Source organism: Pezoporus occidentalis, unplaced genomic scaffold (assembly GCF_034315485.1).
Source record: "Pezoporus occidentalis ecotype Australia unplaced genomic scaffold, CSIRO_AGI_Poc_V1 ctg2, whole genome shotgun sequence".
In the NCBI taxonomy this organism is placed as follows: Eukaryota; Metazoa; Chordata; class Aves; order Psittaciformes; family Psittacidae; genus Pezoporus; species Pezoporus occidentalis.
Window position 1 is genome coordinate 20,970,191 of NW_026913855.1, and position 118,185 is coordinate 21,088,375.

General features: G+C 38.1%; 2 protein-coding genes across 4 annotated transcripts; both read left to right on the forward strand.

Annotated features, from left to right (window-relative positions):
- Positions 1-40,656: 40,656 nt before the first annotated feature.
- On the forward strand, positions 40,657-92,948 carry SLC9A3 (solute carrier family 9 member A3). Of its 3 annotated transcripts, XM_062618133.1 has the most exons (17): positions 40,657-41,413; positions 65,800-66,102; positions 71,051-71,211; positions 72,134-72,212; positions 72,995-73,172; positions 74,058-74,278; positions 75,365-75,567; positions 76,373-76,462; positions 78,400-78,470; positions 80,709-80,838; positions 83,137-83,252; positions 83,902-84,031; positions 84,539-84,715; positions 85,287-85,362; positions 86,575-86,685; positions 88,016-88,259; positions 90,844-90,979. In XM_062618133.1, the coding sequence occupies exons 1-17, from the start codon at positions 41,218-41,220 to the stop codon at positions 90,845-90,847; spliced, it is 2,490 nt and encodes an 829-aa protein (XP_062474117.1). In that variant the 5' UTR covers positions 40,657-41,217; the 3' UTR covers positions 90,848-90,979. The 3 variants fall into 3 exon arrangements, with proteins under 3 accessions (XP_062474117.1, XP_062474116.1, XP_062474119.1); XM_062618132.1 differs by lacking the exon at positions 88,016-88,259 and having other exon boundaries at positions 90,844-92,948; XM_062618135.1 differs by lacking the exon at positions 90,844-90,979 and having other exon boundaries at positions 88,016-88,263.
- A 13,075-nt stretch (positions 92,949-106,023) lies between these two features.
- LRRC14B (leucine rich repeat containing 14B) lies at positions 106,024-109,269 on the forward strand. The gene is made up of 2 exons (XM_062618136.1): positions 106,024-106,975; positions 108,402-109,269. The coding sequence occupies exons 1-2, from the start codon at positions 106,071-106,073 to the stop codon at positions 109,042-109,044; spliced, it is 1,548 nt and encodes a 515-aa protein (XP_062474120.1). The 5' UTR covers positions 106,024-106,070; the 3' UTR covers positions 109,045-109,269.
- The last annotated feature ends 8,916 nt before the right edge of the window (positions 109,270-118,185 follow it).

Genomic DNA, 118,185 nt, shown 5'->3' on the forward strand with positions numbered 1-118,185 from the left:
CTCCCACATCCACTTTACTTCCAGCCATGTCTTCCAGTTGCTTTATTCTGCATCGACTCTGGCAGTGATTTAATCAACTTTGATGGAATAATGGACATCAAAACTAGAATTACGCAATAGCTTTTTTTGGGTTAGCAAGTTGGATTGGTATACTGCATGAGCTGATAAATGCCGGAGATGGTGCAAAGTAGGAAGATACAGCATTAGAAGTGGGGAAAAGAGAAAGAAGAGCAGTGAGCAAAGATGAAAACAAAGGCAAGACATATATCAACTATCTATTAATTAATATTAAATATATTAAGAAATCACATATTTAAGAGGCTCTCATTTGCAGAAGCTCTATGTAATATACTATGTATATCTGAACAATGAGCTACACATGCTGATTTTGTGGAGATTTACATCCCTTGAGCATACAAATTAACTACTACTTAAAGTACAAGATGACAAGAGACTCACCCAATTAGCAAACTATAGCTATTGTAGTGTACATATCAGTTGAAAAATCAGACAGCATGTTCTTGTGGTGTGGTTGTTTTTTTTTCTCTGGACCAACAGAACAGTATCTGCATTTTCTTCTGCTTGAGAGTTTTTTATAACTTTTTGCTAACTGTTCTTACAGGCAAAACACAGAGCAATGCTTATGAGTAAGTATGAGGAAAGAACTGTTATCTATGGTGAAAAAATTCCCCCCAAACCTGAGTTAAATACTCTTCTGACATAAGCGACTGTGAAGTAATTTTTTAATATATGAATTGTTGATCAGTGGAAAAGTGACACCAGTTAAAGTTCTTTATTACAGTAACGCTTGTCCCTCAAATTTGCAGGGAGCAAGAAACAAGGAATACTAAGGTAGTACAAAGTTATTTGTAACTTTCTCCCCTGTGAATGAGGATACAGGAAGTTTTCACAAAGTAGCTTCAGAAAATGCTGAGTCAGGGGTTAAAATCAGCAGTAGTGTAACGCACCATGCCCACAGATTCAGTCAAGCAACAGTGACAAGGGGCTAAGCTTCATCCACAAGAGGCGCAGGGGCCGCCAGCGCACGCAGGCTTCAGAGAGGGTATCCTCCTCCCAGCCAGAGGACAGAACCGTCAGCAAGGGAGGGAGAACCATCACCTTTAACAGCCTTCCCTCTCCTCGCCCCCTCCGGCAGGGCAACAAGGCAGTTACCAAGATACGGCAAGCGGACCCTCCCCCTCTTCCTCTTCTTCCTCCTCTTCTTCTCCTTCCTCCTCCTTCTTTCTCCTTCCTCCTCCTTCTCCTTCTTTCTCCTCTCTCTTCTCCCTCCTTCTTCTTTCTTCTCCCTCCTTCTCCTTCTTTCTCCTCCCCATCTTTCTTCTTGTTATTTGATATTCATGTCTTGTTTAATACTCATGTCTTGTCCTTTTTGTGGTTTTGAACAGGTGAGTAAGAAATGTTCAGTGTTCTAAATAGTCAATGTTGTTACTAATCAAAATGGAAGGAATGGCTTTTGCTGCATGAAGAAAAACAAGAGGAAAACGCTTGGGTTCCACACACACCACCACCCCCCCACCCCCCCCTCAGATTCGTACAGATCAATGACTTTAAAGCATTTCACTAATAAATACATACGTGATAAGAAGTATGGTGGCCAGACAGGAACTAGCAGAATCTATCAACAACAATCACATTCTTGTGCAGTTTTCCAGCATTTGTGCTTGTGATGATAACAGCTAGTAAACTACTGTAATTAATGTAAAACGTGTTTGAATTCTGAGGAAGCATGAAAAATGAGTAAATCAGTTACATTAATATTCACTACTAATCTGCTTTTTACAATCTCTTCTTCAAGTAGTGGCAGCTAATATATCATCCATTTTGTATACTGGAACTGTTGGAGTTGGCTTGCCTTTAATCTCATTACAGGTACCTGGATGACGTACCATTTTATTTGTAATAATTCTTTTTATGTTGGATCATTATTATTTGTGTATTTCCAGCTTATCTCTATGATAAATTTCCCATATTTTCACATGTTTTTCATTCACAGTTAGAAGATTGACCTTTTCTTTGTTCAGAAACTCACCATTACACTTTCTTTGACACACTTAGTGACTGTCACTTCTGCTTTTCTGGGTTTTTTTAAGCTGTTGCTCCAGATTCCTCGTTCCTTGAAGCCAAATAAGGAAGCCCCTCTAATGACCTCAGTAGATTTCAGGATAAGTTTTCATTTATGAATCTCGTAAATTTAATATGAAAGTGGACCAACTTCCTAACCTTAGAGAGTTACCTAAGACGTTTATATGACAGAGAACTGCAACGTTCTCATCATGTACTTGCAACAAGTAATTCTGGAAACCCTGAAAGTAACTAATTTCCAGAAGGAGGTAGTGGCTCAAGGGTAAGTCCATGCTGGAGAAGGTACACCTTAAAGTATCTGTGGCTATGGACAAGTTCATACTGCAATAGAAGAAGCCTTTACTCCAATCTTTTTGCTGAGAGAATTGAAGATTATGTTCACTGAATTAATCACTAAAGCAAACAAAAATAAAATTCAACTTATCTTCTAGAACCTCTCTAATAGACATAAAATCAAAGTTGAGTTGTATTATTTTGATATTTTGATACAGTCTGGGAAAGTCAGTATAGAAACTGACTTTCAAATACTTCAATTTGATTTTTTATGTACTACTTCTTACTCTTTAGAGAAAGTGCTCATAAGCAAAGTAGTTAAGCACAGATGTGGTATACTGCTGTGTATATACATATATGCAAAAACCAGAATATGTTTTAAAACCTGTTCATGTAATATTGCATAACTTTCTGGGCTATTAAATTATTTTGTAGAGCAATTATTTTTTCCTTGAATTTACCTATTAATATTTATCATGTAATATTTCTGCCTAAAATGATTACTTGTGAAAGAATATGCCCATTTTCAACCTTGTGAAAACATAAGAAATTACACTCCAGCTTCTTTATACTTACTAAACAAAAGGGGGGGGAAATAATCTGCTTTTTACTATAACGTCCCTTGAACTGGCACTCATAGCAAATATAAACTGGCATTAAATGTGTAATTTGAACACTAAGAGGCATGCTGTGTTTAGTGTCCTTTGTTTTATAAATGAAATTACATGAAATAATTTCATACAATTGCATTTTACCTTATGGTGTTTCTGGGTTTTATTAGGATAATGAAGAAAGACCAGGAAGGATTGGAACTTGGGAGGAAATCTGAAAATACCCTTAAATGTTTTAGCAGGGAGTGATGGTTACTCAGTGGATGATGCTCTTTTCTTTCAGTTGGTATTCCATCAGTGCCACAACAGGACACTTATTTGTTTTTTTCTCAAACAAAACCAAAGCCCTGGTTAAACCTGATTAGAAAATGGAAAGTGCATTTTGGGAAAAAAAAACCAAACACCTAGATTCTTATGTGTAAGGTTGACAACTGAAAACTTTCCACTCACAGCCAAAAAGAAATGGATTTATGAGTGCCATGAATCTAGTAAAAGAAGTACTTTATTTCCCTCGGATATTGTGCACTTGAGATACTGCAATATTTCAGTGTATAAGTTTACCTTATGACTGTATTTTTCCAGTTTCTGATGATAACCTTATTGATTTACAGAGAATAATGTTAAGAACCATGTGTTTGCAGTATACTCTAATTTTCATACAGGTCCTTTAATAGACATATTTGGATTAAAATTTTGAAGTAAAATCATATCCAACTTGGAAGTGTTATATGTCTGTACAGTACAGAATTAAAATATGAAAATAAATGGAATTTAAAAACTAAGCCACTTTATACAGGTGTTTAGGTTGTAGAAATTGATGTTTAGCGATGTAAGAAAATTTATAGTGCAAGAGATAGGTATTTTAGGGGAGGATAAGAGCACACATATTCAGTTACCATAATTTAGCTGGTGAGTGGTCACTGGCATTGATCTAGTACCTCAGCAGCTTAAAGTCACTAGTCCGTACCCTCAGCCTCTGCACTGGCAGGAAGAACAGTTTCTAAAGTTGTCTGCTGTAAATTTCTTTTTCATTGTCCCTGGGAACAAGTTTCAATTAGAACAGAACATGACAGAAAACAGAACTGTACTGTGTTAAAAGATACCTGCAATAGGTGCTGTTGCTATAAAGAGCTGTCACATGTCAAGTGGAAGAGTTGAGATGACAGGCAGCACCGTAGAAATAAGTACTGCTGTGTAGAGTGCATATATGAAATTAGAACAGAATGATAGAATCATAGAATAATTAGTGTTGGGAAGGACCTTAAGATCATCTAGTTCCAATCCCCCTGCCATGGGCAGGGACACCTCACCCTAAACCATGTCACCCAAGGCTATGTCCAACCTGGCCTTAAATACTGCCAGGGATGGAGCATTCACGACTTCCTTGGGCAACCCATTCCAGTGCCTCACCACACTAACAGGAAAGAACTTCTTCTTTATATCCAATCTAAACTTCCCCTGTTTAAGTTTGAACCCGTTACGCCTTGTCCTATCACTACAGTCCCTAATGTAGAGTCCCTCCCCAGCATCCCTATAAGCCTCCTTCAGATACTGGAAGACTGCTATGAGGTCTCCACGCAGCCTTCTCTTCTCCAGGCTGAACAGCCCCAACTTTCTCAGCCTGTCTTCATACGGGAGGTGCTGTTCCAGTCCCCCGATCATCCTCGTGGCCCTTCTCTGGACTTGTTCCAACAGTTCCATGTCCTTTTTATGTTGAGGACACCAGAACTGCACACAATACTCCAGGTGAGGTCTCACAAGAGCAGAGTAGAGGGACAGGATCACCTCCTTCGACCTGCTGGTCATGCTCCTTTTGATGCAGCCCAGGATATTGTTGGCTTTCTGGGCTGCGAGCGCACACTGAAGCCAACTCATGTTCATTTTCTCATCAACCAACACCCCCAAGTCCTTCTCTGCAGGGCTGCTCTGAATCTCTTCTCTGCCCAACCTGTAGCTGTGCCTGGGATTGCCCCTACCCAGGTGTAGGACCTTGCACTTGGCATGGTTAAACTTCATGAGGTTGGCATCAGCACACCTCACAAGCGTGTCAAGGTCCCTCTGGATGGCATTCCTTCCCTCCAGGGCATCAACTGAACCACACAGCTTGGTGTCATCATCAAACTTGCTGAGGGCGCACTCAGTCCCGCTGTCCATGTCAGCGACAGAGATGTTGAACTAGACAGGTCCCAGCACCGATCCCTGAGGGACACCACTCGTTACTGGTCTCCAGCTGGGCGTGGAGACGTTGACCACAACTCTTTGGGTGTGGCATCCAGCCGGTTCTTTATCTACTGAGTGGTCCATCCATCAGATTGGTGTCTCTCCAGTTTAGAGACAAACTCCAGTTTAGAAACAAACTCTCTCCAATTTAGAGACAAGGATGTCGTGTGGGACAGTGTCGAACGCTTTGCACAAGTCCAGGTAGATGGCATCAATTGCTCTACCCCTGTCCATCAGTTCTGTAGCCCCATCATAGAAGGCCATCAAATTGGTCAGGCAGGATTTCCCCTTAGTGAAGCCATGCTGGCTGTCACCAAGCACCTTGTTGTTGTTCATGTGCCTTAGCATGCCTTCCAGGAGAATCTGCTCCAAGGTTTTGCCAGGCACAGAGGTGAGACTGACTGGTCTGTAGTTTCCTGGGTCATCCATTTTCCCCTTCTTGAAAATGGGGGTTATATTTCCCTTTTTCCAGTTGATAGGCACTTCACCTGACTGCCATGATTTCTCAAATATGATGGACAGTGGCTTCGCAACTTCATTCGCCAGCTCCTTCAGGACCCACAGATGGATTTCATCAGGCCCCATGGACTTGTGCACATTCAGGTTCTTAAGATGATCTCGAACCAGATCCTCTCCTACAGTGGGCCTAGGGTCTTCATTCTCACAATCCCTGCATCTGCCTCCCAAGACTTGGGTGGTGTGGTCAGAGCATTTGCCAGTGAAGACTGAGTCAAAGAAGTCGTTAAGAACCCCAGCCTTCTCCAAATCCAGTGTAGCCAGTTCTCCTGAGAGCTTCCAGAGAAGACCCACGTTTTCCCTCCTCTGTCTTTTATTTGCAATGTAATTATAGACTCCTTTCCTGTTATCTTTCACATCCCTAGCCAAGTTTAATTCTAGCTGGGCCTTAGCTTTCCTAACTTGGTTCTTACCTTCCTGGACAACATCCCTCTATTCTTCCCAGGTCACCTGTCCTTGCTTCTGCTTTTTATAAGCCTCTTTTTTCCTTTGCATTTTCCTCAGCAGCTCCTTACCCATCCAAGGAGGTCCCCTGGCCCTGCTGCTGCACTTCCTTCTGGTTGGGATGCAACACTCCTGAGCTTATAAATTGGTTACAATTACTTGCTATCTTAGAAGGGAGATTAATGACAGTTCTGAAATGGAGCTGAAACAAATTTGTTTGGTTTATACTTCCTTACCCATTGTCTATCTATATCTAAGCTAGCGTCCCTTGATAATATTCTTATAACAGTTTTTATATGTGATAAAATATTCAGCACTGATTTCCACAAAGGGTGCTGTATTTCAGATCCCTTGCAGGCAGTATAATGTAATTTCTGTACTTCAACAGTTTTTTCCAATAGATGGCAGTAGCTGCTTATCGGTTGATAAACACCATTCGTAGTGCTTTATATAAACATAAAGCAGCAAAATACAAATATGTTCATACATAGGTGCTTAACACGCAACTGACCCATAATTATTTATGTTACAAGTGTGTCACCTGTTTTCTGTATTTGAACATGAAAACCTTTCTGAATATTTTCCTGTTGAATCTGTTGGTTTCCTCAGAATTACGTGATATCATAAAACTAATCAGAATATTACAGGGCTACTGAAGGTTAAGGACAAATTATCTCAGAGCATGCTTAGTTCTGAGACCATTAGGGTTTGTCTACATTTGAAATCTGTTGTGAAACATGTCATGTTGCAAGATTGTCAAAACCTGACACTCATTTTCTACCATGTTTGCTCCTCCTAGGCTTTGTGTTCATCCCTGTTTCCTCTACAGTCTGGAAGGCATGGTAAAGAGACGGTTACTGTGCTGTTTAAACACTGATCTGAAAACTTTTACATCATCATGCTAATTCATAAGGAGCCCACAAACCTTAGCTCTTGGTGCTTCATCTGACATATGTGATGTTGGTTGGGGTCATCTACTAAGAAGCTAGGAGTGAAAATATCTTTTTTCACCAGAACAACATGCATTACTTTAAATGATCTGCAGTTATATAAACATCCACCATTATGCAGATGAAGGAATACATGGGTGCCTTTCCTACCACCTTGCTTGCACCCTGATTCCCATTCAGCTTTCCTGCACATTTCCCTGTTTCTGTAATTACATGAAACAAAACCAGCATCCCGCTCTGTGTCCCTAATCATGATGCTTAAACTCTTCACTTCTGCCTAGGCAACTCTTAATTCCCTGAAAAGGGTGATATCCAGGTGACTGTTTTAAAGAAAGACGTTTTAAAGAAAGGATGGTGAGGATGAAAAGGTACACGTAACTCTCAGCTTTTCACTAATATACTGTCATTTGGTGGTTTTACAATATTCAAAGGAAATATTCACAAACTGCCAGTTTGTCAGTGATCATTCATTTCTCCAAGTTGGCAAGGCAACCACTTTTTACTGTGATGCTTCATATCACACCTGGGGAGTAGCAATGCACATGAGGAAGATAACCTTTTCTACTTATAGAAGAGCCTTATAGCTCTAATGCCATGGAAAATAAATGGTGGGGAGAGGAAAGGATAGCAAATGTTGCTGCAAAGGCAGTTTTCTTGAAACACATAGCAAGGTAGTCCTTTGAATGTATATACTGCTATGAAAGCCTAAGTCAAGATTTTTATAAGACCAGTATTAATATTTCAGTATTGCAATGTGTTGAATAAAAAAGAGTTAACTTTTTCTTCTCACTGTTTTGGGTCATGGATCCCCCTTTTATATCATCATCATAACATATTCAAAGACTATGAAATAATATAGATCTTTAACCTCATTACAAGAACTCTGCTGCAAACTATGCATGAATGTGCAACAAAAAATAACACTGAATGTGATAACACTTATCAAATCTGGTTACACTGGGATATCAGTTCACTGGGCCAAGAAGACATATAGCATTCCTAAGACATGTCCTATACGAAAAAAATATGTACTGATGAAAAGCTGAACTTAGTATCAGTGTATGAGTACAATACATGCTTCATTTTTTGAATTTGTATCATTCCACTGAGTTCTCCTTTCTAACTTACTAAGCTTGTTTTTCTTCTGCACTCTTGTGTAAGATTCTCTCTTAGTTGCTCTCCTGGGCTTCTGCAAAACACATCAAGAAGCAATCAAAAGGAACATGTTTTCTTCCTCTGGAATCTCTTTTTTTCCTTCAGTCTTTTAGATATGTCTCTGTATTATGTCTTGTTCTTTTCTATACATCTCATTACTGCAGCTGAACTTACCATACAAAGACCAAACATTGACATACTATGGAGAACATTTTTGTCTGTTTAAGAACCTTGGCATATAATCAAAAAACCACAAGCATATTTACAATCAATAGCCTTCTTTAATTTAGAGAATACTGGCTATGTAAAATCGGTTATTACAATCAATATAGATAAAAGATACATCTTAGGTTGTTATACTATTCTTGGATAGAGCCACATGTCTCTATCATGCTACCCCTAATGTTTGAGCTACTTATGTGCCAGTGTGGTAAAATAAACACTGTCACATGTGTTTCTGTCTTGAGGTTGTTCTCATGTATGGGAGATGACAGCATCTGCAGCTACAGGACAGACTAAACAGCAAGTTCTAAGAAAGTGGGTTTGAGATGAGACAGTTCTGCTGCTATGTCATGCGTGTCTTTTAGCCCACTAGTGAGTAGTATTTGACTGAGCCCAAAAACACTGTCTTCCTTGGCAGGTGATACCGATTCGCAAGTTGCTCTCTGTGTACATTGGCAACAAGTACCTGTGTTTACTACAATTTTCTCCAGACTGCCTGACTTCACTTTGAAAAAGAAATAAGTTTCTGAAACCAAGATGGTAATAAGCCTAACAGAAGAGAAACTTTTCTAGCGGTCTACAAAGTTTTCAGTTTTCCTCTAATATTTTTTCACATGAGGAAAAGACATACATGTACCAGAGTGCTATAAGGCATAACCAACAAATAATTCCACCGAAAGAACAAAAGTTTATTTTACTGAAAAGAGCAAATGTTGACACAGTTGAGTGATTCACTTAGTTTGTGAAATCAAAAAGCAGCCAAGGACTTCTGCTTCATCACTAAACTAGTAATTTTAAGTCTGACATATTTACAATGCTGTAACACAGATTAGAACTATATTAAATTTTAAAGTGTCTCTCTACATCTCTGTGAGGATGTGAAATGTACAATTTTGGATTTTGTTTAATTGTAAGCAAGATAATAATTCAAAAAGCTATACAAGCTTAACAAGGCTGATCAAACCCATATCAGTTTTTGCATTTTTTTTTCATGAGAACTTCTGAAGTTTTGACCTTTATTTTTCCATCCTTCAACAAGAGGCAAAACCTTTTGCATATTTCACTGCATAAAATGTCTGCTTTTGAATCAGAACTGCTTGATTTTGCACTCTCTATGCAGAAGAGATCCATCAGTCAAGACATCTCACCTAGAATAATCTTGGGATCCTAATGAAAACATTTCACCTGCAATGGGACTTGATGAAATGGAAATTTGTCAGTTGGCTGCATCTGGAAGGCATGAGATTTGGGGAAGGAGGAACTGGTAAATTAGGTATAAACCATTCTTTCATAAATAAGGTTCCTCCCTACTATGCTCTTATCAAAAAATCATGTATATCAGGAAGTTCCGATTCCTAAATAATAATAGGACTCCTGAAATATACAAATTAGTTCAATTTTAACATATGTGTTTAACTAGCTTAAAAAGTAATGCATTTTAAAACTTTCTCATGAGCTACATTTCACCATTGCCAAGGCTGCACAGACTAGCTTCTGCTGACCTACAATCTTTCCTGAGGGCTTCAATGCAAGCTGTATGAATTGTTACAGGGTACAGCCTTGAGACTATCTGTCTCAAGTATCTTTTAATTAAAATATTAAATTGGTTATGTTCTTACATTCTAGTATCAGGAATATAATTTGCTGGTGACCAATAAGACCACTGGTAACACATTCAGTGATTCAGACGGTAGGTAAAACCAAGGCTGTCCCTGCTGCAGAGTTTAATACTTACAGAAAGAAAATACATAAATACGAGCAGCAGGAAACTGCTGTTGTGCAAACACTGTTATATCCTCTGCAGTAATTAAGAGATAGGAAATAGTTATGATTTTACTCACATGAAAGACATACAGGCACAGACATCCCCTTGTATGAGAGTTTAAACGTCCCTAGAATTCTTGCATTTTTGGCTCTATTTGATTCAGTTACAAGCTTTGAATACCCCACCTAACTTGTGGGAAATCCTTTCTCTGTGTTTACAGACACAGTGGATTTTTGTGTGTGTTTACTTCATGCAAACTGAGAACAATGGTAGCTTGTTTTTAATGCTTTTTATCTTTTGGAATTGTTAGAGGTCCCACAGTTCTGCTGTCACTAGGTCACTTAACAGATAGTTTAGCTTTTCCCAGTTGCGTGTACTGTAACAGTCTAACTCTGCTTTGATACTTAAAGTCAGGCATCAAAGGCATTTAATTTTTAAAGCTGGCTCAGTGTTTTTTTAGAAAAGGTAAAAATCAATTTTCTTTCTTAGACACAGCTTTTCAGCTGGTGCAACTGTACCAAAACACCTTAGCTAGCTTTCCCAAGGTGCACAGTAATAGCAGAGGGATCTGGTTTCAGTCCTTGCACCTGGTCACACAGTGTCCTGTCTGGTGTCCTGCATTAAGTTAAATGCAGGGATGTGCTTCTGCATTGGCAGCACATAACTGCACAACCACAGACACACCCCTACTGCAGCCATCCCTCCTTAGGGCCTGTAGTTTGATAAGCAATGACTGGGACAGGAAACAGGGCTGGTCCAGTCTCAGCTCAGTAGTCAGTGATTTTAGGCAATCCTATTTATCTCACTGTATCTTGATTTTCAAATTATAATAATTAAGACCTCTTTCCGGAACACATTAAAAAATTCCGAGTAAGAGCTGAGTAAGAGTATTGTTCAGCTTATTTTGTCAAAACCCAGGGTCTAAGTATCTCCATTTAATCTGGCAATCACAGATGCTCTTTATCCCAGGGACTGTGCTAAATAAAATATAGGCATAGGTATAGACAGAAACATATCACTCAGACATCTAAATTGTTTATAGATCACTTGTTTTTTAATCATGGTTTTTAATTGGGCTGTAAATTCCAATGTATTCTAATGCGAATTTGGCTAGAAGCTGATGATGTGATGTGTACAGATGATGAATGAGGAAATGTTTCTATTCAGAAGAGCTTAACATTAATAAAAGGATGCTTACAAGTTGTGATATAACCTTGCAAGAAATAATTTGTTCGATTTTTGATTTTTAAAATATTATTGCCAGTAGTCATATGTACAGTGCTAGAACCTCTTTTGTGAAACAGACCTTTAAATTCTTTTTCATTCAGGTGTTGCTCACTAGTACTGTGCAATTTGCCTAGGAAAATGAAAGGTCATCTTAAAGACTTTCTAAACTGTTAGTTCTTCACTAGAAGGTAACTCATGTACCTTCTAGCAAAGTCCAAACAAATAGCCTGACGACTAATGTGTAAGGGTGACCCACCTGTTGCTTGTAGTTCAGTTTAAATATGAGAGAAAAGCATCCTTCTGAGAGATATGTTATTTAAAGTACAATACAATATAATGAGTGTAAAAGACATTATTTTTACTGCATAAAAAAAAAGAAAACAGCAAACAACTCTGTCAGTGCTGCTAGCAGGTTTCCTAAAAGCTCATGTGTAACCTACTTCAGTTATGTCTTTGGTTGTGTGATAGTAGCTGGGGAACCTTTTCCCTTTGTTGATGGGTTTCCCATTAGACCTGATATTACAGAGGTTTAAGAATGTCTTAACTGATTTTGAATCTGGTCTCTTATTTCTGTCAGGTCATTTTTCCTTGTTTATAGCATATCAGAAGTGTGCTCAGTAGACCCAAATTCTAGGTCTTGTGTGGTTTTGCACGTATGTACTCTGCTGGCATTTCCATTGTCTGTTCAATTCCTCATTACCAATTCTGCAGCAATGCCAAACAGTAGTGAAGAGATGTAATCCTGTACCAACCTACTTATTTCCACATGGAAATATACTGTTATCTGGTGGTTGAATCCTACAGGTCACTTTACACATCTGAACATAATGATATTGGTGGCCAAACTGGAATTCTATAGAGTTGAAAGTCCATGTTGTAGGACTGTGTTGAGTTAGCTTACTGCTCTGTGCATAAATCTTTGAATGTTCATAGTGTAAATATATCCTAATATGCAGTATGTTTAATATACAGCAAAAAGTATATCCCTATTTTCAGCTTTCTGTGGGCTTTACATGCCGCACTTGATGCTTTTACATCATGCAGAAGGAGGCTCTCTGTGCGACAGGGATCATCAAGATTTCTCTCCAGTCGTACTCAGTTAAATATCCTTGACCAGATATTTATCGAAGGTTCTAAGTTTCTTTCAGTGAGCAATGAGACCCTTTTTCAGGTTTTCCTCAAACTTCAGTCAATTTTACTGGTAGGGAGGCTGCTTTAAAATCCCTGTTCCTCCTTTTGCTTCTCTGTTCATCAGTTTCTTGACTAGAGTCTGTATTTCTCATATGTCCATTGGCATGTTCATGTATTTCACCAAAATCAAGTAATGGGCTGGGTTAGCAGACTGTGAGAATCCTTCTGAAATGTTATGCCCATCCACTTAACTGCTCTATCCCAGTTATGAGTAAGTTGATGCTGACTGAATAACTGGATATTCCCACACATATGTGCAAGCTGACCTCCCTCACACCCAGTGAGCCCCTGATGTCTTCAAGACTGCTTTAAGGGTTATACTGCTTAAAACAGCAAGCAGACATGAACTTGCAACATGAAGCTTTCCATGCAAGCTTAGCAAAAGGTTCATTACTTCAGATAGACTCCCCTAGATAATGGTGCAATACAGTGGAATCTTACTTTGACCGTAATGCATATCCTTCTGTCCAAAGCCTGAAACTTTGGCTATATCTCCACCACAGAATGCAGTTTTACATAGCAAAGCTGGAGCTAGTTCTCATTAAGCTGTTGTGTCTACAGAGGGCAGCTCAGTGCCATACAGATAATAGCCATGACTCGGATAAGCTCAGACGTCTCTCAATAACATACCCTACTTCCCAGTAAGAGTAATTACACAGCAAAAGAGCTCTACCCAGAAGTGACCGCAATGCTGACCTCTTAGCTTGTTAGCTCTGAATTAGCGTAAGTATCTTGATAACACTGTGCCCTGTGCTGCAATACAGATATTGCATACTACAATGCTAATATATTGTATCATCTTCGTTTGTTGGGTTTATATGGCAGAAGGATATGGGATAAAAAAGTAAAACTTCAAATTTCAGACTCGAATTTCAATTTTTCCTGGAATGTATCTAAAAAAAACATGCTGCCTCGTTTCACTGCTGATAAATTAGTAGTTATTCTTTTTTCTCATAAACAACATTGAGTCAACTATCACAAGCCCACCTTAATTTTATTAAGGGTGCAATCTGCTATCTCCTCAGTGTTCAGCACAGGTCTGCTCTCTGCTCTTTGCCCTGAAAACAGAATGGTAGTTGTCCTCTAGTCAGGCTAGATATAGCACTTAAGAGATACCGAGGGTTGACCTTGACCTCAAGCCCTTACAGATACTTAAGCTTTAATGAGTCACCTGATGGAAGGTAACACTGGCGGTTTAGCCCATTTGCTTCTTTCTGAAAAGTTTATTATCAGTGCTTGAGGACACACACTTACTGAATATCTTCCTAATTGTTATATTTCACATGTGTTTATTTAAAAGGCCAGTGGAGACAATGAGTGCTTTGATGGTTATGTTTAACTGTGTTTCTGTAAACTGAATACTTATTTTGACAGTGATCCCCCATTAACAATAAAACCTCCTTCCCTTTGATTCTCTTCACCTAAGCTTTTTATATAATGGCCACAAATAATTGCAATTTTTTTCCCCATTTTTTTAGGAGAAAGCACCAATACAGTCCTGGACTACCTGAAGTAAATTACAAAATAAACTGCCAAAGATTGATTTGCCTGCTATAGGTATTTGTTGAAAAAAAAAAAAAAAGACACAAAAAAAACAACAGGTAAAATTTATGCTATTTCAATTCTACACAAGACTTTTCACTGCAAAAATTATTTAGCCATGACGTGTGATAGTAAAATCAGTAACAACGCAGTGCCTTACTCCAGTAATAATCTTTTCCTACAATAGTAAATTCAATAATAATAAGCTTTCACCGATAGTGTACCTGTGTATAAATTGGTGTCACACTGCAGCTGACACTTCTGTTTCCCTGCTCTTAGCTGTGTAGTTCCATCTCCCCAGATTTTGGCAATACTATTTAATCACATTATAAATTGACTCAATTCACTAGCCAAGCAAACACATGTGTGTTTAGCTTGAGTAAGCTCATACTGCAGTTAGGCAAGTGCCAGAGCTAAAGAAGTTGAAGACTGTGTTTGGTTAGAAAACTTTTAACTTGCATCTTGAGAATTTATAAAATATAGTCATTTACAGAACGGCTTACAGTCATTAAGCAGAACAGGCACAGTCTGAATGTAGCTTTTCTGGAGGAAAGTTATACATATCTGTTGAAGTATTTTGGTTATAATCCTGTATTACCATCTACATCTAATATATGCAACATTGTAAGTATCACATTCACACAAACACCAATTGCTGGTGAAAAAGTATGAGTTTAATGACTCATTAGGCTATTTATTGCCAAACTGTGATTCTAAAGAAACTTGAAGTAAGTGCAAAAATAGTTAGATAAATTTAAGATGACAAATTCTTTGCTCTCAAAAAATTTCAGTTCAGAATTCAGTCAAGCTAGTACAGAATATGCTTGATTATGTGAAAGAGTAAGTACAGTTTGTCAGAAAAGAGGTAGAGCATCTGCTGAAGTTCCATTTCTAAATATTATCTCCAGAACTTTATTTTTTAAATGTTGCTGTTCACAAATCTGCAGGTCTGAAGTACAAAAGGAGGTAGCCAGTCTAAAATGAAAAATGGTATTTATAATTTTATAAATCTTTTTTCTCTCCATGTTCTAACCTCTTTGTAAGTCAAAACCTTTTTTATAGTGTAAGATAAGTATATATCTATATGTATACTTTCCAAAAGCACTAAATTCTGTTAATTCAAACACTCAATGTTGAATTTTACTTATTATTCAAAAGCGCATACTTCAGGTATCGAAATTTAAAAAAAAAAAAAAAAGAAAACCAAAAAACCCCAAAACAAACTACCCAACAAAAAAGAAAATCCACCAATTACAAAAACTCTAAAGCCCAAACCCAAGTAGGGTGATTATTGTCTGACAATATGTTTTTCCTTGTACACTTCTGTAAGAGAGAAACATTAAAGCACTACAATAATAAGTTGGATTTTGAAGTCTGCTCATCTCAAGATGGCCAATTAGTAAGGGAAATGCCATCTTTATGGAGTTTAAACAGTGACCTGATGATTTGCCTAATGGAAGAATCTTGTTTTTAAGGTTACCAGCCTGATCAGAGAGCTGAAGACAGCTGAGAGAGTTGGGGATGTTCAGCCTGGAGGAGAGAAGGCTCTCAGGAGACCTCATAGCAGCCTCCCAGTGCCTAAAGAGGGCTGCAAGAAGGCTCAAGAGGGACTTTTTACAAGGGCCTGTGTTGATGGGACAAGGGGGAATGGCTTTGAACTGAAAGAAGGCAGATTTTAGAATAGACGTAAGGGCAAAGTTCTTCCCTGTGAGGGTGATTAGGCACTGGTACAGGTTGCCCAGAGAAGCTGTGGCTGCCCCATCACTGGCAACATTTAAGGCCAGATTGGATGGGGCTTTGAGCAATCCGGTCTAGTGGAAGGTGTCCCTGCCCATGGCAGGGGGTTGGAACTGGATGGTCTTTAAGGTTCCTTCCAACCCAAACCATTCTATCATTCTATTTTGCACATGAACAACAATGGTAATGTATTATGGACGTTTTGCATTCAGTAAAGGATCACATCCCAGAGTTTTACTTTAGAAATTCAGAAGTTTCAGAACTGGTTTGACAGCAGGTACATTTGAATGGTCCCACCCAGGAATGCCCAAGCTTATAAATGCTCCTACTTCAGCTGAGTTTGTGAATTCTTGAAAATAAGTAACAAAAGGTGTTATCCCTCAGTTTTTGTCAATGGAGATCAGTAGTCTACAGAAAAAAACAATGTTCAAATGTTCTTAATTACCTGATGGAAAAACCTGGCCACACCTATTGGCTGTACACTTTCTTAACTATCTCAAAGCCATAATAATACTGGTTATCCAGTTGCCATGAAGGCTGTATGATAGATAAGACAGCAGTTTCAATCAGTCTAAAATATATTTTGTATTGGTACCATATATACATATGTATATATATAAAACAAAATACTGTTTGCTTTTATTCATACTAGTTAGTTCCTTTTGCTATTCCTTTTACAGACTTAGAAAGAAATTAAAATATCAGGTCAAGAATTTTTCTATCTATTGTTAGGTCAAAACTTTAACACACCCTACCACATTGTACTTCAGCTTTCATGTCCACACTTCATAATTTAGCTCATCAGATATTTTCAAGCAACAATGGACAGTGTAAGATAAGAAAAAGAAAAAAAAGAATCAGTAAAAAGGAGGGCCCAAAGCCCTATGTACAACTGTAATAATGAATCAACATCTTGCATCTTGAAAGGAGCTATACCTGGATGGGACAAGATTAGTATTGATCCGAAGAAAACTCCAGGAACTCTCCAACAAAGTTTTAAGTTGGCAAGCAGGTATTCTTTACTGTGGCACTGGGAGACAGGAGGGACAGCTCCTCCTAGCGTGTGTCTCCCAGGCATCAACCAGGCTGTGATTATATTGTCCTTAAACATACATGTTCATTAGATGACATACATTACATCATACTTCTTAGACAATGCCTCCTGTATGCATACAAAAATGTGGTAGTGGGCTTTCGGACCCCTGGTGGTTATTTCTTCATCACTTTGTTTTAGGATCATTATTACAAATATAGTAAGAAAACAACTGTCTCAACCAAGAGAGGTTGGGTACCCATAATGTTAATTTTTCCCAAATTTCCTCAAATCCCCATGAGGTGTTGTCCTGAGCCACCTCATGAAGTATTTTAACTTGTTTCCACATTTCCTTTAGATCAGCAGTAATTCTTCCACTTTGATCTATATAGGAACAATCTATTCCAATTTGTCTTAAAGGGGATAGGGAGGCCAATTGAAAGAATACCCAGTCTCTCTCCTGATTTAGGTAGCTGAGTACAGATCCAACAATCACTCTTGTTTAAGACATTAGTAACATTTTGTATCTATCTCAGTTATAGATTTTGGTTCCGTGCTTCTACACATATTATTATACAAGTCCAAATTATGATCGATGTCTCATATGTGTGGGTCCTGAAGACTGAACATGCCATACTTCTTCTCTGTTCTGATGTGTTTCTGGTTCTTGAATAATGTATCCGAGCACGTTGTTGCTTTATCTTCACTGCTGTAAAGGTGGTCAATATTATCTGGTACGGTCCGCTCCATTTCTCCTGTAGAGAATCTCCTGAAAAATTCTTAACATAAACCCAGTCTCTGGATCTAAAAGGGTGAGTCAGATAACCCATGCCTCTTGCTCTTGTCCCCAGTATTCTCTTATTTATTCTAATTGTTTTCCCAGATTGACCAGAAACTCTATGAGATAACCTTCTCCCACTTCCAGAAGACTTTCTCCTTTAAACTGGGACTGATATGATCTTCCATATAAAATTTTACATGGAATAGCCTCTTCTTTTGACCAAGGTTTAGTTCAAATTCTTAAAAGAGACAGTGGTAAAGCTTGGTACCAATATCTTGACATTTTTTACTAATCTGTTGTTTGATCATCTTTTCTACTTGTCCACTGGCCTGAGGCCTGTAGGGAACATGTAGTTGCCAATCAATTTCTAATTTTTGCTAATTTCTTGTAACTATTTTGCACTAAAGGGCAAACCTCGGTTGGAAGAAATTGCCTCTGGTACTCCAAAACAAGGTATTATACTGTTTAACAATGTTCCAATTACTTGTCTTGCATTATTTATTTCACAAGAGAATGCTTCTGGCCACCCTGAAAAAGTATTCGTTAACACCAACAAATATTAGTAACCTCCTGTTCTCGGTAATTCAGAAAAATTTATTTGCCAATGTTGTCCCGGATAACTTCCTCCCCAGTTGTACCAATTTGATTTCTATTTTCAATTTTAGGATTATTCTTGAGACAGAGTTGACATTGTCACTAATTGAACTATGGTATATAGATTCCTTCCTGCAATTTGTTCATCTAAGTATTTATACAAAGAGTTGCACCCCAATGAGTTTTATTATGTTCCTCCTGAACTAGCTTCCAGAGTTGGTTATAGGGGATTACAATTCCCCCATCAGGTGTCTGAACCCAATCTTCTTTGTTTTCCTCTCCTTTGAGATCTCCAATCAATTTTCTATCCTTCTTTGAATATCTAGGTTTCGATATCTCAATTGTTAGTTTGCCATCAGGGATTAAGGGAAGGAGTTTAGATTGTTCAGCTTCTCGTTTGGCTTCAAAATCGGCCAAGTTATTTCCAATTTCCCGATCAGAGTCACCTTGTCGATGCCCTCAACAATACGTAATAGCTACTTCCTCAGGTAGCTGAACAGCTTTCAGTAGTCGTAGAATTTCTGTAGCATGTTTAATCTGTTTCTCCTGTGTGTTCAAAGGTCCTTGTTCTTTCCAGATGGCACCATGTGCATGGACCACACCAAATGCATATTTAGAATCAGTCCAAATATTTATCCTTTTGTCTTTAGACAATTCCAGGGCATGTTCCAGAGGTTTCTTTCAAATCTTGTTGGCTTGAATATACAGTTTCATCTAGTGGCCAAGCAGTCGTGTGTTAATAGTTCTGTTGGTTGTTCCTGCAAAAGGATGCTGGATTCACAACATTAGTGACCACAATTTCTATATCATCATGTTGCACAAGGGTGGCCTGGTATTTTAAAAAACATGAAGGAGATAACCAGTGGGCTTCTTTCTGTTCCAGGACTGATGATACAACATGGGACACTAGTACAGTAATCTTTTGTCCCAAGGGCCTCTTCAATATTCATGACAACTGCTGCCACAGCCCTTAGGCATCCAGGCCATCCTCTGCTCACTTCATTCAGCTGTTTTGAAAAATACACCACTGCTCTCTTATAGGGTCCTAGTTTCTGAGTAAGGACCACCAACGCTATTCCCTGTTCTTCATAGGAATATAGCCAAAAGGATTTAGTCACATCCAGAAGTCACAGAGCTGCAGCTCTCATTAGCTCTGTTTTCAAATTTTTAAAGCTCTCCTCTGCTGAACCAGTCCATTCCAAAGAGAGAGGGGTTTCTTTTAACAGTTCATATAGGGGTCTTACCAGAACACCATAATCATCCATCCAAAGTCTGCATCATCCAGTCATTCCCAGGAACATCTGGAGCTCCTTGATGGTCAGCAGTCATGGAGTTTGACAAATGGCTTCTTTTCTAGCAGTTCCAAGTTCTCTCTGTCCTGTTATTTCATATTCTAGGTAGGAAACTCAGGTTTGGACTAGTTGAGCCTTTTGTCTGGTTACCCAATAACCATTCAGTCCCAGAAAATTCAATAATTCCACCATTCACTGGACACATTTTTCCTTTATTTCTGTGGCAATTAATAGGTCATCCACATATTGTAACAGAGTCCCCGTCTGAGTGGGTGGTTTCCATGATCCTAGTTCCAGTGCTAACAGATTTCCAAAAATTGTTGGACTGTTTTAAAACCCTTGAGGTAATACTGTCCAAATTAATTGGGTTTTCCTTACTGTGTCAGGATTTTCCCATTCAAAACCAAATAAATTCTGGTTTTCTTTGGCCAATGGTAAGCAAAAGAAAGAGTCCTTAAATCCAAGATGGCAAACCATTTCTGATTCAATTTAGTCAATAAGGTATATGGATTAGCTATTACTGGATGAATATCCTCTACAAATTTGTTGATTCCTGAGATCTTGAACCAATCTGCAACTTTTCTTTACTGGCAAGATAAGAGTATTATATTCCCATTCACATTCAATTAATAATTTATATTTTTAAATTTATCAATGATTTTTTTAGTTCCCTTTCCTGTAATTTTAGGGGATATTGTTTTATTCTAATTGGGCAGCCCCCCCCCCCCCCTTTTTATTTCTACTTTAACAAGCAAAGCATTTTTTTTGCCTATACCTGGAACTTCAGATGCCCATACTCCCAGATATACCTGATTAAGGATTTCTTCTATTTCAGGGAGGTCCTCCTGTTTGCTTTTCTGTTGAATTAAAGATAAACTCAAAACTTCAATTAATTGATCATTTTTGACTCTTAATTCCATTTTGCCTTCTTTAAATGATGCTTCTCTCCCTAATAAAGATTTTTGGAAGATTTGGCATGTATAAAAATTTATGCATTCCTATTTGTTTTCCCAATTTATACTGTAAAGGTTTCAGAAAGAATGCTTTTCTTTGTTTTTGTTTCCTATTTTTTTTCTTGGTGGCCAGTAGCTCACACATCTGTAACAAATTCTTTTCCTCTGATTTAACGCCGAGTAAGTTGCTCCTGTATCCACTTAAAAATTCCACTTTATTTCCTCGTTTTAATTTAATCAGTGGATCTGCTAGGGTAGATCCCCCAGGTCCCTGTCGGTCTAGTTCCAATTCAGTCACTGAAGGCACCCTATGGCACTCCCTCCAGAGCAGTCTCACTTCCAACATCCAAACTCCTTACAGTATGCACACTGATCCCATCCCACAGGAGAATTCAATTTCTCACCTCTGCCTGTCATTCCTCCTCTACCTCTGCCTCGTCCTCTCACATTAGTCCCTCCACCAGTTTCTACTTGTCCCAAAGCAGCCACTGCAGCCGTGCCTATAGCACAACTCAGCTCTTTCTTCTCTACATGTTTCCGATTCTGATACACTCTCCACACGTCTTTAACTTTCTCAAGTCCTTCCACTCTGCTGCCAGTGACAGCAACCTCTTCCTCCTTATCAATAACAGGGCAGATGCCGAGAGTGCTCCTCTCAGAGGTACCTGTGATACATAATATCCCAACCTATCTTCCTGATTACTCTGGTTTTGGGGTTTTTTGTTGTGTTTTTTTTTTTTCTTGTTTTGTTTTTTGTTGATTTTTTTTTTAACTTTAAACATCATTCCCCCAATATCACAGGCTGAACAACATCTCTCCAGCTTAGCTTTCTGTTTTTCCCTGTCCCTTTCCAAAGCCAAAATTAGGGATCTGGCAGAGCTGTATTAATTTCACATTCTGTCTGCCACTCTGGGTGGTTTCTTAAAGTGAAAAATGTATCTGCATACATCACTTCATCCCGTTTTCCCTGCCACCTCAAAACAACATTAATTGTGACAATGTATTATAATTCAGAGTTCCATTTTTGGCCATTTCTCCTGATCCCCCAGAGTATACAATGGCCAGCATTGGTTACAATATTTCACCAAAGTTTTCTTATTTACTGAGCCCCCAGGAAACCCTCCCAGTTCTTTCCAGTGTGCCAAAATGCACCCTAAAGGACTCTTTTTCAAGATCTTTCCACTCTGCTGATTTCCCATTATTAGTCTCGCATTCACACACACACACAGGATCCCACAGACACACTCCACACAGTTACAACACTTGAGACAGAGACAAAAATTGTATCAAACAAACAACAATTAGTAATACAGTTATAACATCCTGTCACCAATATCAAAATCACAAGACCAAAATCGTCACTGTAACAAGCCACAGAATAGACACTCCACAGTTACAACACTTGAAACAGAGACAACAATTAATAACGCAGTTATAACAGTCTGTCACCAATACCAAAATCACAAGACCAAAATCATAACTATAACAAGCCACAACATAAGTCAAATACCAGTAAAATCCAAAACCTTTTCCACAAGACACCCACTGCGTCTTGCAGGACCCAAACAACAAGAAGCCCCCTGCTTCTTGTGGGTGTATACCAAATAGAAGCTAGCAGCTCGGTATACGCCTTTACACACGAAATTACCTATCTCGATTTACGGAAGGCTTCCAAACCATGCGTACTCTTATCAAACCAATTTACCAAACCGAGACACCCCCTGCATCTTACAGACAATTTAAAAGAAAAGAATACCTTTTATGAGATGGTCCTTGTCTGCTCTAGCAGTGATACGAATGAGCCAAGGGGACAGAGCCCTGTCCTCAGTGGGTCCTGCAGCCGAGCAGAGAGGGTCCCACCTAGGGTGATAAATTGATTCGGAGGAAACTCCAGTAACTCGCCAACAAAGTTTTAAGTTGACAAGCAGGTATTCTTTATTGGGGTGCTGGGAGACACGGGGGATAGCTCCTCCAAGCTGTGTCTCCCAGGCATCAACCAGGCTGTGGTTATATTGTCCTTAAACATACATGTTCATTAGATGACATACATTACATCATACTTCTTAGACAATGCCTCCTGTATGCATACAAAAATGTTGTAGTGGGCTTTTGGACCCCTGGTGGTTATTTCTTCATCACTTTGTTTTAGGATCATTGTCGTATCAGTAACCCCCAGGGGGTTCTGGCAAAGGTTATCTTAGTAATTTTGTTTTCTCTGTAGTTGCTAACAAAGCCTAAGGTTCTTGAGGTTACTTATTTACAACCCTATTCTTCAATCAACCCCATTCTTCAATCCACCCTGTTCTTCAATCAACCCCACTCTTCAGTATTCAAAAATTTCAGAAACTAGTTATGCTTTAAACATGCTCCTTAGATATAATCGGTGCTGGGGCAAATCCTAGAAGCAATGAGGATTTTGGATCACATTTTATTTGAACCAAATTTTCCTCAGGAATACATTCTGCAAGTCCATGAAGGAACTGAGATCGGAATTAGTATAGAAAGCAATTCAGGAGAATAAGTCTTAAACTAGTGGCAAATGTTGAGTGCCAACAAAACTTGCTGTAATAGGAGCAAGCCAGATAAGCTAGCTCTTTAGTTTAGTTTGACCCTGTCAATCAGCAAAAATGTGATAGAGAGGGATCTTAAAGTCAGATTTTTCTTCAAGGAAATAGGAAATAATTGTTTACCTATAAGGGTTATGGCCCTAAAACTTTATTCAGTTTGATTCTGGAGGACAGTACAGAAATCATAGTTCTGCTTTCACTCTTTCAAATGAATTTAATCCTTTACTTTGAAGATAGCAGTGCATGTGGACCATTCCAAATTAAAAAAATACAGTGAAGGCAAAGTACTTCAAGTTTGATAGAAAAAGAACGTGAACCCCATATACTGTCATCTTGGTAAAACTGAAACAATTTTTTCTTCATTGAGTTCTTTGCTCAGGAGAACTTTTACTTCTTGGTTACTTTCAAAAGTGGAAACCAAGCAAGGAAGGGAACAAACAAAAAATGTAAGGAAAACAAATTTATAGGTGCTTTGTCTGAGTAAGATGGGGGGGGGGGGGGGTAACTAAGTTAAAACAAGACTTCTGCTGGAACCTGCAACCTTTTATACTATTTCTCTGTTATTTTTCAATAATTACATTTTCCTAGGATTTTGCAAACCATTTAAACTATTTTTATATAAAATTAAAATGAAGTCCAGCATATGAAGTCTTACTTTTAAGGTTATTTGTATTAAATAATTGCAATGAGCAGAATAAATGAATATATATGCTTTTCTTCCCCCCAACCTTATTTGCTCACTCTTTTCCATCACTAAATACTACCTTTGATTTGTTTGCCCACAACTACGTAAAAAAATAATTAGGAAGAAGCAATAAATCTAATTCATATACAAAATATGAACTAAGCATCAAAAGGAAAGTGCCAGATCTTGTGGAGGCCAGAATTTCTACATAAATTCAGTCAGAGATTCAGTTCTCCAATTACTTATCTGGACTAGGCACTTACAGGAGGAATTGTGGAAGAAAGATCCTCTTACATACGCTTTCTTCACTTTCTCTGTGCAGGCTACCTGTCACGTCAACATCCACAACCGTCTCAGGCCATGGAGGCAGACAGAAACATGGAGGAGAAACACTCTAAGCCTTACATCAGACATGCCTCAAGATGATGGCCAACACTGCTGATTGAGTAGTAAATTATTACCCCCTTGACGCAATGAGGAAATGATGTATAGGTTTTGCCCCTGAGGTGTGTCTCTGCAACACAGTGCCTCCCACTCCCATATTGAAGGTTAAACGCCAACCTTTGCTTAGGGCTGTGCCCAAAGGCATATTCTACCTTTCAGAAGCAGATTCAGGCTTTTATTTCTGACCTTAACTGTACACAGTCAGCCAAGATAGTGACTGGGGAAGAGTGGACACCCTGTTCTCTGTTGTATTTGTGCTAGGCAAAGGCTGACCAGTATTCAGACATAAAATAAGGTTTTCGTTATTGTACTCAGTTGTGAGTGAAATGTTGAGGCTTCTGGGGCTCTGCATATTTTTGTTGCTGCTTTTGATTTCCTAGAGGTGAGCTGGGCTTTGAATCTCAATGAGGTAGATAAGCAATGCAAAATGGTAGTGTGTGAAATGAGCTGCTGAAAACTTCCCCTTTGTATGACTTATTCTCTAAGGGATTGTATATTCATTAAAGCATTCATGATTTGGACAATGGTCTTTCCATCCAGCTCTACTTCCTGCAGGTACACAGTTGTGGAGGCTAAATATATTTTTGCATCTAATCTTTTCCAATATTTTCTCATATCTAGACTTTTTCAATATTCTTTGAGTTTGAACTTGGCTGCTTATGTGCATGTAGTATATGCATGTAGTACTATATCTCAGGGCTGTTATGAAGTGCTGTTACTTACTGTATCTGTATGTGGAGAATGTTTCTAGGAGTGTTTGATTAACTCTGTATGTGGCCAAATAAAGCTCTAAAATAATGTGATTGCATTCTACCAGTACTACTTGTTTTTTAGGGTATTCAGTAAATATTACTTGCTTGACATAATTTTCTACAATACTTCTGTGCTGCATTTCTATACTATCTGAATTTTACGGTGCAAAATATGTTTGCCTTTAACTGGGAAGCATGTATAGGCTTCTCACTTGCTTCAGCACTCATTTAATTGTGAAAATCCTGTACTTCAAGGCTACTGCATGGCTTAGGGCAGTTATTTGGAAGTCCTGCATCTTATTATCTGCAGTATCACTAGCAATTTGCTGGATGTCCTGAGCTGGTGTTCACTGAGAGGAAGCAGTGTGAAGGCCAACACCTGGTGGAATACCCTGTATTTTCAGTTTGCGTATCTCCAGCAGGCTAAGCTGTTAAACTCTGGGACACTGTAAATCTTTTTCTTAAGGAAGTAGGGTGGAGAGGATTTCAGATAACATCATAGGTTCTTGTATTAATAATTAAGAAACTTACGGGATACAATTAGATGTGATTTACACTGAAATGAACAGCCCAGATCTTCCTGAAAATGGTTATTAAGTTATTAATGGTTATTAGTGCTCTTTAATTCCTGTTGCAGCAGACTATGTATGGACCCCTCTTTCTTCAGTGGTAGTAATTCCTTTATCTACTTTTATGGTTCGAAATTCTGGCTTAATTATGCCCTAAGATGAGTAGGAGGGTATCAGAGTTTCAGAAGCAACAAAGCTTGCCTCAGGAAAAGCAAAAACATACTAGAACCTTTGCCTCAGGAAATTCAAGCTAATTTTAAATTGAAAAGCCACTAGAATGAAATGTACTAACGTGACTAACATGTATCTGGACTCAGTATTGTTTATTCTGTGAGACACCTTTTTGTTTAATCAATGAGTAATATAACAAATGATAATAATAATTGTATAATGTTATTTTCATTGCAATTTTCAGTTTAAAAAATTTTAATGGTCATGTAAAATTCTTCCTTTTGTTGCCTTGATCCTTTCATTATTGATGTCCTCTTCAGGAAAACAGGAATGTTCTTGTCTAAAAATGCTGTACTCATGTTATTTTTTTCTGTTCAAAAATGTCCACCTGACAAAATCAAGTTGTTTGACTGCTGTGATACTCAAGCTTGCAATTTGAAATATTCAGGGAGTGGCAGCTAAAAGAAGTTTGAACAACCAAGTCTGTTAGCGACAACTCCTCATGGCTATGACTGAACCAGCTGAGAAATCCAAAATAAAAGTAAACTCTTCATAAAATTCAAAAAGTGTTCTAATGGAGCAGTTGAATTATATTGTTTCATGAACAGCTGCTTTTAATGGATGCCTGAGCCACCCTGTATGTGCACAACAGCTGTAGAAGATTTAGTCAGAGGAGCCTAATTGCCTAATACAAACAAAAGCAATTCAATTCCAGTTTCTGACACAGATGCAAATTCGTTTTCATTGTATATCATGGGGGAAGTAGAAGTTTTGCAGTGTCGCTCCAGAACTTCAGGAGGATGTAAAATAGAGGAGAAAGACAGAATAGCAGTGGTATGATAGTTGATAAGAAATCAAAGGTTGGAAAATTCAGAAAAAAAGCCATTTTCCTATAGCATACAAGAGCATGAAGATCCGTTATCTTGAAACTAACAGAATTACAGTAAGCTGAAATTAATATAAGAATCAAAGCTGTATGTACTGACTTTTCAAGCATTTTCTCTGCAGTTGAATACTAGTAGTAGTATACTAATTTTCCCACTAGTAGAATACCAGTGTATCTTAATGAATCTCGCCTTCATCTTAAAAAACAGGTATGATTTATTGTGTCCTAAGAGGGTTTGTTGTGATGGCATGGTTCATCAAATTTTCAGAGATACGCACTTTCACTTTTACATGCATTAGAAAGTAAAAATCCAACAAAAGAGAGAATTTTAGTTATGTTCCCCCGTCAAAGTCTAATAATGTTATATGCTCCTTCAGCTGTAGGACTGTAATAACTGGACAACATCACAAATCTTACAGTAAAAGGGAAAGAACGACAAAAAAAAAATAATAAAGAAAAGTTTTCTTCCTGTTGGACCCACCTCTGCTCTTAGCTTTAGCCTCTAACATTACAGAATCTACCATCACTGACCTGCTGCGAGACAAAAGTCATTCCAGATATAAGAATCGGTATAGATCTGAGAAAGAAGAGAACTGGTTTCCAGTAAGATGAAATTATGAAGAGGCATCAAGACTTGAAGTATGTGACAGAACCATGTCCTACGCCCAGTTTACTACACACACTTCTTCTATTTCAGGGCATTTCCCTGCTGTTCTACATAAAAAATAACTCCTTCAGAGTCTCACTGTGCTCTTCTTTTGCTGTGCTCACCATGTCCCTGTTTTTCATCTCAGATGCTTCCACTCACACTGTTTATACTGTGGCTTCCCTTATTACCTAAAAAGTCTCTTCTATCTTCTCCCATTATCAGAAGTTCCGTAAATGAACATCCTATGGTTACAGCTTGACAAAGAAAACTGGGGCCATTCATTCTAAGAACTTACCCTAAAACTTGGGGAGTGAGAAAGTAAGAAAATTATATTTAGTTAGTCACATATATCCTGGTTAACAAAAAACCTGAAAAGCCAGCAGGACTTTAGAATGGCTCACCAGCTCTTATTATACATACTGTGTAATTATTTCATTGTTAAATAATGATATTATGATCATTTCTGCATCCATATGTCAGAGAGATGGACCGTTCATAGGTGATGCCCTATGGTTGTTCAGTGTTCGAGGAGATGCAAACAAATAAGCTTATCCCCACTACTATCCTTAGTAGAGAGGACCATGCAGTGTTCTCTTTTCCATAGCAGCAGAAAAGCATTCTTGCATAGCATGCATTTGCTGGGATCTGTCAGGGAAATTTCACAGACATTTCTCACTTCCTGGTACATCCTCGTCACACTACAGTTAGTAAAAACCTTTCAGCAAAACAAAAATTTGACAGAAAACGTTGATTTCTTGATCCAGAACATTGTTTCTTTGCCACTGAAAGTCCTGGGAGTCTAATCTCCCTCTCCACACAGGGGATCCTGAAGTATTAGCCTAGGTTCCAGGAGCTTGTGGATTCTGGGCAGCCTTGGTCTACCCCAGGACTGGAGTTGATTCTCACGCAGGTTGCTGCAGTTGCTCTGAGAAATGTCATTCCTGTCAATTTTGATTAATAATTTCTTAGAAGAATACTGACAGCTACATGAACTTTAAATTCCCCAAGCAGCTGCAGGGCACCCGGGGGACTTTTCCTTAGAATTTCAGGTTCTGAAAATACAACTGACTAAATAAAATGTCAGACCTCTTCAGACCAAATGTTAACAAGAGTAAGCAAACCCTGCTTTTCACCAAATTTGACAACTCCTTGTACTTCACACTTCCTTCAGCACAGACTACATTTCGGTGGACGTAGTCTAGACACCAATATTTTGAAATAAAGTCAGTCTCTGATACTCTAAACCTTTGCTCACTTCTTTCTTCATATGTTACCGTACCAGAATAACGAGTTGTACTTGAACAGAGATGTATTGTAAATTGGAAGAATTACTGGATGTGTGATAGGGGATTAACAGTCTGAATTAATACAGTGTAAGTTTGTTTTCCAAATATTCCTGTTCCTATTGGTCAGTGTTATTTCATTTATCGTCCTATGTATTACAATTAATAATGGGAAAACACTGTTTCCTACTATACCCCTTGGAACAATGCTGCAACACTTCAATATTTAATGAATTATGGTTGATATATATGAATGCAGTACAGAGCAATCAGCGTTAGACGAATTGGTCCCATTCCCCCAGTGTTTGCAAACAAACTAGTGAAAAACGAAATGGAACCTGGGTCCCATTCAGGTATTACTTTGTATTGGAACCACCTTTAAATAGATGAGTACTGAAAAGCCAACACTCACACTCATGACAATTAAAAAAAAAAAACAAAAAACAGTTGTGTTTTCAAATTCTTTCGGGGGGCAAATTATTTCATCATTAATAATAAATAAACTCAGTAAAAACAATGATTCTTTCACATATTATGAGCATTCCTATCTTTGTTATTTATTTGTTGAACACATGAATAATATTTAAAGCAAATTCAATTATAACCATAATTCCAAGAGGACTTAACTGCTTACTAGAAAATGTTTTATTTGAAAAAAATTGGTGAGTATATAAAATATATAAAATATTAAAAAGTCTGACCTACTGATTTTGAACATTTCAGAACTGAATTATTTGTTTTGAACAGTAATTTTCATTTTACATTTGTATGCTAAAAGGTTAGGCTAAGTAACTTGGAAAATAAATTTTTAAGGGTTTTGGTTTTTGGCTTTTTTTTTTCCCAGATTGAACAATTGATTTACAGAAATTACTGTGGTTTTCTTTTTAAAAATTTCATATGATCTTTTATTTTATTTCACCCAAAGTAATGCTTTGGTTTTTTTCATTTTTTTTTTCTTCAATTCTAGTGATGTAGCCACTGAATAAAAATAAATAATTTCACTGCTTAGTGATGTATATCCTATGCTAATAATGTATTTTTTTTGTCAAATGACAATGTTTTTACTGTAACCTCTAGCTCATATTTATAAAACAAGGTAACTTTTCTTAAAAATTCTCTTTTTTGGCTAAGAATTTGAAGTTATTTCCTTAACTATGCTGAATCAATAGATTTCATGTAGCACCCTTGGCAATTTCAAAGAATTCTTGTAACTTACACTCATTCCTTCATGTATGAATTAAAAATTTTGGATATTTCCGTTTTCAGTTGTCTTGTGTGGGGTTTTGGTTGGGGGTTTTTTGTTTTTGTTTTCTTTGGTTTGGTTTTGTGGTTTTTTGTTTGTTTACTTGTTTATTTAGCTATTGGAGCTAAATAACTGAAAGCAAAAGCAAACATTTCTTAATAAATGGGTTAAAATAATTCTTTTTTTCCCCATTTTCAGTTTCTTGTATGTCAATATTTCATTTGTTCTGTAGTCCTTACAGAATCTTCCCATATAAAGCTATACTTCATATTAAAGGAACAGAAGCACAGAAAAGCCCTCTCTATAGTGTATTCAATGCCAACCAAAAAAAAAAAAAAAAGAAAAAAAGAAAAAAAGCCCTAATTCATGATCCCAGGCAAAATATTACCTAATTCCCCAAGCAAAAATACTGATGCCTGCATTCCCAGAATCCCAGGTGCAGAATAACTATTTGCTTTTTTGCCATGAGCTATCAATCTGCTTTAAAAACATATTCTCTATAGAAAGTATTTTAATGGTCATGTTGGAATGTACATATATTTTTAATACAAAATCAAGTACAATACAGCAAGTTTTCTGGTGGAAAAGGCGTAACAGCAAAGTCAAGGTTTGTAGTAGTTTTTTATTTTGAATGGAATCTTGGGGTTTCTGCTAAAATGCTTCAAGTATGCCAGAAAACAATTTGACTTTGAAATGATAACATGCAGAAGGAAAAAAAACACAACAACAACAAAAAAACAAACAAACAAAAAAAAAAAACAACCAAAAAACTTCCTACAAGGAAATAGATCTTTTTGCTAAGTGTAATATCTTCAGTAGGGTATTCAGTATATTCGATTTCCTAAAGCAATACACTTCACAAAGACCCTCAAGAGGGAGAAGAATAACCAAGATTATATTAAGCTTTGTGCTTGATATATGGGAAGTTACTCCTAGCTGTGAGGAAGAACAACATGTAGAAGTGGCTTTGTTGTTGTTTCATTTGTTACATTGCCAAGATTAGAGTTTACTGAGGATTATAGTTCAGTTTGCAAACTAAAGTAATGTCTTATTTGATCTAAAATAAGATCATACTATGATCAGTTCAAAAGAAAATGCAAGTCATTTTTATATAACTGAAATTGCAAAGAGATTTTAGCCTTTGCAAAGAGTGCTTCTGAAAGCAAGTTTCTGCTGGCACTGTTTTTTTAGCAGCAATTGACTGAAAAATTTTTGAATCATTCTCCTTAAGCAAAGTAAGTTTGTATACTATTCCTTGTTTCAAGATGCTTGAATTTTGACTGTACTTAAACTTAAATTGTAATAACTTCCAAATTAACGCACCTAAAATATGCGTATAGTTAAATATACTAGTCATGAAACTGTGAGGAACTTCAGAGGAACTGACTTAGCAATGATGAAAGTAAGTATTGATAAAAGCAAAGTATTTGACTGGAGAGGGGGAGATATGAAATGACACTCATAAAATTCTAAGTAAATCCTATCATCTTCAGGACAGGTTGTTTGTAAATAATTTTTGTTAACTCTAAACCAATCAACCAACAAATGAAACAACTCTGGCATGTATATAGAAGTAATAAGAATGTTAAAAATGAAAAATAATATATATATATATAAATAAATTAAAAAGAGATGCCATATGGAAAAGAAGGAGAAAATTACACAAGTTGAAATTACAGTTTTATTTAGAATTTTTATTCACTGTCTGCAACTTCAATCCATATTCTTCTCACTTAATTGCAAATATCACTGAGGTGGCTGAATTATGAAAGTAGGCCCCCTTGACTCTACAAAGCATAAACAGGCACCTGCAGAAGGTAATTAATTTTTATTTTTAAGTGTTCTGAGTTTCCTATGGACAGCTTGTATCTTTCCATTGAATATGAATGCTGAAGTGAATATGGTCCTAAGTTTAGTGAGGTACATAACGTAAAGTTATATTAATCTGTATCCAAATCTGAAATACCAAAGCAGTAACTCAGAATGAGCCAACTCCATGAGGAAGCTAGAAAGCATGGGGAAAAAACCTTGTACCTAAAGAACAAGTGAAAATAATTATATGATTAAAGAGGAAAGTGAGTAAGAGGGTATATGGTAGCTGTACAAGGTAAAATAACACAGGAAATAAGGCGGAACCTTTTGTTCTTCTTATTACATAACAGGAACAAGGAACTATTCTGTGTAATTGTAGAATAATAAATTCAAAACTCATTAACAGAAAAAAAACAACCCACTAAATCCGTAATTACAGTCCTAGAAATTAGAGGTGAGAACAAAACTGAGCTTTCTCAATGCTTATGGATGCCACATTATTTTGAGCAAATATTAATATCACTGAACTCTCTGTACTGTAAATCTAAATCCTGTCCTTTTACATTTTAAGAATTCTCCAGGCTTAAATGCTTACTTAATTTAAGAAAACATCTTTTGCTCATACAGAGCCTAATCATTCCAAATATGTGTAACTTAACCCCTGCTGATTATTTCAGAATTTCTTTTTTAAACTGTATTGTTCACACACTACTGCATTCTATTTCAGAAACTTTCTGACCTTTCAGAAACTTTCCTTATAATGAGAAACTGACACTGTCTATCTTCTTTTTCCTTTGTTAGATAATTTTCTGCATCATGAATTTTTACATTAAATGCTACTGATGAGCACCACCACTAGAGCTAAATACGATATGGTCATAAGAATATAAGAAAGGCCACCTTGATTCAATCACCTTGATTCAATCACCTAGTTCCATGACAGTGGTAAATACCTGATGTCTAGTAAGGAGTTCTAGAACAGGATAAATATGCCCCTGATATTTTTTTTCTGGGAAAGAAACTGTATATTTATTTCTGGAATTTTATTTGAATTTTGGTTTTCAATTCCTATTACAGTTTTGAGCAGCCTGCAGGTTTTGAAGGTGCCCCAGAAGTAGCTAACTGGGATTGATGACTTCTTTCTCCTTAGATTATAGTCTATAGAATAATCATTTCAGTACTTACTTCCGCTGAAATACTTTTGGGTCTCTTCTTTCTTCTCTCCCACAGCCTAAGAACCATTATAAACATACTCTCATTGATATAACTGAAAATCAAATACGATTTTATGAATAATATATTAATAACATCAGCTAAATTATTATACACCTATTTACGCATAAAGAACAAATTTAATCTGACATAATTTATTATGAGAGAAAGAATTATCCAGCAGCTCCCAAAGATGTGACGCACCCTTGTGTGATCATGTTGAATAGTTAGCTAATAGCAGTCAAAACTTAGAAAGGTTTTCCAAATTACTTGTTTGTTGTCTGGATTCTTATTATCATATAGCAGACAAAATTAATAACCCTTCTCTGCAACTGGGCACCTTATTTTTCAATATTTCCAAAAGTATGACTTTGTAAGAAGCAGGAGTTTAAAGTAATTACTTTGACAAGACTTGTATCCACTGCATAATTTTATTTGTACAGTTTCATGACAGAAATGTTCTAATCAGTTTCTTTCTTGTTTTCACTTTAAAGTTATCATGAAGTTACTTTTTTTAATATACTTTGCCTCTAAAGAAAGTTCCTGAAAATTCAGTAATAACAACTCTGAGAAATTTGTCAAAACCAATTGTTGCAGTTAATTCTTATATACAATAGTGCCAAATTATTTTGCAGGTTTAGAAAATATCACTCCTCCTGTTTACACAGTCATTTACCAATCTCACCTTATGGCTGCAGTTTTGTGCAATGTGGAAGTGCATGCCATGTATATGCTGCACCTCGTGGCCTTTGAAACTTCAAAGATATGAAGCAAACTAGTTCAGATTCCCTCAATTCACAGTAGAGAGCCCTTCTATTTCAAAGAATCTCTGTCACTTTTTACACTAGCAGCAAAGGACCATCTTTCCCCATTCCACTAGATTCCCATTCCCATTTTACTACTGTCCAATGGACTACGAAATATGTATTGCATTCCTTTTAAATCGACATTTGAAATACCACATGCTTCTTATACTGATTATAACATCTAGCACAGTTAGTGAAAGATCTAATAATCTAATAGGTATTTTTAAAACCAGTTTTCAATTTCTCAAGAATTGAAGTTTCAACAATCATTTTTAGGATCATAGAATCATAGAATAGTCACAATTGGAAAGGGCCTTAAGATCATCTATTTCCAACCCCCCTGCCATGAGTAGGGACACCTCACACTAAACCATGTCATCCAAGGCTCTGTCCAACCTGGCCTAAAATTAAATCAAGACCATCTTAGTTTCTTCTAAGTCATGATCAGGGCATTCACCTGAAATATACGAGATCCAAGATTATGTCTTTGCACTGAATTAGGCAGATTACTGATACCATCATCAGCTCTGAAGTTTTTCCTTCCTCTGTGGCTTTGACCAGGAATATCATTTTGATCATGTGAAAACTTCCTAAAAAAAGATTCACAAAAATGTGTATGTTTTGGTTAAATGTGTTTTTCTTCTGTTTGTTTGGGTTTGTTTTGTTGTTTTTTTTTAATAAACTGGAATTATCCAATAAAACTCTACACTCCTCTAATGCATCATTCTTAAATACGTGCAGGTTTTAAAGTATGCATCAACAAAAAATAAGTATTGATTGTTATTTATGTCTTTTTTGCTTATCAAATTGCCATAATCAAGACATTAAGCCATAAATTGTGTTGGCAGATTTTGTTTGTATCATAATTAATTTAATTATTTGACTCTTTGTTTTGCCCGATATAAGTTCAAAGCAGTTCCTAATTAGTACATGATTACTGTTGCACATCAACCAAGGTTCACTGTTTTCTTTATCATAATTTAAATTAAAAAAGGGGAAAAAAAAAGAAAGAATGGCAAAATTTTGCTCTCACAAAATCGCAGCTGCCTTCTAAAAATATTTCAAAGGAAAGCTTCTTTATGTGCAATGACAGAGGAGAGGCTTGGATTGGGAGTTTTGACGTTAGGAGGCATCCTGAATGTGGGAGCTGCTGCGCTGAACAAGCATAAGATCGAAGAAGCCGCCGGAAGCCTACTCCCCAAAGGTTACTGGGTGCACTCAAGGTTTAGCAGACTGAAGGATTCCTCCCTCTGCTGGAATAAGCTTGGGATTGCAACAGGTAAGTAAATGTATCCGCATTGCTGGGCTCCTACATACTGGTTAAACCATCCACGTCCACCCCATGGCCTACCAATAGAAACAAGTGTTTAATCCATTCACGACAGTGGTTGTTGCCATCTATGCAGACTTCAGCATGTAATTTATGAAGAGCAGGGAGAACAGGAGACACTCTTGTTCACATTGTTTTCAGCTGTTCGTTTAGCTTTCCCTCTCAGGCTAAGGTACAGAAAGTTTAAATACATGGAAAAAAATGAGAGCAGTGCACTTCTGTTTCCTTTTTTTTTTTTTTTTTTTATGTACTTGATCTCTGAAATTTGTAGTTATGGTTTCTGACACAGTCTTCCCCAAACCTTTATAACATAGAACAAAATGTCAATTAAACTAATAGTGACTTGTGTCTTGAGTCACACAATTTGTGTTGTTCAGGCTGGTGTGAATAGCTGGGCAAAGGATATGTGGTTAAAAATGAAATACCTGAATTTGAAGGGGTAGAGAGTCATGTGAACTTAAGTACTGGAAGGAACCATCATACACAAATAGCATTTTGAGTGTTCCTTGTGTCTCAGTATTTGTGATTTATTGTGAGTATTGACAGAAGACACATATGAAAAAGAAGGAAGGTAGAGACCAGGAGAACAGAGAAATAGAATAAAAGTGGAATGCCAAAAGCATGGAAATGTGAACACTACACCCAGAGGGAAAGTCATGGAAGATGTAGGCTATCACAGATTAAAATCTCTGAGGTCATCTTTGTCTAGTAGCAAGCCCAGAGGAGTCCTAATACAGAGTAGAAGACTTTTGATTAAAATTGGAATTTAAAGAAGGAGGACTTTTCATACACATGGCATTTTACAGAAGTTCATTGTTTTCTGAACAGAATATGATAAAATGTACTAGGTATCTGGTGCTATCTAAGAACTTTCTCTGTCCCATTCCCTTTTTACTGCTCATTACATTGAGAGTTCACTGATATAATCCCATATGGAGGGGGTCATCCTCAACTGACATATTAGGTGGGGCTAATGTTTGTCACTTGTACCCTCCCACTCCTACAAGATTAGTTGCTAATCTAATATAAACGGGGGGGTGTCATTTAAAATTATAGTAGAAAAAACAACAAAACAGAAAAATCTCACAACATGAGATGTCTGCGATTTTCAAAAAGATGTGAGACCAAAAATTAAAAAACCTCTCTACTTATTCTCCTTATATTCAGATACGTATTGAAATGAATAATGAAAAATACAGCTAATTTCCTCTGCCACCTACTTCCCAGCCAAATCCATTTTCACCTACCTCTCTGATTCATTTGTCCTCACCCTGGTCTTCATTTTGTTCACTTAAACTGGTAGTAATGCGTGTGAGCTGAATAAGAGTCATAGAATCAACTAGGTTGGAAAAGACCTTTAAGATCATTAAGTCCAACCATTACCCCAGGACTGCCAAGACCACCACTAAACCGTGTCACTGAGGGCTTCACCTACAGGTTTTCTGAACACTTGCAGGGAGCAGGACTCCACAACTTCCCTGGGCAGCCTGTTCCGATGCCTGATCCCACTCTCTGTGAAGAATTTTTTTCCTAATAGCCAATCTAAATCTCCCCTAGTGCAACTTGAGGCCATTACTTCTTGTCCTATTGCTTGTTATTTGGAAGAACAGACCGACCCTCACCTCACTACAACCTCCTTTCAGTAGCTGTAGAGAGCAATAAGGTCCTCCCTGAGCCTTTTCTTCTCCAAACTAAACAAGCCTAATTCCCTCACCCATTCCTCATAAGACTCATTCCTCGGACCCTTCACCAGCTTTATTGCCCTTTTCTGGACCTGCTCCAGAACCTTAATGTCTTTGAAGTGAGGTGTCTTTATAATGTCTTGTAGTGAGGGTCCCAGAACTGAACACAGTATTCATGATGTGGCCTCACCAGCAACGAGTACAGGGGGATGATCACTCCCCTGGCCCTGCTGACCACACTACTTCTGTTGAAAGCCAGGATGCTGTTGGCCTTCTTGGCTGCCTGAGCAAAAGCACGCTCATGTTCAGCCGTCAATCAGCACCCCCAGGTCCTATTCTGCTGAGTAACTTTCTAGCCACTCTTCCCCAAGCCCGGAGCTTCACATGGGGTTGTTGTGGCCCAAATGCAGGACCTGGCACTTTGCCTTGTTTAACCTGAATTAATTAATTACATCAATTTAATACATTGCTTCTCAACAATTTCAGAGGTTCATGTTCATCAAGCTGTAATATAATGCTCTGCTACATTACTCAGTCCATCAATATTTGCCCTACTCCTTGCAGCATAAACTTTAAAAACTGCACTGATTTCACTGGTAGAAACATTGGCAAAATGTCAGCTGTTGAATCAACTCAATTAGCTATAAATTCATATGTTTCTGCATCCATCTGCATATCAAACACATTAATTTTCACCAAATCAAACAGTTATATTGGTACAATGCCTTTCACAACAATTATTGTTCTATGTAACTGTGCATAGAGTTGGAATTATGGCATGAAAATAAATGCTGAAACTATAATACTTTCAAAATCTTACCTTAACCTGCTTATGCACTTAATAGACATGAATATAAAAAGAGTGCATTTCCCGAGGACAGACAGGAATGACAATAAGTGATTCATGATGGTTTATGTTACATCAGGAGTTTTTTCACAGTACATTTGCCATTTCTTCACTACTTAGATTTATTTATTTTCTTTATGAAAGTTCTGAACTCCACAGGAATGCCCTTCTTACTTTCACCTCAGCTTGAACAGATTTCTTGTAAATGCCAATATTGAAAGTTAATTGTATTTCTACCTCTAAGTTAGTACAACTGAAGTACTGTGTGTGCTTTCCAGAGAACACTAATATAATTTTGAAGAGTTCATTTTATCTATTAGGGTTTTTTTTTAAACTGAAATTGTCTTTTATCTGAGATTTTAAAAAATTCCCAAGGAGTAATCCTTACAGGAAACAGATCATGTGAAGGGTGTGTTAGATACTACTAATTCTCTTCTCTAAACAACTATTTACACAACATTTCCAGAAATTACAATGCTTGATTTTTTTCCAGTAAAAAAAAAAAACAAAAAACAAAACAACCAACAAACAAAAAACCAAACCCATACAAAACGTAAACACTCAGGACACAAAGCATCTTCCTTGTGTGATCTTTATGAAGAGTCGGGAAATACCAGCTGTTGTGTGATATGGTATCTTTATTGCAAACTTAGAACTCAAGATAATGCTTCTGCTACTGATACAGAATGAGGTCATAGGAAACTACATAAGGAATTCCACAAAGAACCTTGAAGAAAATGGAATCTATTAATAAATACATAAACTCAAATTTATTACTGTACAACAAAATGATCTGTACATAAGTTCTCACATATTCAGCGGCCTGCTGGTTTAGCATGTATTCATGTACCTACAGGAGATTTTTGAGTGCCAGTTCCTTCCTCTGTCCTCTCTGTGTCATGCTAACACACTAAAGAATTGCACAAGAATTCCCTGATATGTACTGTCATTTGATATCCAGCCTACTTTAAAAAATTCATCAGCAGTCAGAAGATAGGACAAATGTCACAGATACAGCTTGAACCATTAACTTGTTACTGTTAAACAAAAACACAGTGTTGGCATTTTAGCAACGTTGTAAGCATTTTTTTGAGAAGATTTTTTTGACAAGCAAGATTATGTACTTTTGTATCAGTTTGCACCAAGGTCTTAAAAAATCCTTACAAATTCTAAAATTCTCACATTCCTTTAAGATAGGTTGCTAGTCATTATGCTTTCAACTGAGGAGCATATTTACATTATCTTTTCTGTGCTAAGATGGTACTTCCCACATTTTTTGTTTGCTAATATGGGTTTATCTCCACCACCAAATTCAGAATTGTCATGTAACTTGGTTGCTGATGTCACCATTGTCATGAGTAGAACACTACCTAAAGGTAATCAGAGGCATGATCTTGGTTGCAGATCCTTCAAGTGAAGTGTAAGCCTTTGCTTATCTGAGAAAAGATCCACTGGAGAAGGCTTTCTCATTTTTCTAGCGCAGCTGCATGCATTCTTGATCTAGGATATGTTTGTCTTAACAGCATGGTTCCCTTCAACACTATCAATAGTAAGGTTTATTTCTAACCCAGTCATCATTCTGTGGAATTAGATTTGAGAAGAAGCACATATATAACATGGGACACTGTAGCACCCTTTTATCAGCTGCACCTGAAATATTTAATTGTGATGTGATGGTACATGGAATAAGTTGTGAAAAAAGGTTGTGATAAGTTGTGATAAAACTAGTACTGACTGTCTCTATTAAAGCTGATTGTTCTCCTAATATCAGCAAATGGAACATTAGCAGCTAGAAGCTACTACTATCCAAAGAGCTCAGCAACAGGTTACAGAGATGAGCAGCAGGTACTTACTTCCAAAAAAAAAGATAAAAAGAATATAGATAGGATTTCGGTTCTTAGACACTGAAATATTCTTCAAGTTTTTGTCCACAACATTTACCATATGAAATGGTACCAAAGAAAATATTTTACTATCATGCTTCCTAAAGTTTTGCAAATTCCATCTTCAAATTAGCTCCTAGTTTAAAAATTCCTGCATAATTTCTTTGCCCTTGAGTAATGAGGAAGTACGGGAAGGGAAAAAAAATTAAAAACCTGTTTGATTGTCCAGCACAAGGCCTGAACTTGCTTTGAGGTGATGATAACTGAATCTTTAGTGCATTAACCCAAGAGAACTTTGCTCCTTGAGTTCCTTAGCTAAATAAGATTATTACATGATAATGATAGACACCCTTTGTAACAACGATATTTCTTGTAAATTCATTGTTTTTATTAACCAGTTAATTGATTTATAGAGTGTCTGTGCAGGTCACTTAAACTTTGAAAAAGTATTGAGCTGTTCTCCCAGGTGATTGAAATAGTCAAAATCATTTCATAATTTTCCAAATGTTTTAAGGGAGAGCTTTAAAGATTTTGAACTTTTGATAGAGCTATCATGTGAGTTATATAAAAAGGTGGGATTTTTCCCCAGAAAGTTACAGAAACAATGGACTGCACATGCGGCCAGCTGGATTGCTTCAGAGCACACAACAGAAGATAGAAGTTGCTGCTAACTGTGGTGTGTGTAAAGGTGCACTGAGGTCGGTTTACTGGGAACATGCTGCCTGCCTTTTTACAGCACCGTGATTAGCATGGGTCCACCTGCCTACAGTACACAACATAGACCATCCAGTGTAACAGGTAAATGTTATTAGCACGAAAAAAGGCTTCAGGAGGTAAGTAAGAATCTTCCAAAAGCTTTCACGCTGTAAACAGTAAAAAGAAGCCAGGTAGTGTTTTTAATATAGCACATCTTAACAAACAGCTGCAAGAAAATCTTAGTGGAAAGCTAAACCTTGCCTCATGGTGTCATTTCCCTGAGCACCGTGGGAAGAGGTGCTCTCTGGCGGACAGAAGAAAAAGCTGGCTTGCGAAATCTGCTATTTCTTCGGTGTACTAGATCCTAAAGTGATTTGAAGCTGAAAAGCAGAAAAGAGTGCGTTTTCTTCGTGCTAACCGGCTAGGACAGTGGATCTGAGAGAAGAAGGCTGACCCACTGGGCTGCGCGTTCAAAGCGCTCAAACGGAGACTTGTGGATCTGCTCATCTGGCTCCAATCTAAGCACGTACCGCCGGGTCCACGCTGGCCGTGCCCGCTGGGGCACCTCTGCTTTGGCTCTCGAGCACCGAAAGCTCAAAGCCACTTCTTTCCAACCCCCATGTGCCCGCAGCCGAGCCGACACGGTAGATACAGCCCACAGCCTGCTGTCAGCCCCTCAGCAGAACGGAGCAACCCTGCTGATCCCGAGCGGTGCTCAGTCAGGACATCGCTGTCTTCGCGCTGCAGGCTCCGCGGGAGCGGCAGGAAAGCTCCGCCTCCGGCCGTTCGGGAACAGCCTGATAAAGGCAGGTGCGGGCAAGCAGCAGGACCCTAGCTAGAAGCATCTGCCTATGCAGAGAGACCCTGACCCGTCCTTGGCCACCCCATGCAAAGCAGCACCTGAGCCAGCCGGTGCGGCCGTGCCGACGGTGGCGGGATAGGACCCTCTCTGCCTTCCTGCGCCCGTGTCCCGCGGTCCACAGTCTTCGGTCGCGTCTCTGCGAAGGGGCAAGGACCTCGCCCTCAAGGACCTCCGAAGAGGCGGGATTTCTCAGGGAAGGGGAAGCAGGATTTTGTTGTGTGGCTTGGAGATGAGGCAGCTATCTGGAGTGGGGTTCCTCCTGGGGCTGATGGCTCTCCCAGTGGCGCTGGGACAGAAAAGCTCGGGAAGCCCTATAAATAGCAACCAGTCTCAAAGCTTTGCCATTGTCTCTTTCAAATGGGATCACGTCAAGGACCCTTATGTCATTACACTCTGGATACTCGTGGCCAGCCTGGCCAAAATCGGTGAGTAGAGTTATATATTAGTGCATGTTCTTTCCCTTTCCCTTCCCCCTTTCCCTTCTCCCGCCCAACGTAAATGAAGAAAGCTTATTATAAGTCCACTGACCCATTTTCAGGGGGTTCACTGTACTCTGTCCTGATTTCATAATATTGCCCTATACAGTGCTCAGCAGTGTGATCATCTTCTGTCCCAATGGGTTACTTAGTTCGTTTTCAGTGCCCAGGACTGTGGTTGTGGCTTCCATACCTGACTCCTTGAAACCTTGCATTACTGTTGCTCCTGGGGAAAACTTCGGACAGCAATGAAACAGAAATTATTGCTTATACAATGCTTATTCCAATTTATGATATACTAATGTCTTGATTATGACTGGTTGCTATATTAGCTAGCACTATCAAAAATGGACCCTGTGAACTACACATATGAACTTAGTCTTCTCCACTTGCAGCACATTGCTGAACTACTGTAAGAGTGTGGCTTACAGAGAAAGGTGATGTGTATTATTAGACCTTCTGATGCAGCTGAAAAAATACAAGCTTTAGAGCACACAGAATTTTCTTCAAGAAATTGGAATCAGTGAAAAACAGGGACTTAGTCCAACTTCAGTGTAATGTAAATGCATTTATATGAATGCTCTAACTGTTATGTTCTGATCTGTGTAGCTTTTCTAAAATCAATTATTAATAATGCTGCTGAGTTATAAGAGTCACTGTTTAATTGGAATGTATTTATTATCTTGATGCTATAGTTTTCAGTCCATTTACATTTGGATCTAAAAACAGACCTCCAGTTTTGCTGACACTCAAACTGTCATTTTCAATTTTTAATAAATCACCTCTAAAATCAGTCTCAACTCAGAAGGTATGATCAGCTAAAAATCCTAATAATACTTTTCTGTACTTGTACCATTAATACTCATTTGGGATACCAGAATCACATTCCATGGATTTTTCCTGTCACAGAGAGAATGGAAGATCTAAAAAAGTGTGCTTAGGTATGTTCTGTCTAGAGGATAAACACAGAAAAGCTTAGGTGAAAAATGCTATCTCTAAATAAAATATTTTTTTTAAAAAGGAGGAAGTTATGTAGAAGTGATACTCTCAAGCATATTTCAGTGATACTTGCATCTTGGGTTTCACTTGCTTAACCATAGATATATAAATAAATATCTGTATTAATGTTGGACTACATCTTTCAAATAGTTTGTATTCAGATGGTTGCTGCATTACCTCGATTACATAAAAACATAGTTTTGTCTTAACTGACTTCTATTGGAGGGTTATATCAAGTAGAAAGCTGGGGAAACCACATGCAGGAAAGAACAGTGACAACACTGAGTCTCTACAAAATTGTGCTAACTAAATTAATATACAGGTGTCTTATTTGAATCTACTTCTTGAAATACTCTTCTAAAGAAGTATTTGCCCTTTGTGTTATTAAGGCTTTGCTATTTTGTACATGTGCCACAGTTGTATAGAGTAACATTATTGCTGCACAATCATATCAGTGCTGTCTTAGAAACCCTGTGAAGCTATCAGGACAGTTAGATTGTCGTATACTTAAATTTAAATGGCCTGGATTAAGATTAGCTTGGATTAAGATGAGCCAATCTACTGTGAAGTCCTCATCATAAACTCTTGATAAAACAGTTATTGCCCTTGGAGTTTAGGAGCTGAATGTTGCTGGTTCTGCACTTCTTTCACAGCTGCACAGAGCGTGTCACTTACACTAGTAGATAGTATCTATCAACTCCATCATTTTTCTTCCCCAAAGATGTCAAGCTTTGTTCTTTTCTCTCTTCACATTTGTAATTGCAGTCTTATACTACTCTGGACATTGTCTCTGAAGAAGCAACGGACAACTGCTGTATTCCACTTAGAAACAATGAATGCTCCTGCTTTCCCCACTGGTCAGAAATAAAATACAGAAAAGCAGAAATATATACTCACTGTTTATCAGCTTATTAATGAAGAAAGCATGAAGGTGTTCATATAAATCAATGAGAGGGGGAAGGGGAGGGGGGGAACCCAGTTTGTCAGCTTCTATCTGCCTTGGTATGTCTGTGGTTCTGGAAAGTAGATCAGAAATCTATCAGATTTTGAATGGCAAAAATCCTGTGCCAGTTCAAGGATATTTTATACAGTAAAAAATCAGTCAGAAAAGAACTGAGGAAGAAAATCTAGAACATCTGCCATTATATCTCTTGCTTTACTACCTAAAGGAGGCCAAAGGTAGAGTCAAAATGCTGGTGTGTCTTTTGCTGGGGAGACAGTGTTCCTATCCATGACAACTTGCTTCTCCATGGCTGCAGACTGGGAGAGCTATTTTACTGGTGGATGATAGGGTAATGCGTCAGCAAAGGGTGTTCTAGGAATTGCAATTGGTAGCTGGGGATGAAAGGTGTGTGAGAATATTTTGTCTTCTTCTGCATTAGAATAACTTTAGGGTTTTGTGGGGGTTTTGTTCAGGTTGGTTGGTTGGTTTGGTTTTGTTGTTTGTTTCTCATTTGGTTTGGGGTTGTTTTGTCTGTTTTTTGTTGTTGTTGCTGTTGTGGTTTTTTTTTTAAGTTTCAGTTTATGATGTATATGGCTTGTAGAAACATGCATATAATAGAAGATTCTTGTGGATTTTTTGGGACTTAATATTCATGTGTAAATTCAGAATGTAAAGTGGTGATGACAAGGCATTCAGCAATATGAACTATTGTATGTAAAATCTCAGAAGCATCACAAATACATGAAGAAGTGCCTAATGTTTTGGGGTTTGTGGGAACAAAGCTGCTTTTTTATTTTTGTGTGTGTGAAGAATACTCGCATCTCTTGAGCAAGTCTAAGTATTGCTGCAAATGAAACTGGATGAGTCTTTGTACAGTTTGCTTTCATACACTATATGAAATAAGTTAACATGTCTGTGTCTACTATGAAACTTCCAATGCATGTCAGTATACTGTTTTACATACTATAATGGATTTGACCTTCTTCATTTGAGATGTCCCAACTCTTCATTCTAAGGTACACAGTGTTCCACTTTGGCTAATGATCTTTATTTCCTCTATTGATAGGCTCTCTTATCACTTCAAGTGAGTATCCTTATAGGATAAGGCCAATAAACTACTTACATGTGTAAAGCTAAGCCAGAAAAACATCTTATCTAAATGAAGAAGGTACATGAGGTACAGCTGAGAACCCTCCCAGTGGGCTTCAGGAGACTACTTTCTGGCACCTCAGTTCTCCAGATGAAGAGAGCAATATCAATGGAAAAAAAACCTCAAACAAATACACACGTGTATATATAGTTACAGACTAGGGCACTGATAAAAAATGCAACATTTTTAAACAACACACTTGCAGAATAAAGTTCTGATTTAAGATTAAAGGCACATGCACATTCTCCAGCCCTGCACATGCTTTCTATGTTCATTTTATCATGTGTTCTTCTCCTTTCTATGTCTTTAAGAGGTCACATCTTGAAAATAACTTTTGAATAAACAGACATGTAGAAGACACAAACAGTAGCAGGGAAGCCTGATACAGGAAAAAAACCCAAACCAAACAACAAACCAAAACCAAAGAAGCAGGAGGGAGATCAGAAAACAACTTCGGAAACAAGTAGAAGGAAAGGAATATTCAGCTCAGGAGCTAAAAATGGGCAAGAGAAGAAATAGTTTAAACTCTGAATATTGTATACTTTTTTTTTTTCCTGAGGATATTTCCTGAGACCATGTCAATTTAAAAAAAAAAAAAACAAAACAAAACAAAAAAAAAACAAAACAAAACCCATGTACATTTTTTAGCTAGGCTGTATGCACTGCATGCTTCTATACTTGTTCATAATCCTAGGAGTCATAGAGAGATTGTATTTCTATTTTCATTGGAGGTTATGTTGCAAAACTGGTAAAATTCCTACTTGTGGTTTAAATCCTTTTGTGGATTTCTTCCTTCTTCAGATGGACAGTTAATTTTTGTCCCAAAATAAAATTTAAAAAAAAAAAAAAAACAGCAAAAAAAACCTTCAAAGCAGTCTTTCTGCTTTTAACCCCCTGAAATTGCTCGGTGTGGAACAGATAAGCAACTGTAAGAAAGAGTGGCAGAGTGACTAGGAACAGGAATGAGGAATAGTACGTAACCTTTTCATTATTTGCGATTCAAACTTCATGCCAGCGGTATTCGTTGGTATAGTTTATGCTGAGTCCAAGAATGCCACAAAAGCTTTTTTTCTTTTCTATTTTTTTCTTTACATCTAAAGGCTTTTATATTAGAAATTTGAAAGTGGGAGTGAAATTTGAATCCAGGACAGCTGGTAAATCTCCCTTTTCTCTTCAGAAATGTCACAATACTTTGCAGGAGGGGGAAGAAGTGATTCAATAACAAGGAAGAAGCATTTAGGAGAAGGATGGCCTAGTGATATCTCAAAGATACTGTGTCAGATGGACTTACGAGTCCATCAGCTCCTGAGACCCCAGGAGGACAAGAGAATTGGGGTGTAAAACACTCTATCTCTAAGTTTACAGAGATATGGGTTCCTGCAAATGCTCTACTTTGTGCCTGTTCAGGCCCCTTCATACTGTCTTAGAGCACTCTGAGAAAAGAGTTCTTCAGAGAAATCTGTTAACACAATTGCTGTTGAGAATTTTAAGCATGCTAGGGATGGGCTAGAGAAGGACTGTGAAATGCAGGTCTAGCAACCCATCCAATTTGGACTCCTGGGGCAATATTTTCTTTGAAGAAATCAATACCCCACCCTCCAAAGCAAACTGTCAAAACAAAAGCCTATTTGAATCCCAAGTTTCTCCTCCTGGCATTTTAGCACTAGTCATGTCAGTTACTTAGAGAAAGTGATTTACTGTATTGTTTTAATAAAAAGGGGGCAAAAAGCGAGAATAGATCTTCAGGAAATAACAACTTTAAGCAGAAATGTTGGAGGATGCTTAGCAGAAGTTTATTGGAAGTACTTAACTGAAAATGGAGTCAGAGACTCAAATGGTGAGGACGCCACCAGGCCCTGCAAAGCTTAAACTACCAGCTTTGCCATGATTGTAGTGCTTGTTAAAAGCTGCTTTAATTAGCAGGTGATAATATGAAAAAGAACTTTGCATTGTGACTAGGAAGTCTGGACTTGGTTATCTTCCCCATATCCTCCTAAACAAGATAACAAGAAAAAAAATATTTTTGTTGTGAACTTAGTAGAAGCTGGAACAGGTTGACATAGTTACAATAGAGGCATGTGCATTTCCTTCATGAATGTAGTGTTTTATCATCTATCTTAAAAAAATATATTGGGAATGCTATAAATCTGTGTTGGCAACCATGTTGTATAACCGGGGTGTCTTCATTTTAGTAAGACCCTGTATTTCCTCTTGCAAAGTACTTTTTATAATACCTGTGAGCTAGGAATGTTTAGTACTATAAAAATCTCTGCCTTCCTAGGAATTACCTTTTGTATGCAACATTGTAGGGAGCTGAAAAGAACGTGTCCAACATAGAATAATAGCTTTGCTTTTACAGTCCTAGGAACAACTGCATAACCCATATCTTTCTTAAATGGATGCGTATTTCCACATTTCATTGCCATTTTACTCTTGCAACCTTACTTATTCTTTTCCTGTCCTTCCTGCCCCCTTGAAACACACATTTATCTTCTTCCCCCTCCCCCTCCAGGTCTTGCAAGTCTCAAGTCTTAATTATTTAGAGTAGGGAAGAAGATATCAGGACAGTATAATTTGACAAGATTCAGATTACATCCCCTGACGAATAGCAAATGTACAATGGCAACTTGTGTGAATTACATAAGAAAACAATGGCATGTTGAGAATGGCCCTGAATTGAATACAGTTCAGGCATGCATACCTAAGAAAGGATCTCTGCCATCAATTACTTTCAGGCACCTGTGTGCAAAGTGCTTGGTGTTCCCTGTAGAACAATGGAATCCTTTTAATACTGCAGTCTTAGGACTGTTGAAACCATTGATTTACTGTCTTCAGAGCTAAAGCCACTTATTACTAAGAGTGATCTACAAACCCTCCAAGTGACTGTAAATATCCTGTGGTAATGCAGCAGACCACAGGTCTACAAGTAGTAAGTGCAAGCAGCAAATCCTTTCAGGTGTACACAGGCTCTCCAAGCGAAAGGCTTTGTGAGGTCCTCTGTTTTTGTGGAGCTTTGTGTGTTAGAGATGTTTAGCAGGGACGCTGGTACGAGAAATTACTTTGACCTGGCAGTAAGAAAGTTGCTTTTCCAGTTGTTTTGACTCATACCTCCAGAAGTTTATCAAAAGTCAGTGAGTTTCACCACCATTTTGGTTAAACAAATGTTTTGAATTCAAATACAAAACTTCTTTTCCCCATACTTACCATGTTCTAATTGTTCTGAAGTAATGGGGTAATGGATTACTGAGGTTTACTGTACCTTCTGTATGGCTCGTTCTATTCCAAGATGATGTGTTGAGTCTGAAGGCATAGAAGAGTATTTCTAATCTTTTTGCTTTTTCAGGGAATTCTCTCTGATTTTTCTCATCTTTCTGCATTAGTTTACTGCAGAAAAACTTTGTCCTGAACAATTAGGGGCTCTAATTATTCTTCAACTTGTTAATAAGTGGCACCCATTTAAAATTATAGACCATTAAAACAGTCTCTGCAGTAAACTGCAGAGCGTGGCCTGTTGACTGTGTTCTAATATTTTGATTTCTTTTGTAAAACAGCTTACAGAGTATTTACCCCTATGGCAGGAGTTACTTGATACCCAATTGGCTGTTAAGCACTGTAAAGTCATAGATACTGAAACTACTGGCTGACAAGGAAGAGCCAACCGAGATGGAATACAAGACCTAAAGTGGAAACACTTTTAATTAAGGGACAAATATTTAATGTTTATTCATGGGAGAAGAAAATTGAAAGATATTCTGAAAGGCCTTTGCAAAAGCAGGGTTTTGAAGTAGATATGGACAGTTTTCTCCTTACTCAGTAACTGAAAGTAGAAATCTGAACTCATTAATGTGTGCCTAGATGAGTTTTGCTTTTATCTTTTGAAAGAAAAAATGCTTCAGCCTCTTGTCAATCCCAAATGTTAAAATAGCAGTAGTTACACAACAAGAAGGAAAATTAGTAGATTGTATACCAGTTTTCAGAAACATTTAGTTATTATCATTTATTTGCTTCGACTGCAGTTCCTTGAAAGTGGAAAGTAGAAGCCTTATGGATCCATTCACTTCCAAAAGTTGGGCTTTGAGGAAAATATTAGACATTCAAAAACCTTTCTAGGTCTTGAGCCAGTAAGTTTTCATAATGAAAATCTCCCAGGTGCAAAAAGATTGCAAACTGATGGAGGGAGTTGTCTAAATACAAGACTGATTTTCTGTTAACTATTTTGCCATAGTTAAAACTTTCTATCTCATTTATTAAAATGAATATTTTTACATTGGTTTGGTGGTATAATAGTATTCCAGGAACTAGATGACATAGATTGTTTGCTTTATGTTACTGTAAGTATCAGTACTAACAGTTGTACTGGAGGTACGTTGTTATGTGATTATATAATAAAACTAAATATAGTTGTAGTATGGAGTTCTTACAATGCTCCCACTCCAGAGAAATAGCAGTACTGATGTCTATCAGGATGTAGATTTTTCAGGCCTTGACAGCTTAGACATATATTTAACAAATTCATTTGATAAATGTTATTTAGTGGTTTAAGTGCAGTATTCATGCCACAGTGAATAAACAGTGTTTGAATGCTTGCTGTTCTGTTCTAATGCGTAGTATATAGCTTGAACTACTATGGGATTTGGGTTGAATTCAGTTGCTAGATTTTCCACTGAAATAACTCTGCTCCTTGGCTATTCCATCCTACTTAATTCTGGTGATGTCTTTGGGATGGTAGTGAACTGGGAAAAGTAATCTTTCAGATTGGATCAGTCAGTGATAAGTGGCTGTGTTTAAGGCTTAAGTCAGTGATACAGTGTTCCTGTGATGTAACTGTCTCTGAAGCTGATGACTAGGGGGAAAGAACACAGGAGAGCATGCATAGTGTCCTGTAACACAGGCAACAGTTTGGAATTTTGCTGGACATGGGATCTCCTATAGAGTTCACAGAATCATAGAACACAGAATGGTTGAGATTGGAAGGGTCCTCTGAAGATCATCAGGTGCTAAACCAGAGCAATCTACAGCTGGTTGCCCAGGATCATGTCCAGACAGCTTTTGAATATCTCCAAGGATGGAGACTCCACAATCCTTCGAGGCAACTTGTGCCAATGCTCTCCACCTTCACAGTGAAAAAGTGTTTCTTGATGTTCACAGAATCCCAAGGGTTGGAAGGGACCTCAAAAGATCATCTACTCAAACTGCCCTGCAAGAGCAGGGTAACCTAGAGTACATCACACAGGAACTTGTCCAGGTGGGCCTTGAATATCTCCAAAGTAGGAGACTCCACAACCCCCCTGGGCAACCTGTTCCAGTGATCTGTCACTCTCACAGTAAAGAAATTTTTCCTGATGTTCACATGGAACCTCCTATGCTCCAGTTTACACCCATTGCCCCTTGTCCTGTCACTGGACATCACTGAAAAAAACCTAGCTCCATCATCCTGACACTCACCCTTTACATATTTGTAAACATTGATGAGGTCACCTCTCAGTCTCCTCCAAGCTAAAGAGACCCAGCTCCCTCAGTCTTTCCTCATAAGGGAGATGTTCCACTCCCTTAATCATCTTTGTGGCTCTGCGCTGGGCTCTTTCAAGCAATTCCCTGTCCTTCTTGAACTGAGGGGCCCAGAATTGGACACAATATTCCAGATGCGGCCTCACCAAGGCAGAGTAGATGGGGAGGAGAACCTCTCTTGACCTACTAACCACACCCTTTCAAATGCACCCTAGGATGCCATTGGCCTTCTTGGCCACAAGAGCACATTGCTGGATCATGGTCATCCTCCTATCCTCCAGGACCCCCACGTCCCTTTCCCCTTCACTACTGTCCAGCAGGTCAGCCCCCAACCTGTACTGGTACATGGGGTTGTTCTTCCCCAGATGCAAGACTCTACACTTGCCCTTGTTGAATTTCATCAAGTTTCTCCCCGCCCCACTCTCCAGCGTGTCCAGGTCTCGCTGAATGGCAACACAGCCTTCTGATGTGTCAGCCACTCCTCCCAGTTTAGTATCATCAGTGAACTTGCTGAGGGTACACTCAGTTCCCTCATCCAGGTCGTTGATGAAAATATTAAACAGCACCAGTCCCAGCACCGACCCCTGAGGGACTCCACTAGTCACAGACCTCCAGCTAGATTCTGCCCCATTGACCACAACTCTCTGCCTTCTTCCTTTCAACCGGTTCTTGATCCACCTCACTACCTGATCATCAAGCCCACACTTCCTTAGCTTATCTATGAGGATGCTGTGGGAGACAGTATCAAATGCCTTACTGAAATCAAGAAAAAACACATCTACCGCTCTACCATCATCCAGCCACCTAGTTACTGCCTCATAGAAGGCTATAAGGCTGGTCAAACATGACTTCCCCTTGGTAAAACCATGTTGGCTGCTCTGAATAACCCTCTCATCCTTGATATGCCTAGAGATGGTGTCAAGAATAAGTTGTTCCATCACCTTTCCAGGGATGGAGGTAAGGCTGACCGGTCTATAATTACCCAGGTCCTCCTTCTTGCCCTTCTTATAGACTGGCATGACATTTGTCATCTTCCAATCCTCAGGCACCTCTCCTGTTTCCCACAGCTTACCAAAGATGATGGAAAGTGGCCCAGCAATGACCTCTGCCAGAACTTCCTGCTTTTCAGTTTGTGGCCACTGCCTCTTGTCCTGTTACTGTTGTGCATCACAGAAAAGAACCTGTCTCTGTCACCTTTGCATATTCCCATCAGGTGTTTACATAAGTGGATGAAATTCTCTCCACCCCCCCCCCGAGCCTTCTCTTCTGCAGGTTAAACAGCCTCAGCTCTTTCAGCCTTTTCTTGTATGTGAGATGCTCCAATCCCCCAATTATTTTCCTGGACCTTTGTTGGACTCTGTCCAGTATGTCCATGTCTCTCTGGTATTGAGGAGCCCAGAACTCAATGCAGACCTTGCCAGTGCTGAATAGAGGGGAAGGAGCACCTACCTTAGCCTGCTTGGCAATACTTCGCCTATTGCAGCTCAGGATACCAGTAGCCACCTTTGCTACAAGGGCACATCACTGGCTATGTATACTGGGTGGTTACTGGGACCCCTAAGACCTTTTCTGCCAACCACCTTTCCTGCTGGGTGCCCCCCACCCCCAGCATATCCCTGGTGCATGGGGTTATTCCTTGCTAAACTCCCTGATGTTCCTGTCAGCCCATTTCTCCAACCTTTTGGGGTTCCTCTGGTTAGCAGCACAACCCTCTGGCCTATCAGCCACTCATCCCAACTTTGCACTATCAGCAAACTTGCTGAGGGTACGCTCTGCCCCATCATTCAGATAATCAATGAAGATGCTGAACAGGCCTAGACCCAGTACTGACCTCTGGGGTAGACCACTAGTTACAAGTTTCCAATTTGATTTTGCATCACTGATCACTACCCTCAGGGACCAGCCATTCAGAGTTTTCAATCCACCTCACTGCCTACTCATCCACCCCTACAGAAACAGCCTTGGGGACTATGAAGTTCTTATGGGAAACATTGTCAAAGGCCTTACTGAAGGCTCAGCACTAGCCATTTTTCTGTCCTCATCTACCAGGCCTGTCATTTAACAGTGCAAGTTAACCAGGTGGGTCAAGCATGACTTCTCTTTGTGGAGCCATGCTGACTACTCCAGAAGAATTTCTTGTCCTTGATGTGCCTGGAAATTTTTTCCAGAATTAGTTGTTCTATCAATTAGACAGGCAGATCCTGGTGTTTGGATTAGCAGTGTTCATACGTGGATGGACCTTTACCCAGGTCCATCCACCTGGTCAAAGAAAGCAACATTTCTCCATGCAGTTTTGATGGAATCAGTATACTTTGATTAGCTGGAGCAAAATTGCATACTAAGATACAGGGGAGAGGGGAATATATGGTGGCCATATGAATCCTAGAATGGTTTGGGTTGGAAGAGACCTTAAAATTCATCTAGTTCCAACCCCTGCCATGAGCAGGGACACCTTCCCACCTTCCACTGGACCAGGTTGCTCCAAGCCCCATTCAGATTGGCCTTGAACTCTTCCAGGGATGGATCATTCACAGCTTCTCTGGGCAACTTATGCCAGTGCATCACCACCCTCATATTGAAGATTTTTTCTTAATGTCTAATCTGAACCTACCCCTCTTTCAGTTTAAAGCCATTCCCCCTTGTTCTATCGCTACATGCCCTTGTAAGAAGTTCCTCTTGTACCTTGGGTTCCCTATTTCTAATTTTTTTTCTCTCAAGAACACGGCCTGCTGTGATCTTAAAAAAAGAATCCCCAAACAAAACAAAAAGATAAAAACCCAAACCAACCAAGCAAAAACCCCCACTGAGTTATCATTACAGTTCTTTACTACAAGAAGCACCAAGAAATTTCTTAGACCATGACAGTTATGGCTGTGGTGGTATCCTATTGCTTCCTTATATGATTCTCATTTGTCTCCTATTTTAATTTAACTTCACGAAGACCGTACAAGCTGGGTAGGACAACATTTTGACTATTGAACTGGTATTTTGTCAAGGTACATAATTGAAGTGTAAATGAAGATATTTTGAGCTCAGTTATCTGTTTAGATTAGTTGCCATGGAAGATCATTAGTGGAGGAAAGTGCATTCTCTTTCTGAGGAGAAATATTGCATAAACACTGTGATTATTTTCATGTTTCTTTAACATTTCCTACCATAGACGTCATGTGGAAAAGAAATTATATCTTTATAGACAGTCAGTGAATTAGAGTGCACAATCTTTCTAGTGTAACAAGCTGAGTCAGACAGTCTACATTAAAAAAAAAATAAATTTCTTGTAGATCAATGCACAGATCAATAACAAAAAAAGTAGGATAGAAAGTACTATCAGAAAGGGCAGTATAGAAGCTACAGATGAGACTGCATAAAATGATGCCATTAGATTGTGAAGGAAAAATAAAAAGAGCACAAAATATTTACATATTTTTCATTGTGTCTGAATAAAATTATTAAATCCTTAATTTGTTGGCTTTTTATCATAAAGAAGATGAACATTTGACTAGCATATGAGGTTTTCTGTTAACATACCTTCTATTCATTGAAAGCATTTTGTCATAAAATATTGTCTGACAGGTTCTATCATTGCATCCATTATTCAGAATCTCTTATAATGAATTAGCAAGATAAGATTTTTTTAGACTTTGCTCTGTAAAACTTCAAGAGGATAGCTTTTTTCCTTGGGCAATCTGTCCTCAGGAAGACTCATCCAGTGGTTCTATGTTTTGTTCTGTGCAGTACAGTGTATCCTAGAGGATGTTAACTTTTAGAGGTGTAAAAAGAACAGGCACAGAAAGGCTTAGTTTTATTTCCACTAAGGCGGCATTTCCTAGACAAGGTCAGTAATCAGCATCACTTTGTTCTCTTCGATGTTATGCTAAGTATTTCTTCAAAACAGAGAGCCACCTTTCTATCTGCTCCAAACAATCCTATAAGTCTTCATTTTATCTGTACAGGATTATACCTAACAGTTTTTTTTTAAAAACGGGATAGTGCAGCTATCCACAGTTACAGAGTTTTCTGGTTTAGTACTTGCCTTCTTTTTATTTTTTTTTATTTCTGTGCTCCACAATACCATGCCACAAAGTCTTAATGATTCAAGATAAGAACAAAAGATAGGTTGTAAAACAGGGAAGGTGATAGTTCAATCAGGCCAGTTATATAAGTTGCTGTGTAGCACCCCTAACAGAGCCTGAAACGTGTTTCCTGTAGTGCTGAAAACTTACACTGCTACACAGTAAGTGTCTGGAAATAGAAGACTGGTTTATGGTTACTTTCTTCTTAGTAATATTTAGAAAAAATGTGTGCACTCTTTCAAAATTTTTATTAGAAATAAAAAACAGAGCAAGTTGGGAAAATACACATTTTTCTTTCTTATTTCACAGTGTGATAGATATGACATTGAAGTCGGTGAAAGAGAAATGCTTTGTAATTCGCTTTCACCCTCTTCGCCTCTCAAGTTAATTCAATTTTCAGATATTCTCTGATCCAAGGATGAGGTTATTACACTTCACATGAGTCTATAAAAAGGGTTGTCACAGTTCTCACAGACTTAAAGGGAGCAGCAATTCCTTAGTACATAATATAGTCATTTTATTTCCAGTCTGATGTTCCCTAACATTTCAGTAAATGGAAGTACGTCTTGTTTTCCTGTCTTGAATACTGGTCCTGAAGAAAATGGTAGTAACTGAAAAGCTAAAGCTTTTTGCTTTGAGACAAAATTATTCTTTTTGAGCACTCAATAAAGCATCTTAATTCTTCAGCCTTTCCTAAGGTATAGAACATAACTTTCAAGCCATGTTCACTTGCATAATGCTGTTTGGTGTTTGAAAGTATGAGGATGTTAAAACAGCAGCAGGAAGTATGAAGTTTCCTTCTGTTTATTGTGATTTAGAAGTAAAGATTAAAACCAGTCCAAAATAAATCTGCCACTGTAGGTGGAAACTCAGCTTGTGTATAAATACTGAAGCTCTTATGTCAGGAAAGACCTACGCAAAAGTAAGGATGACTGGTCTATAGCTGTATTTCCTCTTACTGCCTGGTATAGTGTGTGATCTTTATCACATGATGGAGGATCCCAATGTGTTAGTAGTCAGTAAAATCTTGCCTGTATTGCCCTCATATGATAAAGGCTTTATGATTAAAGTCAAGCGAAATAGTACTACAGTCAACAGAAGTGTTTGTGCTGTTGCGCCTAAAATACAATATCTGTACCTGGAGTTGAAAGAAGCCTGGTAAGGAGTCCATACTTTGGGAACAGTTTATCAGTTACAAATATGATGGAAGTAAAGATAAATAATCAAGCAGATTCAGATGCTGACAAACAAAACAGTCATAGCTGAAATGAAAATAGAAAAATAAATCCTGTATTTTATTTTAATATCCTAAGTATATTACTTAGATGGTAGTGAATGTGGCAGGAAGTGGAAAATCCATAATCTCTTTTTAAACTTCCTATCAGGAGTAAATTTCGGTAGAGGAGTTCAAGAGATTAATGGGAAAAAAAATAGTATTAGCAGAAAACTATTAAGTTTGGCTGTTCACAACACTTTGTTTTCAAACAAAAATGGGATTAATTTACCTGTATTTTTTACTTTATAGTTGGTATAAAGGAGTGTCAGTTCAGCTACGTCTTTCTGTGTGGTTGATGCTCTTCCATACCAGCAGTCTTTTTCCAGAACCTATCCTGGCATTTACATGTATTTGAAAATGTTACATTAATTCTTTCAGAACTAAAGCCAACACTGGACAGCCTTTACTGGACACGAGCAGGCAGTGTGTGCTCACAGCCCAGAAAGCCAACTGTATCCTGGGCTGCATCAAAAGCTTGACCGGCAGGTTGAGGGAGGTGATCGTGCCCCCATATCCTGCTCTCATGAGACCCCACTTGGAGTACTGCATTCAGATATGGGGCCCCCAACATAAGAAAGGCTGAGAGAGTTGGGGTTGTTCAGCCTGAAGAAGAGAGGGCTCTGGGAAGACCTTATTGTGGCCTTTCAATAATTAAAGGGGAATTAAAGAAAGATGGTGGCAGACTTTTTAGTAGGACCTGTTGTGATAGGAAAATGGTAATAGTTTTAAACTAAAGGAAGGTAGATTTAGGCTAGATATAAGAAAGACATTTTTTACAATGAGAGTAGGAAGGCACTGGCACAATTTGCCCAGAGAGGTGGTAGATGTCTTATCTCTGGAAATATTCAGTGTCAGGTTGGACAGGGCTCTGTGCAGCCTGATCTGGTTGAATGTCCCTAGTTGCGGTGGGTGGACTAGATGACCAAAATAAGGCTCTGGCAAAATTTTGAAGCCTGGGAGGCAGAACAGTAGCATTCCCTTTCAGTAGCAGCTAGCCAGGTATGTTTTCTCAGCTTCTCTCAAATTAAGCTTGTTTTCAGTTTTAAGCAAGAGCTACTTGACATTTGTGATTTTACTTTTTTTTGTCTGTGGGCATCACTGCTAAATTTGTGTGCCTTAATACTAATTTAATTTACTGCTGCCATCAGAATATTTCCACTGTAATACCATGCTACGCCAAGTGTACTAATTAAAATCTTGCCAGGGTGGAATATAGGGAGCAGGAAGCAAGGCAGTCTACCAAGGAAAGTGCTTTCCTACCCCATGACTTGGAGCAGCCTTCATAGCTATTCCCCCTAACCCTTAGGCATTAGTTATGTCCTTCATGCCCTTCCTAACAGGCAGCAATCCTTACCATGCCCTGCAAGAAGCAGTACCAGGGAAGAACAGGAAGTCCTTATGGAATTTTTCAGAGTTTCAACCTACTGTTGGGATCATAAAATTATTTCTTACACATCTTCTTTTTCTTCTTTGTATAGTGAACCTGAAACAAGGAGAAGAACTGTTTCTTGTTTGTGTTCAGGCTTTGGTAATTCTCTATACAATTTGTCATGACACCAGAACAACTGTTCCCATATATTACCGGTAACCCATTTCTTTGCAGTGTTTTGTCCATATGAGCAGTAGCCAAAATATTCCCAAAGGGAGACCTTCATTTTAATTCATTTATCATACTAAAATAAAGGTCATAAGGAAAAAAAATCTAAAATTCATAATGTAAAATGAGTTAGCTCAGCTTTTTTTGTCATTTCTTTGTTTAACTCAGTTCTCCCCATGTTTAAAAATATATTAAAAAAAAAAGCTTTCACTATTTGTCAATAAATTTCAGTGAATTTTTTAAGATAACTTAAAAGCTGGAGCAGATTCAATGTGTACCACTAGTAGTAAGTAAATCCTTCTGTTCATGCTCTAAAATGCCTTTTTATTTAATTTGCAAAATCAGCTGGACTTTTAGACCTCTAGCAATCATTTTAGTCAAAACTACCTTACTGATCAGAAAATTACAGCTAATTCTGCTTATAGTTATTGCCAACCCTTTAACATTTAATTGGAAGAGGCTGTGACAGAAATATTGTATTTTTATTCTTTTGTATACAGAGTAGCTCTAGAATGTAAGACCCTTCAACTGTAATTCTTTATATTTCCATTCAGTATGTAATACCATCCACTGACAGCTTCTAAACACAGAAAACTCATAGTAACCCTTAATTCAGGAATTATGGAATATTAACTTGAGCAAGAAAACCGTCTTTCAAACTTAACTTTAACACATTTGCATAGGAAATTAAGCAGTTTTATGAGACTTTTGCTGTCCTGTTTTATATCCTCTGCTATACTTCAAGGTGTTTCTAATGTGTACTTTGCTCTCATTTTGAAATATTATTTTTGACTGTTCCCGTTTTTCTTTCAGTGCCATTCAGTTCCATAAGGGCCAAATGCTACCACACTTACACTGCAGTGGGACTGCTCCTTCAAACAAGAGCTGTTTGGCATAATTATGATAAAACCTGATTGCTTATACTTCATTATGCTCTAAGTGCTTATAGAAGTAATAGTTGCTTACTCACACACTTCTTTGAATTTGGCTTGGGGCTATCTTTTTATGTTATAACCTATCAACTGGAAACCTTGACCTGTATGTTGGTTGCATTTTTAATTACTAACATATTTTGTTAATTGTTCACCTACAAAGAACAGCAACCTAAAATCTCCTGTTTAATGAGCTCATTACAATGCTGTACACTCCTTAAATGGTGGTCATTACATATGTGACAAATAAAGAAAACTTTCTTGAGCTGGAGAAAACCAAACTCAAACCAGTTCATCTAAACAAGTTACATATGAAGGACTTTGGGCTTTGCTTAGGAAAAAAAATGTCCAAGATTAAGTATGAATAGTATTAACAGTCATGTTCATATATTTTAAGACAGTATTCAAGGACCTATAAAAAAACTTCTTGTTACACAATACACTTACATTATTTCTCTGATTTTCTTCAGATATAAAATAGCTCTGAGACATAAAATATTTCTGTGTGGGTTTTGGGTTTTCTGGTGGTTTTATTTTTTTTGGTTTCGGTCGTGTGTGTGTCCGTTCCGTCATGTCGTCGTCGTCGTCCCCCCCCCCCCCAGTAATTCTTTGTATTTTTGCTAGATTTGGTAAAAGCATAAGGAATTAATTAACAAAATAAGTTAAAATCTAAGTAGTAGTGTTTAGAATAAATCAGTAAAGGCTTTTTCTTTAAGGGTTTTGTACTACTTGTACATAAGCAATTCAAAATGGCAAAATCAATTCATAAGACTTGCAGAATATTGTTGTCACAAGGTCCACAGAACAGTATCTAGAGGACCATAAAATATGCTAGCAGTCTCTTGATCAGAAAAAAAAATGGAGCACACTTTGTTGATAAAGATTAGAAAGGGAATAATGATCAGCTTCAGCCATGTTGTGTCTGCTCAAACATTTCCTGGGCAGACTAGAAAGGCAGCTCCCTTAGACTTTGAATCCTTGCTTCAACAAAACCACTCTTGGAACATAATGGACTGTTTGGGTTGGTTTTGTTTTTTTGCCCCTTGATTTAGGCCAAAATTCATCTATTAGTCTCTAGCTATGCCCTGAAGGCTGCTGGTGTGTCTTCACATAGGCTTAGCTGGAGCAAAAATCTCCCCAGAAGAGGATCATTAAATGTGGTGGTGTGATAATGGAGGGCCTGGCTGCACAACTAAATAGGTCTTCTAGTTCTTATGGTGATAATTAAAATTCCTAGAGCCCTATGCAGGCAACATAAGCAACTGTAATTAGTTGGAAGGTATGCCTACAGCTATGCAGGCAAGAAATGCTGTGTTTGGTAATGTAGCAAGGGTAGAAAACTAATGTAGTCAAGTCATGAAGGAGATCTTACAAAAGAGATCCAGTACGACTGAGGTCAGTGCACAGGGATGCGAAACTGGCATGTCATGAAAATAACGAGTTACAAGGATAGAACAGAAAATGAAAGACACATGAATATGGAGAAATGAAGTATAGCAAGTGCAAGAACTTTATTAGAGAACTAGTAGATTGGTAGGACTAATGAGAAGTAAAGGGAGCCATAACAGAGCATAAGGAAAATATACGTATGGGAAACTTCATTATATAGGAAATGGTGTCAAAAATCTTCTCTTAGTAGAAGAGTGGAGTAAGTAGAAAGTGGACTTGAGAGAAGAATGTGTTCTTGAACAAATGCATGAAATAGGTAGCAAGTAATACCAAATACTTAAGGACAAGTAGCAAAAACTTGGAGCAACTTGGTTGCTCCAAGCAGCATCCAACCTGGTCTTGAACACTGCCAGGGATGGGGCAGCCACAGCTTCTCTGGGCAAGGACGTCTGCCAGGACCTCACCACCCTCACAAGGATGATTTTTTTTCCTAATGTCTAATCTAAACCTTCTCTCTGCCAATTTACAGCCATTCTGCTTTGTTCAGTCACTGCATGCTCTTATAAAAAGTCCCTCTCCTGATTTCTTGTACAAGTACCCCCTTTAGGAACTGGAAGACTGTTATAAGGTCTCCCGAGAGCGTTCTCTTCTCCAGGCTAATCAAACCTTGCATAAGCATAAAGAAAGCTGTCCATCAAATGGAAGGCAAGGTGACTGAAGAGTGGAAGAGACCTGCCGTTCCTAAAACAATAAAATAATATGTATATACAGATAAGTTAAACACTAATGGTCATTACTGTTAAGTAATCTTCCAATCAAATGCAACAGTGAAGTTTTCTAAGGAGTTTGTAATGTCAGTTGTTTAAGGAACATTCACTATTAGTCTTGAATAGGTGATGTGCAGAATGAAACTTACATACGTTGTCTTTGTACCATGAGAGGACCACAGCAAACACTAATGACAGTCAATAAAGATCAGCAAGTGATTATGAGACTGTTAGTAAACCGAGAGTGAGCAGTTATTTTGAAACAGTTCAGCTTCTTGCAACAAAAAAAACCAAAACAATATACAGGGGAAGAAAAGGAAATACACAGTTCTCTGCCCCCACATTTACACATAGTTCCTACACTATGAATATTACAACCTCTGCCCAGGGACTTGTATAGGCTATATCAAGCATTTCTACAGCACTGCTGCTTTCTTGATATGGCAGATGCAGCTGGTTAGTCTGAGCTATATTGCACTAACTAGCTGCAAGTAATGTGTGGAGATAGAGAGGAAGAGTGTGACCAGTGATGCATCCCTTTTAGGGATGGTGGAAGGAAAATAATCCCTTCTTGAAAATCTATGCTCCATATTATAGACAGTGTGGCCATTCCTTAGTCAGGTAGACCAACGTATTAGGAATACACCAGGACTTCTCAAAGGCTTTTGGTCTGTACTCCTGCCCAGCTACTACTGAGAATAACTGCAGAAAGGATAGAACTAAACAGTTTTTGCATAGAATTCACCTTCTAAGTGCTAAGGAGAACATAAATAGGTAGATAAGAAACACAGATTTCATGTCTGCCAGTCAGAGGCCAACTGTTGGAAGATGTTTAGAAGAAAGCTTTCCTTTTGGGCAGAGTATTCTTGGAAATTAATTCCACACATCCTCTACTTAAGTAGCTGCCATGTTGTGCCTTCACAGGAACCTGATTATATACTGCCTTGGAGATACTATTATTTACATCTATGTAAAAACCATGATGAAATTTGTAGCATTTTGCTCTCACTTTAGTCAATGGCAAGGGTTCTCACCAGTTACAGAGAATCAAGTCTTGGATCTCAAATTAGAAGCACTCAAGGCTTGATTTAATGTGACAACTTCATCTTTATAAGTGAAAATACAAAGTCAAACCTGAAAAATAGACTAATAGTGTACTATTAGTGCTTATTTGACCCACTAGCAAACATCTATATGGTAGGCAGAATCAAAGTATCACAGGATCATTATGGTTGGAAGGGGCCTTTGGAGATCCTCTAGTCCAACCCCTACAGCGAAGGCAGGGACACCGAGAGCTGGTTACACAGGAACGTGTCCAGGCAGGTTTTGAGTGTCGCCAGAGAGGGAGACTCCATGACCTCCCTGGGCAGCCTATTCCAGTGCTCTGCCACCCTAAATGTACAGAAGTTCTTCCTCATGTTGGGGTGAAACTTCTTGTGTTTCAGTTTAGGGCCATCACTCTGTGTGCTGTCATTGGGCACCACTGAAAAGAGTCTGGCACCATCCTCCTGGCCCCACACCTGTAGGGGAGCAGTGATAGGCAGAGCTGAGAAATGTTTGCATATTCATATCTATGCTTTCATGGGAACTGTGGAAATTGTAAGTCTGAAAAGAAGAGGTTGAAAATCTTCATCTAAATATTTTTTGTAATTCTTTGGCCTTAGAAAGCTGCCAAGTTCACTGAATGCTATAAATTCCACTAAAGTATTTAAGTTACTGCATTTTAAAGAGGTGATAAAAAATAACTTACTTCTGAAAGTATATTTCTTTCTTGGAGTCAAAAAAAAGCTGGTTCCCTCATTAAATCATAGATTGCTAATTTGTTTTGTCTTTCTCACTGGATATGTTAAATGTCACAGTCATTTTTCTTGGATCTCTAAGGAAGTGTCAAAAAATTTTACAGAATTTTTTTGCTGTTGTTTCTTAACTTTGTAGAAAGCTTCTAATTCAGGGATACTCAGCTTGAATTTAAACTCAGTTTGCCCAGTAGCCATTTCACTTTTAAGCCAGATTTCCACATACTGGATGGAAGGCATATGTTTAATCTTTTTTGCTAGTACTGTGCCTAGATTTATGTAGATGAATTCTAAATGATAAATGTTAAATTTTATAGATTAAAAGATTGCCCTTTGTGCTGTTATTTCTTTTATGCAATGGACTGCCTAAATTTTTTTTTTTTTTTCTCTTTTTTTTTTTTCTCTTTCCCTCTTCTCATTAAAATACATTCATGTATTTTTCATTATTAACAGCAGTGAAAATAGACTTGATTTCATCTCCGGGTCTCTCACAGAGTAATTTATCTGAGCAGCACTGCATGTTATCCTTCCTGATACTTGCAATTTCTTTCATAACAGAATCAAACTAAACTCCTTGACCATTATTGCTGCATTGTATTTCACTCCTTAGTTAGGTGGAATACCTTGTCATTCTAGATATTTAGATGTAATTAAAGCTTCTATTTTGTCATGGAGATATAATTCATTTTGTGGGACTATTTTCAGGATTGCTCCTAAGCAAGTAAAGTCAAACTTTATGAAATGAATGTACTATCATTATTTAAGTTTGTAAAACATTCAGAAGGTATTTGGGACATAACTACAGGAGAATGAATTGTTAAAAAAAAAATCAAGGAGTGAATTTAGAACTAATCTATCTCTACCAGTTTCTATAAATGTAATAATTACTCATAATGCACAGTCTTGATTGAATGTATTTTATGTATGTAGCCAGGAAAAAATATCAATGACTGTAAATACAAATATTAACTCAACAATTGATCTAAGTTTTAAATTCGTCTCAAGCTATTATATTGAACTTCATCAGCTGTGGCATTTTTCTGTTACATATTTCTATGTTTATACACACTAGGATTTCACTAATCATATTGCATCCTGTCTGCCTGCAAAGTTAGCTAAGCAGTTCCTTTAAAACAAATACAGTTTAGTGTTCGGATTTTGCTTAGGCCAAATGAAAAAAAAAAAAAAAAACCAAAAAGGAGAAGAAACTTCTTGTTACTTGTTCATGCAATAACTTTCCTGTCCACAGCTGCATTTGTAACCTAGCTGAGAAGAAGAATTTATTGCTGATAGTATTAAAATCCAGTACAGATAATCAGTTGGTTGGAGTTAGAGAGATATGGTGTAGCTGATTCATTGGGAACATGTGACTTCTAGGAGACAGTGATATAACCAAAAGCAGATTGGCTTCCTAGTACTCACTAAGAGAAACTGGTTTTGGTTGTAAAGATGAGAATTCTACAGAAGATGAATTTTTAGCTGGACATCTGAGGGTTTTTTTTCCCAAATGTCTAGTTGTGAAAAGTCTTCACAGGTTTATTTTAAATTCTGTACTTTAACTTCTTGCAGTCATGGCTTATCTACAAAGAGTACGTAAAATAGACTTGGGTTAGTAAGACTAGCTCAGCAACATTCATATCCATGGATAAGGAGATAATCCCTACTCTGTGAGGTGATAAATTAGTTGATAATTCACTGACTGGAAATTCTAGGAATCAAGAATGACCAGTAGGAAAGACTTTTGAGAAATTAAATGTTACAATTTATACATATGGAATAGCAGCTAGTTTGGTTTCTTTCTTTAATTTCTTGCTTTTTTGTGTTTTTTTTTTTTTTAATGGAAGCTCAAGGGAAGAGAAGGAAACTAACTGGGAAAGACATACAATATAGAAAACTGGCATAGTTTAGCCAACTCCACTGAAAGCAGTTTGCTTTCATGTGTGATTGCTGTTGTATTAATCCCACTCTGAAGCTATGTTCTAACATGGCTTAGTGTTCAAGGTTTGTCTACAAACACGTAGGAACATCTACGTTTGTGCTCACTGTTGATATAGAGCAGGTCACCATAATTTTTCCTTTTTGTGTTTTCTATTCTGATTAGGCCGTGGAGGTTATATAACTAGTGGGACCTATCTTACTGTGCATCTGCTATAGTGACAGTGATGCCTCTAACATTGCTTGTGTAGATACAGCCAAAATGAAGAGAGAGTTAAGGAATGGGGCCCTTAAAACACCCTAAAAGGTAACTAGTAAATATTTGACTAGGGCAAATACTTGTCTGGGAGGAAAAACAATGGTCTTTGAGTAAAGTAATCTGGTGTAAGATTGCTATGTAGTCATAGGAAAGATTCTTCCACTATACTTTAAAAAGCTAGAATTCTTAATGATGTCTTCTTGTGCAAACTAGTTTTGAGGTAACTTGCATCAACATTTGTAAAAGCTTCAACACAGTTTTAGGCTGATGCTCAAACCAGGAACTCAGTGGCTTTTAGTAGAATTTTCTTCCTAAAGTGAAACTCGCATTTTCAGCACAAAGCTATATAAGTAAAATCCCAATTATTGGGTCAATATCACAAAGTGCCAGGGCTCAGACCATCTGGGACACATCTAAATTTAAGATAAACTGAAGGAAATGGTTGCAGAAATCACAGTAAAGTCAATTAGCACATCTGTGCTTCCTTATTGTCAAATGTCTTTGCCAGATCCTCCATATTCATGTTCCATCTGTCTTTGTAGACCTGACTTCTTTCTGTTCTTCTCTCTTACTTTTTTTATTTTATTTTATTTTTTTTTTTAAATCTGATACCTAACAGGTACATTGGAAATATATGTTGCCACACGTACTTGCAGTCTTACTTGTGTCTCTGCCATCCTGCATAGTTGATTTTTTCTCTCTTGGCCTTGCCAACTTTTCACACATTGCACTAATTTTCTCCCCCTCTAATTATTAGCTAGTTTAATAGGCTAACCACACCATACAATTACGTAGTTTTGTATAATAGGTTTCACGTATTCTTCATCTCTATTAACAGATTTGACTTACCAGATTTTATGACATTTTATACAAAAGAAAGTAGCCTGCTGCAGAGCCGTTTCCCATGAATATATCTATATATGAAGAAGGCACCACTAAAGCCCCCATTCCTTCAGAAAGCCTCTGAATTAACTGAAATCCTTACTAGAAAAATGTTGAGGAAAAGGCACAAAAGGGATATCCCATTATATCATCTCCATTCTGCTCCTTCTGCAGGCTACATTGTCATATTTTCATAAATTTAAAAAGAGTTGTCTAGAAACTAGTTCTTCTTTCAGGATTCTTCTGTCATCCTCCAATAATGTTGGAGGATTAATACAACAACTGCTAATATACTGATCATTTCTAAAGACAAATGTTGGGAGTTGTCCTGGGTTCAGCAGTAGCAGTCATTTTTCAGGCTCTTTCCCCTGTTAATCTAGCTGTGTTAATATAGCTGTGTTAATCTAGCTGTGTATTTTTTACATACAGAAATAAACTATAAAATCATACTTCCAGCACCATATTTCCAGCGTTTCTACCATTTCTTTTCAGTCTTGCACTTACTGCATTGCACAGAACACTGCCTTTCCCTAAGCAGATCTTGAATGGGGAAGTTAATTCAATAAAGGAAATAAATGTAAGGGAATATTGGTTTCATATAAATTGAAATATGCTGGATCAAATCTGAAAATTAACCTTTGCATTTTATTTTATAAGTGTCTGGTTTCTGACACTGTCTGTATCTTATGCATTCTATGCATGCTTTTGGGTATAATAACAATGAAAGCAGGATGTTTCTGCAAAGTCAAAATTGCTAGCTAACAACAGTTGTTGCTTAAAGTGTTTCTCCGTTCCAATTCTGACAAACTGTTTTCTTCTGTCCCTACAGTTTTCCAGTTGTCCCACAGAGTCACTCGGGTGGTTCCAGAGAGTGCTCTTCTGATTGTTCTTGGTCTCTTCCTTGGTGGCATTGTATGGGCAGCAGATCACATTGCCTCCTTTGCCCTTACACCAACTGTATTTTTCTTCTATCTGCTGCCCCCCATTGTTTTGGATGCTGGATATTTTATGCCAAATAGACTGTTTTTTGGAAATCTTGGTTCTATCCTTCTGTATGCTGTCATTGGGACAGTCTGGAATGCTGCCACAACCGGTTTATCACTCTATGGCGTCTATCAGACAGGAATAATGGGTAAGTTTGATCTGCAAAGGCACAACTGCGAATGCTACTGTATGTCAGATGTTAGATGGGTGATACTTTACAACTTAACAACTCCTTTCAGCAGGAAAAAAACAAACCAAACCAAACAATTGCAATGGGAGCAATCTGTAATATTTTTTTTTACCAGATTTAAGAACGATCTGAGAAATCTTCTCTGAAGCAAACACAAAGGAGACACGAAACTGTGTCTCTTATATTTCCCTGCTGTAAATGTGTGCATACATTCTCAGGATAAAGTTCAGGATTCATCCCACTAATGGATATCTGGACAAAAATACACTCTGCATAGCTTGTTTTTTCTGCTGTGATAGAAACCTTCAAAGTTACTGTGAAATGAAACTGTCATCCTTCAATCAGCTTTAATATTAAGCAAGTAATGGTTGTTGAGTGAGTCTGTATACATGACATCTCTATTTTGTGTTCTGAGGCTGAAAATTGTAACTGAAGACTTACAGAGCCAAATAGCACACGTAAGACACATATAAGAGTATTGGGCTGCTAGAAGAGGCACAGAACAGCAATTTTTAATCTCCTCAGCAGCTGTGGCATGCACATCTGCTGTGCGCTACCACCTGAAGAACAGTGATTCGCACTGTATGTGAATTGCATGTGTTTTGAAACAGGCATCCTACCTATGCTTTTTACTGTCTGTAGTGAAGAGCCCTTCTAGGACAAAATTCTGTTAGACTATTGAGTTCAAGAAAGTACTTACAGGGTACATCTGAGTGCTGCTGGGAGCAATATAGATTTAGTGTGCTGCTGTGCCTGTGCACTCTGCCCATCTGTTCTTGGCAACCAGTGCTGAGATCCTGGACTCTCTGTGTGGCTCCAAGACCGTGAAGGCTATGTTGTGTTGTATTAAAAGCTCAACAGTGAGTCATGGGGCTGTTCTCTAAGCACAATGGTTCAAAATCGACTCAAAGCAATTTACCACAGACTTCCTTTTAAGTCCAGATAACAGGAGTGCCTCAAATGTCAGAAGCTGCAGAGACATTCTTCTGATGAAGAATTAAACTATTAACCAATTATTGCAGCAGATAACATAATAGAGATTTTCAGCCTGAAAGCCGGCTCTCATTATCCAACACAGGGAAGTAGCAAAATTTTGTTGTGGAAGAACTACAAGAAGACCACAGATTTGTTCATATGAGAGTCATTTTGTATAACTGCAGACATTTGTAATACAGACATCTATGACAGATTTAGCTTACATTTTAGGTATTTATCTGTAACACACAACTATAACACATTTTGTAAGCAAGTATTTTTCTTTAGAAGATACAAAGATGACAGCTCAGATGCAGACACTATTGGCTTTTATAGGTAGGTAAGACATTTTATGTGCTTGCAGCCTGTGAACGCAATATATTGCATCCGCAATTTCACAGTTAAATACAGGTTTTCAGGAACAAAAAAGATGACAAATGGATACTACTATTGCAACACATTGACAGGTAGGACAAGGATTTCTTTCTTCAAATATCCAAGCTGTTTGGAACAATTTAAAAGATACAACCAAAATTTTTTATTAACATCCTGTTCTGGGAAATATAATGAGTGACAACTACTTTTAAAATATGTTTATAAAAACATTAAAGGACAAGCATTGACCTCTTTATGACATGTGAAATGGAAAGTATTTTCCCCCCCAAAAATGATTTTAAATAAAAACTCCATTTATCTCTTACTCTCCTCCCAATCCATATGCAATTCTCAACTAACTGTAAAAGCTGGATTAAATGACTACATGTTTTTCATCATTATGCAACTGTTTCAGTGTTGGTACATACTAGAACTGTGAGCTTACAGTTAAACAGGAGAATCAGCCCTTACCACAGGTCACAGCTAAAGCCCAATAAGCTAAAACTAGGGATGTTAACAAAAGCAAACAATAAACTGACTTGCCTGGTGAATTTAAATGTTTAGAATGAACATTAATTGATATACTGTGGGGACCTGTCTTTACCACAAAGGCATATTATAATCTGTTAGAGTTCTAATTTCAGATATGGAAAAGGCCAGACAAGCCTGTCCCTGATTCAAACTATGTCACTCTCCAGCAAAGCTAAGTAGGACTTTAAAATACCTTCTTGGCACATACTTACTAATCCACTAAATACATTGTGTTGGCCTCCAAGATACCAGCAAGTTCTGAGTACCACGCTTAGTGAAAAGCCTTCCTGTTGTTACTTATTTGCTGAAGTTAGGAGAATGCTGAGTTAATTTCTAGAAGAGTTCATAGCAGCCTCTGGTTAAAGTTCTATGGCGTATTTTTGTTTCTACCACACTTTTTCTAAGATTGGATTGAATGCTAAATGTAGTATCATTGAAATGTAGGAATGTATATCCACTACAAAAATTGACTAAAACCAAATTACTTCCATTGAAGTAATGGTCCACTAACCATTGAATGGGCCTGTAGTATTGTCCATCAATATGAGATTGAACGATCCAAACTGGATTACTACATAAACATGAAAGTAGCTTTGTTCACATTCAGTATCCTTATAGATATTACAATTTGCAGAAGAAAAAGAGAGGTGGTAATAACAAGGAAATCCTTTCATAAGAAATTAACTTAAAAAATCAGCGCCTTAACTATACCCATACCAGAGCCATACTAGTCTCTTTTCACAGCAGCAGAAGTACCTAATCCAAAATCTTCCTGGATGATTGCATCTAAGTGTTAACCATCTGCCGAAGAACACATGCAGTGCTTATCTGTGGAATAACTCTGGTTGTGATTAATATTTAGAAAGTTTTTTTCCTGTACAATTTAGGTCACAGCAACAACACGCTGAGTACGTGCGGAAGTCTTAAAATGGGCCCAGTGAATTTACCTCACTCAGGTGTCATTGGGGGCACCTAGTCAATCCAGACTCCGGACTCTCGAGCTGGAAGAAGCAGTGGTCATGTATCACTTGGAAATGACTTGCATTATTAGTCTAAATAGAAGCCTGATTTAGAAACCCCATGCCTCTCAACACTGCTTTGTAGGAATTATTGTGGTGTCCTAACCTTTCCATAAATATTTGCTCACTAGCTTTGCAAGTCTTCAAAGAATGTACCAATGATCATAATCACTAACATATAAAAAAAGATAAGCAATCTCAGTGAGCCAGTTTATTCTAAAAGCTTACATCCTATTGTACCCTGATATCAGATAGTTATCGTCAATGGGTTTGTTTCTTCCTTAAGCATGGCAGAGAAGGACATTTGATGGAACCATTACTTAGATTCAGGTTCAAGGCTGTTCTCAGAATTTTTGGCACATACTTCAGCTCACTGCTTCAACAATTCTCACACTAAAATGGATAGATTCAGTCCTCATTCACAGCCTAATATGTCCAAGAGTGTAAAATATTATTACTCTTTTTGAAAATATAAAGCAGTTAAGTGTCTGTGCAAACTATGAATTTTTGATTTTAAGGCCTTACCAAGGTCCCTATAAACCTGTATATATGGAAAACTGTAGACATTCTGATTGGCAGACAGCAGCTTATACAATATGTACTTCTGCAGCTGCCCCAGATTTTTGGCCATTGTTGTTTTCTACTCCTGTCTCTGGCTGGCCATGTAAGTGTCCTTCTGTAGAGTAAATATGCCCATATTGTTTGTATCAAAGCTATTTGGAATATTCAATTACCTTTCAAGCACTGAACATTCTGGATTTGAAAAATTATTTCATAAGAGTTCTTGCTGGAGGAGTGGCCATGTCGTTCTGGAAGTACCTTACAGGAAGTATTGATCCTTTTGCTATAGCTACTGATTGTCATTGTCTAACTTATGCTTCTAAATCACTAAATCAGATGGATTTCTCCCTCACCTTTAGAAATCACGCCTGATACAATTGCCTATTAACTTTGGGCATGGGCCTCTGCACTGTGTTCTAGTGAATGAACTCTCAACATATTCATTCTTTGCTCCTCAAATACTTTTGGGCTTGAGCATCTCTTAATAACCCTCCATCCATTACATTAATGAACACAAAAGAGATGTTCTTGTTCTCTATGCTTTAAAAAATCAGTTCCCTAGAATTGATATTGGGATAGCACTACTGATTGCATGAAGAGGGTCAATTTAGCAAGATGTCTAGGAAGGTAAGTAAAGCAATCTTTGTGGCTCTTCCTTTTCTGTCACTTTTAAAAGAAAGTTAATGCTTGTTTCAGTCTTCACATAACTAACCAAAATAACCTTAATAACTAAAAGAAGACACACAAAAAAATAAATACTCTGCTACTTTATCAACAGAGTTTTGTAGTTCCAAAACCTTTGGAATCATTGCTGAAATTTCTAAGGGGCTACAACACAAACATGTTGGGGTTCATTTACTCCTTTATCTAAAGGACTTGCAGAGAGTGGCCTCATGAATCATAATTTGGGAACAACTGGCTTAACTGCACCTGTCAATGCATGTCTCCTTGAATAAGGAGGCCACAATGGTTTTTAACTGCACTGAATGCAGTTAAGCAACACTGTACAACTCTTACCAACCAAGAGTTGAATTTGGCCTGTGGCATGAAGTATTTTGGAACATTTACTTCAGGAGTACTGATATATTCATCTTACCATCTTGTCATTTCTCAATTATCCTAAGATAATTTACTTATAGATAAACCAAATCCACAAAAACACAAAGCCAGTTTGGATCTGGAAATACTTATCTCAAGTGCCTTGCCGGAAGAACAGGATTGTACTGTTCTCAGAATCAACTTTGATCCACATGGGCCAGTTCTGGATCCAAAAAACCTTGTAGGCGACACGTTGCAGAACTTAAGTAGTTTCTGTGTCATGCTTTCTAGTCAATGCCTTAGGATCCTTATTTTCAAGGATTTTGCATTATTTGTAATATCACAGTATGTCATTACTATAGATAGCACAGAGCTAACTCTGCTTATACTTGGCTTTGTTTTTGAAGGCCACCTGAATACTGGACTGCTGGACTTCCTTCTGTTTGGCAGCTTAATTGCCGCTGTGGATCCTGTAGCTGTTCTGGCAGTGTTTGAAGAAGTCCATGTCAATGAAGTTCTATTCATCATTGTTTTTGGAGAATCACTTCTGAATGATGCTGTAACTGTGGTAAATACATTATATATCACGAAGTCATCTGAATTCTAGAAGGTTTCTTCTAAAGTTTATTTTCACCTTAAATGAAACACCGTATCACCTGTGTGCATCTACTCATGGGCTAGTGGACAGTAGCTGATGATTTTCTCTGTCTTGCTTACAAACACTGTATTGCAAAGATTAAATGTTTGAGCATGAAAGCTAGTTGGAGCCCATAGGTCACATAAAAATACACAGTCCTGGGTTGGAAGAGCATGAAAAACATTTAAAATGAAGTTTCAGGTGTATATGTTTCATTTGGCTTTCATGACATACTGAAATTAGTTCCAGGGATTTTGAGCCTTTCTTTGCTGTTGATTTTAATGCAGATAATCTTTTCTGTGTATTTCTGTTATGTTCATAATTTGTATGCATACCTCAGATATATAAACAGAGAGGGAATACTCTCCAAAGTGCTTATGCTTGTTCCCACTCTTTTAATTCAATCAGAAGTTTATCAAACAGATATACAACAAAGAACCAATTCCAGAGAAAATATGGGACATTTTAGAAAGTTTCTGATTAAGAGAATTATTATATCTTATTATCTTATATATTTTACAAAGGTGATTGATTAAATCTGCTAAATAACTGGATTTTAGAATGAGAAGTGGTTTAGAAAACCCATCTAGATCTAACAACGCTTCTTATAGATGGAATAATATTGAATTAAGAAATGGGAAGTTGTGGGGGTTTGAAATTTGTTTCTTCTTGTATCACTGCTTTTTTTTCTATTTTGAAAAATTGAAAAAATCTCCAAAATCTTTGCTCTCCACACAGAATTTCCCTCTGTCACACATCAATTCAGAATTCAAAATGTTGGAACCCATAATGACAATATTGAAATACAGTTAATTCAGGAGCAAATATTAAGTTAGCCTACTTTTCTTTTCAGGTGCTGTACAATGTGTTCGAATCTTTTGTTACAATAGGTCCGGAGAATGTGACGGGGACTGAATGTGTGAAAGGCATAGGTGCGTAGAATTGAATTCCGTGTCAAATCATTGATGTACACATGCAGCGTTTTACACAAAATGTTATTACTGTACCATCAGTAAATGTTATTTTTCATCCCTTTCCCTTGTCACTCATATTCCCACATTCCTGCGGCATAGGTGAATGCCCTAAGAAAATAAATGAGTATTCCTGAATATTTGGGAACTTAATTAGATATTTTTTTCTGAGGAGGCTCAAAAGATGTGGAGGTCACTTGTTAAGAACACCAAACTTGACGGCTGTACATATTTTCTTTCTATTTTATAATATGTTCTTAGTTTCAACCTATGCTCTCATTCCATGCCTGGAGAATTGAGATTGCATTTGGGCATTCTCACTCCTTATCAGTGATTGGCATCAAGCAATGTTTGCCAGTGACTATAAAATATTTGCTCACTATTTCTCATTCCAAGCATGACGCGATACTACATGATCTTATGAATCAATGTTTTATCAACGACTATGGCATATTCTATAACATGCTTTTGGAAAAGCATTTGTTTACAGAACATGGGGAAAAAAAAATGTTCAAAGGAATGTAGTGAGTTTTGGATGAGCCTGAAGTGGTAAGGCTTAACAGAAATTAACCTTGTTTTTATTACAGAATCTTCATTCACATACAAAGTGCTATAAGGCAATTCCTTTTAGAAATAATTGGTGTGTCCTCCAAAATTTTCTCTGATGTGCTAACCATAAAATAGAACTAGTTCAAACTGTTATATTTCTACCTGTTTAACCTGTGTTTGGTTTTGCTTTTCAGTGTCATTCTTTGTGGTGAGCCTGGGTGGTACACTGGTTGGCATTTTCTTTGCATTCCTGCTCTCCTTGGTCAGTCGTTTCACCAAGCATGTGAGAATCATTGAACCTGGATTTGTGTTTATCATTTCCTACCTGTCCTACCTCACAGCAGAGATGCTTTCTCTTTCTGCTATCCTCGCGTAAGTCTCTTTTAATTACTGCTTGTGAAGGGGTTGGGAAGAGAGAATCATTTTTAAAAGCACTGAAAAGGAAGACCTAAATTATATAGGACTGCTATTGAATATGGAACTCATGAATATTATGCTGGATATTACTATCTTCACGCTGCAGTAGATCGTAGTTTGTAAATATTGTCATTTAGGATTGAAAAGGAATGCAAGTTTTCCAGTATCTGCTATGCAACATGAGAGCTTCCTGTGCAAAATACAGAATAGACCCATTCCTTTTTGACATTAATAATACTTCGATAACTACAAGTTGTCCGTTTGGATTTACATCTTTCCCTATAATTTGTAATTAAACCCATATTTTTCTAAAGCATTATGTGAATGTCCATTATTTGCTGCTCTCAACGCCTTGACTGGCCTGTTAAGGTTTGCTTAAATCTTGCCTGGTTTAGCTTGAGTACTTCTGTGGACTTTCGTCTTTTAGAATCCATTGATTCCCGGCACCTTTCTTCTCAGTTTTGCTTGTCATGTTTGTAGATGCTACAGTGAGTATACTCAAGATCAGAAAATCTTGCTGCAAAAGCAGATCATTAGTTTAAGATAATGTCCAAAGTAAATAAGGTTTAAAATTTTCCATGTAAAACCGTGGTACTCTGAAGAGAATTAAGGTCTGTTATGATGTAGTGAAATGCTGTCTTCACACCTCCTGGCGTCACCTGAGGGTGATTGCTCGAGATACGCGTTTTACCTAGATTAGTCTCAACAGTGGCTCCTTAGGAATTAATGGTAGGGTTTTATCACTATGTGACAGGCAGATAGAAATACTATTGAATGTTGCAACAAATATTTTCTGAACATTTGTTTTTTGTTGTTTTGTTTTGTTTTTTTTTCCCCTAGGATAACTTTCTGTGGCATCTGCTGTCAGAAGTATGTCAAGGCTAACATATCTGAACAGTCTTCTACAACTGTAAGGTATACCATGAAAATGATGGCCAGTGGAGCAGAAACTATTATCTTCATGTTCCTGGGAATTTCAGCTGTAAATCCAGATATCTGGACTTGGAATACAGCTTTTATTCTGTTGACTCTAGTCTTCATCTCAGTATATCGAGTTATTGGTAAGGGGATGATCTTCTTCCTGTTTTGTTGATATAATCACATATTCTTTTGTCAAGAAATGAAAAAAGAAAGGGGTTCTAGACTTTTCCTTTTAAAGTGTTCAGTTTATTGTGGTTGAATTTATGTTTGGTTTTGGGTTAGGAGGATAGATCTCTACAGTAAGCTTTATCATATGCTGAAAATACACTAGAATTTCACTTTTAATGATGCATGAGGATATGACTAGACCATTAGTTAACATCAATCAAGCTGTGGCTGACCATTGTTGACCCAGCACGTTATCTTGGCAAAATCTTCCAGTGAAATGGACTTTGTTCTTTATTAGGCAGCTTAACAAAATATGTGAGTCTGTCAGCCATCTCTTTTCTTCAGCTCTTTCAATTTGGTAATAAAAAGATTGTTTCAAGCTGATTTTAGGGTTAACTTCAGGTTTGAGATACACAGTGATATCAGGTCATACATAATTACACCACAGATTTTTTGACTTTAGAAATAATTAAGAAACAAGAAGCTGTCTTCCTCGTGTATGGTGGGAGCTCTGGGAGACATGAATTCTAGAGCTTTAGGACTCCTACAGTAAGCAGCATCTCACCTGTAGGCCTGAAGACGGTATTACCATAACTATACAACCCTCCATATTACAATACCATCAATGTCATTTTTAGTGATTTGTAAAGAGCACTACGCTGACTCTCTAAACAAACACTGTTTCAACTCTGTTCTCCTTCTGTTAAAAGATGCTGTGCATATCAGCGACTATGGTGCTAGAAATTCTGTTCTTTCTCAACTGTGAATTTCAAAGGCTAGCACGTAACAGAATTTCACCTGTACTGCCTATGCCAGATGGCAGCACTCTCAGAAGTGTTGCTGGCCCACAGAACAAGCTTCATCTAACTCCTTTGGCTGAACGTTGGTACCGAGAGGGCCTGCCCTCCTTGGCAATGTAGCAATGCAGAGGGAGAAGTAGATGGTGTAGAGAGTCTGTTATGAAAGCAGACTGGTGATACTGTTTTTTTTTACACACAGTTGGGTTATTAACATGTCATAAGGCTATTTCTGGACATGCTGGCATTTTTTTCTTATAGGTGTAGTTTTACAGACATGGATTCTTAACCACTACAGAATGGTCCAGTTGGAAATAATAGACCAGGTGGTGATGTCATATGGTGGACTACGTGGAGCAGTTGCTTTTGCTCTGGTTGTACTTCTGGATGTGGAAAAAGTGAAAGAGAAAAATCTGTTTGTCAGCACAACTATCATTGTTGTGTTTTTTACTGTCATTTTCCAGGTAATACAACTTCTTAAGTATGCTTCTTGCAAGGAGAAGGAGTCCCACAAAAGTACTGAATGCTTAAAGCAGTTCTCAGTTGAAGGTTGCGTATTGTTTCACTGAACTGAAAGCATAATTGAATTTGTAATTTTAGTAACAAAGATCCTATTTTATGTTTTCATATGGCACCACAAGGGACAAAACACAATTTCCTCTGTGCTAAAAAATGTTCAGTCTTAGCTGCTTGGTATTAATAGTGCTCAAGTTAATATCTGATTAAACATTCACCTCATATGAATAACTATAGGGAACAGTCCTTTTTATGGGCAAATACAGTCATTAAGCTGATCTACCTGAGCCTAATTCCTTGTTTTTAAATATAACAGTATTTAAATATGAGAGTGGGACAAGAAAGTATTTTGCATCAAAACAAAACAGTACTTCCAGGATGAAAAAAACAACATTAATTTAAATGCAGATATGTCTGACAGGAATTTTTTTCACAAGTTTATTATAGAAAGTTTAATTGTGGTCACAAACTTCTGATATGTGTAGAAAATAACAGTCAATGGTACAGGAAACACTTTAACCCTTCCACTACCATACTTTTCTTATAGAAGATGTATTTTTCCACTGGTTGGTGTCTTTTCAAACCTTTGTAACAGGAGCTGAGGGTACTGAATTATTTTACCTTCTAAAGAGGACAGAGATCAACTGAAGAAATACCACCATATAACATACAAAAAATGCTCTATCTCTCTTTAACAACAACCAGCTGGAGGAAAATCTAAGATCATTCCTATTATTGCTTTTCAATCCTTAGGGACTGACTATCAAGCCTTTGGTACAGTGGCTGAAAGTGAAGAAAACTGAACACAGAGAGCCAAAACTGAATGAGAAACTTCATGGCAGAGTAAGATTTTTAAACAAAACTGTAGGTTCTTCTGGATTTTTATGGAGTGCCCCAAGAAAAAAAGAAAAAAAAAAAAGAAAAAATTCTTTTTGGAAGGGAGGGGAGAATCAAATTTCAAGTGCAAAATCCTTCAAACATTTCAAAATTTTTCTGTAGGTTGTAATTTGGCTTTGGGTTGGGTCCTGTGAAGAGACACTCAACTGAAGGTTCTGGTCTTTCACTTGACAATTCAATGGGGCTGACAGTACTGGCAAAACAGCATGGCTGGAATATGCTTCTTTCTCTTCATCTAAAAGAGAGCAGAGAACTTTCAATTGAAGAACTCTAGGGCAAAGCATGTGGAAGTAAGCTTATATTTCCTTCCCAAGTATTGTTTATTTATGGAAAAGGTATGAAACCAGGCTTTGTAGCTTGCATAATACATAGAATGGTAGTCTGCTGCCCAATACAGATGTTAACTATATAGTGAAATTCCAGATTAATGATAATAGTTCAGTGCGAAGTCTGGGTTTGCCCCCTTTTGTTTAACCTTTTGAAACATTTTGAAACATTTTGAAACATCATCTCTTCCAATTGACTTTCACACAATATAGCAAAGGTTTTATTCAGTAGAAGAAAAAACATCCATTTTCAATACAAATATAGGTTAAAAGATGGAAGACTATAAGACATTTTAAATAGGTTAAAAGATGGAAGACATCTTTCATGGTCTTCTTTAATTAATAATCTTTTCAGATTTACACAGCTATCCTGCATTAAGTATTTTAACATATTCTTGTATGATCTTCTAATCTTGTCTGTTTTCATGCTGGACGTCACCTGAAGTGTATTAACAACATAGTGATGGACAGGGCTTGTTTCTGATTAATTATTTTGCAGTCTACTGAATAAATACATTGTGCTTTTGTTATCCAGCAATTCAAATTTCCATTTCCATTCAAATATCTTACTATCTGAAAATCATGATTCGTTCCCAGTCTCACTGCATTCATGGCATATACCTTTACGTGACGCTTAGTAGTGCAGGCTGAGCAGCAATGTTAATCCTAACACTTTGCAAAGTTGTATGTACTGATTCACCACTTCCTAGAGTATCCTAGCAGATGCTGTCTCAGGAAGCACAGTGCTCCTAAAACTGTATAAACTGCAAACTTCAGAGAGAAGGAAGCACTGTCTGTTCTCAGGGAGGAGGAGGGAGACAACTTGTAATATCATCTTCTCCATTTCCCTGTCAGATATCTCCTGAGGCAATGTTTAATATTATTTTCAGGAAAAATCCATATCATCCATGTTGTGCTAAACCCAGCATGCTGTATATTCTGCAATAAGCGCTCCAATATTCAGAGTGAAATGTAAACAACCATGTATAGAAAAAGACTAAATTCTACCTGCAGTTGCCTTGGCTTGAATCAAGAGCTATAAACTCAGGATTTCTGTCAGCCATCTAATATACTCAGTATGGAATTTTGCCCTAGATATCAAAAGAATGGAGCTTACTTCAACTCTGACAGATGTATGGATTCCTCAAACATCTAAAAAGGAACACTAGGGACTATTTTCAACTGACTTAATCACCAACACAAACAGCGGCTGATGTACTTCATAGGGCAGAAATGGAGATGGCAAAAGGAGTTGATAAAAAGAGTTTTATAATTCAATGTTAAAATGGGGGATCAAGTGCCTTCTGGCTGAAGGTTGTTTAATTACTCTTGTAATTAAAAAAATAGTGAATTCGTAAAGAACTGGTTAGAAAGTTCAGGACCTTTGAAGAAGAGCACACAGTAGTTGGTATTTCAGTAAATGGGAAAAAAAAATCTGCTTAGCAGCAATAAAATTATTTTGCATAGTCACCTGGTCTAACCTGACATAAATTCAGCTGTTTTCTAATTACGCCTTTTATTCCTCTAAAGATATTAATTCCACTTTCACTTTCCTAGGCCTTTGATCACATTCTTTCTGCGATAGAAGACATTTCTGGACAAATAGGACATAATTATCTGAGAGACAAGTAAGTAGTAACTAACTTGTTATGTTGAAATATTGCTAGAAAATCTTATCTGTAAATTACGACTTTTTAAGCCTCTGAGTTTAGAGACAAGAAGGATAGCAAATGTAGTTGAGAAGGTTGTATGCTAAAAATGCTGGAAATATAGCAAATGTGAAAGTGGGGGAAAGGGTTGTCCCCTACAACTGGACTCTTTTCCTTTTTTCCCCCACAGTTAAGATTAGGCCTTTGCAAATGCCTCAGTTCACATCCAGGGATCAGTTACTCTCAGGATTTGAGAACTGGTAATTTGCACAAGATTTTAACTAAAATGTCAGTGTTGGGCCTTCTCTGTAGTACTCCATTTCATGAACATTATTTGTGTGTGGAGACACTAAAAAACAACAGCTAAAACTGTCCCAGTTGTTTGTTCTATTTCTACAAATAATGTGTTCAATGCTTCTGAAAGTGATGGCTGAGGGTGCTTGGAAATTACTCTAATAGTTTAAGCCTATTAGTTTGAAACCAACAATGAAAATTACAGGTCATTTCTACCTTCCTCTGTTTATAGCTGATTCCTCTTGAGATAAGCAAAATTACTCAGCTGAAAGATACAGGCACCATTTTCTTTAAATTACACATGAAGAGTTACCACTGTGATGGGCAGACTTCCGTAACCTAGATGAACAAATGTGAAAGAAAGACATTAGTCCTGGACATCTTTAAGAGTGTTAAGGTTAGGCAATTCTCTGCCTGAAGTTAGGTCATTACATAGGTATAGACAGTCACAGTTCTGACCTGCTAATGTCCTGATGACTCAACATGTCCATTCCAATCCAAAACCCATGTGGTTCTGCAGAGCACCGTGCTAGCCCTTCCTGAGAAGCCTGAATATAGCTTAGGCATTATGTCTGCACAACTATAAAACTCCTAGGCTGGATCTAGATTGTACCTGAGCTCAAGCAGAATTTCTCACCAGTTATAGGAACAATCTCCTTCCTTTCCTTTTGCTCTTTGCTCATTTATGCATCAAAGAATTTTCATGAGTTATCCCAAATAGATCATCCCCTTTCTTTTGCTCTGGATTTTTAGTTCAATTTTTGGGAATTAATTTCAGCAGGCAGGAATACATCCCCAGATTTGAAATAATGTCATGAAGATGGAGCTAAATATTTTTAAAATGACATATTTTTTATTTTTAATATCTTTTTAAAATGGCTTCTTAAATGTCAGAAAGTAATGTCCCTGAGTAACAAGAGGAGTAGCTTAATGTGGATCCGTGGTTGAGTGTGTGCTTTGATGACTAATATATTCTGAATGAGACCACCTTAAATCTGCTTCTTTTGGACTGTATGTACATGAAAGTGATGCTTCCTCAAAGAAACAACAGTCTCTAGCATCTCAGTGATGTGCTTAGGTGTGGCAACTTGAATTAGAGATTGCTTGTCAGATATTCTCCCTAAAGAAGAGGAATAGTTATCAAATCAGTGAATAATATCTAACAACAAAAAGGTTTCAACAATCTAAATAAGAAGCTATAAACTCAAAAATAGCCATTGGGCAAGGTAGGTAGAATCACTGAATAGTAGTCTTAAAAGCTGCCTCATTGCCCTTTAGAGAAAATCTCGAGGAAGGCCAATGAAAGTAAAGCAGCCTTTATCTTCTGGAGCCTAAAGATGAACTGGCAGATATCCTGCTATCAGACAAGCTTGGAAGTGTAAATAACAAAATACACACCATTTCTATCCCCCAGAGTACATCAATGGCATGAATAAAGCACTTTTGGGTTGTGCTTTTGGAAGGACAACAATTTTCTGCACTGGCTGTTCTGCAGTACAGCTGGGGAAAAGCAGATTCCCTTCCAAAAGAGGAAAGAAAATTAAAATTTTAGAATGAAGCTATTAGATACAACTGCATAACCAGAAGTGGAAAAATGAGGTAGCATAATCTCCCAAAGTATAAAATGTTCTAGTGACTCTGAAATAGGATATTGTAATAATAGCACTCTTGCTGTTGTAGTAGTGTTTGGTAAGTGAAGCTATCAAAAGCTTTGTGACAGCTGCATAACTCTGTAGCAGGCTTTTCCTTAACTTTCTTTAAATGCTAAAGGGAAAGACTCAAAACACAAATCCCTCATATTGCTATGTTCACCATTTTTAAAAAAAATGCTTAGCTCAAAAAAAGTATCATTTATGTTAAACTGAAAATTATGTGAAACTAAAATTGCTTGTTGCCATTAACACAGTTCGTTTAAATCATCAGGTGGTCCAATTTTGATAGGAAATTCCTCAGTAAAGTACTGATGAGAAGGTCTGCTCAAAAATCAAGAGACCAGATCCTTAATGTTTTCCATGAGCTCAACTTGAAGGATGCAATTAGCTATGTGGCTGAGGTACTCATGAACACTTGTTGACATGTTATAGCATCATTTGGCTTTGTGTTTTTGTGGAGTTTCTTGGGTTTGTGGGGGATTTTTTTGTTTAGGATTTTTTTTTGGGGGGGGGCAGTTATTTATAATACAAAGTTGATATATTACAGGAGATGTCTAAAAGAAAACTATTTTCATTTCTGCTTTGCTTTCTATTCCTAAATGTGTTATGAGTCCCAATATCACCTGTTTCAGTGGCTGCAGTTCTCAGTATTATGCCTGATCCCCAAGAATGAGTATATTGTACTTATTATCGTACTTATGTCAGTGTAATTTTCTGTTGGGTTTTACTGATGAACTTTGTTTCTAGATTTATTGCCTTTAAAAAATACTGTAATTCCAAAAGGATCAGGCAAACTACTGTCTGTCTAAATGTGTCAACAGCTTGGCTCCTGCTGAATAGTGGCTCTATGTTGTTGACAAACCTGAATTGAAGAAGCTTACTTCCAAGTGGTGTGGATATATGACCAATGTAGTGGATTGCTATAATCCCTTTCTGCCAGATCACAGTAACACACACCAAAAAAAGAATTGGGAAGGGTAATTTTAATTCAACGAAATCATAATACCCACAGTTCAAAAATTAGGGTTAAAGTTAAGTACTACAGATATCAAACACAATCACAAAATTGTGAAGTTAGAGAAACTAAAGGCATGTTACAGGAGACATTTTAAAAGTTACAGAAGAGAAGAAAATTACTGGTCTTTGCAGGAATACTATTCCCAGACTGGAGCAATGTTAACAGGTTGTGTAAGAATTCCTAATCTTTCTCAGTGTGAAACTGACCACTTTAGTTCAAATAACCACAAATATGCAGTATTCATACAGTGTAGAGGATAGTTTTAAGAAGAGTATTTTAAACAATAATCTTTGAGGTGATCATCTATCTATGCCCATAACCTCCAACTGAACTCAGAGTCAGGTGAAATATCAGTTAACTTCTTTAATTAAAATAAACACTATCATTGTGACAGAATCTGCTACTAATACTAGTTTCTTTTTAAAAAAAGTTGAGCTACAGCCAGGCAGACTTCTGTGAAACATGGAATTTCAAAAGTCAAATTCAGAAAATAAGATTAAATTCATAAATTATATTAGTGTGAAAAATGGGGAATAGTTCACAAGTAAATACTTCCTTTTGAGATTTTGTAAATTGCCCCTTCAGTTTTCATACCATTTGAGCTTAAGGACTAATTTTCTTTCTTGTGGTGCTTTCTGGGTCACACTTTAGAGGAAGAAAGTTAGATAATGACTTTGATGTTGATGAGCATGGGGTTTATATTCTGATTCACAGCTGAATCTGTTTAGAACCTGCTTCTTAATGTCATTGACCTGATCCAACACACAATACTGTAACATGTACGTGGGCTATTACAGTAAAAGGAAACACTTTTTTTTACGTGAATGTAAACACGTAAAGGGAACACAATACAGTTAAAGTTGGAGAAATGTAGATAAACTCCCAATATTCTGCAAGGGAATTGTTTCTTCTTGGTATATTCTTCATTACAGTTTAGAATGTAGAGACCTGTTATGTGATCTCTCTCTCCTGTTACGCAAAACCATAGATGGGTTCAACCTATGTAACCACAATGTCACTCAACAGCTGCCTTTCACCTAAACAAGGTATTATACAAGCAGTAGGGAAAACTGTGAAAACGTAAATCTGATCTTTTTCAGCAATTCAATTCTGACATATGTTTCAGAACTGAAAACAAATCTCTTCAGTATCTCATCTCCTCATTCCATAACCTCTTTCCAATAGTCTTGTAGACATCTACCTCCACTTAAACTTTGTTGCTTCCAGCCTTGTAAAGAACAGAAAACTTGGTATTTTATCTTTTAAAATGGTACTGCTAATGAAGAGATGTGTTGAGTCGTAAAAATCTGCATAGATATCCCTATGTACTTAGTTTGCAATGTGGTACGAAGTAAAAGGTCCATCCCTGAAAGAGTCTGTGAAGAGGAAAGAGACTGCAAAAGTGCAAGGATATAATTTGTAAACAGATTGAAGCCTAAGAAATCATTCACATCTTCAGAATCAATTTACAGGAGTGGAATAGTTTTCTCTTTGCTTTGCTCATTACCACAACATCACTTAATGTAAAGCAACCACACCACCAAAAACTGGTTTGTATTCGTTAACCAAACACAATTCCTCCCCTGCTTCTTGTGCTATTTGCATACAGCAGCCTCAAATTATGTACCTTTTCTCATACATATTTTGCCCTAAGTGTTTACAGCTTTCTTTCTGTGGCCAGGGAGAACGCAGAGGTTCCTTGGCATTTATACGCTCTCCAAGTACAGACAACATGGTGAATGTGGATTTCAACACCCCACGTCCAAGTACTGTGGAAAGCTCTGTCTCTTATTTACTGTAAGTAATAAGGACCAATTGGGTGGGAAGGTTGGGGTTGGGGAGGGTGGGGGGAGGTGTGTTATAGATGAGGAAATGGAAACAGTGTTATAAATCTTGAAAAACACATATTACAGAGGCTTCATTCCCTACTTTTTTGACCTTCAATTAATTTTTCCTCCCACATAAAATGGATATTCATGCAGTTATATTGTTGTATTTCACACAAATTTTTTTGCAGCAAAGCATGGTAAGATGTGGCAGACATCCACATTAGAATTGTTTCATGTGCCTTTTGTTCACCAACTGCTAAAGGCAAGCCTAGATGTAATTTCTGTGTCTCCTACAGAAAAAGTCCGGGGAGAGGCAAGAAAAAACCCTTGCTCTTTCCTTAACTCTTTCATGATTCTGTCACCAAACAGACTATGTGTCATGTAAACTGAGAAATTAATGCTACACCCACCCGAAAATGAAAAATTACAATCTTTTCACATTTCCCTTCATTTATTTGCTCACTCATTTTTATTTAGCTGATTTTGACCTTTCCTTTTTTCTTCTTTTCCTTTTCATCCCCATTTCTCCCTCTCATTCCACATTTTCCTGTTTTTATTTCCTCTTCAGCAATTACTGATTTTTAAAACTGCTGTCCCTATATTGTATTTCTCTTCAGGAGAGAAAAAGCTGGACCAGTGTGCCTTGACATGCAAGCTTTAGAGCAGAGGAGAAAAAGTATCCGGGACACAGAAGACACAGTTGCTCATCACACTCTACAACAGTATCTGTATAAACCTAGGCAGGAGGTGAGAGCAGATTGGACTGTTTTCCAATCTAAAACAGGAGACATTAGGAATCAAAACTTGGGAGTGAAAGTCAAAAGGAAAGAACCCATCTGTAAAATCTGCACCTTTGAGGAAGATAGGCTTTTTGTCTATATTCTTTCTCATTTATGAACATGCCTCTTGAACTGTATCCTTGATTTCACTGGGGCCAGTGGAATGCAGAACTGGATCCAACACAGGTTCTGAAGCACGATTAAATGGAGTGTATCAATTGAAGTGATTCAGGCACTTATAGGGAGAGGCTTACTTTGAATGACAGTTGCTCTTACATATTTAAAATTATTGGATTTATACCTCTTTCATGGTAAAGAAAGAAAAATAAGTGTTTCACTAATGCTCTCAGACTAGTCTTTGGTTCATCCTTTTTATGGAGTTGTTTATATTTGCATGACACTGATTAAATGCACTGATTCAGAGCTTCCAGTTGTATTTTTAAATAAATTCATTGTCTTTCCTTCCTGGCCACAGCATAAACACCTGTACAGTCGACATGAGATCATGCACAGTGAAGATGAGAAACAAGACAAGGAGATTTTCCATAGGACAATGAGGAAGCGCTTAGAATCTTTCAAGAGTACCAAACTAGGAATAAACCATCCCAAGAAGCTCAATAAAATTCACAAGCGAGACCGAGGACAAAAAAGGGTAAAATACCTTCATAAGGACCCAGATGTAGGCATGGAATAGGAAGGGAGCACTCTGAATGGTCTTATGTCCTGCATTTATCTCTGTCCTATATAACTTCATGAACTTAAAGGGCCTAAGCAAGAAGAGATTAAACTATGAAATAACTCTAGGTGCATCTTCTCACATGCTGCTCTTCTCTGTGCTTTACAACACTTCCGGGTGAGAGATTTTGGATCATTTGAAAAACAACAGACCTTGAGCCACACTACAACACTGTGGGGAGATGTTGCAGGGTAGCAACATCTAGTACTAAGCTATAGTAGCACTATAGTATTGAGTATTTCACAAAATTTGCAGGAAACTAAGAGGTAACATACAGCATACGAAGAGCCAAAGTTCCTTTCTTTTCCTGTAGTGAGTACAAGTGTTGGGGAGAAACTAATGATATCCGTATTGAATCTCAAGCAAATATTACAACACATTTCAGCATTATGATGCTGAACTCATAATTTCAAAGGATTCCACATTCACATACCATTGCTATCTCATGATGGTAGCATTTTTGGTAACTTTTTTTGTTTTCTTTCAGCGAAACAGCAGTGTCATACCAAATGGAAAAATACCTTCAGAAAATCCAGTACAAGATTTTACTTTGAAGGAAAAAGGTAAAAAGACTCAGACCGGTTTCATTAAGTGCATTTTACCAGCTACCTTGTCAATGAAATGTCACTGAAAATTCTTATTACATGCAACAATGAAGCTGGCATTAAAAAGACTTCTAACCATAACTTAGACCTAAGAGTGGGGATCTGCCCCATGCTTAAATGCAGTGTCTTGACAATATAGAAGTTGTTTTTTTAAGTAGCTTGATGACAAATCAAGTTTTAATTGGCCTTTTAACTCATATTAAAAATATCACATTTCAATTTTGAAAACAAAAATATTGCAGTAGTTATACAAAAATATGTATCACTTAAAACTGAAATGTGGTCTAAAAGCCGCTGAACTCTTACTGTGTTCTTTCTTCTGTTTCTGCATGCAACCCCTTAGCTCAAAGAAAATTGAAGTAGAGAGGGATTCATCTTTTCTTAATGCTCCAAGCAAAGACATTTTTCTTTATTATGTACTTTGAATCATTTTCTGAGCATTATTTTTCTTTGACTGGCAGAGGCAGTACAGGCTGGCTGAGTAAGTGTAATAACCTAGAACCTTTTTGCATGGGAACAGCTACCTATAAGTAGGTCATTCAACGCTGTCTTGTTAAAGAACACTGTATATAGGTTTCACCCCCTACTTAAAAAAAAAAAAAAGCTTCATTGAAAGACAGTCTTAACAAGTTGTTTCATAGCTGTTGTAAAACTGATTCTTACTTCTACTGCAGTAGAAGTAGTACTGATGTCACCAGGTTTGAAATCAGTCAGGATACTAATGCTGGCCTCTTTCAACTGATGAAAATGTAGTGACTGGTCATTGTAACAGAATGACATTTGTCAGCATCATTTAAGCATGAGCGTTTAAGACACAAAGCATAGTAGAAGTGGGGCCATGCCATAGATTGATTTGTTTCAGTCCCAGGAAAGCAGACAATTCTGTAGGCCAAAAGCTTAACCAGCATGTGAAATCTCCCTATCATAGCACCAGGTAATAACACAAGCCAGAAACCTGTGTTGAGTTTCATGGTGTAATTGGTATCCGTGTTGCAAACTCTACATATATTCACATTCCCATTTAAGTGCTATGACTGTTGATTAATCTTTACCTTTATCTAGATCCTTGTTAAGATAAATTTTTGATAACGATGTCAGCAACAAAACAGCATAATAACTATGATAACTGATACAGATCTCTAATCAAACTGGACTTTATTCTTTTTCCAGATTTGGAGTTTTCTGAATCAGAAGAAAATGATTATGAAACTTTGCATCTAGGCAAAGGAGTTGACTTCCTGGCTAATGTGACACAGCAAAATTTCACAGACGCTCCTACTGGTAAAAATATTAATTATCTACAAAGTTGGGGTTTCTTCTCTCCATTGTGAAAAAAGAAATACTAGAAATGCTGCCAATTTATTTGTAAATGTTGTTTGGATTTGTTGTGTTCTATTAGAAAATATATTTGCTTAATGTTAACAGATAACAAGTTTTGGATATTCGGAGGTATGGAGTGCATCAAATTTGCTAGTGATAGAAGTTGTGAGCATGCCTACCTAAACCTGTCCTACACCCACTAATTATTTCTAGCAACAGAAATGTTATTTTAGAGTTGTCCTACTTCATAAGACCAGTCAATACTAGTCTTTTGGAATGGTTTTCTACTTGCACTTTGTTGTGATAAACTTCATGCTTTTTCTTTCAGGCCATATTTCTCCTCTTAAATTCACAGCTCCTTCACTTCCTTGCAGGCTCACAGAAGTCACTTGAAAAGTGCAGATTTGCGGTATTCCTGGAGCATTCATTGGACTTGATTTCCAGCCCTTAAAAGCTCCAAAATATCAGACAGTGTATTACTGTATATAACAGAAATTACATGTTTTATAAAGTTTTAAGATTTATTATTTCTCTTTAGCACTTTTGTGTTTGAATTTCCAGCATGCCACTACATACTTCATTTGTAACATGGCGCATATGGGGAAGAAAAATACTTGTGTCCGTAGTTTTTTGGTAGATACACTGTTTGGTAGATATCACTGTTCCACGACAAATTCTATGTTGGAGAATGTATAAAGACATCCAGAAATCAATCCAGAAATAAGTGGCTGACAAGACACAGACCTAGACTAATTTTTAAAATTTCTTTTTCTGTTCAAACACTAGAAACTTAATATCTATATTACAAGGCCCTTGTAACTTACTTGTGACTGTTATGTGGCCTGCTTGAGCTCTCTCACACACATCTGAGTCCTTTTATGGAGTTGTGCAGTTTATGCTTTTGCATTTTATTTTTTTTATCCCTTTTTTTTTTTTATGGCTTTGATTTGAATTTTCTGCAGATATTTTTTATTGTGCTTTATTTTGCTTAAAATTTGCAGACTGATTTCTTCTTTTATTGATTTTATTTTTTGTCTCCAGTTATCCCAAACATAACTGCATATTGGATATAATATCCAGATTTTCTCTTTAATAGAAGTCCAATATTACTAGTAATAACCAAGGTAAAAAGGGCAACCTGTGCATGTATAATGGTCTGTCACACCTATACTGGCATGTATCGATCTATTTTTTCCCCCATTACAGCTATTCTTTTACAAAGCATCTTGCTGTGTATTACCAAGAAATCATTTTCATTAACTGTATTTGTCACTCATGAACTTTTTTTTAGGAATTGATAACCCAGTATTTTCAGCTGATGATGACCAAAGCATCTACATGAAGTTCTCACCATGGTTATCTAGTGAAGACACAGTGGTACCATCACAAAGGGCCCGAGTGCAGATCCCATATTCTCCAAACAACTTCAGACGGCTCACACCATTCCGGCTCAGCAATAAATCAATAGATTCCTTCCTGCAAGCAGATGGACCAGAGGACCGACCCAGATCTTTTCTCCCAGAATCAACACATATGTAATATTATAAAAGATATTATCACTTTTGTTTTTAATCAGCCTTCTTAGCAAACCTAATTACTGACAAGTAAACTTACTTTTCTGAATTTTCTCCCCACAGAGCACCTCTTTCCTTTCTGATTTCTTCAGACAACTAAATTTCTTCAGACAACTAAATTTCTTCAGACAACTAAATATCTTCTATTTTCCTCCAGCCTGAATAACAAAACATCTTTCATTTTCTTTCTGCAGATCTGTCAGACTATTTGGGCCTTGCTGTTTTTATAAGGGTCCTGCTCTTCGTTTTGGCTTAAATGCCAAGAAAATAGCAATCCAAAGATCAGAATATTGTGCAGTCATTTTCAAGAGGTTTCAGGTTTCTGGATTAGTGAGCTCTAAATGACAAAATTTGTACCTAGATTCCCTCACAGAAATCAGGTACTCTTTAAAGGGTGATCAGTCTTTTTGAGTAACATTATCACTACTGTCTGCAAATGTCAGCACAGTAGTCTGAAGCCCCAGAAAGACAATACAGTTGCTGATGCCAAAGGATATGGTTTGCCCATAAGAAGTCAGATGAGTCATTTAACCATTGGACTCTATTGCATTTGGTTGTACAATAGGAGCAGCAGGGGCTGGGCTAAGTTTTGCATTCTTACCATTATTAGAATACCATTTTGACTCTATTGCTAAGAAGCCTAGAGGCAGTTCTGAACATTTGTCCTGGTTATTTAGCCAGTGCTCAGGAAGGCAAAATCGTCCCACTGCTACAAAACAGGTATTTCATGACAGTGCTGTTGTCATCATTAGAATACATAAAAAAGAGTTTAAAAATTAAGCATGTTTACTAGAATGTTTCAGAGTTCCCTTGCACAGGTAGAGATAATGACACAACAGCCATACTGTGGGGAAGCAGAATTCTATTTTTGGTTAAAGCTTTATTGTTAAACTGTAGATTTACCTTAATCCATACCCTATTTTGAAACCAGACAAATGGTTAGCTTTCTGATGCAGTAAATAACTTATTGCTTCCAATATATTAGAGGCTTAAAATTAAATTGACTCTGAGTTTAAATGAATATCCTAGTTGCCCTTGAATTCTTGCTCTATGGCAATTTTTCACACCATAAAAAGCAGCCTCCACTTCTGTAATCAAAACAGTCAGTGCTGTAAATTAGGTGGGTCAGGCCACAGTTCAAACATTGTAATTGAATAGAACATAGGGCACTGAGGGGATTATGCAGTGAGATGCAACAGTCAGTTTCCTCATTAATTTGCTTTTGTGGAATCCATGACCACAAATGTGTAATCTAGTGTCCTTTATGCATCAACAAATAAAGGAATGTGGTAAGTTGAAGCTACTTCTGTAGTTAATTGATGAAAGTTTGTTCAGACAAAGACCTCAGGATTAAGAGTGAATGTTGGTAATTTTTATTAGAGAAGAGCTTCATAACCTTTTGAAAAGAAATAGAAAAACGTTTTTCTTCTGTTCTGGCACCTGTCCCTGCAAGAAGATGTGCTCATTCAAGTGTAATTACAAAAATCATGTTGCTTTCTTTACTGGAGGAACCTCTAAGTCTGTGGTTGCTTCTACTGTTCAGTTTCTTATTAATGCATCTTTGTTTATTTTTTAAATGATGTTTTAAAATGAACACTGGATTAATTAAAGAACTATGAATTAAATTCCAACATCCTGATCAACAACTTGAACAATGACCGGCATTTCGAAAGGAAAACTTCTCCTTGACACTTATACACATTGAAATTCTCTTCACTCTTTTTCCCCACTGAGAACATTGTCATAAAATATTGTTATATGACTTGCTGAACATTTTCTTGCTAACTTTTGTTCTTTTCCTCTATTCTAGTGCCTTATATATAATTGACTTTATTATTAGGAAACAGTATATGTAAGGTCTTGTGCAGGTATCTTTGATATATGAAAATCACTGGGGTTTGACTGCTTTGTTTCCTAAGAAGTATTTTGGGAAGTTAGATTTCCCAAGCTAATAAGCTTAGAGCTTGAATACTCTCTGAAACAGTCCTCTGAATTATCTCCTTAATAAAATTCTCCTAACAGGAGAATGACACTGCAATTCCAATTAAAAGGTTTTGAAAAACAACATAAGCTGGAAGCCAAGGGTGGAAATCTGAAGTTTCTCCACAGAAAAATGTATCGTAGGTTCTGGTCAGTAAGGAACTGACTCCCTGGTGATACACTCAGCTACTTGATCGAAAGAGCATCACTTTTTAAGTTTCTGAAATATTTCCTTGCTGAGCATCAGGACCCTAATGACCAGATGATGGCTCCATGCCCCAGATGTCTGAAACAGGCAGTTGTTCATCACAAACACTGAAGTTTCGCCTGATACTTTGCAAGGATAAGAAGTTTAATAAACTCACTTCAAGTTGTCAAAGGTAGAAATTGGAACAGGGTACAGTACCCCAAGGGGAAAAAAAAAAAAGGAAAAAAGAAAATAGAAATAAACCACCGACTTTCATAAGACTTTCATAAAAAAAGCCAAAAGCAAAGCAAAACTAGTCAGCATCTTAGAAATAGAAAGTGTGTATTACAAATGTTTCTATTTAATTGTGTTCTCTAGGTGATATCAACCATGATGTTGAAATGACAGAATACTCCTCTTCAGATGATCAACTAAACCAAACTGAAGGTGTTTCAGTGAATCCCCTCCACTTCTTCCCATCATGTCTTGAGATGCCTTGGACACAAAACTATTCTTCACTGGAAAACAGAGGGAATGTATCTCTTTCTACTGTCTCTGAATATATAGCTTCTTGTGACCCAAATGTACCTGATCTCTTCTGGGAATCGGGTGCAGATACAAATAACAAAGAGACAGTAAATTCAGGTTATTGTTCTGAAGTTAACTACAAATCACAGAATTCACAAGAAGATAATTCCTTACTTATATTTGAAGGGCTGGAAGACTCTTATGTGAAGGAGCCCCAAGAGAAGAAATTGTTGCTTGACACACAAGGAAACTACAGATCTGTTGCCAGACGTGTACAAAGCCGACGTTCTTTTCACAGGCCAAAACCTCTGCAACACCCTAAGCTTCAGAAGCTAGCATCTCTTCCAGCATCTTGCCATGTCCCTCCACATTCTTTGGAACAAGAAGAAACACAGTTGTGAGACAACTTTCTCATTGAAGGGAGAAGATGAGACAGAATAACTTAAACAAGGGCTTCTATAAAAATAGAAAGCAACCTATTGGTTCATGAAGTCTGCTCTAGAACGGTTTCAGATGGAAAGGGAGTCCTATGATGTCAGAAACACTGGAGCTTTTGCGCTGCACTTACATTTTTAAGTTCTCATTCGTAATGAAGGGAAACATGCCTCCTTGTTATTTTGTTCATGTAGACTGTTACAAAAGATCAATATTATTTTTGGAAGGCTAAATCACGAATCTTTTCAAATGGTAAATCCTTGGGTTTTTACATGGAAATGGTTTCTTATGCCATTATGCCATAAATGCATTTAAAGAAATAGGCTACATTTGATGCTTCAGTAATGGAAGTAAATATTTATGATGTATGAAATCAATGTAGGAGAAGCCAATGGTTAGCCTCTTGCCTGCTTTTAAACGATGTTTTAAAGTCTACTGTGATTGAAATGGATCAGTGCCTTTTATAAGTGCAAGCTAAAGAAAAATATTTTCATGCTCTTGAACATTTGTGTCACTGAGTAACTGTGGGATAGTGACTCTGGTGGAAAATTTCCCAGGGAGAGGAAAGTCCTGGCATCTTGAAATTTAATCAAGGGCTCCAGGAAGGCTATTTCCTTCCTTCACCTTCATTTCCTCTACTCAGTAGCACTGGAATGTAAGAACGTCCAGAATTAGCTAAGACTTTTAATTTGTGTGCTCACAGGCAACACATTTCATATTCTTAATTATGCTGCTGTGTTTTAAATAGCCTCACTCAGACAGAATGTAAATATTTGTCATTTTTACTGCTGCTTTGGAAGACAGCTTCCAAATACTCTTTTGGATTTTATTGTTAATTTATGTATCATTTTCAATAGCTGATCAGGATAATGGTCTCTCAGATCCTATCCTGTGTTTTGCCACATGGTTTAAGTGCCACAGTGACTCAGGATGTTGATGGTACAGAGGTAGTTTGGCTACTGTGTATATATATATATCTCTATATATATATATCTGTTTGTGTTAGGAAATTATTTTTTGTCCCAAATTTTCTGTTAAATGATATTAATTAAAATTGCACTAGACATCTATTGTGTATAGATTTGGTCTGCATCACCTTGAAGACAGCGGAGACATCAGTGAAAGCCAACTCAGATGAAGACTAAAGAAAAGTGAAAACTAAGACATCTCATGGATGTATAATACTACATAACAGTGTATACTCCATGGGCATATCTGTATTTTGCCTTGGATAATTTCAGTCCTGAATTTTTTGGCTTGAAGTCTTCTGCGGTATTAAGTTGCAAAGATTCAGTGACATGAATAGAAGATGAGTGCTTAGCTGCTTCTGTGATCCTAATGTGCACCTTATTTCTATTTGACATCAGTGTAAACCATTGGTAAATGAACTGAGTCACCTTCAGGGAATCTAAATTGCTCAAGACAGAGGCTTTATCTGGTAAATTTTACTTTATCATAGGAATCAGTGGTTGTTTCACTTTACCTACCCAGATTTTGAACAGTTTTTAAGTGATTCTGTGTCAGATTTACCCAGACACCCAGAAAGAGTGAAGCAATGTGTGAAAATTCATGCCCACATCTTTTTTCTATCTTTGTCCTCTTTGCTAAAATTGTGTGTTAGGCTAGTGCAAATTGCAGATATGTGATGGAAAATGCCATGTACAAATCTAAGTAGATACATAACATATGCCTTTAGAGACTAAATTCAGAGTCCTGGTTCTTTTGCTATCAACACACAAGCAGCTGTCTGTTTGCAGGCAAATCAGTGCCAAATCAGTGTTCCTAATTGGAAAGCTTCATCGCACAGTTCTAGTCTTGTTAATGAGGGTCATAAGACATAAGGCTGTCACCAGTAGGGATGCTAATTTTGCAAATAAATAACGTAAATACAATTTTTGTGAACTGAGTACCTATGAATATACTGTTTTGGTGAAGTAGACAATATTAATGCTGTTCCAGATACTATAATTGGAACAAGTATTTCAGTCACTGGCATAGATATATAACAGGACCATGACTGATCCCACTTACTAGCACAGGTGAAGTGCAATGTGCCAAAATCTGACCTCCAGTCTCATAGCAAAATGCTGAAGCACCAACACCAAAGTTGGCAAGATGCTCATCAGGTATAGGCTTTGAAATAAAAGTTTAATCTCTTATTGCTGCTGTACAGAGGTCATTGCTGTGTTGCAGTTAGAAGAACCACACTGCAGACTGTGTTTTCTGCATGATTCTTGAAGCATTCCTAATCTATTTGTGTACAGGCTACCTCAAGAAAACATTTGTAAGTCATCATTATCAGCTAGGAATTTTCACCAGACAAGTGTTGTGCACACACACGAGAGTGAGCAATTTTGAAAATCACAGGATATAAGATTTTAATGTTCTTGTATGTTTTTATGCTAAACAAAAGAGGATCAATGGATAGGACAGTATTTACAAATACAGCAGTCTGTGAAAAGTCAGCAGGATTCTGTATGATTTTGAGAGGGCTTTGGACTGTAGGCGTTTCACAAAACAGAGAAACATGCCATTTTTAGCAATGCAGGAAATGGAAAGACACTATATACAAAGCGCTTAACTCTTCATTTACTTTCAAAGGCCTTAGAAATTGTATGTTATGTCACAATAGTTGAACAGATGAAGGATAAAATGGGCAATTCTGATAGCAAAGAGACCTCTCCCTGGAATAGCTTCCATCATTTCTGAGGCTTGTATGCCACTGGAAGATTTTTCCTAGTATAATTGTCTCTACAGCAAGGTTTTGTTTGGCATAGATTCTCAAATTGAAATGTAATAAAAAAAAAGAAAAGCCTCATGTCCCCATTTTCTATATTGAGAATATACTCCTAGCTTGAATACAGGGGATTATAATTCCTTTTTTTTTTTTCCCAAGGCAATTGCTCCCAGTGTCTACCAAGTATATACGAAAACCAGGTTATAAGAGTTCATCATGTCTCTGACCTTTTTTTTCTATACACTTTCTATATACTTTCACATACCAGTACATGTCCTGTGAGTGCAAGTCTTTGGTTGCTTCTTTCCACTTCAATCAGTCAAGCACCACTAATTTCCATCACTGCAACACAAATTTAGATCTACTGAGGATCTGGCTGTATGTATCAGCTTCCTTTTTACCATATGAATTAGACCAGAATGATCAGTTGGGAAATCAGTTCACCTCTGCTGAGGCCAGTTTGGTTCTTCGCTCCCTCGCCAAAAACTCTTTCTCTAAATATTTTTGTGACATGCTCTGTCAAAGAAAGGCAAGTTGGGAATTCCTAAGTGGCTATTTATTAAAAAAGTAACTATAGTCTACCTTCTTGTAAAAAGATTAAATATTTTATATCTCTTCTATACATTTAACTCCACGGATAAGATTCGTTTTGAAATGTTTATTATGCTGCACTATGGCCTAGCAATGTTAAAAGAAAGAAGTGTTACCTGCATTCAGATGAATTCTGAACTGTCTGAGCTGTGAAGCTAGTTATTGAAATATATGAAATTATGTTTTATAAATATATGGTCTAGCCAGAGATTTATGTAACAAATGTTGCAAAATAATCACGTGCCTTAAATTGTTACTCTTTGGAGTGCTGCTGTTTGCAGATTTTTGTGTGTACTTTCCAAAAGGTGTCAACTTACTGCATACATTTTTTAATAAGTCAATTTGTTCTGCTAATGTGTCTTTATAGAAATGTTTTAATAGTATATCATACTGAGAAGTTTGGCAATAAATTGTATCACTTTGTTGGAATCACACTGCTCTGGCAAGTGATTTAGAGAATCATTGATTTTTATTTAGTACATTTAGACAAGACTCTCCATCCAAGACTTCTGAGAAGTTTGTATTTCTGCTCCCAAATCAAAGTTAAAAAAAAAAGTGTACTGCTGATAACTTGTGTCATTTATAAAATGCAAATCATTAAAAGCAGCGACAGAAGTTGTAGAAGATCTCCTGAGTCTCTCTCTGAAAACTATAGTTCTATCCCCACTGCAGTCAGTGACAAAAGTCCTATTGACTCTATAAGCCAATAGTTCCATCCTTAAAACAGAAGGGTCCATATTTCATTGAAGTATATAAAAAGAGGTTGTCATTATAACACTATAATTTAAACTTTACATATATGATGATATAATTGAGGATATGATGATCTAATTATAATATTCTTTTGATGAAAAAAAACAAGAGATCATAAAATCTTAGAATGATTAGGGTTGGAAAGGACCTCAAGATCATCCAGTTCCAACCCCCCTGCCATGGGCAGGAACACCTCACACTAGACCAGGTTTTTCAAAGCCCCATCCAACCTGGCCTTGAAAACTTCCGGGGATGGAGCAGCCACAGCTTCCTTAGGCAGCCTGTTCCAGTGCCTCACCACTCTCACAGTAAAGAATTTCCTCCTTATATCTAACCTAAATCTCGTCTGCTTGAATGTGAACCCATTATCCATAACCCTTGTCCTATTGTTACAGTCCCTAATGAAGAGTCCCTCTCTGACAACCTTGTAAGCCCCCTTCAGATACTGCAAGCTTTCTCTTCTCCAGGCTGAACACATCCATTTTTTTCAGCCTTTGTATCAATTTTGCTTTACTGTGCTGTGTTTTTTGACGATATGGTAGTCACTAATGCCAGACAGCTTGACTTCCTACACAGAAACCAAGGAAACTTAATCCAAGCTGTTTTGTATCAGATGAATCAATTTTCCCTGAAAGCTCTGTGATCCCAGTAAAAATTACCATTTCCCATGACATCCTCCTGCTGTCATTCCATTTCTATACCTCGTATTGCTTTCTACAGTAGATAGGAGGCATGGGGTGAAGAAGTAAGTTCTAAAATTATTTCTAGAGTAGTGGAGTTGAATATTTATTGGAGTTAAGTAAACATTATTTTCTAAGTATGGATTTGAAAAGATTAAAATATACACAAGTGACTGAACCACATGCTAGCAAATAAGGTGCTACAATGGCAAAATTAGATAGAACTGGTTTTGTGGTACATCCATGCAATAACTAATTAGCTAATACATCATTAAATCAATCAGGGAGAAGTGTCATTCCTTAACACTTTTGTTGATACACAAAACATACAAAAGCCATGATTTTTCCAGTGGAAAAATTAAACTCTGAAATGAGCATTGAACGCTACTGGTAAGGATTCTGATAGGTCAGATTTAATGCTTCTTAGTTTAGCGAGCTAAGAGGTTCATCACACTGAAACACCCCAGCCTTTCGCAAATGATGTGCAAACACAACTGACACATAGAAGATGAGAGAATTCAGTTCTGTCCATTACTTAGAAACACAAATACAAAGTAGTGATCAGCACAGTAGACCCGTACAATGTAGAGTGAACAATCCAAGAGGTTTTAGGTAACACTCCATATGGACTTTAATATTTTAATCTTTAAAACCAGTGAAATTATAACTAAATTTCAAATCCCAACTGTGTTTTCAATTTTCTGAAACAGCGTTGGTGGACTGAGCACACCACAAAAAGCCTTTATAGTCTTTCCCCTTCACATCTGTTTCAGGCTCTCCTCACATGCTCAGGGGCATCCCAAAGCTTTGTACCTTTGCACTTTGTACCTCACAGATCTGGAGGTAGAGAAAGGCTCGGTGCTAGTTAATAGCAATTGCAGCAAAACCAAGATGTATGCCTATGGAGTTTACAACATTCTAACTCACTCTGAAATCCTAACCACAGCTGAGGTTCAAGTTTCCTAACCTATATTATACCCCACTATGCTCAACAGTTATGCATGAGCAGGCTTTCAGTGAATTTCATTTGATATTATTATGGATCTGAATGATCACCCCTGCCGCACAAAAAAAATAAGTTTTCTGATTGGTTAGGTATGTGATGTGCCACACAGGACCTGTACTTCCATCCACTACATATGAGTTGGATGGCATGCAATGCCTTTGCCAAGAACAGTCCAGAACATTGCTCTTGTTAGAGCTACTGTATTCTGTTATTTGCGAAACCTGATCCTTCTCATTTGTGTACAGTTAACATTTAATTCCTTGCTGTTCTGAAACATTGACGCATCCATCTTGAATCCTGAAAGTGGCAGTATTACACCCAACATGTAATTCAAAGAAAACAAATATGACTCTGTGTAACTGGGCTGTGAACTGTGGGGCTGTAGATGAGTGAACATTTTGCTGAGACTGCATAAGACAGAGAATCAAAGAAATACTGAAGAAGTTCAGTTGGAAGGGACTTCTGGAAGTCATCTAATCCAATCTCTGAGGAGCTAGCTCAGCTCTAACTAACTTGGAGCTAACTGACCCAAGTCAAATCAGGCTAGAATCTGGATAGCAGAATGGCAGGATAAACTTTTCATACACACACTTTCAGCTCTCAAGGCTATTTTCTCAACTCACCAGAAGAAAAAACCTACCTTCTGGCAGAAAGCCACCAGGGTATCCCCAAGAAAATATTTCAAGCACCTGTCATCCCTGGTGTCTAGAGGTTCATAGAGGACCCAGTACGGTAAGCTCGGGAAAGAGTGGGGTAGAATCACTTCACCTGCCATATAAAGACTTCTGCATATACTAATCCTCATAATGGGTGTTTATAAGGGGTATTCATTATGCTGATGTGCGTGGTGCCCTTTTCCTTATGAGCATTGACTCATTTTGCTATATGAAAGACACTACTCCTCTATTCCCCAGAGGTGGTCACTACAAGTATGATCCCAATAATAGGATTAAAGATAGGCAGTCTTAATTTTCTTTCACTTTTTAAGCAGCACTGCAGGATGCTGTGCGGGTAGTGCTGATCATGTAACTGCTCTGCAGCAATCTTGTATGTGGCCAAGATTCTGAATGTGATAGTGAACTCTGCTTTCCAGTAGTCTTCACCACATAAAAACAACTATCTTTTAAACTTGCAGCCCAGAAACCAACCTGGGATTTTAGCCTGTATTTTTCTCTTCTGACAAAATTTTAGTAGATGTTAAAACCTCTTGTGCTGGACTTGCAACACTTGTGCTTTTGCTTCTTTCTGACTTATGTAAGACACCAAAAAGAATAATTGCCTTGAAAGACTTCTAAGTGGTACTAATGCTTTTTGATGTTTAGGTGTAAATAAAGCTTTTCTCGTACTTGTACATTGTGATACTACAAGCAGAAGAGAACTAGAAATGAAGAAAAGCTCTCCATTTTGAGTGTTTGTACAATTTTTGTTCCTCCTGTATCCTTGTCCCCTTTATTATCCCTTTTTTTTTTCCTGACACAAATCACATTAGGAAACAATACTCTTGAGGCTTCCCTCCCTCTTGCCCTCACCAAGGTTTAGATTAATCTAAATGGTTTGAAGAAGCCTATGGAATGAGTGCAGATAGGGCTGTGTGCCATTTCAAAATACCCAAATATAGAAGGTCCACTTAATTTATTAAACTCCAAAGACAAAAATTGCTTGTATGGAGGCTGCTGGTTTATTCTGCAGTTCCTTTCTGTGTTTGCATGCTGTTCCTATCTAGTCCCAAGCCCTGCTTTGAATAACCAAACAAGAATGGCTGATGGACTAGACAAAAAAAATAAAAGACAATACTGATTAAGTTGGCCAATCAGCTCAACCTGACTATAATCAGATCAATTGATATTTTTGTAGTATGTTACTGTTTCATGCTATTTTTTAGGATAAAAAAACAACTTTTAGGGGCAGCAGATACATCTTGTTTATTTATTTCTGTGTGTCATCTCTGTGATGTTGGAATATTTTGACTCTTTCTTGTTTCCAAACAAATTAAGTATGCAGACTTCAAATATGTGTGAATTGTTTAAAAATTTTCTCTCCCTTTGCTTTCCTGTCTTGCTATGAGCTTTTCTGCAGTGGTCCTGAGGATCACTGTATGATGCCATATAGATTACAAGTTGAGGAACACTGGCCTAGACTGAAGTGATGGTACATTGAAACAGTCTCTCTGAGTACCATTTTTCTCCCAAATTGCAGGAAAAAAAAATAATCTTATGCTCTTAGGCAACTCACATTCAGACCTTTTGATCCAAAATTATACGTTTTAAAATGCAAACTCATATTTCATGGTCTGTCTGTAATTTTTATCTTCTGTTGACAGACATTTCCATCAAGATAGAATTAGATGGATAATTCCTGTGGGGTTTTCTTCTTCCTTTCTTCTTAATCTAAATTAGGATTTACGCTTGTTAACAAGCCTGAGGTATTGGAAAAGAGATTTGTAGTGTGCTTGGCTCCTTTTGGAGCCTACATTAGCCTCAGTGGGACCAAAACTTGCAGTCTGTCGCCCGCATGCAGTGAAACACTGTGCCATGACACAGTATGGCATGACGTTGTTCTCAGTCTATGCTGTGTTACCTGCTCTGTCTCTTAGCACTCTCAAACAAGATTTGTGTGTGGACATCCAACACCACGGACTCAGAATGCTGGATGTGCTTGAAAAACCTTTGTATCACCTACTGTATGTTTTGGAAAAGTCCATGATTTTCTTTTTGAGGACTAATTAAAAAAAATAAAATTGTCATCTTAATAAAATACTTGCCTCCACAATATGTCCTTCAGAATCGGACCACAGCTTCAGAAACTGGTTTACAATCCCTCCACATTAAAGATGTATTTCAAGACCCATCTCTTTCACTTCAATGTAAAGAACACTAGGAGATATAAACTTAGAGTGTGTCAAACAAACTAGTAAACTATCTTGATAAAGCATATTATCAATTGGGTTTACTTAAGATTAATTTTTCAGTAGGATGAAGCAATGAAGTCCTTGCAAATAGTTGTTAAAATCATGTGTACCTCAAATGAGAATGAAAATAATAGATACATTAATACAGAAATAAAGGAGGAGAAGCTTTTAGCAACCTGGTCTAGTGGAACATGTCCCTGCCCTTGGCAGGGGGGGGTTGAAACTGGATAAGCTTTAAGGTCCCTTCCAACCCAAACTATTCTATGATTCTATGATAAATGGTATCAGGAAAGTTGTGTGCAACTGTTCAAAGTGTGTATTGTTTATCATGCAGAACAAAGCCATATCCAGGTGTTTCCTTTAAAAGCAGAATCTGGTTGAAGTGAACTTTTTTAACTTGACATCTCATTGGACTACTTCTTTGCTGATGGTGTAACATAACTGCAACCGCCTCTTTCATTCTCTTTTAGAGTGGAAATACATCTTTTTTAGGAAATTGGTGGCAAGAGCTGGTACCCATAAAAATAAACAGTGCTTTTGAACAAACCTCAAGACATGGATGATAGTCTGAATGTTTTAAAGTTGCTGGTTTTTTTCTTGCAAAAGTTTTCAGCATTTGTTTTTGGACTTGCCAACAGCTCTGAACCTGGGAAACAGGAGTTTGCACAACTCATCTGCTGATTCTGTCTTTGATCACTGAAACATGAAATGAACTAAGTTTTTCTGACCAAGTTAGTTCAAGGGAATCATCCAATATAGCAGATTGTTTAACATCTCTCCCACTGCCTAGATCAGAATACACAGCTCATTTTGCAGGTTCCCAAACAAAAAAAAACAGAGGTGGGAAAACTCTGAAATTAGGAAAAAGCTGTGCTGTATGTTGTCAGTGCAGGCTGAAGTATTTATTGCCTTACACTGAGATACTGACCTTAGAACTGCAGAGCCGCAGGCAGTTTTCATTTTCTTCCTTCTTTTGCAAAAAAAAAAAAAAGATGGGCTAACTTTGTGTCCTTGTGTTCAGAGACCAAAAAAAAAAGCCTTCTCCTAGTGGTGGAATGTGACTTTTTTTACAGAATCACTTCTCACCCTTATTCAAGGATTTGTAAACTTATTTTGCCTTACAAAAATCTTACTGTCATCAAAGCTTGCTTGGAGTAGTGTTATCTACACCATGTTACATGTAGCTGTTACCCTCTAGTGTTCGTTATGTGTTGCAACAGGACAATTACGATTGCTACCTTTTTGTTTGTTTGTTGGAAGAGAGTATTCTTTCCTTATCTGAAATGGAATTTGCCTGGCTTTGTGCCATTCCATAAGTATAGCTTATATTTTAATATTCTAATGCATAAATTAGCTCTAAAAGAACAAGTAAGAGTTACTGAATATGTAAGTATATATTAGATGAAGAGGTAAAAAAGATCTTTCAGATTTCCATCAAATTCTCAGTATAAAAATCTTGATTTTACATTTTGTATTTTAGTAACATACTTATTTTTGAAACTTTATACTGGATTTCTAAAGAGGCTTGCGAATCTTGGTGACTACAAATATTCAGTGTAGCTTTTCATATCACAGAATGTATGACATACATAGAAAAAAATAGACAGGATATACTCAAAGAAGAACCGCTGCATATTTTGTTGATTAATATTTTTAATATCCCTTGTGTTATTAATTGCATTTCATTGCATCCCTATGCTATGAAATGCATGTAGTGAAAGTGTTGGTTATTGATATGTTATTTCAAGAAAGGGAAAGTATTACAAAGGTGTCATTAAATGTAATATTAGTAGTGATAAATAAGATGAATCTTCAAAGACATCTGCAGTTCTTAATATGACTTTTTTTTCTTGATGTTAACTGGCATTGAAATTCAGCTGAAAAGTGCATGAAGACAATGTAATTGCTCTTCTTTTGCTCCAGTAATAGCTAAGTGTGTGAATATTACCTTAATTATTTTGAGGTGATATTCTAATTTTCAAGTTCTATGGTTTGTCAGTTTCCTGGGTTTAATTAATTGAGTTGATTTTGGTGGGATAGAAGTACTTGTTAAAAAGAATGGGTGTTTATTAGTTTAGTAACACAACAAATAATCTGAAAAATAAGTTGATAAACTAGGTGTTTTACTTAGCAACAGTATACAAAGCAGTTTGTGTCACTCCCTGAGAGAAATGAGTGAAAAGCATTCAACAGTTCTTCAGTGTCTATTTGGAGGAAGGAGGGAAACACTGTTCGTTTGTTTTGGGGGTTGTGTGTTTGGGGGCTTTTCTCTGTGAAAGATGGAAAAATAATAATTACTATTTGCATATGTGAATGACCTGCAAGGGTAAAGGGAGTAACTAAATGAGTTAGTGGTAGATGAGCTAAGCAATTCTACATTAAAGAAGATTGATGGCCTTTAAGTTAAGAAGCCTCAAGATCTGCAGTTAGCTGTCTAGCTTATTCAAACATGAACCTTCCTGCCTTCTTCTAGCTTTTCCCTGTTGATTTCCAATGAGGAAATTTTTAAGTGGCAGTAGTTTTTTAAATAAGAAAATAAAATGCCTAATGATGTGAGCCAAAGCATCCTCCTGATTGCGTCAGTAGCTACCAGCTGCGACTGTTGCATTACCACCTTCCTGATGCTTTAAGCCCTGACAGCAAGGCCTCCTTTACTGAGTGGAAGCTATGGGACCCTTAAAGAATCCAGACATCATGCCATTATCATGCCATTAATGCTATCCATATATCTTTGTTTCCTGAGAATAACCATGTGAACTTGTTTGTCCAGCATGAGTCATACTAAGTAGGGAATTCAATTGTACAGAACTGCAGGACAAGACTGTTATTCCTTAACCCAGCAAATGTGCAATATGAATAATTATTTGTTTCCTCAAATAAGGGGCTGTATTTAGCTATCTTGATACTGCCCCCTTGTAAAACTCAAGGGTATGACTTGGTGAGTGGCAGTGAGCTCATTTAACAGCTCACTGCTGCTGAAAGGAGGCTCCTGCTCTTCTATGCTCTTGTCATTTACCACGTCTAGTCCCTTACTCAATTTAACTCTCAAAGGCAGTGGAAAAGAACTCAGCAAGAAACAAACTCTTCCTTTCCCAAACTTTGGAATTTTACAGTGAGAATTAAACCAGTGCCAGCTAGGATGTTGAGCCTTGTGGCAGGGAAAAGAAGAGAGGATAAAGGGACAGGGTACAACCCTTCTCCCTTTGAATGGCATCAAGCCATTAGAGGTGTCTGTGAAATCACAGGCTGGTTCCATTCCACAGACATGGAAACTTAGAGGTAAAATGGCCTCTCCATCAAGCCAAATGTGGGACTGCAAATGGCAGACACCTCTCTGGGTTTGCCTCCCAGGGTTTATCTATTCTTTATATGTGCTACTATGAATAACACATTCTAAGGGGACATTACCTGGGCAACTCATATTGTTATCAGTTTTCTAGAATTAAATGCTCTTTAAAAAAAAAAAGCAAAACAACAAACAAGCAAAAACAACAACAAAAAACCACCATTTTTCTTCATTTTGTTTAAATCTTCAATCAAGAAAAAAGACTTTCTGTTACCCTTGAACTAATCTGAATCCGATATTTTTATATGCTACTAAATGAGCATACTAAATACATCTATCTACTGTGATAGATGGTATGACATATTTTATCTAGTCATAGGTTAATGAATGATGTGCCGGCCCATCACAAGCTCTATCTTTCTGGAATGCTTTGGTAGCAGGAAGACCCCCGCAACAGAAAATGTGTTTTGGGAGATGCAAGAAGAGGGAATGAGAGAAAGAGAAAGGAAAAGGCTGCCTGACCTTCCTTCTCATTACTTCTACACGCTTTTTTCTCTGTCTTGTAAATTGGAAAACAAAATGAATTGTCAGTATGCCAGAATAAATTGTCTTTCTTTTTATTTCTTCAGCAGTGGAAACATTTAATGTTTATTTCTTTAGCAGTCTAGTCAGTTGAAATGCAGCATTATTTGGACCTTTATGTAGGCAATTATCCTCTCGCTTGTAAATTTTTTTAGGGCTCCAATCTGTTAGCTTGTTTTCATGCTTTGGAATTTCCTCTAAGGTGAAATCCAAGGCTGTTAAGATTGTGCTATAGGGAATATCTGAAGTTCTGTAAACATGTTTTCTTGCAGGGCAGCACAAACTTGTATAATTAAAATTATTTTTAATATGTTTTAGCAACACAGAAGGGAAACTTCTGCCAAAGTCAGAGTGCACTGTGGTTTTGAAATCTGAGCATAGAGGGAGCCAGATGCAGATATGGCAATCCCAACATTCATGAAGAGTGATAACAGAACACAAATATGTTGTAGCCAATTATGGTGTTTACTGATTCTTTCTTTTTTTAATCTCCCAGCATCACTTGCCAGCTAATCACCAACCCCAAAAGACTTTATGTTGCAATCGATTCAAGGTCTCAGGTTCACTGTTCTCTCCATCTTAAATTTAACTGATGTTGAAAGTATTTTAGTACTCTAAATATTTTAGAAATATTTAATATTAAAAAAAATCTACATAAAGGATAAATAAATTCACTGTTTTCAAAGTGCTGTTAGGTGACCAAAGGAAATCCCATAAATTATCGATGGGGTGGGGGGAGAAGGGAGATGTGTAAACAGGTTCTGATCTCCCCTTTCTTAACTCTTATGCCAGCAGATAGAAAAGCATCTTCAGGTGGAAATATAATTTCCTGCAGTTGGGTATTCTTAAGGATAGAATTGTCAAGAGAACAGCTTAAACCAGAATGTTAGTATAAGTTCCAAAACTCTAGGGAACAAGGACTTTGGCTTCCCTCTAGCTCTAGTACAGTCCTGACTTGTGAAGATCAGGGCTTTCAGCTTGCTGGGCATGGGGAGAGTTTACAAGATTCTTCAGTGAGTCCATAGGAGACAAAACTCTCTGTTCTGGTTTTAGCAGAGAAATTTGCTTGCCATCCTATCATTCTTGAAGACTTCTCTGTTGCCCAAGGCTTCCCCAGCTTTTTCTTGTACAAATGCCACAGGATGATCACAGTTTATCAAGTTTCATTGCAGTTTATTTATCAAAAAAATGACCTTGGAATCATCTGTGTAATATTGTTATCATACATTTTAGTTTAAACATTGTTTTGTCTTAATTCCTCCCTGCATGTAGATACTTAGACCTTCTGCAAGTAGGCAGTAGCATTCTGGAGTTAATTCAGGGGTTTTACCTCCTAGTAGCAGATGCTAACTGATGTACTACTTCCGTTTAGATAGTTGCCTATGCAATGCAAAACTGGAACCCTTAAGCAAAAACATTAGAGGAGTAAGACTAGCCCTGTAAATATTTCTGCTGCCTGCTTCAGTAAATCAGCATTTTAGGATCTTTGTAATGATTTGAGTAAAAATAAAATAATTACCACTCATGTCATAGTAATTATTTTATTCAGATAATTTTAGTGTTTTATGAGATACCTTGGAGATACGGCAGATGTGCCTTAAGGTAAGGCATTAAATTAAGACAGAATGTTTTGACTTGTTTTTAAATTTAGTTGTAACCAGTCCCTAGAAATCTATCCAATACAAAAATCACCATGTGAATCTGTGGAATACAGATCATGTTGTATTGAAGTTGGAATCCTGACTGTCTTTCTGTACAGCACAAAAAAGATAAATACTCATGTATATGTGCTGCCTTCATCTTACTGTTCCTGCTGGTGGTGTTCTGTACTTAGCTGAGTTAGCTTTGCTGTATGTGAGGGCTGAAATGAAGTAAATGTTCTCTGACCAAAGATCTCACAGTTAATTACTGCAGAATCACTGTGTAGCTCCAAAATAGAAAGCTGAGGATCAGCATGTGACTGTTCATTCTGCCTTCCCAGCAAGGTTTCCATTAGCAGCAAACAGCAGCTGCAGACAAAAATAGAAGGTGATAAGCAACTAGGATCTTTAGTTAACTGCAAAGTCACTCTCCATGACAGCAAGGAGTCCAGAGGAACAATGAAGTCTCTCCGATTCATTAGTGCTGAAGCATTCGTGTCAAATGCAGAGTTTGCCAGGAGGACTCTTGGTGGTGTAGCCCATAATCTTTTTCCTCTTCTTTTTAAAGCCAGCTATTTACTGGAGCAAGGGGAAGTTATTCATGACTTGGTAAAGAACTGGCCACTTGCTGACTTTAACATTGGAAAACTTTTGGGAACTACTGTGGACTACCAGGAAGATCTGAGCCATAGAACATGCTCAGTGTGCTTGGAGAGCTGTCTGACAGGCCTGAGAGACTATGTGCTGAATCATTCTTCTCCCTACATGAAAAAGTTGAAAGTGGTGGACCTCACGGGTATAAAAGATGTTGAAGTTCAGTCTTGTGAGTGTAAGAAGAGAATGGGCAGGTGGACCAGAACACAGTTGCTCTCTAAGCTTTGTTTGGAACTGCTGGTTTACCTGCAACAAACACAGTGCAACCCAGGTACCTTTGAAATCAGTATCGATGTGTTCATTGATTTGTATGTTACAGAGCGGAACTATGAGCTGGTGGTGCAGGCCCTGCTAAAGAAATGCTACTGTCCACTAAAGATCTGCTGTGTGGCATTCAGATCTGACAACCTGGCTTTGCAGAAATTCTTCTACATCATAAAGCTCACTGATCCTTCTTTGTTGCGCAAACTGGAAATAGTTCACAATGTTCGCTTGGAAATGGAACACCTGGAAATACTCTTCAACAGTATTCACTTTCCTCTATTGATGTCCTTGACCTTGCCGGCACGAACATTTAATGTGCGGAGGTTCACAGATGCAGATGAAGGGATACTTGCTAATATTGGAGAAAAGATGGGTGAAATGACACAGCTGACTGAGCTGAGTATATCCTTTTCTATACTCACAGGAAGAATACGGAAACTGCTCAGGTAATTTGGTCATCCAGCTTTTAGTCAAAGTGTAAGAATAGCCTTTCGTGCTTTTTTGGGGAGAATGGGAAGCCAGTGTTATTTAATACATTTAGAAGAACTGACTATTATTAGTTTTCCAGAACCTCTCTGACTAGAATGATGAAAATATACTTTGGCTACCACGTAAGAGAGGGGTATACCCAGACATTTTTAATTTGCCATGTTCTTGAGCTTGTATCTCAGTCAGCTTGGCTGGCTTTTTATGCAAGACCCGAGGCCAGGTAGTTTTCATATTCCAGGTATTTTTCAGGGTCTCTAGTGAATTTTTGTCCTCTAAAAACCAGGCAGTAAATCTACTGAGATTCCGCAGATACTGTATTTTTAGGTGGACAGGTGGACAGTAGACTTTGATTCAAGACTTTCATTTTAGTTGTCTCTGTTGACCTCAAAGCAAGAGAGATCTGACGCTTTTCTGTACTGCATATTAAGCTAATATATGAATATTCATGATGAATTCCTAGGAAAAAATGGCGATTTTCAAAAAGATAACAAGTTGCCTGTGAACAGTGTTCATATTTGAACAGAAAATAAGTTAACTATTTTTTTAGATGCTCTGAAAAGCAAAGGCATTCAAAAGTTTCATTCAGACAAATCACCTTGGTTTAAAATTCCTCCTGTACAAAGTAACTTCATTTAAAAGATGTGAATGGCACACTGCTTATATTGATAGAAATAAATAACAAGTTCCTAACCTTGATCCAGCTGAGGTATGTGGCAGAAGTCTCACTAAGATTTAGTATGTATGAAAGGGATCTCTTTATTTTCATCTGTCAGAGCTATTTTATATTCAACTAGAATATTTGCACATAATCTCAGGAACACTTCTTCCACACTTCATCATCTCAAGGTCTCTTCAAAACTCTAGAAAAAACCAATGTGTAAACCTCTTGGGCATTTAAAAATATACTAGAAACAAAATGAGAAACAAAAACAGATGTCTTGTTAGAATACTAGTTAGCATTCATCTTGGCATGAACCCTTCCTTAATGGAAATTTTCTAAATCTCTGGAATTATAACAGCTTTTTACAAGAAGCAGCCACCAATACTTTCATGATAGTAATGATACACTGTTAATTCAGCAAGTAATAGACACTTGCCAACATGTAACTGCTTACAAAATAGACACATAGGATGTTATCAAATTAATCCCCATTAAAACTACATAGTAGGAGACACAAAGTAGGAGCTAATTAACGGAACTGAACTGCAGGAGGAAAATTACTTGTCATTGTTGGCATACGCTTCATTTTGTCAAAAGAGGTTAGAAAAATAACAAATATGGCAGATGGCTACATTCACAATGTGAATAGTCACATGTAATGTTGTAAGTGTAGCATTTCAATGTTTTATGTCATAAAACTTTTTCTGTCTTTAATTCTGCAGTCCACTAAAAACTCCACTGAAGATGCTGGATATTTCTAACTGTTCACTAAACCATGCTGATATGGCCTATTTAGCCAACAGCTTCCATGCTAATCACTTAGAAGCCCTGGACCTGAGTGGTCACAATATACATGACCTTTACCCATCAACATTCTTTAAGCTTCTCAGCCATTCCTCTTCAGTACTCAGAAGTCTTACCTTGGAGGACTGTAATATCCAAGACACTCATCTCAACATGTTGATTTTAAGTTTAAGTCCTTGTCAGAAACTACAGGAGTTTAAGTTTATTGGAAATCCGCTGTCATCCCAAGCGCTTAAACAGCTTTTTGCATTTCTCTGTGAATTGCCAATGCTGAAAACTGTGGAGTTCCCAGTTCCAAGGGACTGCTACCCTACTGGCATCACCTACCCAATTGATGATGCCAGTCTCTGCAGATTCGATCAAAGAAAATACGAAAGTGTAGCAGAGGAACTTAACCTCATCTTACTCCAAGCAAACAGGGAGGATGTGAAAGCTTCAACTCCACTCTTTGGCAGCTATGACGCAGCTGTTGAGGAGACAAACAATGAACTGGGAGCTTATCTGATCAAGTCCTTCAAAGAGACTTTAGAAAAGTTCACTACTTCTTTAAAAATGAGTTAAAGATGCAATATGGTGATGAGCTGCTGTCAAATTAGAAGTTAGGGTTTTCTAGAACTATACCTTCATTGATCAGTCTTGAGGTTTAATTTCTCAGCTGAATTTACTTTTGATCAAATAGCCTCTGATCATCTGAGGTATTTTAACTACACTGTATCTATTGCATACACCTTACATAAGCACTATTTGCTTGCAAATGAGGACCCTTAAGACCTTATTATTTTTCACAAAAGCACTTTATTTCTCAATAAAACAATAGGTGTCTAAGCTTGGTTGATTTCCTTTGGATTCGGCAATGAGGCTCGTTATCCCTACAGAAAAGACAGGAAAGCCCTTTCCCAAGCCCAACAGTTTGTCTAAAAGATTGTGCACCAATCCTCACCTATGGCTCCCTAAATCAATTTTTGTTTTGCCCTTGGCCATCCAAATTCAGCAGTCTGTGTTTAATCCAGTACATTCCCAGTAGTGGGGGATGTATAAAAGCCTCCATGTCTCTATGCCTCTTTCTTCCGCAGAGGCAAGCATGACAAAACTTCCTTTTGCATGGGGAATTACAGAGGTCGTCAAACACATTGTGCTGGTGAGGAGTAAAGTTCCATACTGACGAGTCAGCAGACCAAATGGCTGGCTGACAGCAGGTGATTTTCCCCTACTTCCCCCAGTAATATAAAGAGGATTCTGCTGACGCTCTTGCTAAACATTTTACAAAGGCATACCAGGATAGTGCTGCACAGCCATGCTTCTGATGTCAGCAGGTAAGTGCCTCAAACTGCTCCCTTTGTTCAGTCAGTTTCTTAGCGATAGAATGTACCCAGCTGCTTTCAGCTCTTTTAAAGAAAGTCTAAGAGAGTGGCAATAATGCAGAAAAGGCTAGTTTCAAAAACACATATACAAAAATGTATCCAATGCTAATTTCAAAAAATGTGGAAAAGGGATAAGGGGGGTTGCTGAGTAACTAGAAGCTCATCTGCATAAAACTCTGCCCTCTCCTGCCAGGACTGTGCATTGTTCTGCCACAGAATTAACAACCACTGCCGGGAAAACAAAATGAAAATCACATTCATTTGGCAAGCTCCAGTGCAAATGTATTTGAGTGACAGAGTAAACAGAATCTCAGACCTCCACACACAGTGTTGGAATGCTGGTAAAGGGGCCAACAGGGTGTCAGAGTGCAGCCACAGGGCCCCACAAAACAAGTCTGGGGAAAGTACTGTAAGGGGGGGAGAGTACTGGGAGGGGAAGAGTACTAAAAGGGGGGGTGTACTATTTCCTACATTTAGAATCACACAGTTATAGAATTACCTGGGTTTGAAAAGACCTTTAAGATTATTGGGTCCAACCGTTACCCCAGGACTGACAAAACCACCACTAACCCATGTTACTGAGGGCCCCATCTACATGGTTTCTGAACTCTTCCAGGGATGGCGATTCCGTTTCCTTGACAGCCTGTTCCAGTACCTGATTACCCTCTCTGTGAAGAAATTTTTCCTAATATCCAGTCTAAACTTCCCTGGTGTAACTTGAGGCCATTACCTCTTGTCCTATCATTAGTTACTTTGGAGACCAGCCACCTCCTTGCTCCATCCTCCTCCCAAGTGGTTGTAGAGTTCCCCCTGAGCCTTCTCTTCTCCAGACTAAACAACCCCAGCTCCCTCAGCCGCTCATCACACTTGTGCTACAGACCTTCACCGGCTTTGTTACCCTTCTCTGGACCCGCTCCAGCACCTCAGTGTCTTTGTTGCAGCTGAAGGGCCCAGAACTGAACACAAGACTCCAGGCGCGGCTCCCAGCAAACTCCCTGGGGCTGCCCTGACCCGGCTCACCTCCAGCTGACGGGCAGCTGCCACACCGGGCGGTTCGAAGCTCCTCCACCCACCACTCCCAGGAGCCAGCGGGCAAGGGACACCCGTGCATACACCGAAGAGGCTCACTCGCCTCACGGATCTCCTCAACCTTCACCCACCGCCACCACCCGCACCCACCGCGCCGCTCTTGCTACCGTGGGACACCGCGCATGCGCCGGCTGCCGGCAGAGAGGGAACGCCCGGCTGCAGCGCCACGCTTCGGCCACGAGGCGGCAGCACCCGCGAGCACCCGGCGGTTGCTTTCCATTGCAACGCAACGCCCGTCGCCGGCGGGCGGCAGCGTGGAGCACCCGCATCACCGGCATCGTTTGGTCGCCGAGGGCAACAGCGAGCGCGACGGCGGCGCCCTCCATCGTGCTTGTGATGCGAAGGGTTAGCCGATATACGGGGGGGGTAGGATTAAACCGCTTGCTTAACAATATTATTGCTTACTCGTGCTTACTCAACAAATACGTGCTCAACACTTACCGTGCTTGCCGGAACAGAGTGGGAGGACCAAGGCTATTGGAGGAAGAAACAGTAACTCCTGTTCTCTGGACCCCTAAACCAACTGAAATCAGCTTTGCGGTTTTAGACAGTGACTAAATCACCAGGGAACATGCGCAACGACTAGAGATGAAAAGTTCAGGGAAGACTCGTTTACTTCATCTTGAGACCCCCGCCCTTGACCACCAGGAGACCCTGTGCAAGCAAGGACCTTTTACCTCATTATAATATGAAGGGGGGGTAGGTCATGAATATGTATAGGTGTGTTGTGTAACCTCATGAATATGTAATCGTTTAGAGGATAAATATGAAGGAGAACAATGCTGAGGTGCATGTTTTTGGAGGAATGATCTCCCATGAGCCTCCATGCTGAATAAAAGCATACCTACTTTACATCTTTAATGAGTTGTGGAGTCTATCCACGTATCATTTGCACCCATGTGTCAGGGCAATTCCAGGCGAAGCTATAGGTCGGGAGGAGAAGAGATTCAGAGCAGCCCTATGGAGAAGGACTTGTGGGCATTGAGTGATGAGAAGCTCAACATGACCCGGCAGTGTGCGCTGGCAGCCTGGAAACCAACCATTTCCTGGGCTGCATCACCAAGAGGCCAAGGGAGGGGATTCTTCCCTTCTATTCCAGTCTCACGAGATCCCACTGGGAGTACTGTGTTCAGTGTCCTCAACAAAAGAAGGCCATAGATCTGTTGGAGCTAGTTCAGCTCCAACCAGGAGGCCACGAGGATGAAAAAGGGGCTGGAGCACCTCACATACAAAGGCTGAGAAAATCTGGGCTGTTCAGCCTGGAGAAGGCTGTATGGAGACCTCATAGAAGCACCTGAAGGGTCTACAAGGTTGCTGGAGAGGGACTCGTTGTCAGGCTCTGTAGTGATAGGACAACGCGCAATGGATTCAAACTGAAACAGGGCAGATTTGGGTTAGATATAAGGAAGAAAGTCATTACGGTGAGAGTAGTGAGGGCCTGGCACAGGCTGCCCAGAGAAGCTGCGGCTGCCCCATCCCTGGCAGTGTTCAAGGCCAGGTTGGATGGGGCTTGGAGCAACCTGGTCTGGTGGAAGGTGTCCCTGCCCGTGGCAGGGGGTTGGAACTGGATGGGCTTTAAGGTCCCTTCCAACCCAAACCACCCTATGCTGGCGGAGCTGCAGCAGAGGTATTTGGCACCGCTTACCCCCTCGCGCACGCGCGGCACGCGAGATGCGGCAGCGACGTTTGGCCGTTGGGCGCCGGTAGCGAGCGCGGTGTAACGCTGCTGGCGCATTGCGCGGGGCTCCAAGTGCTGTACCGAATGTTGGTCGCCGGGCGGCAGAAGCGACTCTGGCGTCGTCCCGCGTCCCAGGACTACAGCTCCCGGCATGCTCGGGAGGCAGCCGTCCTTCCTTTTTGGTCGTCCGGGGACACCGTCCCCTCCAGTCCTGTCAGTTCTTGTCCACCGCAGACGCATGTGGTACCCGCAGCGACTGCGACCCTACCCTCCCCAGAGTGGCTCCGGGCACAGCCCTCTACCCCCCCCGCCCCAGCGCTGTGCCGATCTGAGCCTCTGTCACAAACCCTGCCGGCCTCGGCACCCGCCTCTCTCGGCGACAGCTCCGCTCTTCCGCTGGCTCACATAACAAGCCGCGGGAGCGAGCCTGCTGCAGGGCTCGGGACCCCCGACATTCTCCCTGCCCCAGGGGTACTTCGGAGGTCGGTTGGCTTTCGGACCGATGGGCTGAAGGGCGGAGCCCACCAAAACAAGAAGAGCAGGGCGCAGGACACAAGGAGAAACAAGCGGCAGCCAGCCGGAGAGTAGCGAGGAAGCGTCAGGCAGGGACCGGGACAGCAAGAGAAAACCATAAAAGACTGGTACAAGAGAAATGATAGGCACAGCACGACCGGAGGGTGAAGGGACCAGGACAGGGGTGGAGAAAGAAACAGGAGCGTCAGAGGAGGAGAGGCAGAAAGAGGGAGGAGGCGCAGGACAGATAATGAAAAAGACCTCAGATGGGCAGCACAATAGAGAGGGATTTAAAAAAGAACAAGGGCAGGGAGCACGAGAGAGGTCTTCCGTTCCTTTTTCACCCTTCTCACTTTCTATTCTTCACCCACCTCACTTGTCATTCTTTCCTGCCACTGTTGGGCTAAGAAACCTTAACCCAGACACAAAATCTTCTTATTGGGCTGAAATGTAGCTTGCTCATCCTGAGAAAGGTTTCTGGTATTACTGGCTCTGTAGTACCTCTGTTGGGAGGCTGCGTGCTGTTTACACAGCTTATTCCAGGATCCTCTGTAGTGAGAATTTGTACCAGAGCTTAGCACTAGTGACTAAAGTAAATGAAACCTTAGGCCACTTGTACTGTACTTTAACCTTTGTTTTTATCTATGGAAATGTAACTGGTAGATAAGTATAAATAAAACTTTACAGGATATTATGTAACAAAAGATAAGGAAATGTCTCAAGACACAACAAAAAGGGAGCCTGGAGGCTGTGGGAGCAAATCAGAAAAGGAGAAAAACCAGACTCAGCAAACAGGTTTTTATGCGCCTTAAGTGCCACCAAGAAATCAAGGAACCTGTAGAGATTATGAAACGCAGTAACAATCAAGAGGCAGGCCCCTCTGGAGAGGCACCCAGCTCGAGTTGTAACTGCTGTATTAAACGCAGTGGAAAAGGAACTCTGATTCTTTTTATTAAAGTGGAGGTGACATCTGTGTAATTCCTACCACAGTCTGGGTGGTGCCTGTATTATTTTCTACAACACCTCTGAGCATTCAGGCTCTAGCCCCAGCTGCAACTTGGTTGTTGACAGTAACAGTGATAGTGATAAAGGTACTCCAGTGGTAAGGATTTTTCCTGGAGGGGAGCCAGACCCCTCCAATAGTAAGGACTTTTCTCTGTTTCATTATGAAAATAGTTGAAGACGGAATCCAGTGAAGAAACAAATTTACATAAGAAAGATACAAACAGCAACAATTCTCACCCTTGTAAAGTCCTATGAAAACCCGCGTATGTTTAACCCTGTGTATGGGTGTGCGCAGGTGCATGCAAAGCTGAATGGAAATCCAAAAATTTGAGAATAGCAGGAGCAGAAGGAAACCAACTGTACTTGTCTTTGTTCAGAAACTTAGGGTTAGTGCAAAAGATACAAAGAAACAAAGTATTTATTGTTAAAAGCTTTCCTACGAATCACTCAGCATCATACAATGAAGATATGGTGGCTATAGAGTAGAGGGAGTCTCTCTCTTCTCCCTCTCCCCCTCTTTATACACATATTTGCTCACTCTCACAAACCCACAATTGTATTTTTCTTTTAATGGAGTTCCTTTCTTCAGTGAGATTGGAAAAGGTGTTTATCATACAGGATCTGGCAGAACAGATATATCCTATTAAACAACAGAGCAGTTACAGAAAGGAGACCTCTTTCTTCAGGAAAAAAGTGCTTTCTTTTCCCCCTCATCTCTTTGCCATAAAGGGTTATCAAGACACCAAAACAAAACAAAACAAAAAAAAAAAACAAAACTGGCCAAAAAAACCCCCCAGTACCAAATTAGCATTTTGGCAAAATTAGAAACCCGAGGATATGCCCCAATATTGACATATGCACTAATATTTTCACTTGGCTTCCACAGAATAAATTCTAAACAATGTGGTTTAAAAAACTTGCCAGCTGAAACAATGTCGGCACTACAACTACTCACCCTGCTAAGCTGAACAACTGAATCCCTGTTAATAACAGTGGAAAATGTTTTGACAGTATGTCTCAAAATTACTTGCAGAACATTTGGATTTGTCCTGCCTGGCCATTTCCCAGGCTATATCCAAGTTGAGACTGGCTCTCTCCCACATGCTCTCTACAGGTAAACATACACACGTGCACACAACATATACAGACTCACATAAACTGTGCTATTTCCAAAGTACTTTGCACATTATCCTGCGCTAAGTCTTACAGACACTTCAGTGGTGCTCTGCTCCATCTTTTTATTTCATTTTCTACTGCTGTATTCTCTCTATTCCATAATCAATCATTTGTTTTCCCTTAAATTTCTAAGAACTCGTGGTCTGAATCCTGACTCATGGCCAACAGCACAAAGGACTAAAAAAAGTGTTTCAAACCTGCCATGTCAACACTTCAGCTCCCAGACAGCTTTATCTTCTACTGGTACTCCAGAATTCTGTTTTAACCCTCTCCTAGTTTGATGCTATATTTCCTAACAGTCTATATTATCATCTATGCATTAAATACATCTACGCACAGAATGTTTTCTTGCAATATACACAGATTTGTATCGTACTGTGGCAGCAACTGAAGACTCCAAAACACAGAATCACAGAGTGGTTCAGGTTGAAGAGACACTAAAGCTCATCTAGTTCCAATCCCCTGCCATGGGCAGGGACACCTTCTACGAGACCAGGTTGCTCTAAGCCTTGTCCAGCCTGGCCTTGAACTCTTCCAGGGACAGAGCAGCCACAGCTTCTCTGGGCAACCTGTGCCAGGGTCTCACCACCCTCACAGGGAAGAACTTCTTCCTAATATCTAATGTAAATCTCCCCTATGTCAGTTTAAAGCCATTTTCCCTTGTCCTGTCACTACCTGCCCTTGTAAAAAGTCCCTCTCCAGATTTCTTGCAGGCTTTCTTTAGGTTTTGGAAGGTTGCTCTAAGTCTCCCTGGAGCCTTCTCCAGGCTGAACAAACCAAACATCTTCTTTTCATTTTTTATACACACAAAACGACAACCATTTTGAACTTAAAATGAATTTATCATTCACAATCTGCCACAATTACATGCCTGTTCAGTACTACTACCACTGCATTTTCATTTTCATATGCCCAAGCATATGCCCAGTATTCCTCCATTATTTCTCTTCAAATATAATTTCTCTTTTTGCAAACAAGCAAGCTCCTGGCTGCACTCCTGGAACAGAGGACAGAATTTCTCTGTGTCTCTTCAGTGAAAGACCCAAACACAGGAAAAAAGCATCAAAATCTCAAATCCCAGTTTAATCAAAGGAAACACACCTGACAGCTATTCCTAAGACTCACTGTTGGTGACCATTCTTTTCACGTACAGTAGGAATATAGTCAGTGGGATGTAAGAATTTAGATTTTGGATTGACATCCTCAGCGTCATCTACAGTGGCTGACTCATGCATGTGCATGCATGGACACATGCACACATACACACTTCAGTACAGCATTGGTGCTTTACATAGATCCACCTTCCAGTGATGCTGTTGTGAACACTGGGCAGCAATACCACATTAATTTCATTAGCTTGCTCTGAAACAGACTTGGAAACAGATCCATCCAATTAATTCAACAGAGAGATTCTAAAAGCAGGCTGGACTCCATTATGTTGCCAGCTGTGGCACATGACTGAAATTTCTCTGTACAAAGATTTGCCACTTCAATGGGAAAGTTCTCAAAACACAAAATTCCTTGGCAGACATCCCGTAGGCATCTATCCCAGTCCCATGCCCTTCTCACATCCTTGCATATCATTCTCCGCATTTCTTATTCCTTGAGACTGAATGCATCCCCTGAATGTAGCTGCTCTGTTTACCACATACAGAAAAGAGTTTTATACACTGGACAGCATGCACACAACTGACACAGCAGCATAATAAATATGGAAGCACAGTAGCAGACGATCCCCACTGTTTTCCCTCAATGCTTGCTTGTATTCCAATTAGTGGAGTCCTAAAGAAAGTAAGATTTCAAGTCTGGCAGCCTCACAGCCCTTCACCATACCCCGTTTAAGATTGCAAGATTTCACGTTTTACTGCAAAAAGAGGTTTTAACGCAAAAAAAGTTCCAAACAAAGCCATTCCTGGTAAAAGGCCTCGGGCAAAGAGGTACAGCTATGCTTTTTCTCACACCAATGGTTCTGCGTGATGGTACTACCATCATGACTGCAATCAAATGTAAATTTTCCACGATATCTCTGAACACAATGGACAGAGTGAAGGCTATAGCACTATTTCTGTGAAAGCACAGGTATTAAATGAAGGGGTGGAAGAGAAGACTATCTCTTGTGACTGGACAGAAGAAACTTTCAGTTCGACACAGAAAGAAATTGGCAAAGATAGCAGAAGAGAGAAGGACAATACTATAGCAAAGTGCATTATTCAGAAGAGCAGTCTCCCGTACCACACATGAATTTGATTATCTTTCCAAGAAAGTGAAAGGAGATTCAAAGGAGTAACCTAAGAGCATTTTGAGTGCCACATCATCTGGACAGTTACAATCTGGCAGCTGCTTTTTGCACTAGAAGTCATGTTGGGCCATTAATTACAGACTAATCTATGCACTACAAAAAATGAGAGTGAGAGGAGGATTAAATGAAGTGTCCCTGCATCCAATTAAATATGGTTTAAATTCCCATAGTCTGAATTTGCTGTACATTTACAAAGAACATGGTTTCAATGTGATACGTTCTCTGTGCTATTTAAGGCTGATAGTGCTTTATAACTCAACAGCATCCTATATGACCAGTATGTATCATGTATGGGGGAACCAAATCATTCATAGTAACAGGCAGTTCACCTATAATCAAAATGTGAGACCTGTTAACATCTTGAAGAGAAAACTGCCACATTATAAGAAGTTAAGCTTCTTGGATTCTGCACCAACTTAACAATCAGGGAACTTCTTTTCAGTGCAGATTCCTACTGGCACACAGAGAAACATTTAAGTGTCCTGTATTTTACATATATGCTTATTGTTAGTATCTGCTGTGTTCAAGGCAGGTATCAGCAAAGCACCATTAAGTTATTTTTATCTTCTCAGAATGCCTCA

Coding starts and splice junctions, on each gene's coding strand:
- SLC9A3 (XM_062618132.1), top strand. CDS start 41,218: ATGAGGCAGCTATCTGGAGTGGGGTTCCTCCTGGGGCTGATGGCTCTC. Junction 66,103..71,050: donor CTATCAGACAGGAATAATGG/GTAAGTTTGATC, acceptor TTGTTTTTGAAG/GCCACCTGAATACTGGACTG. Junction 84,032..84,538: donor TGTATAAACCTAGGCAGGAG/GTGAGAGCAGAT, acceptor TCCTGGCCACAG/CATAAACACCTGTACAGTCG.
- LRRC14B (XM_062618136.1), top strand. CDS start 106,071: ATGAAGTCTCTCCGATTCATTAGTGCTGAAGCATTCGTGTCAAATGCA. Junction 106,976..108,401: donor AGAATACGGAAACTGCTCAG/GTAATTTGGTCA, acceptor TTAATTCTGCAG/TCCACTAAAAACTCCACTGA.